General features: G+C 54.6%; 2 protein-coding genes and 1 pseudogene across 2 annotated transcripts; all 3 read left to right on the top strand.

Annotated features, from left to right (window-relative positions):
- Positions 1-8,687: 8,687 nt before the first annotated feature.
- On the top strand, positions 8,688-90,956 carry PDPK1 (3-phosphoinositide dependent protein kinase 1). The gene is made up of 14 exons (XM_047780817.1): positions 8,688-8,825; positions 43,270-43,536; positions 48,212-48,254; positions 48,520-48,657; positions 53,597-53,741; positions 54,819-54,916; positions 66,018-66,093; positions 71,309-71,377; positions 71,560-71,656; positions 73,334-73,507; positions 74,998-75,215; positions 83,827-83,884; positions 84,742-84,894; positions 85,284-90,956. The coding sequence occupies exons 1-14, from the start codon at positions 8,802-8,804 to the stop codon at positions 85,398-85,400; spliced, it is 1,677 nt and encodes a 558-aa protein (XP_047636773.1). The 5' UTR covers positions 8,688-8,801; the 3' UTR covers positions 85,401-90,956.
- LOC125127582 (60S ribosomal protein L34-like) lies at positions 68,553-70,958 on the top strand (annotated as a pseudogene).
- A 345-nt stretch (positions 90,957-91,301) lies between the features above and the next one.
- On the top strand, positions 91,302-116,876 carry KCTD5 (potassium channel tetramerization domain containing 5). The gene is made up of 6 exons (XM_047780818.1): positions 91,302-91,576; positions 103,662-103,770; positions 105,300-105,391; positions 106,946-107,041; positions 109,462-109,587; positions 115,194-116,876. Exons 1-6 carry the CDS (start codon positions 91,325-91,327, stop codon positions 115,221-115,223), a joined length of 705 nt encoding a protein of 234 aa, XP_047636774.1. The 5' UTR covers positions 91,302-91,324; the 3' UTR covers positions 115,224-116,876.
- The last annotated feature ends 1,353 nt before the right edge of the window (positions 116,877-118,229 follow it).

Genomic DNA, 118,229 nt, shown 5'->3' with positions numbered 1-118,229 from the left:
CTGAGCCTGGCTTGCAGGCACTCAGCCGTGCCAGGCTCCTTCTCATGGTCATGTGTGTTCGTCCACTCCCTCCTTCTGCCCGGAAGCGTTCCTGTTTGTCACTCTCATTTTGTAGCTGGGGAACAGGGGTACTGAGTCCTGGAGCTGGTGAGCATCAAGACCAGGGTTTGGCCCGGCGTGCCCAGCTCCTCTGTTCACCGGGCCCACACCGCTGAGGTGGTTTGCAAGGGTGACGCCAGGGAAGCTGGGCTGGGCTAGAAGTGAAGGGGCTTGCCCCACACAGGCCCAGTGGTGCAGGCTTAGTGTGTTGGTAGCACAGGGATGGCCACTGGGCGCTGGAGAGGAACCGCTGGGTGGGGAGATGGGCTGGGAGTTTGGATTTTTTTCAGGTGTGGGGGCAGCTGCCAGAGGGGTGTTTTTGTTTGTTTTAAATTGTAAGACACATATAAGATTCGCCATCTTAACCATTTTTATGTGCAGAATTTAGTGGCATTAAGTACATTGACAGTGTCCAACCATCATGTCCAGAACTTTTCACCGCAAAGGGAAACTGGGCCCACTCCCATCCCCTCACCCAGCCCTGGGACCCCTTCCTCCTTTAAGTTCAGAGGGTTTTTTTTGTTTTTATCAGGGTTGAACCATGGCACGTGGAAGTTCCCAGGCTAGGGGTCAAATCAGAGCTGCAGCCTCTGGCTTACACCACCGCCACAGCTCATGGCAACCCTGGATCCTTAATCCACTGAGCGAGGTCAGGGATTGAACCTATGACCTCATGGATACTAGTCAGATTCGTTTCCACTGAGCCACGGGGGATCTCCATCAGCTCAAAGTTTCCAGGATGCACTGCCCTTTTAAGCACTCTTTCTGTTGCCGCGGATGGGGGGCTGGGGTAACCAGGAGACCCTGAGGGGCTGGCTGTGGGGTGGCAGTGGGGCCAGTGGCAAGTGTGGGGGGGGACAGCTTTGCCTGCTGTGGGTGTGGACTAGGGGCGGGGAGGTAAGCCGGGTGTGTGCCTGAGTCACCTGTGGGTGCGGGCGACTCTCACTATTTGCAGAAGCTGGAGTAGGATCCCAGGGAGGTGACCTGGCGCGTCCCCAGCGCCTTCGCGGCTTGTTGGTGCGTGTTCGTGTGTGGCAGGACTCGCGGGCTCAGCGGTGGTGACAGGCTGTGCAGGGCCAAGCTTGACCCACGCGATCCCCCTCGTCGCGTCTCTCGGGGATGGGGACGGGGGCCACCTGGCGGCCGGGCCTGGGCGCTGCGAGGTTTCTACTGGATGCTTCCGCCCGGCGCGACGTGCCCGCGGTTCTAGTCCCGGCGCTGAGGGCTCCCTCCGGAAGACTCATCGGAATGACCAAGCGCGCAGGGCGCGCCATCAATGCTCTCCGGGCCGGGCGCTGAGTCCTGCAGAGGTTCCGGATGGTCCGGCCGGAAAAGCGGGCTTGGGCGTTGGGGACAGACTGACCAACCACACCGAACCGAGCTGCGTCCGAGGAGCGGAGCGTCCACATCGAATCTGCCCAACCTGCTTTTTCGTGGCCCAGGCCCCGCAGGTCCGGGGAGGGGGTGAGGCGCCCGCCGGCTCGCTTGCGCTGGGCGGGGCTCCTCCCTGGGCGGGGTCTCTGGCTCTGACTAATTAGGGCCGCCCTGTGGAGGGCTTCGGCCGGCAGAGCCCCCAGCGGGCCAACGTGCGGGCCACGACTGCGCGCCCATCGCGCTCCCTTAGACCCCACTGCACCCCGGCCCCCCTCTCCGCGCTCTTCTGCGCCCTACTCCCCGCCGTTAACAGCTTGGTGTGGTTCTTCACAGCACCAAGCAGGACCTGTTTCCTACTTGTCTTAGTTTCACAAACGGGGAATGCACTTTTAAAACTCCTCTGCCATTCATCATTATTTCGAATTGAACAGCAAGAAGTGGGGAGCTTCCCAGGTGGGATTATGTGGATCTGTGTCATTATTTTGACAAAGTGCCCAGTGTTCTTGAAGATGGATGTTCCTTAGCTTAATGACCATAGCCCGCCATGGACCAAGTGGGTTCCTCCCCCTTCCCTGCTGCCCTGGGGAGGAGGATCCACCTTGGAGGGATGCACAGAGAATTCTGCAGACTCTGATGCCCAAGAGCAGCTAGGGGCCTGAAGGGGGTCCTGGCTGGGCACTCCTTTTGGCCCTGTGGGTTCCTCCTCCATGCTGTGGCCACTGGAGGGCCACAGAAGTGGTTTCTGTATTAGTTTCTTAGTGCTCCTGGCACAAATTACCACAAATATTGTGGTTAAAAACACGCACACACAGACACACACACAGGAGTTTCTATCGTGACTCAGTAGTAATGAACATGACTAGCAACCATGAGGATGTGGGTTCCATCCCTGGCCTTGCTCAGTGGGTTAAGGGTTCCATGTTACTGTGACCTGTGGTGTAGGTGGCAGAGGAAGCTCAGATTTGGTATGGCTATGGCTTAGGCCAGCACTTGCAGCTCCAATTTGAACCCTACCCTGGAAACTTCCATACACTGCAGGTGTGGACCTAAAAAGACAAACACCCATGCACACCGAATGGTTATTTTGCAATTCTGGAGATCAGAGTCAAAAACAGTTCTCTGAGGAGTTCTGCCTGTGGTACAGCAGGTTAAGAACTGTACTAGTGTCCTTGAGGATGCAGGTTCCATCCTTGGCCTCGCTCAGTGGGTTAAGGATCCGGCATTGCTGTGAGCTGTGGTGTAGGCTGCAGACATGGCTTGGATCCGGTGTTACCGTGAGCTGTGGCGTAGGCTGGCAGCTGCAGCTCTGATTAGATCACTAGCCCAGAACGTTCATATGCTACATGTGCAGCCAAAAATATATATATAATACAAAAAATAACAAGACAAGTCTCTTAGTTCAGGTCAAGGTCATAGCACAGCTTTGTTTGTTTCTCTAGGTTTTGGGGGAGGCAGTTTTCTTACCCTTCCAGCTTATATGTTGCTGGCATTCCTGGGCTCGTGACCCCCTTTCATTGGCAAAGCCAGCAGTGGCAGTCCAATCTCATTCCACCGCTCTGAGCATGACTCTTTCTAGTTCTTCCATCTCATAAGAACCCTTGTGATGATGCTGTGCCTACCCAGATGGCCTCCTGATTTTATTTTTTTGCTTTTTAGGGCCGCACCCGAAGCATATGGAAATTCTCAAGCTAGGGGTTGAATCAGAGCTGCAGCTGCTGGCCTATGCCACAGGTCATGGCAACACCGGATCCTTGACCCTCTGAGCGAGGCCAGGGATCGAACCTGCAACTTCATGGTCCCTAGTCGGATTTGTTTCTGCTGCACCATGACGGGAACTCCTAGCATGGTTCTGTGAAAGGATATTTTCCAAGATGGCTTGGAAATCATTGGCTTAATTTGGCATCTTTCATGCATGCACCGGTAGCCATGTGCAAACATCTTGGGAACCTCAGGCATGCTAACCAGGGACTTACTGGGGAGAGGCGTCACCATTGACTCTTTTTTTTTTTTTTTGGCTGTACCCACAGCATGTGGAAGTTCTGGGGATCCAGCCCACGCTGTAGCAGCTGTGGCAACGCTGCATCCCCAACATGCTGCGCCACCAGAGAACTCCGCCACCCATCTTTGGAGCCCATATCTTGTGTATCTCTAACTGAATTTGTCTTAACGGGTCTCCCTGCCTCCCTTTTTTTTGGCAGGGCTCTTTCTCCCCTGCTCTCAAAACCTCCAGGGGTATGGGCCCGGCCTGGGTCTCTTGCCTTGTTTCTCTGCTTCCTGAATTGGCATCCTGGGGAGCTCTCTTATGGCCTAGCGAGTTGAGGCTCCAGCATTCTCACCGCTGTGGCTCTGGTGGCTGTTGTGCGGCGTAGGTTCAATCCCTGGCCCAGGAATTCCCACATAGTGCCTGTGTGGCAAAAAAGAAAATAAACAAGAAAACAAAAAGAGAGAACCTGAAGTAAACGTCGAAACTCCTGGAGTTCCCATTGTGGCACAGCGGAAACAAATCCGACTAGGAACTATGAGGTTTCGGGTTCGATCCCTGGCCTTGCTCAGTGGGTTAAGAATCTGACGTTGCCATGAGCTGTGGTGTAGGCCAGCAGCTGTAGCTCCGATTAGACCCCTAGCTGGGAACCAACACATGCTGTGGGTGCAGCCTTAAGAAGCCAAAAAAAAAAAAAATTGCAACTCTCATTTAAAAAAAAAGAATCGGCATCCTGGCTGTGCCCTTGACCAGCTGTGGCAGCCGGCCATGGAGCTGGCCCCCAGTGATCCCAGCTCCTGGAACTCCAACCCTCCTACAGGTCCTACCTCATGGTGCCAGGCTGCTCTATGGCACCCACGCAATGTCAGCAGTGATGCGACGCTGCAGTGCTTCCAAGATGAGGTTAGACACATGCCTGTGGTTTTTGTCACGCGTGATCTCTCTCTGGAATCATCGACTCTAAGGAAGCCAGCTGCCAGGGTGAAGGGACAGGCAGGAGGCCCCACGGCGAGGAACCCAGGCTTCTGCCAGTGGAACAGCTTGGTGAATGGACCATCTTTTTCTTTTTTTGTTTTTTGTCCTTTTAAGGCCACACCTGCAGTATATGGAGGTTCCCAGGCTAGGGGTCGAATCAGAGCTGTAGCCGCCGGCCTACACCAGAGCCATAGCAACTCGGGATCTGAGCTGGGTCTTCTCCTACACCCGCAGCTCACGGCAACACCGGCTCCTTTACCCACAGAGTGAGGCCAGGGATCAAACCCGAGTCCTCAAGGCTCCTCGTCGGATTCATTAACCACTGAGCCACGACGGGAGCTCCTGGATGGACCATCTTGCAGGTGGATCCTCCAGCCCCAGTCAAGTCTTCAGATGCCTCAGCCCCGGTGGGCATGTCAACTGCAACCTCAGGAGGGACCCTGAGCCAGAACCACCCAGCCAAACTGCTTCTGCAGGAGCTGTGAGATCATCAACGTGCTTTTTTGTTTGTTTTTTTGTATGTGTGGACACACCTGCAGTATGCGAAAGTTCAGGGACCAGGGATGGAACCCATGCTACAGAGGCGACAACGCTCTGTCGTTAACCCTCTGTTTTACCCGGAAACTCCAAAGTGGGTTGCTTTCTGCCTTTTCAGTTTTGGGATGCTGTTTGTCACACAGTGCTGGAGAACTAACACAAGAGCTGTGGGACATGAGGCAGCTTCTGTAGCCTCTGAACCTGCTTTCTGCCTTGTGCCATGAGGGTTGTGGAAGTGAGTGACACCTTGGAAGTGGCACAAGCCAAGTGCAAGCACGAGTGCTCGACACACATGGGCCCTGTGCCTGCGGAGCCTCCCAGCCCCCTCCCAGGATGGTTGCAGGCCCCCCCCCGCCCCTCCCTGGGTGGGCAAAAGGTGACCTCACAATGTCAGGCCAAGGCATTGCACTCTTGGCCTGAGGTCACCCTTAAGCCAGCTAGGACAGAGGCTCTGGGCGGGGAAGGGACAGATGAGAGTCAAGGCCGACCCTCTCCTTCCTCCGGCTGGGGTGCCAGTGAACTGTGCTGGGCCAGGTGAGTCCAGCTCCCTTCCTGCCCACTCTCTGGAACGGGCAGCCAGACCCAACCGCACGGGGCGAGGTGGAGGGGCTGCCTCTTCTTGGGTGAGTTGCGTGGCCTGGCCTCCCTCGAACTGGCTGCCCTTGGACCCCATGAAGACTGAGAGTCGTCCTTCAGTTTGTTTTGTTTTGTTTTTTGTTTTAAGCCACACGCATGCCACGTGGAGGTTCCTGGGGCCAGGAACTGCACTCAAGGTCCAGCGGTGACAGGTACTTAACCTTCAGGCCACCAGGGAACTCTTAGCCTTCCTTGGTCCTTTTTTTTTTTTTTTTTTGTATTTTCTAGGGCTGTACCCACGGCATATGGAGGTTCCCAAGCTAGGGGTCTAATCGGAGCTGTAGCTGCTGACCTACACCACAGCTCACGGCAACACCGGATCCTTAACCCACTGTGAAAGGCCAGGGATTGAACCCGAAACCTCATGGTTTCTAGTCGGATTCATTAACCACTGAGCCACGACAGGAACTCCTCTTTTTTGTCTTTTGAGGGCCGCACCCGAGGCATATGTAGGTTCCCAGGCTGGGGGTCCAGTTGGAGCTGTAGCTGCCAGCCTACACCACAGCCACAGCAACACTGGATCCTCAACCCACTGAGCAAGACTAGATATGGAACCCGTGTCCTCATGGATGCTAGTCAGGTTCATTAACTGCTGAGCCACGACGGGAACTCCTTATCCTTCACTGTTCTTTGAGCCGCCCTGCCCTGTCCTGCCCCTGCTGCCTGTTTCGGTGCTTTCCTCAGGGCCCCAGCCTCCCTCTCGACCCTCCCCATTCCCCCGGGGCTGCTGGGAGCTCTGCCCCACCTGCTGCTCCAGTGGGCTCTGCCCTCACTTGGGATCTTTAGCTCAAATTTTGTTCCCCTCTCTCTTTCTCTTTGAGTAACTCGAGATCTCCATGGTCATATTCTGATGTCGAAGACTCTCATAAATTAAAAAAAAAAAGGACTTTCCGCTGTGGCACAGTGGGCTAATGATCCGGCTTGTCTTTGCGGCATTGCCAGTTCCATCCCTGGCCCATCTCAGCAGGTTAAGGATCCGGCATTTCCTCATATGTGGCGTAGTTTGCAGATGTGGCTTGGCCAGAGGAACGCCTGTATGCCACAGGTGCGCCCAAAAAAAGAAAAAAAAAATTAAAGACTCTATTTCACATTTTGCAACTTGCTTTTTTAAAATAAATAAATAGATAAATAAATAAATTTCCTTTTTTTTAGAGCTGCACCTGTGGCATATGGAGGTTCCCAGGATCGTGGTGAAATTGGAGTGGCAGTTGCTGGCCTACACCACAGCACAGCAACATAGGATCCGAGACGCATCTGCAACGTACACCACAGCTCACAGCAATGCCAGATCCTTAACCCACTGAGCGAGGCCAGAGATTGAACCTGAGATCCTCATGGATCCTAATTGGGTTCGTTACCACTGAGCCATAACGAGAACACTCAACTTGCCTTTTTGCCTTCATTTTTATATTTATTTGTTTATCTTTTTAGGGCTGCACCCACAGCATATGAAGGTTCCCAGGCTAGGAGTCGAATTGGAGTTGTAGCTGCCAGCCTACACCGCAGCCACAGTGACCCAGGATCTGAGCCTTGTCTTCCACCTACACCACAGCTCGCGGCAACGATGGATCCTTAACCCACTGAGCAGGGCCAGGGATCGAACCCACATTCTCATGTATACGAGTTGGATTCATTTCCGCTGTGCCACAATGGGAATTTCCACATTGCTATTATTTATTTATTTATTTATTTATTTATTTATTTATTTATTTTGGTGTTTTTGCTATTTCTTTGGGCCGCTCCTACAGCATATGGAGGTTCCCAGGCTAGGGGTACAATCGGAGCTGTAGCCACCGGCCTACGCCAGAGCCACAGCAACGCGGGATCCGAGCCGCGTCTGCGACCTACACCATAGCTCACGGCAACGCTGGATCGTTAACCCACTGAGCAAGGGCAGGGACCGAACCCGCAACCTCATGGTTCCTAGTCGGACTCGTTAACCACTGCGCCATGACGGGATCTCCGCACATTGCTATTTTTTAAAATGAACATGTATTACTTTTGGAAATAGAAAAAATTTTAAATTTACCATATAAATTTGCAAATTTAAAACTGTGCACGTTTTCAGGTAACAAAGATGACTCTGATTTTGTTTAAAACATCATCTTAGAACAACGATGGTAATATGCCTGATGCAAAAATGGTTAAGGTGGTAAATTTTGTGTGTCTTTTACCAAAGGTTAAAAAACCCAGCCATATCATCATCAACAATAGCAGCTACAAGCAGTTTCTGTCGTGGCTCAGCGGAAACGTGTCCGACGGGCATCCGTGAGCACGCAGGTTCCATCCCTGGCTTTGCTCAGTGGGTGAAGGATCCGCCATCAGCTGCGGTGTAGGTCACAGATAAGGCTCCGATCTGGCGTTGCTGTGGCTGCGACGTAGGCTGTGACCCCTAGCCTGGGAACTTCCATATGCCGCGGGTGCAGCCGTAAAAAGACAAAAACAAAACCACCCCCCCCCCCCAAAAAAAACCCAATAACAGCTACAAGAAGAATTTATAGGCAGAGAAGAAAGTTCCGAAGGTGACCTGGGGCTATCAGCCGTGATGGGATGGGATTGTTTTCCGCCTTATAGACATGGCTTTAGATCCTAGATTTCCTTGGAGAACATTTCTTACTTTTGTAATTAGTGAAGATGCCTCTGTCTGCCTTGACTCAGAACCCAGCTCCGAGTCTGCCCCGGGCGGGTAGGAGCCCAGCGCCAACTCCGCCTCGGGCGCGACCTTGGCTGCCCCCGCCGCAGCCAGGCGAACCTCAGTTTCTCGGTCTGCGCCGCGGGATGACAGCTTGCCCCGTCCCGAGCCCGGCCCCGCCCCGCAGGCCCGGGATTGGCTCGTGCGGTGTCCTTTCCCCCCCCCCCCCCGCCTCGAGGCGGGGCAGGGCCGCTCCTGCCCGTCCGGCCCCAACCCGGAAATGCGGCTCGGGGGCGCAGGCGGGGGCTGGCCCAGGCCGCGGCAGAGCGACGGCAGCTGCAGCCAATGGGCGCGGGCAGTGGAGGCGGCGAGGAGGAAGTCCCGCCCGGCGTCGCGCGGGGGTGGGGCGGCGCTGGGGGCGGCGCTGGGGGCGGCGGGCGGCGGGCGGCGGGGCGAGCGCAGGATGAGGGCGGCCATTGCTGGGGCTCCGCCGCGGGGAGGAGGACGCTGAGGAGGCGCCGAGCCGCGCAGCGCTGCGGGGGAGGCGCCCGCGCCGACGCGGGGCCCATGGCCAGGACCACTAGCCAGCTGGTGAGTCCGCAGCGGCCGCCGGGGCGCGCCGGCCCGACATCCCGCCGAGCGCGGCGGCCGCCGGGGCCCCGTGAGGCGGGGCGGCCCGCGGTCTCGGGGGCCGGGCGGCGCCTCACCTGCGGCCGGGCGGCCGGGCCGGGGTCCGTGGGCGCCCTGGGGCGCCGCTTGGCCGCCGCGGGAAGCCGGGGCCCGTGTGAGGCAGGTTCCGGGCCGCCGGGGGCGCTGACAGGCGCTCGGAGGGCGGGGGTGGCTGGGGAGGTGTCACCGGCCCGTCGCGGTGGAAGTGCTTGGAAAGTTTGTTTTCGGCGCGGCCTGGAGCCGAGCCTCCGGGGTTATCTCTTGTTCTTTCTGCGGAGGAACTGCCCTGGGCCTTCACCTGGGACAGCGTCCCTGTGCCTCTGCTTGCAGCAAAAGCAGGATGTGCGAGTTCTCGCTCGGAGCACCTGATGCTCGGGCCCCTCCAAATTCTCAGCGGCGACGGCGCCTGACACACTCCGATACGCTCCGCTCCCGGCCCGGCGAGCGGCGTTTGGGTGCTTTTCCTGCCTTGAGGCTCGGCTCCGGCACCGGCGTCGGTGTCTTGGGAAGCCCCCGGGAGGCCGAGCTGGAACCCAGCACCGCCGGCAAGTGAGCGTGACCGGGCGGAGAGATTTCAGGGGGAGGAAAAAGAAAAAGCCCTCGCTGGGTTAAACGTTTTGCCTAAAGTATCGCTAGTGTTGCTGTTTTCTCTCTGTTGCTAAAAGTATCCCTGGTGTTTTCATGTTTGCCCTCTGCTGACTTCTGGAGCCTTGGGAAGATGGTGTAAGGATGTGTATGTACCTTGAGTGCGAACGTGAGGGGGGTGATGGACGAATGTCTAGATGACGTGCAAAACTTGGTTCAAAAGGCAAGTCCCTTAAGTGATGGAAGACTCCAGAAATTTGTATCAACTCTTATTTCCTTGTTTTCTGTGCTAGAGTTTCTTTATCGTTTTAAGGGGTCAGGAGCCCCTTGGAGCGTCTGACGGAAGACCTGGGTCCACATCTGAGCCAGACGCACAGCATTTTGTGCGTCCTTGAGAAGGCTAAGGAATCTTCTGCGGCTGGTCCGTGGACTTGAGGTGGAGGACTCTGCTCTGTAGAGCTAGGTGGTAATCCGAAGTCTGAGAGGAGGACCGGTTCAGTTGAGGAAATAGTGGAGGGCGAAGGGATGTCTTTGACTGTTGCGACATGTGCGGCTGTACCCTGGGGTGCCTGGGCTAACACGCAAAAACACGAATCAGGCTTCTTGGCTGATCTCAGTGGAGGCTGAGGCTGACAGTCATCATGGAAGTTTGTAGAATGAACTTTCACACGTTGATGCTGTTGCAATGCAAGGTGTGTACCCTGACGGTGTCCATGAGAAGAAAAAAGCATATTTTTTCATAGTTTGAGTAGTTCCACGTGATCGACAGTTGAGGTTTGGAGTTTTCTTTGCAGAAGGCAGCTTTTTAGTACAAAAACACTGGAATCCAGTAAGAAAAAATGAATTGAAGAATGGATGATGGGAATTCCCCTTGTGGCTCAGCAGAAACGAATCTGACTAGTATCCATGAGGACCCAGGTGCCATCCCTGGTCTCGCTCAGGGGGTTAAGGATCCGGTGTCGCCATGAGCTGTGGTGTAGGTCGAAGATGTGGCTTGGATCTGGCGTTGTTGTGGCTGTGGCGTAGTCCAGTGACTACAGCTCTGATTTGATCCCTGGCCTGGGAACTTCCGTATGCCACAGGTGCAGCCCTAAGAAGAAAAAGGAAAAAAAAAAAAAAGAATAAAGGATGGAAGTGAGAGGAACTAAGCTTTTATGTCTTCATCAGCTAGATTTCCCCACATGTATGTGGGAATGTGGTGTATTTCCCATCACTAATGGCGGAGATGCCCCAGTGTTGAATTTCTTGCTTGAGGGCTGTTAAGTGAGTTTGCACCTGGATTTTTTTTTTTTAATGGCCACACCCAGGGCATATGGAAGTTCCTGGGCCGGGGATGGAATCTGAGCAGCAGCTGACCTATGTCACAGCTGCGGCAGCACCGGATTCTTACCCACTGTGCCACAGTGGGAACTCCTGCACCTGGATTTTTAAGGTGGCACTTAATGAGACACCCTCATCCCAATTATTTTCCCACTTTTTTAAGTGTGTGCAGCCAACACTGGAGTCGTATGAGTTGGGAAGTCTGGAAATGGCCTATCCCAGTTTGAAACTAAAGTGGCCAGAGGCTGTAAGAACCATTTATCGAGCACTTACTTTGAGGCAGGGCTTTTGTAGGATAGCTCACACGCCGTGTGGCTTGACTTCTGTGGACATTGCTGTGGGGTAGGTGCTGTTCCCATTTTACAGGTGTGTAAACTGAAGTGCAGAGAGATTAAGTACCTGCCTGATTCAGTAGAATGCAGTTTGAACCTATGTCTGAGCCATGGCAGAAACCTGGGTGCCACCCTGCCCTTCATGCAAAGAGCACCCTGAGAGAGAGTCCTAAGGAGGTCCTCAGTGCCACTGCCCGGGACGTCTTCCCGGGGGTTGTGTGTGTCCTGTGACTGATGCGCTGGAGGTGGGAGGCTCATCCTCTCATGGAAGGACAGTGCACTTATTTCTTTGGGCAGATGGCTGAACTCTTTGACCCCTGGAGCCGGTTTCGGCCTCACGCTGTCAGAAAGCAGCTGTTTGGAAAGAGACTCTCTGGTCGCTCCATATTTGAAGGCTGATATCTGAATGGATGAGGCTTAGAATCCTCTCTTCGTGAAAAAAGAACTGTGCAAGGATTTTGTTAAAATTGTTGATTAGGCAGAGTGACTCCCTGCACACTCCAGGGTTGTGCAAGGGCGGCTGCATCTGCGTGGGAGGTGGTGGGAAGGTAGAGGACGTGGAAAGAAGTGGGATCTGGTTTCACATGCCCTTCTGGGTGGTTGCTCCTCCTGTGGCCTTGTGCAGTCTGCTGTAGGGGCGTCCCTGTGCCGCCCCTAGAGCAGTTACTGCGCTGCGTCCAGAGCTGTCAAGCCGAGGTCCCCATACTAATAAAAAGTGGAAGTGTAGGTTTGTCCTACTTGTCTGCCATGTGTTTTCTGAGAAGGATCACAGCAGCAGCTTGTAGAACAGGGCCCCAAAAGAGGCCTTGGGCAACTCTTCAAAGCAGGATCTGGCCTCTGGGCTGCCCTTCGCATGGTTTTGGGCAGGAGGAAGAGGTGGCTCCTGGGTGAGTCTGCCTTTTCAGTTGATGCTCTTGTCTGCTGAGCTGCCTCCTACAGGGCCTGGTGCATGGAGGCCAAGTGTGTAATGAACTGGGAAGCTGCAGAAATGAGGGGGCCCACAGGTTTGTCCCTTCTGCGCTGATCGTGTGAGGGGAGCCTTCTCTGGCGCTACATTTTGCCCCTTCCTGAGGCGTGTCTTCTGTGGAATTGGACTTGGATGGAATCCCGCGTGATTCTTCACTTGTGTGGCGAGAGCCCGAGCCACTGCTGAGGAACACTTGATGCAGAGACGACGCTCTCAGCAGGTGTGAGGCTGGCTCCAGTGTGCGGGCTCTGATGACAGCTGGCCATAGGCGTGCAGAGCACAGTTGTTTTGAAGGCAGGTTCAAAGGGCAGATCACCAGGGAGGAAGTGCTGGTGTGGAAACTGTTTTGGACGTGTGTCATTAAGGCCTTTTTAGTAGTGCATTCTTCTGTAACTGGATTGCATTCTTGGTCTGTGATGGCAGACCATTTAAAAAAAATTTTTTGTTGTTGTTGTCTTTTTGCCTTTTCTAGGGCCGCACCTGCGGCATATGGAGGTTCCCAGGCTAGGGGTTGAATTGGAGCTGTAGCTGCCAGCCTACACCACAGCCACGGCAACTCCAGATCTGAGCTGTGTCCTACACCACAGCTCATGGTGACGCCGGATCCTTGACTCGTGGAGCGAGGCCAGGGATCGAACCCGAAACCTCATGGTTCGTAGTTGGATTTGTTTTTGCTGCACCATGTTGGGAAGTCTCCCGTTTAAAAAGAATTTGAAGATTGAGAACCAGCGTGTGTCCAGTCTCTAGCTAGGTGAATCAGTAGGCAGAGTGCATTTTCTCCAGAGTTGCAGGGAATGTGATTTGATAGCAGATGCTATCCTAGAAGATAAAGGCCTGTTGGGTTCATGATGGGTCTTTGGGGTGTGTTTTCTGTGCTTGACCTTGGTTGCATTTATATAGTTCCACAAAGTCTGCTTCAATCGTCTTGATCTAGAAATTTTTCCTGTTTTAAACAGAAATTTCTATTCCAAGACATTCCAGGTCATTTTGAATTTGTTGATAGAGATCGTTCGTTTTAAAGGATTTCCATTTTTTGTGGCCTTCAGATCCCTTATCAGAGCAACTGATTCAGGGTTCTGTTCAAGCAGGTGGATCACATGTCGGCTCACAGAAGTCAGAACTAATAGCGCCGCAAACTCCGTGTGTGAAAAGAGGGGCCGATCCGACATCAGCAGCTCATGACTGGGTGCGTGGCCCGCCGGAGAGCAAACTAGTGTGATTTCAATCCAGAGTGTGTCCAGGGCCTGAGGAAGGTGGGCCCGTAGTTCCTGGTGGTCCAGTGTCTTCTCTCCTGCAGATAGGATTGTGTGCCCCTGTACCAGCCCCTTGCACCTGCAGGTTTTTAAAATACTTAACGGTGTGGTTTGAAGGTACATCCGAGGTCCGTGTCTTCTGGCTGCGTGTGGAGCCGGTGGCGGGTCTGCCTGCGTTGGAGAGGGCTGATGCGTGTGTGTGTGTCTCTCAACAGGGTTGCAGTCTGCATTCATCCAACTAAAAGCTTGGCTTTTAACAGTGAATTCGTTGTTAAAAATCTCATTCTTTGACCTGTTTTTCTTTTTTGGAGTTAATTTTTCTGCAGCAGGAATTGTATCTCAGAGCGACAGCTCAGTGTTGGATGCTGTCGGAGAAAGGTGATAAGATTTGCAGGGATGCTGAAGGCCTCAGGGAAGTTCTCCTTCAGTGCTCTACGCTGCAGTGGGAATCTGTGGGAAAGATCGGCTTGGAGGTGATTTTCCATCCCACCGCCACCGTTTCTGGGCGATTGGGAGGACGGGGCCTGCGGCGGCGGCGGCCCTGGGAACCTTCCCCCCGGAGCCTGCTCCTGAATGGAGCCTGAAGTGCAGGGCTGGTGCTTGCTGGTGGCATGGCGATGGGCGGGCCTGTGAGGGAAGGAGCAGGCGTGACCCTGCAGCCTCGTCGTACACCCTCACCTGCTGAGGCTGAAGACCGCGACACACTTTCCTTCTGCTTCTCCCTCTCCTGCTGAGGAAACGAGGACTTGCTGGTGGGGTTCCCAGGTTCCGCACTCCTGGTGACGTCCCCGCCTCTGCTGGCCTGTCGCTTAGCTCCTCCTCCGTGAGGGTCCCTCAGATGTCCCTGACATGCGGCCTCCCTTCTCTGCCTGAGGAGCCTAGGCTAGTGTCTAGGACGTTCTTGGCCACCAGGTTCTTCTCTTTAGACCCTTCCTCTTTGCCTGGGTGGACACCCACCCCTACTCTTCCACCCCCCACCCCTGTGGCTGTGAAACCGGTTCTGGTCCATCGGCTTCTTTGTGCCCTCCCACCCCACCTTGGTCCACGTCAGTTTGTGTTAGATGTTCCATGTTCTGTTTCTCAGACAGGTTCTGTACTTGGTCATGTACTTCTCTCTCTAAACTTGGAGTCTTTTGTTTTGTTTTGTTTTGAAACAGTCACACCTGTGGCACATGGACATTCTCAGGCCAGGGTTTGAATCCGAGCTCCAGTTGCAGCTTGTCCCATAGCCACAGTAACACCAGATCCTTAACCCCCTGAGCGGGGACCTGAATCCTCACATAATCTTGGGTCCTTAACCCACTGAGCCATAATGGTAACATGCCTTTTTTTTTTTTTTTTTTTAATGGTTGCACCCTTGGCATATGGAAGTTCTTGGGCCAGGGATTGAATCTGAGCTGCAGCTGCAGCAATGCCAGATCCTTTAACCTATTGCACTGGGCCAGGGATGGAACCCAAGCCCCTGCAGTCAGATTCTTAACCCATTGTGCCACAGAGGGAACTCCTGCTCTAATATCTGAGAGTGTTCTGTCCTAAGGAGTATGTGTTCTGTGGGTGGGTGCAGCCACGTACAGTGGCCACAGCTCTGTCTCTGGGTGTGTGAGGCTCCACCCTCCTGGTATGGTCGTGCACCTGGTGGTCCTGGGGATCCTGTACTCAGTGTCTGAGGAGTCCACCTTATTTTGGGTTTTCCTGCCATGCACCTGTGCGCAGATAAGCAATGAATGAGTGTGAATGAGAGCCACCAACCTAGGAGGAGGGCAGGACTGGATGGGAACTTGAGACCCTAATGTGTGCCAACATTGGCCATTGAGCAGTGCTTCTCCTTTGGGAAAAGATGGGAGCAGCCCAGTCAATCTTTGGGAAAATTGCCTGAACAGTGGCTTAGCTCTGGCATGTTCTTAGGAAGGTCTGATCCATAGCAGTTAGGTCCTGGGGAGGTAGGTAAGTTAGCAAGGTAGAAGCTTGGTAACTGCTCACTTCCAGGGTCAGTCTTTCTTAACAGGCTTCCTTCCTTGAGGGTGAGCCATTCCGTATTTTTCTCTCAGAGTGGTTTGTGCCTTAGCCTGAACTGGAGGCTGAGAGAATAAACTGTTCCCTCAGTGCACAGTCTCAGAAGCTCAACATGTACTGCCCTCTTTTTCTATTGTTAATTCATTTTTAATTCCTGCAGTTTGGCATTTTTCTTTCATGGGTTTCTTTCATTGGTCAAAATTATAGTCTACTGGCTGTATGTACGTAGCTGGTTATTATGAGATATACAGTTTTTTCAATGTGCATATAAATATAGATTTTACTTGTGAATGCATTTATTCTCATTCCTGAAAAAACAAAACTCATATAATCTAAATGCCTTTTTTTTTTTTTTTTAAATAATCTTAGAAAACTCTTGCCCCGAAGCTGCAGGCACTGCGCTTTGTGAATCTGGGGAAGAAGGGGCTAAAGATGGGCTGATGATGGATCAGAAGAGACAGCAACAGATCAGGCTCCATGCTCAGGGCCTGAAGGAGTCCTTGGGTGAAGAAGACTGCCTCTGTAGCTTGGCGAGGGGGCAGCTTGTGTGGGCTCCCACCCCTCTGTGAGCCCCACTAACCCCGGCCCTGCTTCAGGGGCTAAAGGGAAATGTCAGCAGCCTGGCTATTACAGATGTCGCCAGAAGGGGAGGGCAGTGCCCTGCCAGGAGGGAGTGGCTGGTCTTTGTGGGGCTGCTTCAGTGAGGAAGGCAGAAGAACCTGGCCCCAGGGGGCACGGAGCCTGGGCTTTCTTGCATGGGCTTTCCCCGGCAGGGCCAGCCTGGAGGGCAGGGGAGCAGGGAGTGGCAGGTGTAGAGGAAGTTCCAGGAGGGAGCGCCGCCATGCATGCCGGGAGGACCAGGTGAGCCTCGAAGGTTCTCAGAGAGGCTGGCTCTGCTTCCTCACACGCTTGTCTTTTGGCCAGTGCGAGCTGAGGGAGCTGGTGTGGCATTAGCAAAGTTATACTAAAGTTATTCAGTGTTAAGGGTTTTTTTTGTTTTTTTTTTGTCTTTTGTTGTTGTTGTTGTTGCTATTTCTTGGGCTGCTTCCTCGGCATATGGAGGTTCCCAGGCTAGGGGTTGAATCGGAGCTGTAGCCACCGGCCTACGCCAGAGCCACAGCAATGCGGGATCCGAGCCGTGTCTGCAACCTACACCACAGCTCACGGCAATGCCGGATCGTCAACCCACTGAGCAAGGGCAGGGACCAAACCCGCAACCTCATGGTTCCTAGTCGGATTCGTTACCCACTGAGCCACGACAGGAACTCCCAAGGTTTTTTTTTTTTTTTTTTCTTTTCAAGTGTATTATTTTCCTTTAGTAGCTTTTTTTTCTTTTTTTTTTTTTAAGGGCCATACCTGCGGCATATGGAGGTTCCCAGGGTAGGGGTCAAATCGGAGCTGCAGCTGCTGTCTACACCACAACCACAGTAACACCGGATCTGAGCCAAGTCTGCGACCTACATCACAGCTCATGGCAACACTGGATCCTTAACCCACTGAGCAAGGCCAGGGATCAAACCCGAATCCTCATGGATACTAGTTGAGTTCGTTACTGCTGAGCCACAATGGGAACTCCTTTTTTCCCTACTTGTTATGGCGACACATGCGGCATACAGAAGTTCCTAGGCTAGAGGTTAAACTGGAGCTGCAGCTGCTGGCCTGTGCCACAGAAACACCAGATCTGAGCCATGTCTTCGGCCTGTGCCGGATCTATAACCCACTGAATGAACCCACTGAATGAGGCCGGGGAGCGAACCCGCCTCCCATTGATCCACAACGGGAACTCCCGAGTCAAGTTTTTGTTTTTTTGTTTTTTTGGGTTTTTTTTTTTTTTTTTTGCTTTTTTAGAGCTGCACCTGTGGCACATGGAGGTTCCCAGGCTAGGGGTCCAATTGGAGCCACAGCTGCTGGCCTACAACAGAGCCACAGCAACGCTAGATCCCAGCCGTGTCTGCGACCTCCACCACAGCTCACGGCAATGCTGGATCCTTAACCCACTGAGTGAGGCCAGGGATCGAACCTGCAACCTCATGGTTCCTAGTCAGATTTGTTTCCGCTGTGCCATGACAGGAACTCCCCGAGTCAAGTTTTTAATGACATAGGATGTTTTCGGATCCTTTAAGTTTGCTTGAAGCTATCAAAAGAGCCTCCAAACAAACCTTTATTTATTTATTTATTTTTGGCCATGCACACAGCACGTGGAAGTTCTGGGGCTAGGGATCAAACCTCTGCCACAGCAGTGACAACTCTGGATCCTTAAGCCACCAGGGAACTTCTTTCTTTCTTTTAATTTTATTTTATAGGCTTTTTAGGGCTGCACCTGTGTCATATGGAAGTACCCAGGCTAGGGGTCCATGTGGAGCTGCGGCTGCCAGCCTACGTGCCACAGCCACAGCCATGCCAGATCCGAGCTGTCTGTGACCTATACCACAGCTCACGGCAACGCCAGATCCTTACCCACCGAGTGGAGCCAGGGTTGAACCCGAATCCTCATGGATACTGGTTGGGTTCATTTCCGATGAGCCACAATGGGAACTCCCTTTATTTATTTTTTGCTTTTTTTTAGGGGGGCACCCGAAGCACATGGAAGTTCCCAGACTGTGGGTAGAATTGGAGCTATAGGGAGTTCCCGTCGTGCCGCAGTGGTTAACGAATCTGACTAGGAAACATGAGGTTGCAAGGTTCGATCCCTGGCCTCCCTCAGTGGGTTAAGGATCCGATGTTGCCCTGAGCTGTGGTGTAGGTCGCAGACGCGGCTTGGATCCCACACTTTTGTGGCTCTGGCGTAAGCTGGCGGCTACAGCTCCGATTCAACCCCTAGCCTGGGAACCTCCACATGCCGCGGGAGCGGCCCTAGAAAAGGCAAAAAGACCAAAAAAAGAAAAAAGAATTGGATCTATATATACCACAGTGGGATCCACGTCGAGTTTGCGACCTACACCACACACAGCTCACAGCAGTGCTTTGTCCTTAACCCACTGAGCAAGGCCAGGGATTGAACCCAAATCCTCATGGATACTAGTCAGATTTGTTTTCACTGTGCCACAACAGGAACTTCCACATTTATTTATTTATTAATTTATTTATTTGTCTTTTTGCCATTTTTTGGGCCACTCCCGCGACATATGGAGGTTCCCAGGCTAGGGATGGAATCGGAGCTATAGCCGCCGGCCTACACCACAGCCACAGCAATGACGGATCTGAGCTGCTTCTGTGACCTACACCACCGCTCACAGCAATGCCGGATCCTTAACCCACTGAGCAAGGCCAGGGATCGAACCCGCAACTTCATGGTTTCTAGTCGGATTTGTTAACCACTGCGCCACAACGGGAACTCCCCCCTTATTTATTTTTTTAATTCATTGTTTTTTATTTTTTCACTGTACCTTCGGCATGCAGAAGTTCCTGGGCCAGGGATTAAACCTATAGCATAGCAGTGACCATGCTGGACCCTTAACCACTAGGCCCCCAGGGAACTCCAAACAAGCCCATTTTTTAAATAAACTCAATTTTGGGAGAACCTCAGTTACATAGAGAAGTTGCAAGGACAACACAGAGTTCCCATGATACCCATCGTTCCACTTCCCCGATGTTGAATCCACACAGCCCTGCCACAGCTCGCAAAGCTAAGGCAGTAACATTGCTACCATGCTGTTTGCTAGGCTGCAGACTTTCTGAGAGCTCATCATTTGCCCCCCACCCTGTGTCCTCTTTCTGTCCCAGATCCCATTCAGGGTAATACCTTGCACTTAGTTGTCATGTCTCCTTGATCTCCTCTGCTCTGTGACAGTTTCTCAGTCCTTCCTTTCTTCCTTTTCTTCCCCTCCCACCTCTTTTAAAAATCAAAGTATAGGGCGTTCCCATTGTGGCTCAGCAGGTTACAAACCCAACTAGTATCCAGGAGGATGTGGGTTTGATCCCTGACCCCACTCAGTGGGTTAAGGATCCAGCATTGCCGTGAGCTGCAGTGTAGGTCACAGATATGGCTTTGATCTGGTGTTCCCATGGCTGTGGGGTAGGCCAGCAGCTCCAGCTCTGATTTAACCCCTAGCCTGGGAACCACCATATGCCTCAAGTGTGACCCTTGAAAAAAAATTATGACATTAAAGTATACATTGTTGTGCCAATTTATGCTGTACAGCAACGTGACCCAGTCGTACATACACATGCATTTTTTTTCTCTTATCATCCTGCGTCATATTCTACCCCAGGAGATTGGATACTGTTCCCTGTGTTATACAGTAGGACCCCATTGTTCATCCTTTCCAAATAGAATAGTTTACATCTACTAACCCCAAAGTCTCAGTCCATCCTGCTCCCTCCCTCTCGCCCATAGCTTCCATAAGTCTGTTTTTGATGTCTCTGCGTCTGTTTCTATTCTGTAGATGGGTTCGTTTGTGCCACACTTTAGATTCCACATAGAAGTGATGTCACTTGGTATTTGTCTTTCTCTTTCTGGCTTAGTTCACTTAGTAGGAGACTCTCTAGTTGCATCCATGTTGCTGCAAATGGCATCATTTTGTTCTTTTTTATGGCTGAGTAGCATTCCACTGCATATATGTTCCACATCTTAATCCATTTATCTTTTGGTGGACGTTTAGATTGTTTTCATGTCTTGGCTATTGCAAATAGCGCTGCAGTGAGCATATCAGTCCATTTATCTTTTTTTTTTTTGTCTTTTTGCCTTTTCTAGGGCTGCTCGCGTGGAATATGGAGGTTCCCAGACTAGGGGTCTAATTGGAGCTGTAGCTGCCGGCCTATGCCAGAGCCACAGCAGTGCAGGATCTGAGCCGCGTCTGCAATCTGCACCACAGCTCACGGCAACGCCGGATCCTTAACCCACTGAGCGAGGCCAGGGATCGAACCCACAACCTCATGGTTCCTAGTCGGATTCATTAACCACTGAGCCACGACGGGAACTCCTATACTTCCCAGTGTTATATTTTTAAGTCTGTAAGCCATTTTGAGTATTGTGCATGCTGTGAGGGTGTGTTCTAGTTTCATTGATTTGTATGCAGCTGTCCACTTTTCCCGGCACCACCTGCTGAAGAGACTTCCCATTTTATATTTTTCGCCTCCTTTGTTGAACATTAATTGACCGTAGGTGTGTGGGTTTATTTCTGGGCTCTCTGTTCTGGTCCATTGATCTACATGTCTGTTTTTGAACCAGTACCACACTGTCTTGATTACTATGGCTTTGTAATATTGTGTGAAGTCTGGAGAGTTATGGCTCCTGTTCCCCCACCCCAACCATCAGGATTGCTTTGGGAGTTCTGTGGCTTTTATGGTTCCGTATAAATTTTGGGGTTTTTTGTTCTAGTGAAAATTGTCATTGGTAATTTGATAGGGATTACATTAAATCTGTAGATTGCTTTGGTTAGTACAGCCATTTTAACAATATTCATTCTTCCAATCCAGGAGCATGGGGTATCTTTCCATTTCTTTGAATCCCTTTTAATTTCCTTTATTAATGTCTTACAGTTCTCAGAATATCAGTCTTTCACCTCCTTGGTCAGGTATTTAATTTTTTCTGGTGTGATTTTAAAAAGTATTGTTTCTTTAAAATATTCCTTTTTCGGAGTTCCCGTCATGGCTCAGTGGTTGATGAATCTGACTAGGAACCATGAGGTTGTGGGTTCAATCCCTGGCTTTGCTCAGTGGGTTAAGGATCCAGCGCTGCCGTGAGCTGTGGTGCAGATTGCAGATGCGGCTCGGATCCCGAGTTGCTCTGGCCGTGGTGTAGGCCGGTGGCTACAGTTCCCCTAGCCTGGGAACCTCCATATGCCGCAAGAGTGGCCCAATAAATGGCAAAAAGACAAAAAATAAAATAATATATTCCTTTTCTATTACACATAAATATTTCTGTATATGTTAATATGCAGAAATGCAACTGATTTCTGAATGTATCCTGCTACTTTGCTGAGTTTGTCAGTTTGAGTAGTTTTTGTGCAGAGCCTTTAGGGTTTTCTGTGTATAGTATCATGTCGTCTGTATAGAGTGACAGTCTCAGTCCTTTGATTTTTATGGACCTGATGCTTTTAAAGAGTACTGTTGAGATAGTTCATAGACTGTCTTTCAGTTTGGGTTTGTCTGATGTCTTTTGTTGATGAAACAGGTTTGGGGCTCAGGAAGAGTCCTGTGGAGGTGGGTGCTCCGAGGGCATCCTGTCCTGAGACTTAGGACTGGCGAGATGAAACAAGAGTAGTTCCAGTTGATTGGCGTTAGGCCTGTGGCGCTGCTCTGCTCTCTGAAACTTGCTTTGATTTGTCATGGAATGACCACAGCATTTTCATTTTGGGAGGGCCCTTCATGCTTTCCCATTTGGGTCCTTCTGTTTTCCAGACGAAGATCACTTAGGACTTGGAGGGCTTCTGACTTGTGTACCAGGTCAGGGGTCCAGGTGCCTGCTTGCTCTGGCCATTTTCTCCAGGTATGGTTGCTCCCAGGACCCTGTACAGGGACAGAGATGTCCCCAGGTGCAGAGTGGACCTGCACTCCCTAATGGAAATGGTTTCTCATCCCAGGAAGACCCGTGTCTCTCTGGAGTATTTGGAGGCTGCTATTTATGATCTAATTAGCAGTTGCTGTGACCTGCTCAGGTCCTGTGTGCTGGGTCTCTTTTGCTTTCTTTGCAGGGAGGAGGATAGATCTGTGTCACTTGGCTTTTGTGAAAGTAGCTGGTCTGCTTCGGTACGTTCTCTTCCTTTTTTTCTTTCAGGTGAAGCTATAGTGTTGTTTACTGTCTAAAGATCTTGAGTCTCAGACTAACCTGTCTGCTGCCACTTTGAGGCTTTACTATGTATATAATGTGTATGTAATCATAATATTTATAATATATGATATTTAATATACATTACACACACACACACACACACACACACACACACACACATATTTTTGGCTGCACCTGCATCATACACAGAAGTTCCTGGACCAGAGCCACAGCAGTGACATTACTGGAACCCCAACCCGCTGAAGCACAAGGACACAACACTTTGAGGCTTTTAGGTGGAACCTAGAGCAGCGCTTGGAGTTGCTTCTAGCCAATCCAGAAGCTTGTTTGGGTGCTCAGAGAAGGTGAAACAGAGACGAGCCTGCCTGCCTGTCCTCCTTTCCTCCCTCCTCCTCCGTTTCCAGTAACTGAACTCAGAATTGGGAATCAGTGGAGGTGTGGACGAATCTCAAGCTAAACAGAATCGATCTTTCTCCGCGCACTGAGGATCTCGCGACGCTCTACTGTGGGAGTTAGCTGTTACCATTGGGACAAAGTCTCTCTCTGTCTCAGTTGGTTATTATTGTTCCCACTAAGAAACTCTTTATTCAAAATCTGCAGATAAAGAGTCCAGGAAAGAAAAGCATCTGTTTATGGAGCCTTTTCAGGTGTCAGGCATTCTCAGTGAGAAGTAAGCTGCCTTGGCTCTTCTTCCATTGCGAACCATGTCAGTTTACACTGCTGCAAGGGTGTTCTTGCCAGGTGGTGTTTATACATGTGGCCAGTGGCATTCTGGGGGCTGGCTTTTTGTGTTTTTCCTATCTCAAGGAGAGAGAAGCTCCTGAGGATTAAAAAACAAAAGTCTGACCACATTAATCTCGCTTTTTTGTTTTTAAACAGGATAATCTGTTAGGGTTATTAGTTATAGTTAACCATGTCGCTGTGGTTATATGTTGATGTGTGATGGAGGATAAACAAAATCCAGAGCATTTTAGGGAACTGTGGGAAGTTCCACAGGTTCTTTCCTGCTCTCAAGGACTGTGCACCTTGTTGGGGCAGATGCTTTTGGTCTGGAAGTACACAAGCCATGAGCCAGCAAGGATAGATTGCAGTGTAGTCCCCTCTGAGGCTACAGGACACGGGAGCAGTGGGCATGGCTAGTGGAGTCAGTGTTGGTGACAGGAAGGTGTTGGGCCTGCTGCAGCAATTAGAGGGGTGGGAAGTGCCGAGGATCCCCAGCCCAGTCTCGGGGAAGAGAGGACTGGGAGTGGGAGGCCCGGGACTCTGGAGAAATCTTCTCATTTCATTGGCAGTGCCCGTGTGCTCTAGATTTTATTTGAGCTTTTGACTTTTTAGTCTGGGAGGCTGAGGGAGGTTTTCTTTGAGGAGTGGGGTTGGAAGCTGGAGAGTGGGCAAGCGGAGGCCTTCGGGTAGAAGAGGGGACAGCTCAGGACCTGCTGCCCTCACTGCGCTTAACTTCCAGGATAGCTCATGTAGGATCAAGTTAGCTGTCACTCAGATTCCCAGTCTAGATTGTGGGGGAAAACATTTGCTGAATAAATTTAATTCCCCAGGGAAGAGTCATATTTAAGTGGCCTAAAATTAATGTGATTTGAGCTTAGAAACTCAGTTTTTCTTAGTTGTCAACTTTAATATGTTAAATGATTATTTTTAGCAAAGCAGAGGAGCTCGTCGATGCTATTGTTTTCTAGTAATAGATTTTACTGAGTAAATCTTTTAATGCATATTCTTTTTTTGTTGTTGTTTTGTTGTTGTTGTTGTTGCTATTTCTTGGGCCGCTCCCGCGGCATATGGAGGTTCCCAGGCTAGGGGTCGAATCGGAGCTGTAGCCACCGGCCTACGCCAGAGCCACAGCAACGCGGGATCCGAGCCGCGTCTGCAACCTACACCACAGCTCACGGCAACGCCGGATCGTCAACCCACTGAGCAAGGGCAGGGACCGAACCCGCAACCTCATGGTTCCGAGTCGGATTCGTTAACCGCTTCGCCACGACGGGAACTCCCTGCTGTTTTTCTCATACAGCCCTAGAATGATGGGCTTTAAAAACAGAAATGGGATTTTCATGCTGGACTCCTACTAGTAGTTAATGATTTCTTCCCCAAACATAGGATCTTTATTTAAAAGATATTAATTTATTCATCTATTCATTAGCAAATGCTTTTTATTCATTGTGAATCTTTTCTTTCTTTTTCTTTTTGTCTTTTTTGTCATTTTAGGCCACCCCGAAGCATATGGAGGTTCTGGGGCTAGGGGTCTAATCGGAGCTGTAGCCTACACTACAGCCACACCAACGCCAGATCCTCAACCCACTGAGTGAGGCCAGGGATCGACAAGCCACAAGCAGAAGGAAGTAAGGAGTGCTTCAGTGTCCCGCAGAGAAATCCTGTATTTTTCAGTGTCTCGTAGCATGTGATATGTACAAAGTTCGTATTGAAGGTACAGGTTTAGCAAGACTCCCCAAATGTGCCGAGTCTGGTCTTCTCTTAGGCCTGAGGACTAGACCTCAGGCAGCTGTGACCCGGTATCCCTCTTCCTGTCTCTGCTCTGAGCAGCTGGAGAAGAGAGTGGGAGGACCCATGAAGTGGCCGCCCTTGGGGATCACCCACTAAACGCTTCTCCCTGCCCCTCTTGCCCTTTCTCCACCTTGCTGCGTGGAACAAGCAGAAGGTTTCACTTGGGTCTTCGTGCGCCTAAATGTTGTCAGGACTGGTTGCGTTTTGCTCGGCGTGGGTGACCGTCTCTGTGTCGTGTGGGCCAGCTCCCCAGATGCCTGCGGTTGAAGACTAGTATGGGCAGGGCCTGTGGCATGGTCTGCGTTAGGAGCACTTGTGGACAGGCGCTCAGGCCCCACAGGTCCCCCGCCACCTCAGGCAGTAGCCGTGTCTGGTCTGTCCTGTGAACCCAGGACAGGTGTCCTTCCCAAAGTGCCTCTGAGCTTCTGTCTGTTGAGGGCGCCCAGCAGCCCTCAAGGGGCGGGTCCGTGTTGTCAGCCTCATTTTACAGAGGAGCGAGCTAGGACTCAGGGTGTCTTAGCCGGGGTTACCCTGGTTTCAGCTCAGTCAGCTCGGGTCCTCGATTTTGCTCCCTCCCTGTAGTTCTTCCTGGTAGAGGTCTGAGCTTTGGGGAAGGTGGCAGTGGTTGCTGTCCCTGCCTCTGCCAGGGTTTCAGTGCTGGCCTGGCTTTGTGGAATTCACTGGGGTGAGAAGACATTCTTTTTTTTTCTCTTTGTGTATTTTCCGGGCTGCACCCTTGGCATAGGGAGGTTCCCCGGCTAGGGGTCAAATCAGAGCTGCAGCTGCCGGCCTGCACCATTGCCACAGCAATGAGGGATCCAAGCTGTGTCTGCGACCTACACCACAGCTCACAGCAACTCTGGGTCCTTAACCCGCCGAGTGAGGCCAGGGATTGAACCTGTGTCCTCGTGGATGCTAGTCCGATTCGTTTCCACTGAGCCACAGTGGGAACTCTGAGAAGAGCTTCTTATCAGAATGCTCTTTACCAGTGAGCACAGCTGACCTGAGGGCAGTGTCCCTTTGGCGATGAGCTGGTTGCATTTGGTGGCAGTCTACCAACCCTCTTTATGCAAGGGCCTGCAGGGAGGCGTTGCCTCTGTGTGGTGTGTTGGCTGTACCAGCTGAGGGCCTCTCAGTGCTTCGGAGCACACGCTGCGAAGGCAGCTCTTCAAAGCAACTTAGCTTTTTGAGTTTGGGATCCTTTCTTTGCTGGCCGGAGCCTTAAGCTGTGTGACAGCAACTTGACCGTAGAAGGCTCTGATTTTGATCTTGATTCCTCTCCGTGTGTTAGGGCCTCAGCCCTCCTATAGCTTTCGGTCTGCCTCACAGTCAGAATTGGGCCTCCTAAGTCAGTACACATTTAATTCAGTGTTACAGGTAAACAACATTTGCAAAGGAGATGGGCTTAATTGATGATCTGATGACCCTGGGTTGGGAAAATTCTGTATGTGTGTCTTCTGGGTTATTTTACCCTAAAACTGCCTGTACTGTGCACCCTCTGAGTGAGCTTGAGGGCTTTGTGTAGATTAACTCATTAAACCCTCACAGCAAGTCTGGCGCGTCCGATTTCTCCTCACCCCTGACTGTTAGGCAAAGACTCCGAGCTCAGAGAGGTGACGTAACTTGTTCAAGGTCAGATGGTTAGCGAGGACTGGAGCTGGGATCCCAGCCTGGCAGAGTGCACGTTGTGACATTTTGGAGGGAACTTCTCTGCTTGTACTTCTACTTGAGGCCGCGACTATTCATATACAGAAGGTTCGGGTGGTTTAGTAACTAAAGATGAAGATTTTTGAACTTTTTTTTTCTTTTTTCTTTTTTTTTTTAATTTTTATTTTTTTGTCTCTTTACTATTTCTTGGGCCGCTCCCGCGGCATGTGGAGGTTCCCAGGCTAGGGGTCCAATCGGAGCTGTAGTCTCCGGCCTACACCAGAGTCACAGCAACGCAGAATCCAAGCTGCGTCTGCAACCTACACCACAGCTCATGGCAACACCGGATCGTTAACCCACTGAGCAAGGGCAGGGACTGAACCCACAACCTCATGGTTCCTAGTCGGATTTGTTAACCACTGCACCACGACGGGAACTCCTCTTTTTTTAATTTTTATGGCCACACCGCACCATATGGAAGTTCCCGGGCTAGGATTGGATTTGAGCCACAGCTATGACCCATGCCACATCTGCGGCAACGCTGGGTCCTTTAACTCACTGTGCCAGGCTGGGGATTGAACCTGTGCCTCTGTCTGCAGTGACCCAGGCTGCAACTGCAGGAACTCCTGGAGCTGTTTATTTTTGTGACATCGTGTTGTGAGATTCTTCCTCAGCAGGTTTGTAGGAATGTTAAACTCTTAAGAGCCAAGACATGTTTAAAGCACGTAGTTGCAATTGCTCACAAATAGGATATGTAGCTGCCTAGGTTTGAATCCTTGGCCCTGACACAGAGCACAGGCTCTCCTTTCAGAATCAAAAATTGTTTCTCATTACACGAACTCTGAATCTTGCTTCAAACTGCAAGATCATTGTTCTTATGAAATCCTTGCTTAATTTGCGTTTTACCCTCTTCTTAGATAAAGATAAAGAGTCAGATAAAGATCCAGAGGGATCTGAGGACCACCGATCAAGTCTTTTCCCCTAAAGTCAGCTCATCCGTGTCCTGGCACCGACTTAGGTGCTGTTTGCAGTTTTCTTTTGTTCCTTCTAGGGCTCCGGTGGGGTTGGGTTCTTGGTAGGTGTTAAATGATTATGTGTTAGCAGAATGAAGGGAGAAATCACTTTTCATTGTAAAGTGTTTTATTTAATTTTTAAAAATTTTTGGCCAACCCACTGCGTAAGTTCGCTGGCCAGGGACCAGATCCAAACTGCAGTTATGGCCCAAGCCAAAGCTGCGGCAACGCCACATCCTTAACCTACCATGCCAGGGCTGGGATTGAACCTGTGTCCCAGCCCGCAAGACGCTGCTGATCCCGTTGTACCACAGCGGGAATTCCCTTTGTAAAGTGTCTTAAACTACATTTTAGGAGTTCCCGTCATGGCTCAGTGGAAACAAATCTGACTAGCATCCATGAGGATGCAGGTTTGATCCCTGGCCTCTCTCAGTGAGTTAAGGATCTGGTGTTGCAGTGAGCTGTGGTGTAGGCCAGCGGCTACAGATCCAATTCAGTCCCTAGCCTGGGAACCTCCGTACGGCATGGGTAGGGCCCTAAAAAGACAAATAAAGAAATAAACTACATTTGAAAACAGAGGAGGAGGAATCACGAATTTCCCATCCTAACAATCCCTCTGAACCATTTTGGAGAAGAAAGCTTCTCTTCAGTTGCACACCATCACCTGCGTAGATGCAGGAGCCCTGGGAAGCCGCCGCTCAGGCCAGTGGCTGCGGCCTCTCCCCACAAGCGTGCTGTGCCTCCTGAAGCCTGCGGGGTGGCCTCCCCCCCCTCCTCATCTTCCCAGCTCGGTGAAGTCTTGCCACCAGGTAATTAAGAACTGTGAAGTGGAGTTCCTGTTGTGGCGCAGTGGTTAACGAATCTGACTAGGAACCATGAGGTTGCAGGTTCGGTCCCTGCCCTTGCTCAATGGGTTAAGGATCTGGCGTTGCTGTGAGTTGTGGTGTAGGTTGCAGATGCAGCTCAGATTCTGCGTTGCTGTGGCTCTGGCTCCGATTAAACCCCTAGCCTGGGAACCTCCATATGCTGCTGGAGTGGCCCAAGAAATAGCAATAAGACAAAAAAAAAACAAACAAAAAACTGTGAAGTTTGCTTTAAACGTGACATATATGACTCTGCTTTTAAAACATAAGCTTCCGTTGTAAATCAGCTATTAACAGAAAAAATAAAAATCTTTTTTTTTTTTGTCTTTTTGCCTTTTCTAGGGCTACTTCCCACAGCATATGGAGGTTCCCAGGCTAGGGGTCTAATTGGAGCTGTAGCCACTGGCCTACGCCAGAGCCACAGCAACTCGGGATCCGAGCCGCATCTGCGACCTACACCACAGCTCACGGCAACGCCGGATCCTTAACCCATTGATTGAGGCCAAGGATTGAACCTGCAACCTCATGATTCCTAGTCGGATTCGTTAACCACTGCGCCACAATGGGAACTCCCAAAAATCTTTTTTTTTTTTTGTCTTTTGTCTTTTTTGTTGTTGTTGTTGTTGTTGTTGTTGTTGCTATTTCTTGGGCCGCTCCCGCGGCATGTGGAGGTTCCCAGGCTAGGGGTTGAATCGGAGCTGTAGCCACCGGCCTACGCCAGAGCCACGGCAACGCGGGATCCGAGCCACGTCTGCAACCTACACCACAGCTCACGGCAACGCCGGATCGTTAACCCACTGAGCAAGGGCAGGGACCGAACCCGCAACCTCATGGTTCCTAGTCGGATTTGTTAACCACTGCGCCACGACGGTAACTCCCCAAAAATCTTTAAAAATTAAAAAAAAAACAAGCTTCCATTTACCTGGCAGTTAAGTCCCCAAAGGATTAGTGAAGCTGTCACCTGCAACTTTGGAAGGGGTGCAGTGTCTGTGTGGGAGACTTGATGGGATCCCATCAAGTGGGTCATTTGTGTCGTCCCCCCCCCGTTCATTTGCATTTTAATTTATTTGTCAATCAGGTATGTGTTAAATTTAGCAGTTCTGAATGTTGGACACTGGCTATTTTGATGCTGATATTTTCCTGAACTCCCTTAGTGGTTGAAGAATGTACCACACAGTTAAATCGAACCTTGGTGTGTTTTTGGTGGATTTGAAAATACGATTCATTCTCAAACTAATTTTCCCTTGAGAGTTTCTCCTTCTGAGAGGAGACTGCTGAGCTCCCGTAGCCAGAAGTCAAAGAAGTCGAAAATCTTAAGGTCTTGTGTACATACTGGCGTGAAACCTGTTGAAGTCTATCGAAAATGCTCAGTTTATAGACAGTAGTTTTGGAAGTTCGTATGGAAGTCAGTTGTGGAAAACTTGGTCAGAGATGCTCTTGCAGAAAGTGTTGTGGTCCTTAGTGAAGCCCCCCGTGCCTGCTCTGAAGAGGTGGGGTGCCACACAGGTGGCACTCCTGCTCTCGCATTCACCATGACACGGTGACAGGTCGAAGGAGATTGCTGTTGGGGGGCTTTGAGGGCGTGTGCGGCCCTGGTCCAGAGACATCACAGGCGCTGGATGTTGATGGCGCCGCCGCTCCCAGCCGCGGTCCTTGAGAACAGCCGTCCTTCCCGGTTCTCAGCAGAGCCCTGCCCCGGGCACATCTCCCGCTTGCTGTCGTTACAGAGCTTGTTCAGACAGCCGCACAGCAGGTAGGAGAGAGGAGCACCGAAGGGGCCCGGCCTGGCCAGTGTGGGCTGCGGCCACGGGGGTGAAGCTCCCGGCGAGGCAGGCTGCAGCTCCCGGCTTTCCTTAAGTGTGGGGTACTTGGATTTGAGGGGGCCCCAGATGTGTGTAGGAAAGGGCAGCAGTTGTGATCGTGGTGACACGGGGCCTGCAGGACTGGGCAGAGAGCCATGTTCTTGAGAACGTGTGACCAGCTCCACTTTATTAGGACAAGGATGGGGGACATGTATTCCTAGGGTATTGTTGCTTTAAATTTTTTCAGAGACTTAAATTTCAGAAGCTGTTCAGTAACCACAAGTATTTACTTACCAGCATTTTGGGACACTCCGTGGGTGGCAAGCTGATTGGGCTCTGCTGGGAGGGAGTGACTCACTCGAAGGCCTTGGGTTGCCTGGGCACTCAGGGTGCTTGCCTCGGCAGGGCCAGGGTGTGGAAGGAGCTCCTCAGGAGCCTGTCTGCCCCCTGCCCCAGGGCCACCAGGCACTGAGTGTCCTCCAGATCACTTCCACCCTCTCCAAGTGCCGTTCAGGCAGCTTAGTGACCACGTCAAATTGTTGAAAAAAAAAATTAGTCCTTTAGATTAAGTGCTATAATACAAATAAACTTTTGATATTTATACACTGGAAGAGGGCTTTTTCTCTTAGGCTGTTCATTTTACAATTGATGCTTTAAAAATGCTTTAAAGGGGGAGTTCCCGTCGTGGCACAGAGGAAACGAATCTGTCTAGGAACCATGAGGTTGCAGGTTCCATCCCTGGCCTTGCTCAGTGGGTTAAGAATCTGGCGTTGGTGTGAGCTATGGTGTAGGTCACAGACGCGGCTCGGATCCTGCATTGCTGTGTCATCCTGCCCATAACGCTGGAGCGGAGAGGATGCCGAGGGACCCTTGCAGAGCAGCAGTGGTCTGGTGGCCAGCATCTTCCAGCCCATGTCTGATGTGGGACAGTACAGCTGCAGTTAGGCTGCCATCAGGCTCTGGTTCAGGAGGCACCTTGACTCTTTTGGAAGCCCGATTTCTCAGGCTCCCACCCTTGGGGTTTGAGGTGCCCGGAGGGTGCTGGAAGTGACCCTAGGTGGAGTATTCTGGGACCCTGAGGTCCTGCCTGGCATCCAGAGGTTCTGTTGAGAAGTAGCCCCTCCTGAGGGCCAAGCTGGACTATTGTGAGTCTAGAGCTGCTCCTGCCTCCGGGCCTGGCACTGCCCAGTCCTCTCCTGGGAAGGCTTTCCCAAGTTTTTATGGCTTTCCCCACCTCCTCGGATGTCACCTTCTCAGCAGGGCCTCTCTGAGTTGTTTTAAGTGGGCACCGCCCCATCCACATGCTCCTGTCTTCCTTTGCTCTCTCATTTTTCTCACAGTAATTTGTCACCACTTGCCACACTGAATTTTACCTGGTTTTTGTCTTTGGGGTCTCTCGGCCCCCACTAAGATGTGGGCTTCTCCAGGGCATGGGCTCAGTTTTGTTCTTTGCTGTATCTCCAGTGCTAAGAAAGTGTGTGACACATTGTAGGTGCTCAGTGAGTACTTACTGATGGAGTGGGTGAAGCAGTATGGTCCTGAGGGCCCTGCCTTTGCCTTGAATCCCTGAAGCTGCTGTGACGTGCTCGTGGCTCTGCCATGTCTCCTAAAGCATGTGGTGGAAAAGCAGCTCTGTGTGTGTGTCTGTGTGTTACCTCATCTGTTAGTGCTGGTTCAGAAATCCAGAGTTCTTTGTACAGTGTACTTGGATGTTGATTTCAGAATGACTGATTTTGCTTTCAGACTCATAGAGACTGCCGAAGCTGAATTTTGAATCTGAAACGTTAGGGGAAAGTGAAACTTTAAAATGCGGGGTGCCTGATTCGCTATGATTACCTTTCACTTTCTGTGACTCTTTCCCTCCCTCCCTCCCTCCTTCGAAGGGCATCTGAGCCGCCAGCACCCTCCTTGGACTTGCTGCCGCCTCCTGACCACCCGGCCCCTCCTGGGACCACTGGCTCCGGCCCACTGCAGTCTGGGGTCTGCTCTGTACCGCAGCACTCATCCGTCTCTGCCCGCGCTACCCCACAGCCTTTTTCCTTTCCTTCCTTTCCTTTCCTTTCCTTTCCTTTCCTTTCCTTTCCTTTCCTTTCCTTTCCTTTCCTTTCCTTTCCTTTCCTTTCCTTTTCCTTTCCTTTTCCTTTCCTTTTCCTTTCCTTTCCTTTCCTTTCTGCAGCATGTGAAAGTTCCCAGGCTCGGGGTCGAATTGGCCTACACCGCAGCCACAGCAACACCAGATCCAAACTGCGTCTGTGACCTACACCACAGCTCACAGCAACACCGATCCTTAACCCACTGAGTGGGGCCAGGGTCCGTTCTCATGGATACTAGTTGGATTCATTACCACTGAGCCACGATGGGAACGCCTCCCTCATAGCTTTAATCAGGCAGTTCTGTAAGTGATGTTGGACCTGTCACTCCATTAGGATGTAGGGACCATGTCTGCCTTACACCCAAGTCCCCGCACCTGCACTAGCACAGTGGCCATGTTTGCTGAGTAACTGGGTTATTAATAATGTAGTTAATTGACCTCCTTTAAGAAACACATATGCGGAGTTCCCGTCGTGGCGCAGTGGTTAATAAATCCAACTAGGAACCATGAGGTTGTGGGTTTGATCCCTGGCCTTGCTCAGTGGGTTGAGGATCCGGCGTTGCTGTGAGCTGTGGTGTAGGTAGCAGATGTGGCTCGGATCCTGCGTGGCTGTGGCTGTGGCGTAGGCCGGTGGCTGCAGCTCCGATTTGACCCCTAGCCTGGTAACTTCATGTGCCACGGGAGCAGCCCTGGAAAAGACAAAAAAAAAAAAAAGAAAGAAACACTGATACCAAAATGAGTCCACGTACTTCTATGAAATAACAGAAAAGCGTGGCTTTGGAGACTGGGATGTGACTTTACAGAGGTCACTCCACCTCTGAGTTGTCTGTGTGGGGCGAATGAAAAGACTCAGAACTCCCCCTGACCCCCCAGGACTCTGTGCCCTGAGTTGCAGGATGTGCTGTAAGCTGTGGCAAACAGCAGAAACGTGCCTGCAGTCCGGGCGGTTGAGGTTCCTGGGGAGCCGTGGAGCCGTAAGGTGCAGGGATGGCGGTGGGACGCCGGGTGAGGCCAGCAGCCGTGTGTGTGTGTGTGTGTGTGTGTGTCACACGCAGCCTCCCTGCCCCGTCTCAGCCTGGCCCCAGGGTCAGCTTCCCACCCTCCACGTCTCAGAGCTCGCCCACTTTCCCTCCTCTGGCTGTGCCAAGTCGTCTACTTCCGTGCCCGCCGGACTGAAGCAGGCACGGTTTAGCTCAGGCTCCAGAACTTCTGCTCTGGTCCGGAGCATGCTGACATGTCTCAGCCAGCTACAGCAAGAAGGACGACTCCCTAGTTTATGTCGATTTATCCTGAAGCGGCCTGTCCTTTAAAGGAGAGGCTTATTAGCACCGGCCTGCAGCCCTCTCTTTGGGGCTGTGGGCACTTGCCAGGCATCTTGTAAAGGTTAGAGTGCCTTCAGGGACGTTTAGTGTTTACAGGTGGGAAATCCTGGGCTCAGACCTTTACCCTATGACTGGCTCTGCGAAGTATACAGGTGGCCTGAGCATCTTCCGTGGCGCCACCGTGGGCGATGGCAGGGGGGATATGAACCGTGCTCCGTCTCCTCCCTTGGCAGCGCCGGGCTCGGGGTCATGGGTCTGGGGTCAGGTCTGTGGAGACAGCCTGCTGGTTTTCAGCGGGCCTGGTGGTGGAGTTCCAGGTGTCCATTGCCGAGCTCGGAAGTGGGCAGAGGTGTGCAGAGGGCCGTCCCCTGGTTGGTGCCTGTGTGTAGGGTCAGCCCAGTCGCGGTCAAGAACAAAGCCCTGTTTTCTGAGAGGCAGTGCCCTCCTTTGAGGACCTGTTCGGAGGTCTTTTTTCTTCGAACCATTGAAACTGCCTTAATGAAAAGGAAAGAAAGCGCTCAGAAACGTGCTTGTAGAAATCACTTTTATTGGATTTACCTGTCATCGTCTTTGGGGCCACTCTTCATGGACCGGACACTTGTTCAGTTAACTGCATTCAGGAAGTTTGAGCTGAGGACAGCTCTCCCCGGGAAGTGGTCCTAAAGCCAGCGTAAGCATCCTCACGTGTCGGGCCTTCCCAGGGTGTCTGTGTCAGGGTTACCCGTCTCTGGAGTCGCCACTTTGATGGCTCTTGGCACACGGACATCTTCAGCGCTGCCCTGCTTCCTGTGGATGCGGACGGCTGCTGCCTGCAGTGCCTGCCTCCTCGGCCATCACAGCTGGTCCCCACTGCCCTTGGAAATCACTTACGGCGCGTCCCCTCCCAGAGCTGAGCTTCTGTCCTCTGTGAAGAGGAGTGGGCTGTCCCTCGCCTCCCAGAAACCTCCGTGTGACAGATAGGTCGATGCCTTTGCTGGAACTGTCAGTGGGTCCAGAAACAAGTCTGTGTGCAGTTACGTTTTTCCAGATCCATGGATCGTCTTGCTATAGTTCGTTATTTAAAAATGTCATGTTTGAGATTTTACTCATTAGTTCACTTGTAAGTTTTGAATTAAAAGCAGCATTTGCCACTGGAGTTCCATCTGTGGTGCAGTGGGATTGCAGGCTTGATCCCTGGCCCGGCGCAGTGGGTTAAACGATCTCGTGTTGCTGCATCTGCAGTGGAGTCCACTATCCTTGGCCTGGGACGCCCACATACCTTGGGGTGGCCAGCGGGCGGGGCGGGGGGCGGGGGACGACAACATTTGCCACTGTCCTGAGCACCTTTTCCATCGCTTCCTTGAACCTTGCTTGTCAGGCGGCTGGGCACAGAGGTGAGCTCAGATGAGGCCTGTAAACTGGCCCACACCCGATGTGATTTACACACGTGCTGGGACAGGTACGGCAGGAGTGGGGCGTCACAGAGACGGAGCCCGTTGGGCCGTGATGGGCTTGTGACCAGGCCGGTTTGCTCCAGTGCCTGGGACCACGCCGTGTGAAGTGCTGGCTCTTCCCGCCTCCTGTCTCTCGTGTGTGTTCCTTTAGGTCGCAGTCCTACCACTTCACAGGCCCGAGGGATAATCCTGGAGGCACAGGCGGTGACCACCCTTTGGTGTGTCCGGGAACCCTGTGTGCTCCCTCTGTCATAGCGCAGCGGGCCTGCCTGGTATCGACAGTCCAGGCCTATCTGGGTTCTTTTTTGGCTGTGCCCTCAGGACAAGAAGTTCCCTGGCCAGAGATTGAACCCATGCCATAGCAGCCAACAGAACCACAGCAGTGACAATGCCGGATCCTTAACTTGCTGAGCCTCCAAGGAACTCCCCTTAGCTCGGTTCTTTTTTTTTGGTGGGTGTTTGTTTGTTTGTTTTTTATTTTTTAGGGCCACACCCATGGCATATGGAGGTTCCTCAGCCACAGCCATGGCATATGGAGGTTCCTCAGCCACAGCCACAGCAACTTGGGACTTACGCCATAGCTCACAGCAACGCCAGATCCCTGACCCACTGAGCGAGGCCAGGGATGGAACCCGCATCCTCGTGGGTACCAGTCGGGTTCGTTAACCGCTGAGTCACAACGGGAACTCCCTTATCTCGGTTCTTGATGGACCTTAGCCTGTGACTGTGTCCTTATCACTTACCACTGTCCTCAAGGGGATGGAAATTCCTGCTCATCCCTGAGGGAAGTTACTGAATTTGAGTTTAATTCTGTTAAGATTGTATGCTTTGTTTATAGGGACACATCATTAGGGTACTGACTGACTGAACCCCAGAGCTTAGTCCAGCCCTTGGTGCCTCTCGTGAGATGGAGTGTCTATGAAATGCCTCGGGCGCACTTGACTTACTGCCCAGCTGTAGAGCTTCGAGCAAACAAGCAGTTTTCTGTTTAAAAAGGGTGCTCCGGAGGCTCCCATTCCAGCTAGAGAGCCTGTACTGCCGGTCACATTTAAAAACATATTCTCTTAGATATTTTTTACAAAGCCAGTTAGTCATATTCTCCTAGTATTTCCTTTATACTGTACTTTTGATTAATTCCTTCCTATTTGTGTGCCTTGCCTGAAGTGATAATGATCTTGGCAGACCCATAAGTACAAGAAGCCTGCCTCCCCCCAGCTGTGTAGCCCTGCACTTGGTGGTGGCTCCTTGGTTGGGAGCTGGCATGCAGTGTGGCTTCTGGAGTAACCCTTCCCTGGGCTGGCCTGCTGTGTGGAGCTGAGGTGTATGCAGAATTTTGGGGGACTGCCCCAGATCCTGTCTGTTCTTTAATTCCTACTTTATTTTGGCCACACCCTCGGCATGTGCAAGTTTCTGGGCCAGGAATCAAAGCCCAGCTGCAGTTGTGACCTGTGCCCCAGCTGCAGCAACACTGAATCCTTAACCCGCTGCGCTGCAGGAGAACTTTCTCCTGTCTCTTCTTGCCATCTGCTGCCTCACTTCTCCACCTTCCTGCTCATCGTGTTTGGGTCACAGGATGTTCTGTCTAGATCTGTTTTTCACTTGTTTGGTGCATCTCAAGATGAGCATCTCTGACTCTGTCAGCTTTTCTCTTGTGGCTGAGCTGTCACTGCCTGTAGACCACTGGTTACTGTGTGCTCGTCTGTACCAACAGTCTTGCCTTTTCTCAGTGCACTTTCTATACGACGCTGGCTTCTTTGTGGTTCTCTGCTTCCCTTCCATATTTTAATGGAGAGAGAAACTCTACGTCTGTCTTATGAACAAATGTATACACAGTATAAGATATAAATTTATAAAACGAAGAGTTCAGGAGTGTCTGTCATGGCTCAGTGGTTAACGAGCCTGACTAGCATCCATGAGGCTGGGGGTTCGATCCCTGGCCTTGCTCAGTGGCTTAAGGATGGGGTTGCCGTGAGCTGTGGTGTAGGTCGAAGAAGTGGCTCGGATCCCACGTTGCTGTGGCTGTGGTGTAGGCCGGTAGCTCTAATTTGACCCCTAGTCTGGGAACCTCCGTATGCTGTGGTTGCAGCCCTAAAAGGACAAAAGACAAAAATTAAATAAATAAAAAAATTAAAAGTTCACTTGTCTTTAATCTGCTTTTGTGTTACCATATTAATATACTTTTTTTTTTTTTATCACTTGTGTGTGTTGTTGCAGACTTGTGATTTTTTCTCAGTTTCAGCTTATTCTAATTACTGTACTTAAGTTTCACAGGCCAGCTTCACTGCCTTTTACTTCTGGCACAGACACTCGTGATGGCCTCTGTCAAAAGCGTAGCAAGGAGAGTTCCCCTTGTGGCTCAGCATTAATGAAGCCGACTAGGATCCATGAGGGTTCCATCTCTGTCTTGGCTCAGTGGGTTAAGGATCCGGTGTTGTGAGGTGTGGTGTAGGCCACCAGTGTGGCTCAGATCCTGTATTGCTGTGGCTATGGTGTAGGCCAGCAGCTATGGGTCTGATTCGACCCCTAGCCTGGGAACCTCCATATGCTTTGGTGGGTTCAGCCCTAAAAAGACACACACACAGAAGGTATAGCAAGGGAGTTCCCCTTGTGGCACAGTGGAAACAAATCCGACTGGGAACCATGAGGTTGCGAGTTTGATCCCTGGCCTCACCCAGTGGGTTAGGGAGCTGGCGTTGCTGTGAGCCATGATGTAGGTTGCAGACACGGCTAGATCTGATGCGGCTGTGGCTGTGGTGTAGGCCGGCAGCTGTAGCTCCATTTCAGCCCCTAACCTGGGAACCTCCTTATGCCAAGGGTGTGGCCCTAAAAAGCAAAAACAGAAAGTGTAGCCAGGAAATTCAGGCCCACGTCTTTTTCCCGTTCCAAGATGTGGAATCAGGTGCTCTCCTCGGCTCTTTTAATGGCGAGTAGTATTAGAAGCAGATCTGGAAGTTCCCATTGTGGCTCAGTGGATAAGAACCTGACTAGTATCCATGAGGATGACGATTCAATCCCTGACCTTGGCTCAGTGGTGACGGATCTGGCATTGCTGCAAGCTGCGGTGTAGGTTGCAGATGTGACTCAGATCCTATGTTGCTGTGGCTGTGACATAGGCCTGCAGCTGCAGCTCCGATTTGATAAAATGGGAACTTCATATGCCAGCCACACTTGTGGGTGCAACCCTAAAAAGAAAAGAAGAAAAAGAAAAAAAGAGACATCTGGGTGCTTCAAGTTCCTTTCATGTTAGTCTACAACGTCTGGTGATGAATAGGCTCGTGACGTCACTGTGGAAATACTCGAGGCTCAGATTAGAAAAGAGGTCTTTTTTTTTGGTTATGGGCACAACTTTTATGTGTTTCTGGTTTAACTTGGATAGTATCTGAAGAGCCTTTCTTTTCTTTCTTTCTTTCTTTCTTTTTTTTTTTTTGCTTTTTAGGGCCATACCTGAGGCATATGGAGGTTCCCAGGCTAGGGGTCCAGTTGGAGCTACAGCTGCTGGCCTACACCACAGCCACAGCAATGCCAGATCCAAGCTGCATCTGCAGTCTAGACCACAGCTCACGGCAATGCCAGATCCTTAACCCACTGAGTGAGGCCAGGGGTTGAACCTGCATCCTCATGAATCCAGTCAGGTTTGTTAACTGCTGAGCCACCATGGCAACGCCTAAAGACCCTTTCTTAATGCCCATCTGAAATATTTTTTGGCATGTCCGAGGCATGTGGAAGTTTCTGGGCCGGGGATCAAACCCGAGCCACAGCAGTGGACAAAACTAGAAACCTAACCCCCTGAGCCGTGAGGCAACTCCTAAATTTTTAACTGTATTTCTGCCTGCCTCTCTTTGGTACTTTCATGCATCTCACTGACAACTATTTTGTCATCACTTTGTTGAAAAATTACCAAATCGCTCTCCGAGAACATTTTAACAGCAACACAGGTTTATGGTGCCAGCCGCAGTTGTGTGGGTATACTTGTTTGATCATAGTTTGGCCAGCATTTGGTGTCTCTGCATATTGTAAACATAATTAATATTTTTATTCATCCCCAGCCTTCCCACATCTTTCAAATGTGCAGCTGTATCTGATGCTTTAACTTGGCTTTGAATACTACAAATGTTTACATCTCTTAGTTACCTGAGTTTTTTGTTTTTTTTTTTTAGGGCTGCGTATGGAAGTTTCTAGGCTAGGGGTCAAACCAGAGCTGTAGCTGCCAGCCTACACCACAGCAACGTTGGATCTGAACCTTGTCTGTGACCTACACCACAGCTCATGGCAACACAGGATCCTTAACCCACTGAGCAAGGCCAGGGCTCGAATCCTCATCTTCATGGATACTGGTCAGATTGTTACGGCTGAGCCATGGTGGGAACTCCCTACTTCACTTTTTTTGGTACCTATCCTTTGTCCTTTTTTTTTTTTTTTTTGTCTTTTTGCCATTTCTTGGGTCACTCCCACAGCATATGGAGGTTCCCAGGCTAGGGGTCTAATCGGAGCTGTAGCCTCCAGCCTACGCCAGAGCCACAGCAACTCAGGGTCCGAGCCATGTGTGCAACCTACACCACACCTCACGGCAACGCCGGATCATTAACCCACTGAGCAAGGGCAGGGACGGAACCCGCAACCTCATGGTTCCTAGTCGGATTCGTTAACCACTGCGCCACTACGGGAACTCCTCCATTTTTTGTTGTTGTTGTTAAAAAGAGTCTTAATTTATTTTTTTGAATGAGATTTTATATATAAATTAATGGAGTCATGTGGTACAGCTATTTTTATACCATCTCACTGAGATGTCATTCATATACCACGCAAATCATCTAAGTAAAGCGTGCGATTCAGGAGTTTGCGTGGTTTTTAGTGTATTCACAAGGTTATGCATCCCCACCATCCAATTCAGGGTGTCCTCATCATTCCAAAAAGAAACCCCAACCCATTAGCCGTCGCCTCCCTCACTCTCTCCCTCCAGCCTCTGACAACCACTCATCCCTCTTTCTCTATGGATTTGCCCATTCTGGACATTTCATATAGGTGGAATCATACACTATGTGGCTTTTGTTTCCATGTTTGTCTGTTTTGTAAAATGTGTCAGTACTTCCTTTTTATGGCTGAGTATTCAGTTTCACAGCGAGACCGCGCTTTGTTTATTTATCCACTGATGGTCATTTGCGTTGTTGCCACCTTTTGGCTGCTGTGAACAGTGCCGTTGGGAACGTTCTTCTACAAGATTTGTGGGGACACGTGTTTTCAGTTCTCTTGGGGATGTGTCTAGGAGTGAAATTTTGCTGTGTTGCATGGAAGCTGTTTCCTTTTGAGGAACTATCATGTTTTCCAAAGGGGTTGCACTGCTTGGCATTCCTCCTGCCAGCAGTGCAGAGGGTTCCAGTTCCTCTACGGCTCCATCAGTATGTATCTGTATTTCTAATTTTAGCCATCCTAGCGTGTGTGAAATAGAACCTTCCTGTAGCTTTGATGTGCATTTCCATGGTAACCATTGATGTTGAACATTTTTTTATGTGCTTACTGGCCATTTGCATGTCTTTTTTGGAGAAATGTTTATTCAGATCTGTTGCCCATTTCTTAATTGTTGTTGTTTTTTCTAGATTGAGCTGTAAGAATGTTTGATGTAGTCTTGATCCAGTGCCTTATCCGATACATGATTGGCAGATATTCTCTCCCCTTCTTTGGGTTGTCCTTTCACTTTCTTGGTATTGTCTTTGAAGCATGAAAGTTTAAATTTGATGAAGTCCCTTTGGTCTGTTGTTGTTGTTCCCGTGCTTTTGGTTTCATGTCAAGAAGCCATTGGCCGGAGTTCCCGTCGTGGCGCAGTGGTTAACGAATCCGACTAGGAACCATGAGGTTTTGGGTTCGATCCCTGGTCTTGCTCAGTGGGTTAAGGATCCGGCGTTGCTGTGAGCTGTGGTGTAGGTTGCAGACGCGGCTCGGATCCTGCGTTGCTGTGGCCCTGGTGTAGGCCAGCGGCTTCAGCTCAGATTCAACCCCTAGCCTGGGAACCTCCATATGCCGTGGGAGCGGCCTAAGAAATGGCAAAAAAAAAGACAAAAAAAAAAGAAAGAAAGAAACCATTGGCCAAGATCATAAAAATTTACTCCTATGTTTTCTTCCAAGGTTTTTTTTTTTTTTATCCCATTTGTTTGCTTTGTCTTTTTAGGGCCACACACGGCATATGGAGGTTCCCAGGCTAGGGGTCCAATTGGAGCTGCAGCTGCCGGCCTACATCCCAGCTCACAGCAACGCTGGATCCTTAACCCACTGAGTGAGGCCAGGGATCAAACCCACGTCCTCATGGATTCTAGTCGGGTTTGTTAACTGCTGCGCCATGATGGGAACTCATCTTCTAATGGTTTTATAGTTTTAGTCCTTACTTGTAGAGCTCTTTGCTCCATTGGAGTTAAATTTTGATGCCGGAAAGGCATCCACCTTCATTCTTCTGCATGTAGAGACATTCAGTTGTCCCAGCACCAATTAAAAAAAAATTTTTTTAAGGGCCCCAAGTTCAGCCTATGGTAGTTCCCAGGCTAGGGGTTGAATCGGAGCTGGAGCTGCCAGCCAACACCACAGCCACAGCAACACCAGATCTAAGCCACGTCTGCGACCTACCCCACAGCTCACGGCAACGCTGAATCCTTAACCCACCGAGCGAGGCCAGGGATCTAACCTGCATCCTCATGGATACTAGTCAGGTTCTTAACGCACTGAGCCTCAATGGGAACTCTAGCATTTGTTGAAAAGACCACTCTTTGACATTGAAGGGCCTTGGCACCCTTGTCAAAAGTAAATTGGCCATGGAAATGGGAACTCTAGCATTTGTTGAAAAGACCACTCTTTGACATTGAAGGGCCTTGGCACCCTTGTCAAAAGTAAATTGGCCATGGACATACGTGTTTATTTGTGGACTCTGCTCCATTCATCCATGTGTCTGTCCTGATACCAGTACCACGCTGGGTTTTTTCTCGGCTGTGCCTGCGGCATGTGGAAGTATTGGGCCAGAGATGGAGCCAGAGCCACAGCAGTGGCAATGCCAGATCCACCAGGGAACTCTGGTGCTTTTTTTTTTTTTTTTGGTCTTTTGTCCTTTTTAGGGCCGCAGCTGAGGCATATGGAGGTTCCCAGGCTAGGGGTCCAATCAGAGCTGTTGCTGCCGGCCGACACCACAGCAACACCAGATCTAAGCCACGTCTGCGACCTACCCCACAGCTCACGGCAACGCCGGATCCTTAATCCACTGAGCGAGGCCAGGGATTGAACCCGCAACCTCATGGTTCCTAGTCGGGTTTGTTTCCGCTGCGCCACAATGGGAACTCCAACACTGTCTTGATCACTGTAGCTTTGTGATAAATTTGGAAATCAAGTAGTGAGAGTTCTTCAGTTTGGTTCTTTTTTGAGATTTTTTTGGCTCTTCTGGGTTCCTTGAGTTTCCATGTGAATTTTAGGATCAGCTTGTCCATTTCTGCAAGGAAGCCAGCTGCTTTTAATAGGGGTTGCATTGAAAATTGTTTTAAATTTGTTAGATTTTTGAATTTGTTTAAATAACTAAAAAACATGTAATTAAAAAAGTTGATTTTGGGAGTTCTTGTCGTGGCTCAGTTGTTAATGAACCTGACTAGCATCCATGAGGTTGCCAGTTTGATCCCTGGCCTGGGTCAAGGATCTGGCGTTGCTGTGGCCGTGGCGTAGGCCAACAGCTACAGCTCTGATTCGACCGCTAACCTGGGAACCTCCATATGTCGTGGGTGTGACCCTAAAAAGACAAAAGACCAAAAAAACAAAAAACCTGATTTGGAGATAACCTTAGTGTGTAGTGAGCAGTTTGGCTCTAAACGAGTTGTTTTTCACATTGTTAAGCAGTTATCCACTACTGTCCTTTTTGAGCAACTTTTTTTCTTTATCAACTATTAACTTTTGTGTGTAGCCGACAGATTTTGGATGCTCGTTCCCATGTGGTTAGACTTCTGTGTTCCAGGACTGCTAGGTTAAGCTTCCGTCTAGTTGTGGATCGGTCTTAAGCCACTCGGCTCAAACCCTGAGTACCTTCTGTGTGTCCTGCCTGTATCTGGTGTGGGGGAGGGAGCGGGGTGAGGGGTTCTGCAGTGGGAGACCCTGAGGTCACCGTGTTTGGACCAGCTTTCTCTGTGGACAGGGCTTGGTCCCAGAGGATGTCTAGGCCAGGCCGTGAGACGGGAAGGCCAGCTGGCCGTGGCCGGGCTGGGAGTCGTGTTGGAGGTGGAGGACAGGGACGAGGGCAGATGGGTGCAGCGGGGCAGGGTCCATGGGTGCCCAGGACCCGGCAGGTGGGAGCTGAGCAGGGCAGGGACTTGGAGAGGATGGCAGCCATCCCGATCGCGCGGCGGAGTGGCGACGGCCTGCCCAGTATCGGCGGTGTGTCCTCGGTGCCAGTGCTTTGTTCACGAAGTTTAGCGCGAGTGAGCCACGTGCCGTCTCCCTCTCCTTCTCTGTGTCCCCAGTATGACGCCGCTCCGGTTCAGTCCAGCGTGGTGTTGTGTTCCTGCCCGTCCCCATCAATGGTGAGGACCCAGACGGAGTCCAGCGCGGCCCCTGGCGTTCCCAGCGGTGGTAGCAGGCAGGGCCCCACCATGGACAGCACCGCGGCTGAAGCCCGGCCCAACACCCGCTCGCTGCAGCATGCCGCACAGCCGCCGCCGCAGCCTCGGAAGAAACGGCCGGAAGACTTTAAATTTGGGAAGATCCTTGGCGAAGGCTCTTTTTCAACAGTGAGTACCTGCTGCTGCTGTTGGTTGAATGAGGGGGTTTTCCTTGGGAACACGGGCCTTTCTCCAGATGCAGAGCTGGGAGACTCGGTTCGGTGGTGGTCTTCCCCAGACGAGGGGCTCAGGCACCTCAGGGTTCCTCTCCCGTTGTGAAGGTGGCTTGGGGCTGGCTGTTACCAGGCAGATCACGTGCTTAAAATATCTACGCTGTGGTTTTGTAGGTGAAAGCTTTAAAAGGCATTATTTCTTTCTTTTTTTTTCTTTCTTCTTTTTTTTGGTCTCTTTGCCTTTTCTAGGGCCACTTCCCAAGGCATATGGAGGTTCCCAGGCTCGGGGTCCAATCAGAGCTGTAGCCACCAGCCCACACCACAGCCACAGCAACCCGGGATCTGAGCCTCACCTGCGAGCTACACCACAGCTCACGGCAACGCCGGATCCTTAACCCCCTGAGCGAGGCCACGGATCAGACCCACAACCTCATGGTTCCTAGTCGGATTCGTTAACCACTGAGCCATGATGGGAACTCCTAAAAGGCATTTCTTGATCTTTCTTCTTTCTTTTTTTGGCCTCCCCACAGCATGTGGAGTTCCTGGGCCAGGGATCAGATCTAAGCTGCAGTTTTGACCGGTGTTGCAGCTTTGGCAGCCCTGGATCTTTTAACCCAATGTGCCAGGGTCTGGGATCAAACCTGTGTATTGGTGCTGCAGAGCTGCCATTGATCTTATTGCACCACAGTGGGAACTCCTTATTTAGTCAATCTGTCTGTCTGTCTGTCTATCTATCAATCTATCTTTTTACGACCACACCCAAGGCATGTGGAAGGGGGTGATGCTAGGGGTCTAATCAGAGCTACTGCTGCCGGCCTACACCACAGCCAAAGTAACGTCAGATCCGAGCCGTGTCTGTGACCTACACTGCAGCTCACAGCAACACCAGATCCTTAAACCACTAAGCAAGGCCAGGAATCAAACCTGCCAGCCTCATGGATGTTAGTCGGGTTCGTTACTGCTGTGCCACAACAGGAACTCCCTATTTTTAATTTTTTAAAAAAGCAGTTAAATTTTGTTGTAACCAGGCATCAGCAAGTTACATTCCATGTCCTCATGACCCCTTAGCAGGCCCTGGGAAGGTTTGTTGTTACTGAGATTGTAGGTTAGTATTGGTGTCAGTATCTCTTCATAGTTTGGGGGGAACATTTAACAATCTTTATTATTTCTCAGTTTTTATTTTTATTTATTTATTTTCAGCAAGCAAGCAAAGTTTTTATTAAAGGAAAGCAGATAGCTCCCAGGGTTACTGGGAGGGGGGAGAAGAGCCCCCTGTCTCTATTGTCCTGTAGGGATTTTTTTCCTTAAAGTTGGGGGTGGGTACCAACGTGAGGTCCAGCGAGATGTGGTCTCCCGTTGGCCTTATTCAGTTACCGGTATCAGACCTTATCCAGTAGGGTCCTGGAGGGGGAAGTGTCCTCTAAGTCTCATAGTTTCTTTGTCCTTTTCGTCCCGTAAACTGAGTCACAGGGGATTAGAGGTTAACGTCCACCTGGGTGTCTCAGTTATTTTTAAAAAAGCATATAAAACAGACATTTTCCAGAGTCGTAGCCCAAGACCTGCCCGCCTCCAGATTTTTGTGTTCTTCGTTTCATGAACAGGGATATCATCAGCACTCTTGAATCACACCCAGGTAGCTCTCTGTTATCTGAGAGAGTTCTGCCTGTCTTGTGGTATTTTTCCTTCTCAAGCAAGGAGATGAATGTTCAAAGCCGCCCTCTGCTGAGTTGGAGGCCCCATGTGGCTGTGGCCAGGCCAGGGGCTTGCTGCAGGCTCAGGAAGGCCTGAACACCCGTCTCCCAGGAGGGCACAGTCATAGTCTGTGCCTTTCTTTCTTTCATTATTTATTTCTTTTTGTCTTTCTTTTTTAGGGCCACACCCATGGCATGTGGAGGTTCCGAGGCTAGGAGTCCAATCAGAGCTATAGCCGCCGGCCTGCACCACAGCCACAGCAATGTGGGATCCAAGTTGCATCTGTGGCCTACACCACAGCTCATGGCAACGCTGGACCCTTAACCCACTGAGAGGCCAGGGATTGAGCCTGCATCCTCAAGGATACTAGTTGAGTTCTCTAACCGCTGAGCCACGATGGGAACTCTAGTAGTCCGTGCCTTTGGAAGGGACAGATCTGCTGCTGTCGTCTCTGAGCTGAGCCCAGGGTGCGCTGCAGCTCCTCACGCCGGCAGGGCTCCAGAGTAATGAGTCTTTCTTGCCTGGACTTTGTCAGGAAACCTCGTGTGAAATTTGTTTCCTTTTCTTTTTTCCATTTAGGAAATATGTCAAAATACAAATAAGAAATGCCATGTTATAGCTCACTCATGTTCCCAGCATCATCTTAATGAATGTTAAGTTTTGCTCCTTTCAGTTTTTTTTTTTTTTCCTTTTTAGGGCTGCACTCTGGCATTTGGAGGGTCCCAGACTAGGGGTCACATTGGAGCTACAGCTGCTGGCCTACACCACAGCCACAGCCACGCCGGATCTTTAACCCACTGAGTGAGGCCAGGGGTCGAACCCACATCCTCATGGATACTTTCAGGTTTGTTATTGCTGAGCCACAGCAGGAACTCTTGTTCTGGATGACATATTCCTGATGTTGAAAAGCCTTGGCTGAAATTTGTGTCATCCTTGCGCCAGGGAAATGCCTGGGAAAGCACCGTGAGCCTGGAGGCTCCTTTCTGGCACTGTTGGGAATCCTGCAGCCTTTGGTCTCAAATTGCATGTGCTCCTCTCAGGTCTTTCTTATCATTCCTGAAATCCTTTTTGGGGGGGTGGGGGTGGGCTGGGGGCTGTGTCTGCAGCATGTGGAAATTCCTGGTCCAGAGATCAAACCCATGCCACAGCAGCGGCCCAAGCTGCTGCAGTGACAATGCCAGATCCTTAACCTGCTGTACCATAAGAGCACGCCTGACTCCTGAAATAGAGACCACTTAAAATTAGGTTTCCAGGGGAGGGATGGAGGCCAAGAGGCAGTTCCTAGGCTGGATCCCAGGACAGGATCTTCACGTGGAAGAGCCTGGTGCCGGAGGTGGGGAAGCCTGGCCTGCTGCCGCCCGGCCCCCTGAGGATGAGGACTCAGGTGAAGTGGACGACACATCCTGCCTTACTGGGGAAGGGCTGTGAAGAGACCTGCAGAAGTCACGCAAGAGAAAGGTGGCAGAAATATCTCTTTCAGATAGGATTCCATTAAATACTGGTACTCTCACAGTTTTTTCTTCCTTTTTCCCACTTATGTGATGAGTGCGTGCTCCTGGGGAGAAGCCTGGCCTTGCATGAATATATAACCCAGAGAAGGCAAGGCCTTTCCCAGCCTGCTCCCCTTCCCTCCTCAGCGCCTGCGGGCGGTTAACACAGGTCCCGTCTTCCACAAAGGGCTCTGAGGTCTTTCCACTCGAGTACACACAGTCTGAACTCATTCTTAGTAACTGCAGGGTGTTTCACACAGGGCTTTTCTCATGAGCCTGGGGAAGAATTCTGGAACGGATTATATCGCACAACTAGGGGCCGGGTGAACCTGGACCGGGCCTCCCGAGCCCTTCCCGGGAGTCCACAGGTTTTCACCCGCTCTCTGGTCCTCAGCCGTCCCCCGTGGTGTCTCAGGGGAGGCCTTTGCCCCACCTGCCAGTGGTGGGGGCCACCCCAGCTCCCTGCCAAACTGAGCTCTCAGGCCTTTGGAAGCTGGCATCGGGTTGTGCCCATAGCTGCTCTGGAGACAGGTCTTTGCTGTGTTGTGTGGTGCTCTGTTGGTGCGCTGCCCCCAAGGGGAACTGAAGAGTCGGTGCTCTGGAGAGGGCACAGCACAGAGAGTGGCTGCATCCTCTGGGGGCCCCGTGTGAGGTCGTCTCCTGTGCCCTTCCTCCATGGCGGGGGTAGTATTGACAGCATCCAAGAGTGGCATCAAGTGAAATGTATGCTAACAGTTATTGTAAATTCATGGTGGCCTTTCGCAATTCACACTGGGGACATGTCCTTAAAGTTACTTTTTAAAGAAATTCCCCAGTACACACCATGTGGAGGTATTATTTGCTGCTGCTTCCTGCGGTTTGGTGAGGGTTACACTAGTCTTAAGATGTTCCTGAATATATACTTCACTGCATCAGGGGAACTATTGGCAGCTGATTAGGAATCTTCTGGAAAGAGTTGAGAGATGCATGTGTTTAACTGTTAGAACTTATTAACTTGGTCATTGATGTTCACCTGCATTTGTCAGCACAGGACCAAAAGTACTTAAATGTGGAGTTCCCTTCGTGGCTCAGTGGTTAACAAATCCAACTAGGAACCATGAGGTTGTGGGTTCGATCCCTGGCCTTGCTCAGTGGGTTAAGGTTCCGGCGTTGCCGTGAGCTGTGGTGTAGGCTGCAGATGCGGCTCGGAACCCGCGTTGCTGTGGCTCTGGCATAGGCCAGTGGCTGCAGCTCTGATTAGACCCCCAGCCTGGGAACCTCCATGTGCTGTGGGAGCAGGCCTAGAAAAGGCAAAAAGACAAAACAAAACAAACAAAAATACTTAAATGTAGTTTCAAGGCGGGGGCGGGATAGCCTCTGAGGTTGGTTGCAGGCTGGCTTGTCAGACGCGATGCCCTGGTTACACTGGGTGTTTTTTTTCTTCTCTTTCCCCTTTTCTTCCCAAACCAGGTTGTTCTGGCCCGAGAACTGGCAACCTCAAGGGAGTATGCTAGTAAGTACTACCTCAGGGGAGCTAGGATGCTGCCGTGTCTAGGAGGCAGGAAGCGTGCACCTGCGGGTATGCAGCCACCTGGCTGCCCCGTCCCTGAAGGTTCTGTGCTGATTTCAGGGGACAGGACCCTGTGGGCCTTGGAGGTCCCAAAGCTGGTGGGTGTGTTTTGTGAAAAACTTTAATTTGCCTCTGTTACTTTTCTGAATTGTGTCTTCAGTATTTTTATTAACCATTTCCATTTGTAGTAACCTGCTTCTCTTTTAAGTTAAAATTCTAGAGAAACGTCACATTATCAAAGAGAACAAAGTCCCGTATGTCACCCGAGAAAGAGACGTGATGTCACGCCTGGATCACCCCTTCTTTGTTAAACTTTACTTCACATTTCAGGACGACGAAAAGCTTTGTATCCTTTGAGCAGTCAGAGCCTTCTGATATCACGCCAGGGACCCTTTAGTGTTTGGGAACTGTGCCTCCACTTCTCTTTTCTCAAGTAGCCCCTTCCCTGGGAGGGAGAAGGGGAGCATACTCTGAATACGAAAGAATTCACACACTTTGTTGGGGAACCTCTGGGACTATTGACATCCATCCCTGGAGTGGCGCTTTCTTCAGGAGGCCTCGTCGTCATTTTTGAGGTCTTCTGGTTGGAAAGCATTGTATTTGAGAGATTTCTATTCTAACACTGCCGTTGCTGATTAGTTACAGGCATCCCCTCATTCCTTTAACCAGCGTCCCCGTGGTGTCTGTCAGGTGTTAAATGCAGACCAGGGAAGGAGAGAGCAAGAATGAACTGGGCCTCTGGGGCTCCTGGGAGGCGGCACCTCTTTGGCCCAGGGGTGTGGGGTTTGACTGGAAGGGACATTCTACTGGCTCGGCTGCCAGGTGAGAAGTCCAGGGAGTGGCCCACAGCAGGCAGGCCTCTGCCTGTGCTCCGGCCTCCCTCCACCCTCCTCGTGGCTGTCTGGCTCTGCAGGGCTGAGCAGACTGCTTCTCCAGCAGGCACATCACACCCTGAGGAGCCTCTGCTTTACTCGGAGACATCTCGGGCTCCCTGGCTTCTCCTTTGATCCCTGGAGCACCGTCGTCTTTCTCTTTTCAGTTCAGGGTTCCAGGAGACCCAGGGGTGCTGTGGCAGTCGGTGCGGGCCGTAGCTGTATGTACCCCTTGTCTCTGGGCCGTTCTGCGTGCAGCCAGCCCGGCTGCGTCTCCCCAGCCCCTGTGCTGCAGTTGCTCTCCCAGCTCGAGACCCTCAGCCTGCGTTGGCCTGGAGAGTCCGCCTGCAGGCCCAGCAAGTGCTCCTGCTTGACGATGGGGCTCGAGCTGCTGAATGGGGCCCAGAGCATCTGGCCCTCGGCCTCTGCATCTCTTCTTTTCCTCCTGCCCTTAGTTCTGCAGGGCCCCTTCCTCTCATTCCACCCTGCAAAGCGTGGCTTCTCTAGTCCCCTGCGGGTGGGGCCTGATCGTCACCCCTTCCCTTCGCTCCATACACAGTCCTCCTGGGTTAAAACGACACTCCGTTCTTCTCGCCTTTTAACACCGGCTCTTCTGCCCGCTGAAGGCAGTTCTTCTGTTTCCTGGCAGTGCTTTTTGAGTGCTGGGTGATGGGAAGGTGCTGGTGACGAAGGGAAGGTTCTGCCTTACCAGCCCCGCGTTTCCCTGGAGGAGCTGGATTTAGGAGCTGGTTGGGGCCTGTATAACAGGCCCTGAGGGAGCCAGAGTGGTAGGGCCAGGTAGGGGCTGGGAGGTGGGCGTGTCGGAGCCGCTGTTTAACTCGGGGGTCGTCAGCCAGAGACCTGGCCCCAGCGGGGTGGGTGAGCTTACACGGGGGTGGGCGAGGGGGCTGGGCAGGGGCCAGCTTCTTGGGCCCTGGTGTCCCAGCAAAAATTTAAGATTTTCTTCTAAGTGTGGCGGGAAGCACAAGAGGGTCTCGAGCAGGACAGCCGTTTGTTGCCCTCGGGCTGCCGTGGGGAAGGCTCTCGTGGGTGAGCTGGGAGCACAGAGGCCAAGCGGCTCAGAGCCTGAGTGCACAGCGGTCCTGTAATTGACGCCTTACTTGTCCTTACTGCCCTCCAAAGGGCGGGCTGCTGGGTGGGGCCTGCAGAGGAGAGAGCAGTCAAGTCGGCAAGGGATCAGGGATCAGGGGCTGGGGGGGGGGCGGGGGGGTGCTGCACAGGGAGGGGTTCCCCGGGGCGGAGGGGCGGAGACCCAGGGGCCACGGACCCGAGGGTTTCCAGTGCTGGCAGCCTGGCCAGAGAACACTGAGCGGTCCCGGCCCATGGATTGGCTCCCATGCAAGGAGCCGTCAACACGGCAGTTTGCGGGTGCGCAGAGGAGGCGCCGCAGAGGGTGTTTCCCAGCGTTTGCCCTGAGAGGGAGGCGGTAAAGTGGTCTAGTAGCCAGGGGCCTGTGGGGCGGGGAGCTGTGTTCCTCGTGTGCTTGGGGTGTTCCGGAACATGCGCCTCTCCACTGAGCCCTGTCTGCTGTCACTGCTCACCGAGCAGCCATCGGGACCTCCTCAGGACATCTGTATCTCACCTCCGAGGCCACCTCCATGTCTCATCCTCCTGCTCCCTGGGACCTATGTGGCTGCTGCTCTCTGAGCCTGTGGGCTGTCTCTGCCTGGTTTCCTGGAGTGCGGGGCCTGGTCTTCCTGCAGGGCCTGAGGGTCTTGTGCGTGGGGAGGCTCCGGCAGGTGGCATAGTTGCCTTCCTCTTCTCCCAGCGTCCTGTGCGGTAGCATCAGGCACTCAGAGGCTGGACGAGTGAGCCTGCTGTCTAGTTGCTGATGGGTTTGGCCCGAATAACGCAGGTGGAGAGCATTCTAGGTCTTTCCCCAATGGTATCTGTTGCTTTTGATCTCTTAAGACAAATTGGAAAGCCTGCGAAGGTTGCAGGGCTCACTCAGCTCTGACAGAAGTGAGACCCAGGGCTTCTGCCCCCCTGGAAAGCCGTAGTGCCGTGCATTGTGCAGAAAGATAAAGGAAACCGTGCTGAGAGCAAAGCCCCGGGGTGCACACCACCCTCCCTTTAGCCGTACTCACCCACCTCGGAGCCCGGGAGCGACTGGGGGATAACCCACAGCAGGACGGGGGAGGCAGAGCCTGGCGACCCCCTGCACACCCTGACAACAGGCACGCAGGTCTGGGAGGGGCCTTCTGGGCACTGGCAGCCTCTTTTCTCTCGGCAGCTTCAGCTTGACCGGCCTCAGTCCCTGCTTGCAGGAGAGGCGCTGAGCTCAGAGAAGCTCTGGCGCAAGCCCCTGCCCCTGCTCAGGTGCGGTGCCAGGCTGACCGGAGCCAGCCGGCCGGGTCACCTCGCCCTCCGCAGCAATGAAGCTGAGGGTTTCGGCGGCTCCTGCTCAGCCACTCTGTGTTCCTCCTCCACCTCCCACCCGCTCACCCTCGTGTGTCCTCTCTCGCAGGGTGGGGACAGGAGCAGTGTACTAGACTGCAGGAGGCCGGGCGCCAGTCCTGTCCCTCCTTGGCTTTGTGACCTTGAGTCAGTTGCCTAATCTCTCTGGGCTGGGTTCCTCTTCAGCGCTCAGAGTGCGGGTGTTGGACGCATCAGGCTCTCAGGCTCCGCCGCAGGCCAGGGGAATTCACCTGCCCCGCCGGAGAGCAGCTCCTCTCGCTGCCCTGGAGGGATGGGTTCCAGACTGTGAAATGGACCAGGCGGGTCTGCAGGAGTGTTTCTAGGGGAGGAGGAATGCATGTGGTCAGAGAGAACACCGCCTTGACGCCAAGATCCTTAGCATCTGTCGTTTTTAAAACCTCTGGGTCATTTAGCTCCACAGCCCAGCAGGGAACTAGAAGTGTCACTCACACAGGAAGCAGGAACTCGGGGGGGGGTGGTCAGATAAGGGGCAAAACCTGTGGAGCCGGAAGAGGCCCTGTGGCCACGGCTGTGGCCGAGCCTCACGGGGGTTGCGGGTTTCTGAGAGACTGCCCTCCTAAGTGGTGAGGCTCCGCGCCTGGTCCAGGTCCAGGTTCAGGTCCAGGCGGGGCTCCAGCCTGGGGTTGGGTGGGCCAGAGTCTGCGGGCCACTGGCGAGGAGGCCACGGACAGCAGCCTTCCCTGAGGAGGGGTCAGAGCAGGGCGGAGAGGGAAGGGGCCCTGGCAGGGACCCCCTGCCAGCCCTACAAGCAAGGTTGGTGTTTTGCTTCAGGTTCCTGTGAAATTTGTTGATCTGGTTGGGGGGGCTTGGGTGGCCACGGGTGGGGCCGGATCGGAGGCAGGTTTCCTGGTCTTCACGGCGCTGCAGCTGCAGGCTCCTTTCTTGGCCGGAGATGGGGTGTCTTGGCAAACAGAAGCCGGGTGGGACACTGAGCACGGGTCGGCCCTCCCCCCCGGGAGCCGCTGCCTTAGGGTGGGTGAGGACTTGGGCCCCCTGTCCTTGGGAAGCAGCGGTAGACTTCCGTTAAGAGGCGCAGATGTTCAGAACGTCCAGGAGGAAACAGTTGTGTGGGATCCATTTGTTGTTCGAGCGGATAGTCCTCTTTGGAAAAGGGAGAATAGAGTAAAACCGGCCACACTGCAGTGGAGTCTGGGGGAAAGCTGGCTGGCTTCCACAATCTCTCCCCAGTGGGGTCCCATAAATAGATTGAATCCAGAAGTTAATCAGATGGTATTTCTCTTACTAAACTTGTCGCTTTGTGCTCGGAAAGGAGCGTTCATTTGAGAACACCCCCCCCCCTTTTGGTCTTTTTAGGGCTACACAGATGGCATATGGAAGTTCTCAGGCTAGGGGTTGAATCAGAGCTGCAGCCACCAGCTTATGCCACAGCCACAGAAATGTAGCATCTGAGCTGCCTCTGCAACCTGCCCTGCAGATCACGGCAGCACTGGATCCTTAACACGCTGAGCGAGGCTGGGAATCAAACCTGCATCCTCATGGATACTAGTTGAGTTCTTATCCCGCTGAGCCACAGCGGGAACTCTGAGAAACCTGTATGTGAATTGATTGTCGGCGCAGCAGGTGGAGTCTGTCGGTGCAGCTTTGGGGGCTGTTAATGACAAAAGTATTTGGGCCGCAGGCCGTAACCATCATTTAGTGGCTTCCCTTCCACGGAGCCCACAGGTGTCTTCTGGGGATGGCAGGGTCCAGAGGGGCAGTTGGCCTGGGAGGCGTGTGCTTTTGTATTCTTGGTGAGAAGGCTACGGTCAGGCCCTGTCCTGGAGCCGGGCCAGGAGTCCCAGCAGACCCCGTAGCCTCGGGCTGCCCACGGCAGGGCAGTTAACTGGGGCTCCATGTACATTCCCTTTTCATTAATTAAAAAGATTGCTCCTGGGCTGTTAGGGTTCGTTGAAAAGAATGACTTTTGCTCTTTCCCTTAACTACAGTATTTAGATTTTGGCCTTAGTTATGCCAAAAATGGAGAACTGCTTAAATACATTCGCAAAATCGGTTCGTTTGATGAGACCTGCACCCGATTTTACACGGCGGAGATGGTGTCTGCCCTGGAGTACTTGCATGGCAAGGGCATCATCCACAGGTACCAGCCGGGCTGCAGGCTCTGTCCCCAGGCCAGGCGCCAGCTCCGGTCGCTCTCGTGGAGGGCGGGATGTCTTGTTGTGGAAACTAAGCAGACGGAGACCCCATCACCCTGACGGAGGCGCGTGGACCTGTAAACGGCAGAGGACGTTGGTCAGATGTTGTTGCCAATCTCATGATTCTCTTCTCCGTCTTGACTGTGTACTTGTAGGTTCTACATGTACTTATTTCAGGTCTCATTTTCCATGATTTTTCTTTTTTTCTTTTTTAGGGCCGCACCTGCGGCTCATGGAAGCTTCCAGGCTAGAGGTCGAATCAGAGCTACAGCTGCCAGCCTACACCACAGCCCCAGCAATGCGGGATCCGAGCCACGTCTGCGACCTATACCACAGCTCACGGCAACGCCAAATCCTTAACCCGCTGAGCAAGGCCAAGGATTGAACCCACGTCCTTATGGATACTAGTCAGATTCATTTCCCGCTGCGCCACAACGGGAACTCAAGCATGATGGTTCGATGTACATTTATTTGAAATGATTTTTTTTTTGTCTTTTTTCTTGTCTCTTCAGGGTCACACTTTAAGCCTATGAAGGTTCCCGGTCTAGGGGTCGAATCAGAGCTGTAGCTGCCAGCCCACACCACAGCCACAGTAACTCAGGATCTGAGCTGAGTCCGCGACCTGCACCCTAGCTCACGGCAATGCTGGATCCATAACCCACTGAGCTGGGCCAGGGATCGAACCTACGTCCTCATGGGTACTAGTTGGGTTCGTTAACCACTGAGCCACGACGGACACTCCTCTTGTGAAATGATTACCACAAAAGGTTTAAAGTCTCTTTATAGGTTAAAAATGATAGATTATACTTCAATTAAAAGCTCATTAAAAGGATAGATGCAGTTATGATGTGATGTAATTTCAATGTCCTCGTCATATGCGATTGATTTTTGTTCAGTGTTAACTTTAGGCTTAAGATCATAGGTATTAATCCGGTCGTCTTGTTTTCGGCCACATTTAGAGTCTGTGATAATGTTACTGTTTTAAATGTATCGTCTCAAATGTAACCCATCTCCTTTCCCAGGGACCTGAAACCAGAAAACATCTTGCTAAATGAAGACATGCACATCCAGATCACAGATTTTGGAACAGCCAAAGTCTTGTCCCCAGAGAGTAAGCAAGGTGCGTGAGCACTTCATTTCAGCAGCTTGCGGCTGTCGGTGCTCAAGCTCAGAAACAGCCTCCCAGGAACTGTTGGGTTGCATCGTGCTGCTCACTAGTGACAGCTGTTTCTCCTACCTTTGTTCTTGTAAAAGGGATGCTGGCGTTTTCACAGGGGAGGCCCCGCCTTTCAGCAGCTCTTGTTGAGGGCCCGGGCAGCCGGGCAGCAGGGTGGCGGGTGTGTTCCTGGTCTGCTTGCTGCAGGGGAGGGGGCTTCCTAGGCTTCCTGGGTTTGGGCCTCTTGGCCAGGCTGGGGCTAGGTTGCCAGGCGCTGTCTGCATGTTGTCGTGGGCCCTCGGCTGCCTGCCGGGGCTCAGCCTCCCTTATCATCTTCCTGGAAGATGTGGGGGGGCCACAGTTGTTCCTGGGGTCCCATGCAGGGGTGTCCTGCAGGGGGGTCGGCTCCCAGCTCTCCCTTCCTGTTGGCCTCAGGGTTTTACCAGGCGGGGCGGGGCTGTACACCATTGGCCCTGTGTCCCAGTGCCCGGTGTCGGCCTGTCTCCTGTGCGCAGCGGCCAGTGATGTACAGAGACTCACTGTGGTGGCCCAGGCATGCCGATCTTAGTGAGTTTCTGTTGGGTTTCAGAATGACGGGGCTGGTTTTTACCTGCTGGTCACGGGCATGTTTATAATGGCAGACCCCCATCCTCTGTTCCTCTGGGGTGTTTCCTAGATGGCTTAGGAACTGCGCCAGCTCCATTTCCTGAGGAGGAGTTGCTGACTTGCGTCAGAAGAGAGCCCTGGGTGTCTTAGCCTCGGGCATCTCGTTGCCCTTCAGGTGTCTGTTGGATGGAAATCCTCAAGTCTGGGAGTAGAAAGAATGGCAGTTTAACCCCTGAAAATTCTTAAGTGGTGAGGTTTGGGGGAATCTGAAGGCCACTGTGTGAGTGAACAAGTGACCTTGAAAACGAACCTCGGGTGCAGGGACACAGGTGATTGTTGGCGCTCCCCTGACCCGGGAGGCTGCTGGCTACCTGGTGTGGAAAAGGGGCATGGTGAGCACAGGGCAGCGTCAGGGAGAGCCTCCAGCGCGGGCGGCCTGGCCTTCTCCGCCCTGGGCTTGAACTGGGGCCTGTTTAACGACAGCGTGTTGGGCAGCTGCTGGGCAGCACCTGGGCTTTGCTTGTAGCCACGGTGGGCAGAGATTGTCCTGTGCTGCTGGAAGGTGCCCGCTGGCTTCCCTTCTGCAGGGTGCCTGATCTTTCTTTTCCAGGCCTTTCCAGCCCTGTGTTTTCAGGCGGAGGGTTCTTGTCCAGGTTCTGTCAGTTAGTGTTTTAATCTCTGCACACAAACTCATTGAGTCATGGTATCTTAGATTTGGGACCTTCTCTGAAAATCTTTTTTTTCTTTTTCTTTTTGGGTCCACACCTGTGGCATATGGAGGTTCCCAGGCTCGGGGTCAAATCAGAGCTGTAGCTGCCACCCTACACCATGGTCATGGCAGCGCCAGATCCTTAACCCACTGAGCGAGGCCAGGGATCGAACCTGCGTCCTCTCTGGATCCTAGTCATCCTCTTGGATACTAGTCAGGTTCTTACCTGCTGAGCCATAAGAACTCCCTTCTTTTGAGAATCTTGAAACACCTGCCCTTGAGGGGCTGAAGCAGAACTTGTGATCAAGGAAAGCGCTCTTATTTCTTCATGAGCCTGGTCCCGCGTGCCTGCTTTTGTGACCCTTCCCACCCGTGCGGGGCTCTTGCCTGGAGGCGCAACTCCCAAGCTGTGGGAGGGTCCCTTGGCACGTGGGGGATGCACAGACCTTGACCTGCTTGCTGGATTCGCTCCTGTTGGGTTGCAACAGTGTATTGGCCAGTAGGCCATGGCCGTGGTCTAGCCGTGCATTGGTGTGTGCGCTGTGGCGTATCTGAGGTGGCCCGAGACGGAGGTGAACCTCTGTGTCCCTGAAAGTTCCCGTCAGGCTGCTGGGCATCTCGTGTGACCTCCTGCGGAGACACCCCAGCGTCTGCCAGGCCCGTCAGTCGTGGGAGTCGCCTACCTCACTCAGCATCTGCTTGGTCCTTTTTTCTTCACATGGATTTCCTGCAGATCTGATATTTGCCCCAGGCTAGTCCTGTTGCCCTGTAGCCATTGAAAAAAAGAGAGAGAGAGAAGAATTTAAATGAGCTTTTAAAAATCTTTCCGGAAGCTTTAACATAGTAAACCAGGGAGAATGACTTCTCTATGCCGATGAGTTGGCTTTTTTTTCCGTAGAGGATAAGGGGGAAACATGTATAATTATGTGAGTGAATAATTTTGGTGACTTGTTCTCATTTCGTTTGAAGTGGTTTAGAATCTTAGAGTTTATTCCTGCTTTTTAAACTTTTGTGCAGAGATGGTTTCCTCAGAATACCTCAGAGCTTCCAGAAGGAAAGGCCCAGGTTCCTTGGCTGTGCTTCGAGCATGTTTTGCCTCCTAGTGAGAAGCAGGTTGTCTTCTCGGACCCCTGTCCCGGTGGGTGGCTCCTGGAAGGGGGTAAGCCCTGCATTCCCCTCACTGCCCCTTGTTGGGCGGAGGGCCAGGTGGGTGCTAGCAGGGCAGCCATGGAGGGACCTTCCAGCATAGAGGACTCATGACCACTCATCTTGCACAGGGCTTCCACACAGACAGCTGCTGAGGGCAGCTTCACCATACAAACTAAGCCCCTTATCTGGGGCTGTGTCCCTGGCCTCTGTCCTCTTTGCGAGAAGCTTGGGGAACTCAGGGTGCCCCAGAGGTTCAGCCTTGTGGTTCGTGTCTGGAAACCTGTCTTGAGCTGGGCAGGCCTTTCTGTGTGACATGTAGGAGGGAGGGTCGGCAGGTGGGAGGGGCTGCTGGAGAGGCAGCCGAGCAGGGCGGCTGCAGAGGCGGAAGCACCGTGCCTCCAGCCGCACCCATGCAATGCCCCACTGGAGATGGCCATTGTCCAGACCCTCAGACTGGCGTTGACCCCCCCACCCTGGTGTGCTATGAACTGGAGACCCTCTCTCAGCCTCTGCTGTGCCACCATCTACACGTGCAGGATCCCCTGCCCCCCAGTGTTACACTCCAAGCACAGCTCTCAACCACCAGGAAACAGTCTCTTCCATGTTGGTGGTTATTTAGTCATAGCTGTGATGCGTGGAGTGTTGTTGCTTTTAAAATGCAGAATAGGAGCTCCCTTCATGGCTCAGTGGTTAATGAACCCGACTAGGATCCATGGGGATGCGGGTGTGATCCCTGGCCCTGCTCAGTGGTTTAAGGATCCAGCGTTGCTGTGGCTGTGGTATAGGCCAACAGCTGTAGCTCTGACCGGACCCCTAGCCTGGGGACTTTCATTGCTGTCGGTGCGACCCTAAAAAGCAAAACAACAAAACCAAAAGCAAAACGCAGAGGACCTGGTATTGTAAAAATGCAAACCACACTTGTGACCTGATTCCCACCATCATTGATTTGTTTCCCCTGTAAATATTTCAGTATTTATCAAGAAATTATAAAGCTACTTTATGGAGTTCCCGTCATGGCACAGTGGAAATGAATCTGACTAGCAACCATGAGGTTGTGGGTTTGATCCCTGGCCTTGCTCAGTGGGTTAAGGATCCGGCGTTGCCATGAGCTGTGGTGTAGGCTGCAGATGCGGCTCGGATCTGGCATTTCTGTGGCTGTGGTGTAGGCCAGCAGCGGAGTAGGCCAGCAGTTGTAGCTCGGATTAGACCCCTGGCCTGGGAACCTCCATAGGCCGAGAGTGCAGCCCTAAAAAGACAAAAGACAGAAAGAAATTGTAAAGCTGCTTTAAAAAAAAAAAAAAACAAAACACGACCATATGATCATGCCATTCTTTTTTGCTTTTTAAGGCTGTACCCTCGGCATATGGAGGTTCCCAGGCTGGGGGTCAAATCGGAGCTGTAGCTGCCGGCCTACACCACAGCCACGACAACTTGGGATCTGAGCCACGTCTGCGACCCACACCACGGCCACAGCAATGCCGGATCCTTAACTCACTGAGCAGGGCCATTGATCACATCCTTCTCCTCATGGATCCTAGTCAGGTTCGTTTCCACTGAGCCACAATGGGAACTCCACCATGCCATTCTTGTACATTAAAAAATTAACACTAATTGCTTAATCTCAAAGTATTCAGTCAGTCAGTAACCGTGAGGAGGCAGGTTCAATTCCTGGCCTCGGTCAGTGGATTAAGGATCCAGCGTTGCCATGAGCTGTGGTGTAGGTTGCAGGTGCGGCTCGGATCTGGTGGTGCTGTGGCTGTTTTGTAGGCTGGCAGCTGTAGCTCCAATTCGACCCCTAGCCTGGGAACTTCCATATGCCAAGGATGCAGCCCTTAAAAAGAGAGGAAAAAAAATTTCAGTCACTGTTAAATTTCCAATCATAATTTCACGTCATAGTTTTTTGGTGGTTGTTTCCTTGAATAAGGGTTCAAAGAAAGTTCTCAGATTGAGCTTAGCTAATTTGTCTTTTAAATTTCTTCTAATCTATAGTTTCTTCTGCATCTTTATTTTTTCCCTTGCAGTCCGTTGAAGAAACCAGGTCATTTGTCTTAGAGTCTCCCAGCATTTTCCGATTGCATCTCTGAGGAGTCCTGTAACATGGCCCTCTCCCCTCTGAATGTCTTGAGAACCGAGAGTTGGATGTGCCTGTTTGGTCATGTTTAGCGACAGTCCTCGGGCCCCACGGGCTGGTGTGTGTGGTGTGCTCTTCCTTAGGAGGGTCCAGCCTCCAGCCTTCTCTCCCTCTGCGGTGGCAGCAGCCCTGTGCAGCCGTCAGTTCACTAGGGAAGGCAGAGCGAGCACAGTCCCGTTCTTTCAGCCTCGAGCGGGAATTCTTCTTGTGGAGGAAAAACAGGGTCAAGGCTTGCTTCTTTCCACTTTGTTTGCAGCTTTGGAAAAGCATGAATTGGTTCACAATCATTTGCCAATGATGACCAATTTATCAAAAATATTATTACCCCACCTCACACCGTACCCACAAGTTAACTTGGGTAGATCAAAGGTCTGAATGTAGGAGCTGAAACCATGACACTCTTGGAAGAAAGCTTAGGAGTGCATCTTCATAACCTCGGCTTAGGCAGTGGTTTCTTCGGTACATCCCGAAAGCACCATCAGCCAAACAAGTTTTAAAACTCTTGTGCCAGGATACCATGAGGAACGTGAAAAAACAGCTCATGGGGTTGAATAGGAAAAGATTTTCAAATCATATGTTTCATGGACTCATATCCAAGAATATCTAGAAAACTCGTAACGAAACAAATTTTTTTTAAACAGGCAAAAGATCTGAATAGATTTTTTTTTTTTTTTTTTTGGCCACACCTGCAGCATATGGAAGTTCCCAGGCTAGGGGTTGAATCAGAGCTGCAGCTGCCGGCCTACACCACAGCCACAGCCACAGCAACACCATATCCAAGCCTTGTCTGAGACCTACAACCACAGCTCACAGCAACGCCGGATCCTTAACCCACTGAGCAAGGACAAGGATTGAACCCTACTAGTCGGGTTCATTTCTACTGAGCCACACTGGGAACTCCCTGAATAGACATTTCTTCAAAGAAGATAAACAAATGGCTCATAAACATGTGCTCAACATTATTACAGAAATGCAGATCAAAGCCACAGTGAGATACCACTCCAAACCCTCTGGACTGGCAATGATCAAAAAGACAGATGGCAGAGTTGCTGTGGTGGCTCAGCAGAAAGGAATCCAACGAGCATCCATGAGAACGCAGGTTCGATCCCTGGCCTCGCTCAGTGGGTTAAGGACCTGGCGTTGCTGTGAGCTGTGGTGTAGGTTGCAGACGCGACTCAGATCCTGCGTTGCTGTGGCTGTGGTGTAGGCCATCGACCATGGCTCTGATTCAACCCCTAGCCTGAGAACCTCCATATGCCGCACATGTGGCCCTAAAAAGACGCACACATGCACACAAAAACAGTGACAAGTATTATCAAGAGTGTGGAAAAATTGAAGCCCTCATATTCTCCAGGTAGGAATGTCTAATGATACAGTCACTTTGGAAAGTCTGGCAGTTCCTCCAGAGTTTGAGCTTAGTTACCTTATTCACCTTAGTTACCTCAATTCAGCTTCTAGATATATATCTAAGAGAATTGAGAACAAATGCTTACTTAAAAAGTTGCACACCAGTGTTCATAGCAGCTTTATTTGTAATAGCCTAGAAGTGGAAGCAACTCAAGCCTCCTTGAGCTGATGAATGGACCAACAGAACGTGGTCTGTCTGTACGGTGGAGATCATTTAGCCTTAATAAGGACTGAGGTTCCCGTACAGGCTGCAGCGTTTATGAACCTTGGAAAAATCCTGCTGGGCGAAAGCCAGCTGGGATTTGGATGGCGACTATGCTGATTGTCCCAGTCCGTTGGGGGAGTTTTGCCGTCTTAACATTGCGAAGTCTTCCGATCCTTCAGTGCGGATTGCCTTTCTGTTTGTGAGATCTTTTGCCATTTCTTTCAAAATTCTTTTGTAGTTCTCAGCGTATAAGCTTTGCACACACACACATACAAAAAAAAACTTTGCACTTCTTTTGTGAAATTAATTCCTAAGTGTTTCATTTTTGAGGTTATTGTAAATGTAATTGTTTAATTTTCAGATTATTCATTGTGACTATATGGAAATGCTGTTTGCGTGTTTCTTTTTGGTCCACTGATCTTAGGTCTTGCAGCCTTTATGGTCGCTCCTGTGGCACATGGAAGTTCCGGGGCCAGGGATTGAATGCGACCCACGGCTGTGGCACCACAGGGCCCTTTAACCCACTGTGCCACAGTGGGAACTCCAGTTGTAATAGTTTTTTAGTGGAGTCCTTGGGACTTTTTACATGTAGAATCATGCCATCAATGATTAGAGATAATTTTACTTTTTCACGTTGGATGCCTTTTATTTCATTTCTTTGCCTGATGACCATGGCCAGAACCTCCTGTACAGTGTTGAATGGAAGTGACGGGAGCGGGCGTCCCTGTCTCATTCCTGACCTTGGGGGCAAGCTTTCAGCCTTTGGTCCTGAGGGTGATCGTAGCTCTGGCATTTTCGTAGGTGTCTTCATCAGGTTGAGGAAGTTCCCCTTTGTCACTAGTTTGCTTTGTAATTTATCATGAAAGAGTGTTGAATTTTTGTTAGATGCTCTTTCTGCGTCTATTGAGATGGTCATTTTTTTTTTTGTCCTTTATTCTAACAATGTGTGTAAGATACTGACTGGTTTTATGCACCAAACTACCTCTCATTCCTGAGGTAAATCCCACTTGGTCATGGTGCAGACTCCTTTTTTCTTTTTTCTGCACACTCCTTTTTTTTTTTTTTTTTGTCTTTCTGCCTTTTCTTGAGCTGCTCCCGTGGCATATGGAGGTTCCCAGGCTAGGGGTCGAATTGGAGCTGTAGCCACCGGCCTACGCCAGAGCCACAGCAACGCGGGATCCGAGCCGCGTCTTCGACCTACACCACAGCTCACGGCAACGCCGGATCCTTAACCCGTTGATTGAGGCCAGGGATTGAACCTGCAACCTCATGGTTCCTAGTCGGATTCGTTAACCACTGTGCCACGACGGGAACTCCTCTTCCTTCCTTCTTTCCTTCCCTCACTCCTTCCCTTCCTTCCTTCCCGTTCCTCTGTCATTTCTTTCTTTCTTTTGGCCACACTGGTGGCGTGTGGAGTTCTAGGGTCAGGGAGGGGACCTGAACCACAGCAGTGACTGTGCTGGATCGTCAACCCCCTGAGCCAGCAGGGATTTCCTCTGCACCCCGATGTTACATTTGTGAAGATGAAGAGGAGAAAATTACTTGTTTTCACTAACCTTTCAGTAAAATTGAGCGTTTCCCTCAGTTGTGAAAGTAGCAGCAAACATCTGTGTCATCAGATATCACAGATGTTTTGGAAGTTCCTGGGTGGTGCAGCAGCTTTAGGATCTGGTGCTGCCGCAGCTCTGGTGAAATTTGCAGCTACAGCATGGGTTTGATCCCTGGCCCTGGAACTTTCACATGTCATGGATGTGGCAAAAAAGAAAAAAAAAAAAATCGCAGAAACAATGCACAATTTTTCTGAGGAACAGAAACACCAAACAGGTAGGGTACCCAGTGCAGACCTGGCTCCTAAGGGATCCGTGTTGTCCTGCGGTTGGTACTAGGTCTGTCCTGAGGGTCAAGGGCCGGAAACGGAATGGCTGGGTCAGAGAGTGGGTCTCTAGTTCTCTGTGGCTTTCGGTGCCAGTGGGAAATTTGCTCCCCCAAAGCCACACCCTCTCCCCTTGCCACCAGCAGCAGGGTGAGCTTTTGCTCCTCAGACCCTTGCCATGCTGTGTGTGTTCCTTCTTTTTAATCTTTGCTGATTTGATGAGCTGTCATGTGTTCATTGGCATTCCTTTGATTCGTTGCTTGAGTTGGATAGTTTCATTTGGTTTTGGCTCTTGGTTTGTTTTTTTTTCCTCCCATGAATCCCCTCAGTGTTCTTGGTCCTCTCAGGGTCCTGGCAGGATGCCAGCGTGGCCACAAGCCCTTACAAGAGAAGGCTCACCCAGGCGTCCCCTTAGAGGCAGCAGGGCCCAAGGAAGCTGGATTCTTGGAGTGGGATTATGAGCCCCTCAGCCTGGGACGGCAGGTGGGAGGACCAGCATCTGAGGGGGGTGAGTGCAGTGTGCGGGTGGCCAGGAGGAGCACACTCCACTTCTCTCCTGCCTCCCCCCGGGGTTTCCTGCTGGCTCCAGGGTACAGAGAAGGACAGGGACCACATCTGGGAACACGAGGGCAGAGGCAGCATTCTGGCTTTGGCTGTGTGGAGGCATCTGCGTTTGGAGGCCCCATACTTCCTGCGCAGCGGTAGGAAGTCTGCCCACCCCTACCCTGCCTCCCTACCCCACCCCACCCCTGCCTACCCCACCTACCTACCCACCCCACCCCTGCCCACCCCTACCTACCCACCACACCCCACCCCTGCCTACCCCTACCTACCCACCCCACTCCTCCCTACCCATCTCAGGGCTGGCACGTGGGAGGCTGTTGGCCTCCAGAGCCTGTCTCCCGCAGACCGTCGCTGAACTGGATGTGGCTATGAGCCTATATTTCCTTTGCACTTTCATTCTGGTGTTGCGTTATTTATAGCTGTATACTCTGAAGGATTTTGTAGACAAAGCACAGGTCTGTTGCTGCTTGCTGCAGGTAGCCATGTCTTGTCAAGTGAGTTTTGAGTCGACCCAAGCCCAGGTGCCCTAGACAGAGCCCTCAGTCAGTGCAGGCGAGAGCGTGCGTCCCCACACTGGCCTGCCGCGTATCAGGGCGCTCAGCTTAGAGAGGGGAGACAGGAGGTAAGGAGCTGGGAGCCATCCTCCTTCCCCCCCCTCCCCTCTAGAACATCCCCGAACTACAGGAGCTGCCCTGTGGGGCTTAGGGCTGGGGGGGGGGGTGGCGGGCACTGTCCCAGTGAGGGTGCTCAGCCAGGTCCCTGGGGGCATCTGGGCTTGGCAGAATCTTGGCTGTGGGGTTGTCTCGTGCCTTCAGGGTACTTGATGGTATCTCTGGCTTCTACCCACCTGGGGACAGCAGCCCCTGCCTACCCCTCGTTGTGACAGCTGGACACGTTGCCAAGGGGACTAGTTGTCCACAGCTGAGATGGTGGGGCCACCAAGCAGGACCCTTCCAGCAGGTGTCACTTGGTGGTCATGGTGGTGTTTTTTGTCTTTTTAGGGCCGCACCTGTGGCATATGGAGGTTCCCAGACTAGGGGTCGCATCAGAGCTATAGCTGCCAGCCTACACCACAGCTCACAGCAACGCTGGATTTTTAACCCACTGAGCAAGGCCAGGGATCGAACCCACATCCTCATGGATACTAGTTGGGTTCATTACCACCGAGCTACAGTGGGAACTCTGTGTTACTGCTTTGATCGCTGCCAGATTTGGGAGGTGATCCAGAAGGGCTGGAGACCCTTGGCAGTGGTGGGTGTGTTTGTGTGATGTTTTACCCAGTACACCTTCCAGGTTGCTTCAGGGAAGTTTGTCCACAGAGACACGTAGTTTCCGGGCCAGTTATTAGAGGTGTGGAGAAAGGGGACAGCTTGGTCTGTAGAAGGTGGGCCGGGTAAAAGGGCCGTGTGTGTCCGGAGCAGAACGGTGTTGGACTATGCGTTGGGCCGTCCACTCGCGCTGGGTTGCTGTTCCAGGACCTGTTGGTGGGAGGGGCTCTGAGCAGGACCAGAGCCTTGCTGGCGGCCACTCGGAGTGGGTTACAGAGTCTGGGGACGCGGCGCAGGCGTGGAAGGTCGTGAGAGGCAGTTTGCTGCCAGGGCCATGGGCATCACCAGGGAATCGGTGGAGGTGGCGCGATGCTCCACGTGTTGCTTCGAGAAGCGATTTGGCCTCAGATGGCGGGTGGCTCTCCCGTGGAGTCCATGAGCCTGTATCCTCTGGTCAGGGAGAGGGTCGAAAGCCCCTGCTGCGGCCACGATGCCAGAGGAGGCCCACGGGGGATGCCTCTGGGCTGACCAGTGGGTAGGCTGCCTGTGCCCATGGGGCTGCTGTCCAGGCTGCCCAGCCGCCGAGGAGCCACTAAAGGGCCGTAGGCAGCAATGCCGCCTTTCTGTGGTGACGGGTGGGTCCACCAGCCAGACCCTGCAAATCTGCAGTTGAACTTGGCGCATCCGTTGCCCATCCTTTGTTGTGAGGGAGGGTATCCCTGCCTGCAAGGCAGCCTGCAGGAGATCCAGTCCTTTCCAGATTCTGTGCGTGTCTGGGGCTGTTTTAGGCCCCGCAGCCTAAACAGCAGTGAAGAAACAGACGAGACCCCTCAAAACACACCTAGCGGACAGTGCTGGGCGGGCGCGGCTCAGGCATGAGGGGAGCGGCGCCGGAGAATGTGCGGCCCCGAGGGCCCAGGAGGGGGGTCCTGGTGGTCAGGGCGGGCGGCACTGAGCCAGGGACCTTTGAGCCGGGCCTGAGGCGGGGGGAGGGTGCAGGCCTCGGGGAAGGGTGTGCGAGGGGAGGGCCCTGGACCATCCCGCTTTGGGAGCGTGTGGGCTGGTGTCCTGGGAGCTGAGCGCTGACTGTGCTGCGACCTGGCTGGAAGCATGGTGTCTCAGCATGACCTTCTCCCCTTCCTCTTCCCATCAGCCAGGGCCAACTCGTTTGTAGGAACAGCCCAGTATGTTTCTCCAGAGCTGCTCACAGAGAAGTCGGCCTGTAAAAGGTAACCTGTTTTCATCTCGTTCATTACTTCTCTTTTCTCTAAAGTAGCCAGTGCTTTTTTTTTGAGTGGAGTTAATAGTCCTGAGAAATGCCTTTCGTGGCCTTTCTGTAGCCAAGCCTGCTTAGGAAGAAGTCAGCCTTTCGCCTTTTAACCAGTATCTTTCCTTTGATAACCTGTGTGTTATTTTATTGTTACGACTTACACTCCTTGGGGTGGTCGTTGCTTTATGCTTTGAGATTTGACCTTGTTCCTTTCAGAACAACTAACTATTGCAGAGGAGTGTAGCCGGCAGGTGTGTGTTTACACAGGGCTTCCTGCTGTGTCCCAGAGCCCTGCCTTCCTTGGCGTGGAGTCTGGCTCAGGTCGCCTGGCTGTGGCGGCAACTGCAGGTCAGCTGGGGTAGTGTGCTCTGCACAGTGCAGGACGGACCCAGAAGGCAGTGTGTGTGGGAGGGGGTAGGCCTGGGCCAGGGGCCCAGCCAGCACTGCAGGGGGCAGGCCTGGTGAGGGCCTTGGTGGAGGCCTCGGTTGTGAAAATTAGAAGTGCAGGGGGCTGTGGTGTTCTGTTCACAAGAGCAGAGGTTTGGAGAACGGACAGGGGTCGGTGGCAGGACAGCTGGGTGGTGGAGGTAAAGAGGGTAGGGTGCTGCTGACCAGGAGCTGGGAGAAGGCTGGGGAGCAGGTGGAAGACAGAGGTGGGGGTGACGAGTTCTATGGTTGAAGCTTTTCTTGGGATTCTGCCTGCCCTGGGCCAGATGTTCTGCTCAGCCCACTGGCACCATCCCCGGTGTTGACAGAGGGCCACACAGTCTGTGCCCAGACTGCCCGAGGCAGCAGAGGCACGGCAGCTCTGTGTCTCTGAGCCTGACAGCTTTTAGACACTTCCTGGGGGGTGTGGCCACGGGGCACAGGCATGATGACGGATGGGCGGACGCTCAGAAAAACTCAACTTGGGCATCTTAGCAGTCCCTGGGTTCTTGTTTTTAAAGCTGATCGAGTCAACAGACTTTGAGCTCTTACTGTGGGCCAGTGGCCGCTGTAAGGTCAGGGCTTCCCCGCTGGGACAGCGCTCCCACTAAAGGAGCATCTGACCTTGTCTAGACACGGTATTGCCGTCACAACGTGGTGGGGCCATGGAGGGAGCAGGTGGCAGCCATCCTGCAGGGTAGAAATGGCCCCATGGCGTGTCCTCAGGGCCCAGGTGGAGAAACCCTCCTCCAGGCCATGGGTGCTCTTGGCCAGATTCTCCAAGTATATGTCCCTGCTGCCTAGGAACGAGCTTTTCCTCGCCTTGGGGTTTTCTTTTAGGACGAGGAAGCCCTTTAGCTCCAAGCTGCAGTGAGAAAAGGGAGACACAGCGTGGCTGCCAGCACGCATGTCCCTGCCTGCCAAACTGGGATAGACGGGAACCAGAGCTGGCTGTGTATCTTTGTATGCTTTTAATTTCAAAGTCATGAGATACTTATTAAAAATAGTTAAGAATTTTTTTCTGATTCTGCAGATGATAAGCTATTCATTGTAAAGAATTCCTGGGTAATACGGAGAATAAAGGAACAGAGAACACTCAGTCTCCAGCCCACTTACAGTGACAGATGATGATTTGATATGTCTTTCTTTCCAGCTATTTTATGTGTGTTGACATGTAATTTTTATACAGCTGAGCTGCATTGAAAATCATCCTGTTCCTCGTGATTATATAGTGAACAGTTCCCTGGGTCACCAACACTGTTGGCGGAAATCGCCTGTATGGTTTTCTAGCATATGAGTTTATTGTCGCTCCTTGAACCTTTCTCTTGTTGAACATGGAAGTGGTTGGCATTTATTTGGGGCAGTCTGTGCGCCTCCTGTCCTGGGCTGTGGGGGGCAGAGTCCCGTCAGTGTCCTCCCCCCGACTGCCGCCTGTTCAGTGGGCGAGTCCACTGGCAGTGCCAGGGCTGCCCCAGATCCCTCTATTTGAATTTCAAGAAGTAGAATGACCTGGTTTAACTGAGCATTTAAAAAATCATTGGTACAGGAGTTCCTGTCCTGGCGCGGTGGAAATGAATCCGACTAGGAACTGTCAGGTTGCTGGTTCCATCCCTGGCCTCGCTCAGTGGGTTAAGGATCCAGCATTGCTGAGAGCTGTGGTGTAGTTTGCAGATGCAGCTCAGATCTGCTGTTGCTGTGGCTCTGGTGTAGGCCGGTGGCCATAGCTCCATTGAGACCCCTAGCCTGGGAATCTCCACATGCTGCAGGTGCGGCCCTAAAAAAAAAAAAAAAAAAAAGACGGGAGTTCCTGTCGTGGCGCAGTGGTTAACGAATCCGACTAGGAACCATGAGGTTGCAGGTTCAATCCCTGCCCTTGCTCAGTGGGTTAAGGATCTGGCGTTGCCGTGAGCTGTGGTGTAGGTTGCAGACGAGGCTCGGATCCTGTGTTGCTGTGGCTTTGGTGTAGGCCAGTGGCTACAGCTCCGATTCGACCCCTAGCCTGGGAACCTCCATATGCCGCAAGAGCGGCCAGAGAAATGGCAAAAAGACAAAAAAAAAAAAAAAGACGAAAGACAAAAAAAAGCACTGTCTTGTTTAAGTGCCAGCCGACAGGAGGCAAAGCCAGACTCACCGGGGATGTTCGTTTAGGAGAAAGCAACTCTACAGATGCACACAGCTGCTTGAATTTCATCCTGTCGCAGAAAGCCTTCTCCGTTCAGCAGTAAATCTAGTCAGTCTACCAAGATAATGTCACTGTGTTTAATTTTGTAAGGAATACAACAGCACTCTCATATTTTGGTGTTAGTTTTTCAATAAAGTTTTGCTTATGGGCTACTTAAAAAAAATTAAAAAATAAAGAAAATAAAAACAAAAACAAAAAATCATTGGTACAGCTTCTGGGGAAGTATCCAGAGGCATTCACCATGTCCCAGTGGTTGATGTTCTGTCGTAGGCGATCCTACAACACAGCCTCTCACAAAACCAGGCTGTCCCGAACCCCTGGGGATAGAATCGTTTACCTTTACACCAAGAAGGCCGGGAAAGCACCAGGATGTGCATGTGGTGTGTGCCCAGGCCGGCTTCGAGGAGTCCATGCTGCGGGGCCCAAGGTTCTTCCGAGATTGTCTAAATCAAAGAAACACGTCAGCCGGGCCTGGGGTGGTTCCGTGTGTGCTGAATGTGTCTATGACAGGATCAAGCAAGCGTGCTTCCCTTATTGAGGAGCAGAAAATCGTTGTGAAAGTGTTGGAAGCACCAGCACAGAGTCAGAAAGCTAAATAAAAAAATGAAGCTTTTTTTGAGTAATAAAAAATATCAAAAGCCAAAAAAAAAAACCAAACAGAAAAACATTGGTACATACTGCTTTCCAGAAATGTTATGTTGGCTTCCCCCTTTAGTTTTCATTGTATTAAAAAATGTTTTGGGGCGTTCCCGTCATGGCTCAGCAGAAGCGAATCTGACCAGCATCTGTGAGGATGCAGCTTCGATCCCTGGCCTCTCTCAGTCGGTTAAGAATCTGGCGTTGCTGTGGCCGTGGTGTGGGCCGGCAGCAGCAGCCCCAGTTTGACCCTTAGCCTGGGAACCTCCATATGCCGCAGGTGTGGCCCTAAAAAGTGTGGGGGGGTGGTTTAAGTAATGAGAAACCCGCTGAAAGTAAGCCCTGTAGCTGGTTCTGCTGGCAGCCCCACTCCTCGGAGTTGACCCCCGTGAGAGCAGCAGAGGCAGCCCCACCCCCGGCCCTGCCCTCGGGCTGCTTCCACTTGGGAGGCCCCTGCTTTGCCTTCCCTGGTTTCCCGAGGAGCTCCCCATTTTCACTCCACTAATGGGAAGCGTAAGTAGTCGTTACTGACTGGACTGTACGTTCCGTTTTCACATGCCATTTTCCCCATGTGCGTGTGTGTGTGTGTGTTGTGACTCGCTGTTTCTGATTTGTGACATTTTAACGCACATCACATGCTCTGTTTTTCTGGGCCTGAGATCTGGGTACGAGGACAAAGCCTGCCCTGAGGCCCAGGGCTGTAGTTGGCCTGTTGTCTCTGCCCATGTCCTAGCGGTTCTCTTGCATAATGCCAGGCTGTAGCCTCTTCCAGAAACTTAGCGTATCCAGCAGCCTGTGAGCCCTGTGTACCTCTTGGGCTTGGGGAGGCAGCTGGCCGTGCGGGGCAAGGTGCAGCTTCATGCTTTCGTGGGGCTGAGCTGGAGGAGAATGCAGACCGTGCCGAGGAAATAAAGCATGCAGAGCAGGCAGATGGCAGCCGTGAATTCTGAGGTGCTGAGCGGAGAGGGTGAATGACAGCAGGGTGCCGGGAGGGCTGTGAGGGGAGCAGCCCCTTCAGTGTCCCTGCCGGCTGTTCTAGAAAGGCCTCGGGGACATTCAGAACCACGGTCTGTTGCTCTTAAAATGTGAAATGAAAGTGTTTGTGGTGGAGGGGCAGCCCTTGGCACAGCGCATCCAAGAGGGGAGAGAGAAAGCCTGCTCCGTGCACACCCTGGGCACTGGGATTTGGCTCCTGGGTGTACATGAACCTGCCTCTGGGTCCCAAGGGTGAATGGTGAGTTAGGAGAGTCTGAGACTGCTCTTAGCTGTGCCCGTCTGCCAGGGTCGTGGTGCGGGGCTTGCTCAGTGCCCCCGCCCCGGCACTGGGAGAAGGTGCGTTTCTGCCAGTGTTCACTGCAGTCCCGAGTGATGACTGCTCCCTGTTAAGGACCAGACTGGGCCTCTGAGAACATTGGTTGCCCCCGAGGAAGGTGGCAAAGCTGTGAGGGAGGCGCACGGCCTGGCCCAGCAGTGCCTCCTGTGTGTGCGGGATCGTCTGGTCCCATGTCTGCCCGGAACCCCCCTCGCAGAGGGCCCAGAGCAGGTTTCTTTTTTTTGACTTTCCTAGGACTGCACCTGTGGCATATGGAGGTTCCCAGGCTAGGGGTCAAATCAGAGCTGCAGCTGCCAGCCTATGTCACAGCCACAGCAACGCTGGATCCAAGCAGCGTCTGTGACCAGGCAGAGCTCACAGCAACGCTGGATCGTTAACCCACTGAGCGAGGCCAGGGATCGAACCTGCAACCTCATGGTTCCTAGTCGGATTCGTTAACCACTGAGCCATGATGGGAACTCCCAGAGCAAGTTTCTCCCCTCCCCCTGACCTGGTTTTAAAGGAGAGAAGCAGCTCAGAGGCTGAAGTTGTGTGAATGGACAAGGGGCTGCTGAATTTCACACATGTCGTTTTTCTTTGTTTTCCCTTCCCTTAAAGTTCAGACCTTTGGGCTCTTGGATGCATAATATACCAGCTTGTGGCAGGACTGCCCCCGTTCCGAGCCGGGTAAGAGGCCCTTCGGGGCAGCGGACGGGGGCGGGGGGGGCAGTCCCAGGGCTGGGCCAGGGTGGGCTGACCTGACTGCAGGCCTTCAGTGAACGCAGGCCCTGCTGGCACAGGGGCGACTGCTGTGCGGGGCAGAGACTTGTGTGACCCTGCCCAGAGTCACGGTTTCTCTTATTTTACAGAAATGAATATCTTATATTTCAGAAGATCATTAAGTTGGAATATGACTTTCCTGAAAAATTCTTTCCTAAAGCAAGAGATCTTGTGGAAAAACTTCTGGTAAATATTTTGAATTTTCTTCTAGTAAAGAAGATCCAGTGACCACACTGTGGGTCCCTCTGAACTTGTAGTCAGAGGGGCTTTCCGCGGAGGCACCTCTGTTGAATAAAAGGACATGGTTTTTTGGTTGTTTGTTTAGGGCCACGCCGGCAACATATGGAGGTTCCCAGGCTAGGGGTCCAATGGGAGCTGTAGCTGCCGGCCTCCGTCACAGCCACCGCCACGCCAGATCCCTGACCCACTGAGTGAGGCCAGGGGTCGAACCTGTGTCCTCACGGATACTAGTCAGGTTCTGAACCCCCTGAGTCACAGCAGGAACTCCAAGGGATGGTTTAAGGTTGGTCGTGAATGTCAGTAGATCTCATAAGGCCTTTTCCATTTCCAAGTGCCTGGTCATTGACCTTAGGATGATAGGAAGGGGCTGTCTCGCTTCACACGTGCCTGTCAGTGCACGGAGCCCTTTACGTTACCGGTCGCTGGAGCACCTGGGTGTGTCACAGGTGCAAGTGGCTGTAAATCCTGCTTGGCGACATCGTAGACAGCAGTTTCAGTCAGTTACACAAAGCTTGTAAAGATCCACTCCGGTTATGTAGCAAAGGTAAACAGATTTACCCAGGAAGGGAGTGTCTGTTTATGTTCTAGAAACTGCAGCATCCCGTCCTCTGTTTGGCTCCAGAACTCCCCTTCCCTTGAGTTCGGGGGTCGGGTTCAGTCAGCCTCTCCCAGCCCTCCTTCCTGTGTCTCTCCCCTCGGGGCGGTGCTGAATTCTCGGTGGGCCTCGGGGCGCAGACGGATGCCAGAGGAGCTGGCGCTGGGGGCCTCTGAGACCATGTGCAAGTGGGAGACACAGGCATTTTACTCCCCCCGCCAGCTTCCTGCCTGCGGAGACTCTTCGCTCCCTTTGTTAAAGCCAGTGAGTCAGTCTTTCTGTCTTTCTGTCTTTCTCTCTTAGGGGTCGAATCAGACCTGTAGCCGCCGGCCTACACCACAGCCACAGCAGTGTGGGATCTGAGCTGTCTGTGACTTGCACCACAGCTCACGGCAACGCCGGATCCTTACCCACCGAGTGAGGCCAGGGGTCGAACCTGCGTCGTTGTGGATACTAGCAGGTTCATTACTGCTGAGCCATGGTGGGAACTCCTTAACTGTGTTTTAAAAGATACTTGCTGTGGAGTTCCTGTTATGGCCCAGCAGGTTGAGTACTCAGCATAGTGCCCTTGAGGATGCAGGTTTGATCCCTGGCCTCACTCAGTGGGTTGAGGATCTGGCGCTGCTGCCGCAGACGACAGCATAGGTCCCAGATGTGGCTCTGATCTGGCGTGGCTGTGGCTGTGGCGCAGGCTGGCGCTGCCGCTCTGATTAGAGCCCCCGCCGCTGCCGGAAACGTCCATATGCCTCGGGTGTGGCCGGGGGGTGGGGGGCATAGTTGCTGCTGTTCTTCAGCCTGTGAGGTAGTGGTTCATTTCCCCCTGGGGTGGGCGTGGGGGCAGAGACCCTGGAGAAGTGGGAGGAGCCCCGGAGGGTGACCCTGTCGTCGCGCTGTGGGGTGCGCGCACTGCCTGCAGTGCCCTTCCTGGTTCCAGGAGATCCCGACGGGAGGAGACAGCTGCTCAGGGGGGGTTTTGGTCAGAATTACTTGTTAACCCTGATGCTGACTTGTCTGGACTTTTCTGTAAGGTCCTAGATGCCACCAAGCGATTAGGCTGTGAAGAAATGGGAGGGTACAGCCCTCTGAAGGCTCACGCGTTCTTCGAGTCGGTCACGTGGGAGAACCTGCATCATCAGACCCCCCCGAAGCTCACGGCCTACCTCCCGGCCATGTCAGAGGACGACGAGGACTGCTACGGCAACGTACGGCGCCGTGGGCACGGGCGCCTGGGACCCCAGCTCACGGGCTGAGGGGCGAGAGGGGGCGCTGGTGTGGGTTGTGGCCCAAGTGGGCCCAAGAGGTGTGCGTCTCCCCGAGTGCAGGCTGCCGGCCCGGGGGTCCGTCCCTTCTCCGTTTCGTCTGGTCACACAAGAGCCAGCCCGAGGGTGGGGTCGGGGAGCGGCGCCACCCACCTGTCCTTCTGCTGGCCATCTGTCTTCCGGCTGGAGCTGATGTCTTAGAACCGTATCTAAAGGCATTCTGAGTGCTTCTTGCATTTCCCAGAGAATTCCGGGGTGCTGCTGTTGCTGCTTTGAGCTTTCGGGGGTCGTGGTGTGGGGGGTGGACGCTGGTCACTGTCAGCCCAGCGGGACGGGGGCGCAGCCCAGGGGCTGAGGGCCGTGCAGGCACAGGGTCTTGGGTTTCCTTTGTTCTCTCTGCTTTGCCTGTGGAAGATGTGAACGGCACAGAGGTGGTGGCAGTGAGCTGCATTGTGACTGTCGCAGCCTCATGCTCCCCATGGCCTTCCACCAGGACCCCGCATTTACACGTGATTTCACGTGTTTCTCTTAGCAGCCATGGTCCCTTTTTCTTACTTGATTTCTGTCATTGTGACTTGGTCTGACTACTTATCACACGTAGAGTTCTACTTTAGGTGACTGAGGAATTTGAGTTTTATCTAAGAGTCATTGAAAGCTGAGTTAGAATTACTACTGGTATTGTCTCTTGGAGGCTGAGTCCCCTGTGTCTCCCACCTACTGTCATAAGCAATACCTGCCCCCGTTTTGCCCTAAAAGGTCCTTTAAGCCCAGCCTTGAAGCGAGCCAGACGTGGAGAGCCGTCTGTGCTCACCCCTGACCTGCATCCTCAGCGCAGTGCCCTCTGCCCGCGCCACGTGCAGAGGACTCCCTCCCCGGCTCTCGTTGCCCACCGGGCCCTTGGGCCCTGAAGTCATTCCTAGTCGTGGCCGGTGGCTGGCAGGAGGCAGGGTCTCCAGGGCCTTGGGCGGGGGTCCTGGGAAGCGGCACGCCGATCTCCTGGCCGAGCTCAGAGGGAGCCGCCTGCGCCTGCTTTGTCTTGTTGCTCACGGAGCTTGGCCTCACGGGGCCCATGTGCACTCTTGAGTGTCTTCTGCAGGCCCTCTCTCTGCTGTTCATCACGTTTGCCGAGTTGAGGGCTCGGGCTTCGCCGTGTTACCACCTTAGTCCTGATCCTTCAGGGCAGTGTGGGGCCGGCCCAGGGACCCAGGGCAGGCGGGATCAAGCCTTGAGTGTGCTGGCGGCCGTGTGGAAGGGGTCTGGGCCGCCCGCTCTTACCAGGACAGACCGCTGGGCTGCGTGTCGGCCGCTCCTCTCCCACGCGGTCTCAGGCCCTTGGGGCTGCAACTTGCTGGGCGTAGATTGGTTGGAGCGGCCTCGGTCCTCGGGCTGCAGGGAGAGTCACGGCGCCGTTCTCTTTCCTCTTCTCCGTGCAGTACGACAACCTCCTGAGCCAGTTCGGCTGCATGCAGGTGTCTTCGTCGCCCTCTTCCCAGTCCCTGTCTGCCATGGACGCGGGCCTGCCCCAGAGGGCGGGCAGCAACATCGAGCAGTATATCCATGACCTGGACACTAATTCTTTTGAACTGGATTTACAGTTTTCTGAGGATGAGAAGAGGTTGTTGCTGGAGAAGCAGGCCAGCGGAAACCCTTGGTAAGAACTCACGTAAGGGGTGCTCCGTTTCGCGATGCAGTGTGGCACACAGGGGACGAAGGCAGACGTGGTCCCTGCAGAGCCAGGCATCCAGCCTCTGTCACCACCCACAGCTGCCTTTCCACAGCCGAGGACCCTCAGAGGGGATGTTTGGAGGGCTGGGGGGGCAAGTGGGTATGGGACCCTTGGGGCTCCGCAGGCCAGGCAGCCAGCATCCATGTTGGTCATGGATTTGTTGTGGTGGGACGTTGAGGGTGTGCTGGAGTTTTCGCTGGGAAATGAGTCGTTCTCCTGTGGCCTTTCTCACTGGTCTGGATGTTTCTTTACGGCGGGCAGGTGGCGTGGGTGTGCGCAGCTCAGCACAGTTAAGGAGGCAGCGCTCTGCGCCCCAGCGCCACAGCCTCCCTCCCTGACCTCGCAGCCTGTGGGCGCGTGGATGCTCTGAAGTGGCCTCGTGTGAATTGGCCTTAGTGTTTTATCCAGGCAAACATCCTTTATGGTCCTGGGCCGTTTGTATTAACTTTTTGAGGTACTTTTTGTGTGTCCTTTGACTCTTTTTCACGTATGTTTTGCATCGTGTGTGTGTGTGTGTGTGTGTGTGTGTGTGTGTGTGTGTGTGTGTGTGTTTAGGGCCGCACCTGCGGCATATGGAGGTTTCCAGGCTAGGAGTCAAATTGGAGCTGTCGCTGCTGGCCGACGCCAGAGCCACAGCAACGTGGGATCCAAGCCATGTCTGCAACCTACACCACAGCTCACGGCAACTCCAGATCCTTAACCCACTGAGCGAGGCCAGGGATCGAACCCACGTCCTCATGGATATTAGTCAGATTTGTTAACCACTGAACCACAACGGGAACTCCTGGAAGTTGCAAATTCTCAAAGAGTCAGACCTGCTTGTGTGTTTATTTTCTGCTTTCCATCTCGGTCCTGTTGAGAGCTTCTCCACCTGGATGGACTTTTTCTTCATGCGTTTTTATGGTTTCACCTTTCACTTGGGGAAGGATGGTTAGGGACGTGAGGCGGTCGAGGGTGACGGAAGAGCCAGGGGCAGGTGCGGTGCGGCGGAAGGCACTGGTGGGTGGAACTCTCATCTTGTACTTTTAGAATTGATGATGTCTAGCAAAGCTGGTGTACCAGCTGGCCAGCTGAAACAGGCTCCCTTTTCAGGGGTCTGTATTGCCTAAAACGGTACTACTGGGGTGCTGGTATGTTCTGAGCGGGAGGGAGGGGGTCCTGGCGGGCAGCACACTCTGAGCAGGTCCGGGTGCCAAGTGGTGCCGGGGCCTCTTGTAGGGTGACATTATTGCCCTAACAGCTAAGGGACTGTTTTCTTTTGAATCTTCTAAAGAAGTAGGTTTATGGTATGTGCATTTTTAGATATTGATATGTTTTCAGTATTTCTGCTGGGCTCTTACTGGCTATTTTCAGTTAAACCCTTGTGCCCACATGGAAACACAGTAAGGAAGTAAGTATACTTTGTTGACTTATTATGTAGTACTATTTTAAAAGTTCTTGAAAACTTTTCTCATTTCTACCTGAAACTTATTTTAGATTTTAATGAGATATATATGTTTTTTAGGGCTGCACGTGTGGCATATGGAAGTTCCTGGGCGAGGGGTCCAATGGGAGCTGCAGCTGCCGGCCTGCGCCACAGCCACAGCAACGCCGGGTCTGAGCTGCATCTGTGACTACACCATAGCTCACAGCCATGCCGGATCCTTAACCCACGGAGCAAGGCCAGGGATCGAACCTGCGTCCTCATGGATGCTAGTGAGATTGGTGTCTCCTGAGCCAGGACAGGAACTCCTTAATGATAGGTTCTGTTTTAAAGCATTTATAAGACATTTTTCATATGTAAGTGTGGATCACTGACTTGAAAAGGCAGAAGACGTGCTTTCCCACCCACAGTAACGCCCCCGGAGTCCAAAGGTCCCGGGAAGAAAGAGGACACTGAGTCCTCTGCTCCGGGAAAGGGAGGAATCTGCTCCAAAGGAACTGGGCAGAACTGTAAACATGAGACAGAAATGGGACAGAAGATACCCTTCCCTGGCTCTATAGCTGTGAATACCTTGCTGTGTTGTGTGTACGAACAGAACTTTTTTTGCTTTCAGTTTGCAGCATCATTTAGAGACCTACTGATGAGAGTTTTAAAGATAAGGGGACAGAGCATTTTTTTGAAACATGCATGCGATGAGCTCTTTCAGAGCCAGACCCCTGAAAGCCCCTGAAGCCCCTGACAGAGGGGAGTCAGGGGTGGCGGTGGGCAGAGTCCCGGAGAGCTGGGCGGCTGAGCAGCCTTGGGCCGCTGACCCTGCTGGGAGCTGCTAGAGGAAAGCCACTGAGAGGAGCCAAGCGCTCGCCGGGTCCACAGCGCAGCAGCTCGCTGGCTGGACGCGGAGAGAGAGTTGGGGTCTCTGCCTCTGCATCGCTCTTGTGCCTGACCACCGGCTGCACCTGCAGGTGGGACTAGATGCCTGCTTGGCTTGTATTTGTTTTTTCCTCATCCCAACCCGAAGATTTTTTTTTTTTAAATCTCAGTGCTTGGCAGAAAGTACAAATGGTACTAAAACGGTTTTTGTTGAGCACCCCTTTTGAATTTCACGGTTTGTTCTGGAACAAATGTGTTGACATGTGCGCTGTTGGTGCAGGGGCAGTGGTGGGTGAAACCGCTAGTGGTGCATCACAAATCCAGGCCATGGCACCGGCGGTGCTAACAGAGCCAGGTTCTTTGCAGCCGCACCATCACGGGGGTAAAGAGAAGAAAAGAAGCCAGCCGCATTTAGGCGCAATCCTGAGACTGTATTGATTTTCCCAGCGGGGAGCAAAGTGGGAGGAGTGCAGCCAGGGCTCCTGCCGCAGCCCGAGGGCTACTCTACCACCTCCGGAAAAGCCCGCGTGAGGGCGTGAGCTGGGAGCTGAGCAGCTGCTCCCTTCTTGGAAGACCATCTTCCCTGGAAGTGCAAAGCTGGTTACTCAGACATGGCTGTTTGGCCACCGATTTTCCGGAAAATGAGCAGAATGAGCCTGTCACTTCAAGGAAACCAACTGCTGGCTTTTGTTGCCGATGATAAGTCAAAGCCTGGCGTTCCCACCGTGGTGAAGGGGTTCACCCCTTCACCAACTGCAGGAGTTCCTTTGTGGCTAAGTGGGTTAAAAACCTGACTAGTATCCATGAGGATGCAGTTTCGGTCCCTGGCCCCTCTCAGTGGGTTAAGGATCTGGCCTTGCCCTGGGCTGTGGTGTAGGCTGGCAGCTGTAGCTCCAATTTGACTCCTCGCCGGGGAACGTCCATATGCTGTGGGTGCAGCCATAAAAAAATAAAATCAGAGCCTTTAAGTGAAAACTAGAATTTGGGGAAACTTTCCATCACTGAGCTTGACATCCTCCCCACCCTTAAAAAGGCATTTTGAGGAGTTGGCTGGCAGTGTTGCTGAGTTGACTTCGTGTTACAGAGTTGAGTTTGTCTATGTTTGGAAGATCTCTACAACCCAGCCAACAGCTGTAAAATCATGTCAGGGTGGAAGCTCTATCACAGGGCAAGGTAGTTTGGTGGATTCTAATACCACAGAGCAGGAAAAATTCATTCTTGGGATTCAGATTCCACACGGCAGCTAAATCTTTAAGAAAGTACACTTGCAGAGCTTCGGTGTAGTATCCCAGAAGCATGACCACAGATACCTGAAGAGGCTATTAAAACACACCTTCCTTGGAGCTCCCCAGTGACTCAGCAGATTAAGGATCTGGCGTTGTTGTCACTACTGTAGTGTGGGTTCCGTCTCTGGCCCAAGAATTTCTGCATGCTGCAGGCACAGCCAAAAAAACAGAAATAAAACCAAACAACAAATCCACCTCCTCCCTTTTCAGGTGCTTATCTGGGTGAGGCTGATTTCTTCATGTTTGTCAGCCTGCTCAGCGAATCACAGTAGAATGAAGGCAGAGAGGCAGAGGCAGTCATGAGAATCCAGCTGTCTTCTTCTTTTTTTTTTTTTTTTGTCTTTTTGCCATTTTTCTTGGGCCGCTCCCACAGCATATGAAAGTTCCCAGGCTAGGGGTCCAATCGGAGCTGTAGCTGCTGGCCTCTGCCAGAGCCACAGCAATTCGGGATCCAAGCCGCGTCTGCGACCTGCACCACAGCTCACGGCAATGCCGGATCCTTAACCCACTGAGCAAGGCCAGGGATCAAACCAGCAACCTCATGGTTCCTAGTCGGATTCGTCGACCACTGAGCCACGACGGGAACTCCCCCAGCTCTCTTCATGAAGCAAGATAACAGAGTGTACAGCAGTGTTATGCTTCTCATTAATTATCTGTTTCGAAGAGTTTTGTTTTTTTTGGGGGGGGGGGCTGCACTTGCAGCATTTGGAAATTCCCAGGCTAGGAGTTGAATCGGAGCTGCACTTGCCGGCCTACACCACAGCCACAGCAACGAGGGATCTGAGCCGAGTCTGAGACCTACGTCACCGCTCATGCAACGCCGGATCCTTAACCCACTGAGTGGGGCCAGGGATCAAACCCACAACCTCACAGTTCCTAGTTGGATTCATTTCCACTGCACCACAATGGGAACTCCAAGAAATTATTATTTTTTAATTTAAAAATTATCTATATTAATATGGAATTGATTTATTATTAATATTTTATTTGTTTGTTTATTTTGCTTTTTAGGGCCCTACCTGCGACATATAGAAGTTCCCAGGCTAGGGGTCGAATCGGAGCTGCAGCTGCTGCCCTACACCACAGCCACGGTAACACGAGATCAAGCCTCATCTATGACCTACGGCTTGAGACCTACCACAGCTTGTGGCAATGCCGGATCCTTAACCCACTGAGTGAGGCTGGGGATTGAACCGGAATCCTCATGGATACCAGTCAGGTTTTTAACCCGCTGAGCCACAACTCCGTATCACTGATCTTTAACAAATTAAATACTCAAAAATGTTTCCTGATTTCTCATGCATGTCAATGGATGGAACCCACATAAAGGATAGCTTTTTAAGGTCTTATAAAGTTTAAGAGTTAGATCTTGAGACCTGAGGGTTTGAGAGGTGACGCTTTCGAGCCCACTGGCTGTGGCCCCCTTGCTCTGCCCTCTCCTGCATAGAAGCAAGTGTGGACAGGTGATCAGGACAGCCATGTCAGGTCCTGGAGGACTCGCTTGGCTCTTCTGGGGGTGGCCTTGCCCTGCCGTGAGTGTCCAGGCTTGCTGGTGGCCTCAGGCTTATATCCTTAAGGTTGGTCTTCTTGGGGTCTGGGAGGGATGGGAGAGAACTGGCTTTGGAATCGGGAAAAGGGGGGTCTTAACACTGTCACCCCCAGTGGAAAGGCTGTGGGCAAGTTGGGAGGCCCTCGGCCCTGCAAGGACGTCTCTACAGAGACGGTGGGAGCCAGAGGCTGTGTGAGAAGGCAAGGCCGAGCGCAAGCCCTGGCCACATGCTGGCTTCACGCTGACTCTTAGACTCAGGTCCTGTGTCGGTTTGGCCACCTGCAGAGAGGAAAGAGTGCCTGGTGCTGGGTGGGGCCCCGGGGCTTCTTTAGGAGGGTGGGAGCTGACTTTTTAAGTAGGCCGGTAGGGGAGTTCCTCTCGTGGCTCAGTGGAAACGAATCTGACTAGCATCCATGAGGATGCAGGTTCTATCCCTGGCCTTGCTCAGTGGGTTAAGGATCTGGCATTGCCATGAGCTGTGGTGTAGGTCGAAGACTCAGCTTGAGTCTCACATTGCTGTGGCTGTGGTGTAGGCTGGCAACTACAGCTCCGACTGGACCCCTAGCCTGGGAACCTCCATATGCCACGGGTGTGGCCCTAAAAAGACAAAAACAATTAAAAAACAAAGTAGGTGAGTAGGGAGTTCCCGTCGTGGCTCAGCAGAAATGACTGACTAGCATCCATAAGAACGCAGGTTTGATCCCTGGTCTCACTCGGTAGGTTAAGGATCTGGCGTTGCCATAAACGGTGGTGTAGGCCAGTGACTACAGCTCCAATTCAGCCCCTAGCCTGGGAACCACCATATGCTGTGGGTGCAGCCCTACAAAAAAAAAAAAGACAAAGATAAATAAAATAAAACCAAGTAATGTAGATGATTCATCAGTAGCCTATCTTAGGCTAGTTGGTTAATTACTTGAGTGAACGGATGGTGGCGCTGGGCTAGTCATGGAGCTTCTGACCACTCTGTTGCCCGCTGTGCGTCCTACCTCCTGGGGTCACGGCATCCTCCTCGGGCGCTGCCTGGGCTCGTGTGCGGAGGGGCCGGTGCCTGTCAGCCAGCGCCTTGCTCTGCAGGGGCCGGACGGGGCTGCTTCCCTGTGCTGCGCGTCCTCTCCCCCGCCCATGTGAACAGTGCCGCGTGAACATTTGTGCTCCCCTCGTCGGTTTTCTTTTCTTTAGAATAAATTCCCTGGCGTGTGGGGACCTCAGTGTTGAGTGAGGCTGCAGGTGCCGGTGCCCAGGCCCAGTGAGCACGCTACGCCCCAGTACAGTTCCTTTTGTTGGTTTCTTTGCTTTTGCTTTTTAGGGCCCGGGCATATGGAGATTCCCGGGCTAGGGGTTGAATTGAAACTACAGCTGCCGGCCTGCACCACAGCCAGGGCAATGTGGGATTTGAGCCGACTCTACGACCTACACCTCAGCTCTCGGCAATGCCGGATCCTTAACCCACTGAGCAAGGCCAGGGATCAAACTGGCAACCTCATGGTTCCTAGTCGGATTCGTTTCCGCTGCGCCTCGTCGGGAACTCTGCAGTTCGATTCCTTTTGGAACGTTCCAGAAGGTGTCCGTTGTTCCGCTTTCTGTCCTGGTTATGTTGCTTTACATATGCTCTGTGCACTACAGATGTTGACTCTTTGTAGCTCATGTTCGCTGAAAATCTTCTCCAGCCTATTTTCTGATAAATTTGCTAATTGTTTTCGAATTCCTGTTGTGGCTCGATGGGTTAAGAACCCAAATAGCATCCACAAAGATGCGGGTTCGATCCCTGGACTCACTCAGTGGGCTAAAGATCCACCGTTGCCTTCAGCTGCAGTGTAGGTTGCAGATGCAGCTCAGATTTAGGTGTTGCTGTGACTGGTGTAGGCCGGCAGCCACCCCTCTGATTTGACCTCTAGCCTGGGAACTTCCATATGCCACAAGAGTGGCCCTTAAAAGGAAAAAAAATTGGTTCTTTTTGTTGTTAAATGTTCCTTTTGTTCCTATGTAGTTGTGTCTGTTACTCTGTTTTTGGTGACTTGTTTTGTTTTCAGCTTGGAAAATAATTCCTCCCAATTATTAGGCTTGCCAAGTATCCCTTTCTCAAATTTTTCGTCTGGTTCTTGTTTTTTGTTGTTGTTGTTTGTCTTTTTAGGGCTGCACCTGAAACATAGGGAAGTTCTGAGGCTAGGGATGGAATCGGAACTGTAGCTGCCGGCCGATACTACAGCCACAGCAACTCAGAATGTGAGCTGAGTCTGCCACCTACACCATCACTCACAGCAACTGTCAGATCCTTAACCCACTGAGCAGGGCCAGGGATCAAACCCTCAAGGATAGTAGTCGGGTTGGTTACCACTGAGCCGCAATGGGAACTCCTTTCTTGGTCTTGTTTGATTTCCTTTTTTTTTTTCTTTCTTTCTTTTTTGACCACGCCTACAGCATATGGGAAGTTCCTGGGCCAGGGATCAAATCTGAGCTGGGTGGGTTGTTAGGCTGGGCAGACCTGGGGGCAGTTACGCTTGGAGAACGTGGCTCCACCAGCTGGGTTGGTCTTCTGGCAGGTGCGCCGGGTCCCAGGAGGAGCCAGGGAAGCGGCGGGACATGCTCGGATACATTCCGAGGTGACAGTTGTTCTAGATCAGGAATTTCAGTAACATTTATTCAGACAGAACATAAAGCAGTACCTGTTACCTTTACTCAAAAGAGAGAACCAATTGGAGTCTCCTTGTGCCTCAGTCAGGTAAGGATCCAGTGTTGTTACTGCTGCACTTCAGGTCACTGGCCTGGGAATTTCTACTTGCTTCGAGCACAGGCCCAAAAAGGGGAAAAAGAGAGAAGAGAGAACCTACAGACACTAAAATCATCTCTCTTAAACTCCTAGAAATCAAAGTAGACTATACTTATTAATGATGTGTATTAAGTCAGATCCTGTATTTGAAGCTTTTTCCTTCAAGTGCCTGCCATATTTTAGATACACGTGTCTTTATTACTATAGTAGAGACACCAGAAAAGATGTTTTTAAACCAGGTTTCTAACTTGGCTCTTTTAGGGATTTGTGATTCTGAGCACTGAGGGCAGGGTCCCATCGTTGGGGTGGGTGACTTGAGAGTGACAGTCTGTGTGCTGAGCTGGACTCGCAGCGGCCTCCACCCGCAGCTTTGCTAAAGGCGGCCGCGTGTCCCCACCACCTCCCCCTGCCTGTCCCCACTGCGCGAGCGCTGGGATGGGTCGTGTTTCTAGGATCTGAACACAGGTGGCAGACCTTAAAGCAGTAGGGCTTGTGCCGGAGTTCCCCCGGGAAGTGGGTTGGGATTTCTGAAGGGAGAGCTCTGATGAGAGCGGAGCCCACGGAGCTGTCAGGAAAGTTGCTTTGCGGGAAGAGTGTGGAGCATTGAGTGTCTTGTTCTTGTTTGTTTTTTTTTTTCGTAGGCACCAGTTTGTAGAAAATAATTTAATACTGAAAATGGGTCCAGTAGACAAGCGAAAGGTAAGCCCGCTACACGCCGCTCCCTGCTGCGCGCCTGCGTCTGGCTGCCACACATCACACACAGCACCTTCATTGTGGGTCCTGTACGCGGCGGCGTCTGGGTGTGATGGCTGAGGATGCCGGCAGCCCCCAGGGACCATGGGGAGCACCCTGGAGGCCTCAGCAAACAAGTGCAGCCTCTTCCTTCTGACCGGGAGCCCGGGCTCTGATCTCTGCTCGAGGCTGGGCTCGTGAGGTCAGGGTTTCTTCCCAGTTGGGGAGGTTCTGTTTGAATCCCCACAGGTTTATTACTTCATTAGCATTGCTTTTGAAAATCTTACTTACTATGTTATATGGATGAGTTAAATGGATTGATGTGTAGAAAATGTCAGACTCCACAAGTGCTGTCTGCTGATGCCAAGGAGTCGGGGCTCCCGGCCTCCCTTGCCGGCCCTGAGCAGCCTCGCAGCCCGGCGCCCCCTTAGCCCTGGGGCCCGCTGTGAAGGCGGGCTGTGGCGTGACCGCGGCTCACGCAGCCCTGTGCCTCGGGGTAGAGGGGGGTGCTCGGGCATGGTGGGGACCCGTGCTGGGGCACCGCCAGGGCCGCTGCTGCCCCTTGGTGGCATGTGGGATCGGGCTCACCCAGGGCAGGCCGGCCAGGCGGTGAGCGCTTCCTGCTTCTCTCTGACCCTGGGGGCTAGGTTCCGGTCAGGGAGGTGTGTGCCCCTCTGTCCCATGGCAGCGGGCCATGGCCCTCGGGGGTCTGCCGCCTGGAGCTCCTCTGACGGTCCTGCTTCCCAGACAGCAGGAAGTGCGCTCAGCGTCCATGTCTGAGTCTCAGCAGGCCGCATCTTTCTCTCTGTTTCCGTTTGCATCAGGGTTTGTTTGCGCGGCGACGACAGTTACTGCTCACGGAAGGGCCACACTTATATTACGTGGATCCTGTCAACAAAGTCTTGAAAGGTGAAATTCCGTGGTCACAAGAACTCCGACCAGAGGCCAAGAATTTTAAAACCTTCTTTGTCCACACGGTGAGTTTGCTCCTCCGGGTTCCAGGGCACCTGGAGGCCTTTGTGCCTCCATTCAGGGCAACCAGATACTGTAGCCCGAGGGTGTGGGTGGCATTAGGCAGTGGTCACCCCCTTTCCCCTGTTCCAGGGGCCCCAGTGTTTGTGGCTCAGTCCTGAATTGGGCCAGGAGATATGTGCTTGCTTTTTAAAGTTTGGGAGCTGAGGTCATCCCCTGCATGTTTCATCTCTGCACCTAAGTGGAAGGAGAAAGTCCACGTGCTCACATGCTTCCAGAAGGTTCTTGGGTGGCTGCCATGGGGCGGCCATTGCTTTTTACAGTTTCTCACGGACGGGTGGGGGCTGGTCTCATAGGACGCCGTGGAGAAGAGTGAATGTTTCTGTCTCTGCAGCCGAATAGGACATATTACCTGATGGACCCGAGTGGGAATGCTCACAAATGGTGCAAAAAGATCCAGGAGGTGTGGAGGCACAGATACCAGAGCCACCCAGACGCCGCTGTGCAGTGACACCTGCGGCCACTGCCCTTGCTGCAGGACATATGCCCAGCATGGCTCGCCGCCATCCGGACGCTTCCAGACCACCCGCCAGCCATCTCAAGGGGGACACAGACGGCAGAACCTTGCAGCTTTTTTACTTAAAAGAAAAGAAGAAAAAAATACCCAACTACACAAGGAACAAAACCAGTCACGAAAAGGAATTCAGGGTCGCTTTGCTTGCTCTCTGTGCTCCGTGGAGCTCCCTGCCCTCTCCTCACCTGGGACCGCAGCGCTGTGCACGGCCACCTGACTCCCGCCTGGACTGTGGCCAGAGTCGTGTCACCAGCTCTCCACTGCGTGCCCATCGCCTGCCAGTCCTTTTGAGGCTGAGGGCACCGGGCCTGTCCCCAGGCTCCCCCTGCCTGGGTCGCCGTGGCGCATCGCTTCGCAGGGAGCTGTGCCGGCCGCTGCGGGGCGGGGGGGCCTGGGCTTCGTGTGCTCCTTTCTTTGCATCCGGCCCTGGTTTATGGCCTGTGCCCCGCGGGCCGTGCTTGCCTCCTCACGCAGCCCTGGCTGCAAGATTTCTGCGGTCTCGCTGTCTGTCTGCAGTGCTCCATGTGTCGTGACGGCTGGTCCACTGCAGGCGGGAGGAATAGCACAGGTTGTCCAGCTGGACCGTGGAGCCACTGCCCAAGGTGGGGGCGCTAGCCGCCCGTTCCCGTGTCATCCCGCCGAGCAGCCTGGCCTCCGGGCCGGAAACCGAGCACCTCCCTGGAAGGAGCCCCGTCAGCAGTGGGCCCGCCGAGTGCCGGGCGCTCCAGGAGGCGGGCACTGCCCTCCCCCTGCCCCCATGTGCGGCCAGGGTGGCGGGCAGACCGGCCCGTGGCGGAGTGAGAGCTGAGGGCCCCCCGCCCCAAGCATTGGTGTGAAAGGCAGTGTGTGCAGGTTAGGTTGGGCAAGGGTGCCTGCTGTCAGCACACTGGTCAGGGCTCTGTCACACCGTGGCCACACGGAGGAGGGCAGGCTCCCAGTGTCACACACACCCTTGTCCTACGAAGGGTGACCATTCGCAGAGTCTAACTTAAGAGTGTTCCTCCATGCCCACAGTGAAAACCTGAAAACCTTGTCATGTTGCCAGGTCATCTGGTCCCCCTCAAGTGGACTTTGCCTGGGCGAAGGTGTTACTCGCCTTGCACGGGGCAGGAATGCCCCTTGAACCTGGCCTGCCCGCCTCCGGCTGCAGGCTCCCTTCCTCTTGCTTTCTAGAGGCAGCGCGCTGCTCTGTACTGAGGCTGGTCCAGGACCTCCCAGTCCTTTGATTTTCTTTGCTGTTGGTCCCTGGACAGAGAGAATTCCTGTCAGCCTGGTGGGGCCTGGCCGTTTCTCTCCCTGCCCAGGATGCCTGGGCGGGCAGTCCTGGAGGGTGAGGATCTGGCCCTGCTGCCCGCACGCTGCTGCTCGCAGACACGTCTCTGTCCTCCTGTAGTCTCGCCTTTGGTCCTTCACGAAAGCACCAACGAAAGGGTCTCCCGAGTACTTCCCTGTCCCATCCCCCCTCCACCACACAGTGTGACCAGTGGTCCAGAGGAGAGGAAGGATGCTTCAATCAGGGGGAGTGCAGAGGTGGAGAGTCCCGCTGGGCCTGGGCAGGGAGAGGGGTGTGGGCGGGAGCCAGGCTTGCCCGTGGTTTCTGCTCAGGCCTCCGAGAGAGAGAGAGAGAGAGAGAGAGAGAGAGAGGGAGGGGTGTGTGTGTGGAGGATGCCAAGGTGTTGGGGATGTGCCTGCCCGTGGGGTGACCAGGGAACAGGGCACTGCCTTGGGCACGTGCTCCTGGACTGAGCCCCCTTCCTCCTCCTCGCTGGCCTGGGTTCACTTGCTTTTCAAAAAGTGAGTCTTTCTTGACCCCTTCTTTCAGGACCTCGATTTCAGGGGACTCCCGGTTCCCTCTGCCCTTGTCCAAGCAGCCGCACCCGCGTGTGTAGCTGGCAGTGGGGGCAGCCTGCTCCTGCACAGCGTCTTTCCGGTGTGTGGTTGCAGGGAAACAAGCAGAGCTGAAGCGTGGCTTTAAAAAGAGCGCTCAGCTGGGCTGCTTGGGGAAAGGCAAATCTTTGTTGCCTGCTTCCCTCTGGATGGCGCCACTACCTCCTGGCCTTAACCGACAAGCTCCATCCTAACCTCCAGAAGCAGAGAAGGAGGGTTCAGGGTTGAGCTTGCACCTGGCAGAGCTGAAGTGACTGCCCTTGCCTGAGCCGGTGACAGCTGAGCCCTTCTCTGTAGGTCACCTTTCTCTGGGCACTCAGATTCCTCCGTCTTTTTTCTTCTTTAAGCCCCTGTGTCCTCCTTTCTTCCCCTGTGCTTTTTTCGCCTTTGGTTCTATCCAGCATACCCATTGAGCCATTGCCCTGGCAGGCAGGTGCTTTACGTTCCAAGTTGTGGATTTGGGGGTCGGTCTGCGCTCACACAGACCCACCTGGAAACATATGAGTGCGGGTCTGTCCAGGGTGAGAAGGAAACGCCCTGCTGTGGCATAGATCCAGGAGCCATTTGTCTCAGAGAGAGGGCAGGGATGAGGGCAAGTGCCAGAGCCAGCACCTGTCAAGCAGAGACGGTCCCACAGTGCATGGCCTCTCTTGGCCCAGAGGTGGGGAGGGGGGCAGCCGGAAGGCCGCGGTCTCCCCTGCTCCCCCTCCGCTAGACGGCCGCCGTGCCTTGCCCTCTGGGAACGCAGTGGAGCTGCACTTGGATGGGGTGGCTTCCTTCCCTCTTTCTGTGACCTGACCAGGGCAGTGGGCAGCCCCGTGGGACCACGAAGCCCCACCCATGAGTGGCACCGCTGCCTGCCTGCCGTTCTGAACTTGACTCGGGAGGCTGGTCACATGCTTGCTCTGGGAAAGATGGCTCTGGGGGTCATGCCAAAGCGGACGGGCACTGCGCCTACTCAAGCCCTCTTGGGGGGTCCTCTCTTCTATGTGTGGTGCAGGCCTGCAGGAATTGCAAGGAACAGCCTGTGGCACAGACTCCTTAGGACAGGGTGCCTGTGCAGGGGGCTCTGGGTGACTTTGTACTTTCTGAAAACATGTCTCCTAAAAAAATCAGCTGTAGGCTCAGCACCCAGGAGAGACCACTGTGAGCATACCGAGTGTAGCCTGCCGCCCGCCTCCCCGCAACACACGTGTTTGCTTCTGCACTTGAAGTGGGAACATGCAACATACACCGTTTGGCATCCAGCTTTTTTTCACTTGGTATTTATCTTCCTGTCATGTCATGAACCAAATGATTCAAAAACCTTGTTTCTAATGATTGTAGAGTTTAATGGTTAATATTTTTTATAATTTATCTGACCATTTCACTGCTAGAACGCATTTAGATTATTTCTGGTTTTTCACTATTTAAATAATGCTGTGATGAATATCCTTATAAATCTTTCGATTGTTGACTCTGATCTCCCCCCCCCCCGCCTCAGATTCCTAGAAGTGGTATTTTTGGGTTAAAGAGTTTGTTCATTTTACAGTCAGTATAGTCTCCTCCTCTGTCAAGATCTGTTGCCTAGATGCTCAGAGTTCCCATACAGAACTTCCTTAGTTGTGTCCTGTAGATACTGAACAAATCAATTTCTGGCAAGCCGTGTGTTCCCAAAAATGTTTGAATAAGACTGCTTTTTTTTTTTTTTTTTTAATGCTAAAGTAATGTCATTACCGCTGGCCATTAGTGACATGTTTTTCCAAAAGCCAATTCCTTATTTTCATTGAAAGAACCTGGTTTTGCTTGCATGTTAACTTCCCATCCCTGCTTCTACAGCTTTCAAGTGCTTGGCGATATTTACAGAATCTTGTACTTTGTGTCCACAATGGTACTGAATTTGCATCTGCACAGTCAGCAGAGATAAAAAGTGTTGAACTGACCTTGCCACATACTTAGTGGATGATTTGTAATTAAACTTATAGACTCAGTACATCGGGCCATTTGGAATCTAAGAGCAAAGGCTCTACTTGAAGAAGAAACCATGTAGACAATTGGATTTTACAGAAGAGTGTTTGCCCCCTCGTTCTTCCCATCGTAGGACTCGGAGCGTCCAAGGCCCAGCGGCTCAACAGAGCACCCTGGCCAGGCCTCTTCATGGTAGAACATGATGGACCCAGCTGAGAAGGACTTAAGGGTTTTCCTCCCCTGTCCCCCCGCCCCCGGCCCTAGTGTTGCAGGTCGTCTAGTTGTCTTTAAAGTCCAGACCCCCCAAATTGGGTTTTCTTCCTTTCTCCTCTTTAGTTTGGGGTCTGTCAATTCTGAGGGGAGACATGCATGAGATTTTTCGAGGTGCCACGCTTAGTGCCACTTGACTATGCCAGAGACGCCGGCTGGATTGTGTGGAATTAGGTCTCCTACCTTCTTCTGACACCCCAAATTCCCTTCTCCCGGGGACGTCCACAGACGGCAGGGCAGAGGCAGAGGCAGCAGCCACTGGGAGAGCATGGAGAGCATGTGCAGGTACTATTCTTGGAGATAGTGCTATATATATGCGGTTTGCCATACTGTTTCTTTTCATATCCAAACTTAACATGAACTGATGGTGACTCAGGTGGGTGTGGCCCTTGCCCCTTAGGCAGACTCCATGGCAAGTGCCTTAAATCAGGGCAGGTGTCACTCCCAGAGCCTCTGAGGGTGCAGGCTGCTGGCCCAAGAGTGCAGGGTTGTAAATTAGGCTGCCTGTGGAGAACTGGTCTGGGGAGGAAGCTCTTCCGGCAAAGGGCAGTTTTACCTGTAGTTCAGACAGCCATGGTGGGCAACTAAACAGGCCTCAGGTGTACCAGAATTTACCCAGAACTCATTTCTTCAGTATGAAGAACGACCAAACTTTATGTACAGATAACTTTTTACAAAAGGCGCACCTTTTTTTAGCTGTGGGGTCCACCCTCGTCTAACCCTTCTGGCTGACTGACTATAAGTAGGGGCCGTTTTGCTGGTGAAAAGCCTCTGCCATGATCCTATGTTTGATTGGACACTGACAAAATCAAAGTTTCGCAATATTTAGAGCTGCTGTAGCTATTCCTTAACAACACAAAATAGGATGAATCAATAGTATGCTAGCTGTCTTTCAGGTTGGTGGCAGTCAGAACATGTGTAATATTCTCTACCTGGTCTGTAGCTGTAACTGTGATGTACAGGCAAAGCAAACATTAAAAAAAAAAAAAACTTATGGAAACAAATAATACAATGATATTAGGATATACACTTTTGTATTTTTATTCTTATATAAGGTTATTTGCTGGCTATTGTTGGCCTCTAGTTCAGTCTGTGTTATTTAAAATCTAATATATGAATTATTTGGATTGAATTCATGTTCGGGCCACGTTGTTGTATGTATTGATGTACAGCCTTGAATGTGAATAATTATTGTAAACTATATTTTACAACTTCTTTTCTGGCTTTATTATATAAATTTTCTATTTGGTCGATGATTTAATCATATCATAATTTAATGAATCTGTTTATTCTTTTTTTTCAAATATTTGTGCTTTAGGTGTAGTTACCGGATGATGAATTTTCCACGTATGCTCGGTAGTCTTGTAATAAAAAAGCATGTAGAGTGTAGACGCTCACTGACGTAGCTCTTTGGCCCGGGCGCGGGTCGGGCGTCGCAGGGCGACCTGAATTCGGGGCCAGGAACGGGGTGTTCGGGCACAGCGCGCGCCCGGCGAAGACCGGCCAGCCCCTCTCAAGAGGGACGCCGGGCTCCACCGCCGCCTGCCCACAAGGGCGACGTCGGACCACGCCGCGCCGGGCTTGGCCGGAAGGGGGCACGGCCGGCCGCTTTTCCGGACCGGAACTTCCGCCTCCCGCGTGACGCCGGGGTGGGCGCCTTACGAGGGCGGACCCGTGGGCGGGACAGAGCCGGGAGGACTGTATTAAAAGCCGGACGCTTCCGGCAGAGAGGAGCTGTGGCGGGGCTTGCTGGGATTATGGCGGAGAATCACTGCGAGCTGCTGCCGCCGGCCCCGGGCGGCCTCGGGGCGGGGCTGGGGGGCGGCCTGTGCCGCCGCTGCAGCGCGGGGCTCGGCACCTTGGCCCAGCGCCCCGGCAACGTGTCCAAATGGGTCCGGCTCAACGTCGGTGGCACCTACTTCCTCACCACTCGGCAGACGCTGTGCCGGGATCCGAAATCCTTCCTGTACCGTTTGTGCCAGGCCGACCCCGACCTGGACTCGGACAAGGTGAGGGCCGCGCGGGCCAGCCAGGAGGGTTCGGGCCGCCCCCGTCGGCGGCCCCCCACACACCCCCTGCCCCACTCTGAGAGAACCACCCCGGCTCCGGGTCTCGCTGACCCCTGCTCACCAGCCCGACCGGAGCCCCCCGACTCCCTGTCCTGGGCCGAGGATGAACAGGATGGCGCCCACCGCCCTCCGAGAGCCCCAGCCACTCCCCCTCGGGGTGTCTGTCTCGCCCTCCTCTGCTCTTCCGCGGAGGAGGTTTCCCAGACCCCGGACTCTGCTGGGGATCTACTTTCTTTTCTCTCCTAGATTCTTTTGCCCCCGCCGGGAGCACCTTCTCTTCTCCGTCCCGGTGTACTGACTGGCTCTGGAATCCCGAATCCCCATGTTCCCCTCATTTTCTCACATTCCAGACGTTTTACTTAACGTTAGCGTGGGGGTTTGATACTAGTGGCCTGCCTTTCTCAGTGACTTGCATTTAGAGAGTTGGCGCTCCATCGTTTTCAGCCACAACACGCACCCACTCAACAGTCTCAAAAAGTGCCGTCCATAGAGTGATTTTCGAAGGGAATGTGGCTCATATTGAGGCGTGGCTCAGGGGTGTCAAGGAAGGGCCACGGCCAGATAGGAAATCTTTTTCAATCTACTTTCTCATTAACCTAGTTTTCCTGCTGCTCTCTCAAAAGGATAGGAGTTTCTAGGTTGGTTTGCTGCTTGTGTTTCATCAGACTGTTGTGCAGATGATCATAGAAGCTGTTTCGATTATTACTTAAAGAATTGTCTCGGCAGCTGTACGGCATCGAAACTCAAAAAAAGGCTGTGCTGGAAGAAGAGTTATTCCTATTCCCTGTACGTATCCTAGGCGGTTCACAGGCCTTATCCTAACTTTCCTGCCTTTGGCTTGAGCCTACGTAATTGCCCTTGGCCTTGTGCCTTGCCAGCCCAGCATTTGCCAGGCATAGGCTTCCCAGAAAGAGTGTGATCCCTTGTCCAGATCCAGAAGCCTGACCGAGATCATCCTCAGAGTGGCCTGACCTTAGGATCGGGAAATGAGACCTCTAGTGACCACAGAACCACCAGTCCTGGGTAGAACTAGGGTTGAGATGCCAGCGCTCCTGCCGCCCACCCTCACCTCCCCCAAGCCTCAGCTGTGTCCACTGATCGTTTGACCAAGCTCTCCGCTCTCGGAGAACTGGCCTCCCAGAAAATGACAGGCATCTCCAGGATAGAAACAGGCTTTTGTTAGCTGTGATTTTCCTTTTATAGCGTGGCTGTATGTTTTACTGTTCTGTTTTTCTTTTTAAACAGTGGGTCTTAGTGGTCATTCCCTTGCATTTCTACTTGAGCGTTTTCCATTTGTGCATATGGAGTCCAATTTTACGTTGCTCTTGTTCACGGGGTTGTTTTGAGGCACTGGCTGTCAATGCACTAGACGGATTCAGAGTTTGCACAGTTCAGGCAATTCATCTCTTTATTTTACTGTCTCGAGACTATTTAAAAACAATTATGTACTGTATAGGAGTCCTTTGGGGCAAGTAATTAATTAATCTTAGAATATATCGATATTATAGTTGCTTCCTTTCATCATCATCCACTTAACTACATTTGATTTCCACATTATGAAATCACACTTCACAACGTGAAGGTAGTGCAGCAGATACAGCGTCTGTCTCAGAATAGTTGCTGGAAGATAAGTTTTTAGCTTTAGCCACAGATGCGCATTTTCCGGAAGGCGTAAGGCTAATTCCCATTAGTCATGGTCGTCGAGTATTTGACTTCCCATGAGCGAATGTGTAAGGGACCCCTTCTTCTCAGGTTTTACCCCCTTCGGGTCTGATGCGAGAATGTCCCAGAGATTCACTTGTCGATAATTAAACCCTGAGTGAGGAATCTGTGGACGAGGGTGGAGGAGGGGAAGGGGTGTTTGGACGGGTGGGACACTAGTAATTAAGCGACTGGAAGAGAAACAGGATGTTGATTCATGGAGGAAAATGTCCAGGCCCTGACCTCGTAGTTAAGGTTAATGAACGCATACCTGGCAGGTATGCTGCGGCTGAAGGGCCTTGTGGAAGATTTCCTGCTGGGCCTTTGACTCAGGGTTGAGCACCTGGGCTTGCAGCCGAGTGCTTGGGTGAGGGGTTGGGTTGGATCTGAGGGGGAGGAGTTCCAAGAAATGGAAGCCCTGGAGTCTCTCGGCAACCTGCCGGGTTGGGAGTTCCCTGGGAGTGTGGCTGCAGCTTGCTCTTGCCGGGCAGAATGTCTGCTGGGGAGCTCAGCCGTGCAGCCGTGTAGGAGAGGTGGTCCCAGGATATTTTTCTGAAGGAGCGCTTCCTTGAAGAGCCCGCAGACGGGTTGCTGGGGGCGGGGGTACAGAGCTGGGCTGCACCTGGGACCCACTGGCCGCCAAGCCCCAAGCCTCTCGACCCTTGCCCTCTCGTCCCAAGTCCTGACTCTGGGCCCGTTGCTGCCCTGACCCCCTCGTTAGGGCTAGTCCGAGTGTGAAGAGTGTGAATTCTCACTTCCTCCTGGTGCTTCCCCCGGCAGGGCTGCGTCTGCATTATTCATTTTGGCATCTGTTCTTCAGCCGTCCTGGGTAGCTCCTCTTTCCCAGCCCCCCCCCCCGGGGGGGGGCAGGCCAGGTGTGGCTGCTTCCCGGAAGTGCTCGGTAAACACCTGGGCCTTGTCTGTCTCTTTGTATCCGCAGCGCCTGGCCCCGGGCATTGCTGAAGACAGGGCAGCGTGTGTTCAGAGCTGAATCCGTGCCTGCTTCAGTGTGGAGAGGCTTTGGACGTTAAGGGCAAACAGGAAATACTACTGCTTGGGGGCTGGAAACCCCTCAGGTTAAGGGGGGCGGGGGCTGCGGTCTCCGGGGCTCGGCCAGGCCTGGAGAAAGCTGCGTTTCCAGGAGCTTTTACCCTCTTGACAGGCGGTTGTCCTGAATTCAGGGGCCAGATGCTGTGGCCTCAGGCGGGTCTCTGAGCAGTGGGGCCATCAAGGTGCTTCTGTCCCATCCCTGTCCCCTGCAGCCCTCTGCCCTGCTCGCCCCGTGTGCTTGGTGTCGGCTCAGCTCGTGTTTCAGGATTAGTGAGAGTGAAAGGGGCGGGGGACTATCTTTTAAGCCGCTCGGCAGGAGAAGTAGGGGATTACTTAGAGTGAAACGGCAGCTTATGTTCCGTGCAGCTAAGTCAGGCCGGTCGGCTGCGTCCTGGCTGAGGCTGGGGTGGGGTCCCAGCACGTGGGCGCCTTTCCTCCTGCACTTGGGTTCTCGGCCGTCACCACCTGTTCGGACCCGCGCGGGTAGTGCCGGCTCAGTGGGTGCTGCCGTCCCCTCTTCACAAGGCCCTGGTAGGAAGGCCCCTCGGACCCCAGCAGGAGTGTCCTGCGACTTGGCTTTCACGAGAAGGCTGCTCCAGGATCAGGTGGCCCCGCCGTCAGCCCTCCGCGGTGGCCAGGAGGAAGCGGTCGTCGGCTGAGAAGCACTTCCTCTTCTGCCAACCTCACGGGCAGCCTCTTGTCCAGCAGGACAGTGACTGGTCTCGGTTTCGAGCAATGGTCAGAACACTGTGGTCCATCTGTCTGGTTTTGCAAACCAAGTTCTGTGGGCACAGAGAGATGCCCGCTCCCTGCGGGTCGTCTGTGGCTGCTTTGCCCTGGAGTGGGTGAGCCCAGCCTCTGTCCGGGGAGGCCCGGGGTCTGCCTGGCCAGGCTACTTGCAGGCCTTAACTGGGCAGCTCTCCCCAGACTGCAGAGTGCCCAGCACATTCCAGTCCGGAGTTGGTGGGGGTTGGGGATACAGAGCCTTTTTCCTGGTGGCAGAGGTAGACTTTGGACTCTGGTCTGACGTTGACTCTGCCGCACCTCAACCTGCTGTGCGACTTGGGGTAAGTTAATGCACCTCTCTGAGCCACAGTCACAGAGGAGCTGTGCAAATTAGGGAGGACGAGGCAGGTAACCCTCCCCTGTGCAGTGCCTGGTGCTGGGTCGTTGCAGGCCGTAGAATTGGCCCTTAATAGTCTTCATTTTATGTTTGTACTTGGTGTTTAGGAAGAATGTACCACAGACGCTTTTTTCCTCCCTCTCAGAATTCGTTTTTGTTCCCCTTTGTCACTTCCACGTACTCACTCAGTCACCGCAAACCTCATGGTGCTGGCGGGGAGCTCCGGCCGCTGGGCCGGCCTTGGGGGCGGTGTGTGGGCGCTGGGCCCTCAGGCTCCCCTGCTCCCAGGCTGCTACTTCATGCTGGTCTCCGCACGGTCCTGAGGACGAGTTCCTGACTCTCGGCCCTGGAGCCTGTGCCCGGCTCCCTGTGCAGCCAACCTGGAGAACACAGCTCCCAGGTTCAAGTCCCAGCCCCCTGTGTGTGTCTGGGATGGGCTCCTGGCATCAGGGGGCGCCTGAGTAGGGCTGTGTACCCCGCATCTCTCCCCTTTCTTCTGGGTTCTCGTTTCCTCAGCAGCTGGGCTACCAGGGGCTTGGCCTGGTTTCGCAAGTCCGGCTCTATTGGGCTGATTCTGGAGGCGAGGAGCTGGGGCAGCCCCTCCCTGCCACTCCGAAGGCTGAGGTAGGCTTTTCAAAACAGGTTTGGACCGGAGTTCCCGTCGTGGCTCAGTGGTTGATGAATCCGACTAGGAACCATGAGGTTGCGGGCTGGATCCCTGGCCTCGCTCAGGGGGTTAGGGATCTGGTGTTGCTGTGGCCCGTGGTGTGGGTCACAGGTGTGGCTTGGATCTGGCGTTGCTGTGGCTCTGGGGTAGGCCGGCAGCAACAGCTCTGATTAGACCCCTAGCCTGGGAACCTCCATGTGCCGCGGGTGTGAGGTGGGGAGGTGGGGATGGGGTGAGGAGCAGAGGAGCCATGGGCTGCTTTCGGGCTTGAGCGCAGAAGAGAACAGCCCCTTGGAGCCAGCAGGGTGGGGAGTGTGGCAGGGTGTTGCTGGCAGGGAGGGCACTGCAGGGCTGGCGTCTGGGCACTGGAGGCTCTGGGCCTGAGAGGGCCTCGCCTCCAGGCTGGCAGAGCCGCTGTAGGGAGTGTGCCGCCAGGACCAGGCACTTCCCACTGGATCTTCTCTGCCAGGCACGCGTGGCTTCTCCCTTTTTTCATCTCAAGTTGACTTTCTCATGCCAGCAGCCTTGTGTTACACGTGCTGCCGAGCTAAGTGCTGTGGCGTCACTAGGGGATTGATGCGCGGGCGTGCTGTAATTGGGGGCTGGGGGGGTGGGTACCTGAGGAACCTGGACGGATGGAGGTCCCCTTGCCTCGTGACGTAAAAGGCGGTGTCTGTGACCTAGACAGGTGGCTCTCTGCTGGCAGGTTCACCCACAGCATCCTGCCCCCGACCGCCCCACACCCTGGGGTGACCTGGCGCCTTTGCCATCTGCACTTGATGTCGCATTGCTGCAGGTGGGCCCTGGTCCTGCTCAGCCGAACAGGCCCTGGGAGCCGTCCCCGCTTGTTCCCAGAGCTCAGTGGGACCTGTCTAAGGTGAACTGGAAGCACATTTGTCCTAAGAGGAGAACCGCTAGCCTGGCGTGGGCTCCTTTCCCACGCCCACTTGTGTTTGCTTCTCGGTGAGCCTCGTGTGAGTTGTGGGTGTCAACCTAAGCCCGTTTCTAAGTCACATTCTGGGGCTGGGGAGGCCCCTGGGGGTCAGGGCCTGAGAACCGGGTGCTGGATGAGCCCCGGAACCCTGACGCAGGCCCCCATCTCCACCCAGAGCCCTGCTTCTCCTTCACCCCCTCGTGTGGCGGCGCAGGGCGGCGCGGGGGCCTGTGGGGGAAGCTGGGTCAAAGCAGCCAGCACCCCCCGAACACGGTCCTGTGTGGGGTCGGGGCCTGCTCTGCACCCGGTGCCTGCCAGGTGTCTGGTCTCGGCCTCTGTTCCCCCGTTTGTAGCTGGTGATGTCGAGGCCACTTCCAGGGCAAGGATTTGACGAACTGGAGAAAATAGAAGACAGGCAGGGATGAAGGCTCTGAGTGAAGCAGAGTCACCTAAACGCATAATTTTGGAGCAAAGAGTATTTCTCGGAGTTCCCGTCATGGCAGCGTGGGAACAAATCTGACTAGGAACCATGAGGTTGCAGGTTCGATCCCTGGCCTCACTCAGTGGGCTGAAGATCTAGCATTGCCATGAGCTCTGGTGTAGGTCACAGATGTGGCTCAGATCTGGCGTGGCTATGGCTGTGGTGGAGGCCAGCAGCTGCAGCTCCAACTCAACCCCTCACCTGGGAACCTCCATATGCCATGGGTGCGGCCCTAAAAGGACAAAAAAAACAAACAAAAAAAAGGAGTATTTCTCATGAGGCCGATTGCAGATGTTGTGCACAGGGAATTGCATGCTTTTGCGTTTGGATTTTAGGTGGGGAATTGGCTGGAACATGTCCCTCGCCTGGCGGAGACCGATGCTCCGTTGAGCTCAGGACGCTCGCTCGGCCCTTGTCATTCCAAGTGTCCGCGGCCGTGCGTGTCTCTTGCTGCAGCATAGGGACCGTGTTCCGTTGCCTCGCATGTTGATGGAGGTTGGGAAGGTGGTTGCAAGGAGCCACGTGCAGACGCTCTGTAAGGAACTCATGGAGGAGCTCCCTCATGGCCCAGCAGTTAAGCCTCTGGCGTTGTCACTGCTGTGGCGTGGGCTTGATCCTTGGCCTGAGAACTTCTGCCTGCCGGGGGGCGCGGCCAGAAATTTTTTAAAAAAAGAACTCATAGATTGGGGGTGAGATGTGGCAACAGAGTTAATTTCTGTTTAAGCCTCGCTTGAGAGCCTGGCCTTCTCGCCCCTCATTCCTCCTGGCCGCTTCTAAGGCCGTGTGCTCAGTTCTGTCGAGGGAGCGGCTGGAGCAGGCGGCCTGCACTTGACCCGTGATGCTTTGCTGGGCCAGGCGCCGCGGGCAGGAGAACCCCCGTCCCGGGGCCGTTGGTTGAGTGGTGCTCAGAGCACAGCAGGCTGAGGATGCGGGCTTCAGGGAGGGGCCTGCTCAGGCCTTCCCGTCCAGATTGTCCCCCTGCCTCTGTCCCTTTCAGGACCGCAGATCAGGGGTCTCCTGGGAGAGCCTGTGCGCAGCCTCCATCCCCGCTTTACCTGCTGGCTTCTCCTTAAGAAATGACTGCGGGCAGGGCATCAGCTCTGGGGCCTGGTGGCTGCCCTGCTCACACCCAAAGGCCCCACAGCCCAGGCTCCACGTTCCCCTGGAGGCCAGCAGCTCGGCCTTGGAGGCTCCGCCCCCTTGGAGTGGGATTCAGCCAACCTGGGCACCGCGAGCCTCCCCACCAAACCGCGCATGGCCTGACTTGCATTAAATATTCAAGAGCCAAGTCCAGCATTTCTCTCTTTTATGCCTTTAGGGTAGATGTATATTTTAAAAGCCAGCACTTGACAAGTGGGTCAAACGCTAATTCAATGTGGAGTGGGGAAAGTCAATGGATGAAAATGATTTGTCGAGAAAGCGGTCTTAATTCTGGCTCTTTTACCAAAACAAAACAAAACAAAACACCCCCTGCCACTCTTTAAATGTGGCACAGGCTCATTACGTAAACGGAGGTGAGGACAGGGAGGGTGGACGGAGAGAGATGCTCGTGCCTCGCTGCCTGTGGTAAGTGACCGTGCTCAGTGCATGTCCCCAGGCTACCCTCCGTGCCCGCGACGGAGTGACGGCGGCCAAACCGCAGGGCCCCTCCCGCCGCTGGTGGCGCTCTCACAGACCAACCTCCCGGTGCCTTGGCCTGCGTCAGCCCGGGCCCTCTGAATCTGGGCCTTTTTGGTGTTTTCTCTTTTTTAGTGTTTGGTATTTTTCTTTCTTTCTGCTTTAGACTGGAGGTCCCCAGGCTGTGTTACGAACGCAGGCACGTGGGGTGCTGAGGGCCCTGGCACCTGCGACGGTCGCAGCCCAGGCAGTTCTGCCCTGGGGCCGTGTCCGCAGAGGCCTGTCCACACCAGCCCCGGCCAGTGCTCCCGACGCTGCTCGTGCTCAGCTGCTGGGAGGTGGGCTTTTTCCAGAGCTCTCGCCCGCGTGCGCCTAAGTGAGAGTCAGTCTGTGCTGCTCTGGGCTGTCGCCCCAGATAAAGCCCAGGGGCATTGGTGGCCCCTGGCACCTGCAGACGTTGAAGTCTCCCTTCCGAGGGCACCGCTCCCCCACTCTGCCTGCCTGGCCTAACCCTGAGTCTTGGCATTATTTCTTTTCTCTTTTCTTTCTTCTTCTTCTTCTTTTTTTTTAGGGCCTCACCCGTGGCATATGGAGGCTCCCAGGCTAGGGATCAAATTGGAGCTACAGCTGCTGGTCTACACCACAGCTCACAGTGACGCCGGATCTTTAACCCACTGAGCGAAGCCAGGGATTGAACCTTCAACCTCATGGTTCCTAGTCGGATTCGTTTCCACTGTGCCATGACGGGAACTCCTTGGCCTTATTTGTTAATGAAGCTCATCCAGTCAAAACGAATCCCTGTGGGAGTTCTCCGATGGCCCAGCGGGTTGAGGCTCCTGTGTTCTCACTGCTGGGGCTCTGGTTGCTGCTGTGTGGCATCGATCCCTAGCCTAGGAACTTCCACATACTGCCTGTGTGGGTAAAAAGGAAAAAAACCCCAAACAAGAGAGAACCTAAAATAAATACTGCAACTCTCATTAAAAAAAAAAAAGAATCCCTGAGAAGAAACTGGGTCAGCGGTTTCTGTGTAGCTTGTGGGGAGTGGACGGCAAGCTTGTCACTGGTAGGGATGGCACGATATGCACCCCCCAGGCCCTGTGCCCTTCAGCAACTCAGGGGCTCCCCAAGGGCCTGCAGTTCCGGGTCCAGGTGGGTGGGCCTCCCCTCCTGGGCGGGTGTGCCCAGGCCAGCCTGGCAGCCACTGGACCGAGCGACCTGCCCTCAGCGGCTGAGGCCACACGGGAGAAGCACCGTGTGACAAGGGGCCTATCTGGAGCCACCGTGGCTTCTCCGGTCCTCATGGGGGCCGGCTCGGGCCATGGGACCTGGAACATCCCTGATGGGCAGGTGCCAGGCCCACAGCCTCTCTCTCTGCGGCGGGCTCGGCCCCCACTCTCTGTATCGGAGCATCCAGGCTGCCTGCCTCAGGGTATCTGGGGAAACCTTTTTGTGTTAAAGGCGGAGCAGGGGTTCAAGTGTGAAAATCACAGGGGTTTGTAAAACCCGTCTCAGCTGCTGAGGAGTCATTCAAGGCACTGCTCTCCCTTCCTGTGCAGGGAGGCGGGCAGCTGGGGGGAGGCGTGGGCCTTCGAGGGTCAGGCCGGCTCTGCGCCTCACTCCTGGGCTTTGGCTCTGCGTTTCCCCGACTCCCCAGCTGTCGCCTTGAGGAGGTGTTGGACTGGACCTAGACTGTTAGAGCCAGAAGGACCTGCAGTGTCTTGGCAGATGGGGAAGCTGAGGCCTGGGGTGGGGGGACATGCCTTTTAGCAGTCGAGGCTGGACCCCTGTGCTCCCGCCAAGCTGTGGCTCTGTGACCCCCTCTCCGCGGTGCCAGCTCACTCCTGCCTGTTCTCAAGTCCTGCTCCTGGCATCTCCATGGGGCTGCTAGTTGGGCCAGGGCCCACATGCCACCAGGAGCATCTGGTGGTGGATGCCATGCCTGCTTCCAGACCCTGAGACGCCGTGGGATCCTCCTTGCTCTCATGCCTGGGCTCTGGCCCAGTTAGCAGCAGATACCTTGGGCTCTTTGGCCTTGTTCTCAAAGTCTCTGTGAGGCAGCTTCGGTGCACGGGGTACAGGCAGGAGCCAGGGGCTCCAGCAGAAGCATGTCAGGCAGGCTGGTGGGTGCATGCCGACCCCCACTGCCACCTCTGCACCTGCCAGTCTGGGCGCTCCTGGGGAGTCCTCAGGCCCCTGGCTTGGAGGGCCTCAGCGCCAGCAGGCCCTCGCTTCAGGTGCCCTGAGAAGGGGCACCGGGCTGGCGCGCCCCACCTCTGCCCGTGTGCGCCGAGCTGAGAGGCCCACCCAGGGCCAGAGTCCTCCAGCCCGCCGCCGACGCCCATGGCGGCCTTAGTGAAAGAGCCGCAGCCTGCGCACCTCCCTGCCCCTGCCCTCTCCTGGTCAGCCTGGTGTCTGGGGTCCAGCACCAGCTCTCTGGGGCCCTGTCTACTGTCCCTGTGCCTCTGGGCGGCAGCCCCCACGTGCCATAGCCAGTGCTGTGGGCTCACTTGCCCTCCCCTACGCTCTGCAGGCCTGGGCCGCCTTGGTGCCTCTCGTGCGCCTGGCACACCTCCTTCTCCTCTCCTGCTCGGCCCCAGCGCTGAGCAAGATGCCTGGCTCATTGGTGGCCTGGCCTTGGGCTCAGCCCCGTCGACTAGGGAGGCTGCCTGAGGTGTCCGAGGGTGGAGATGAGCCTTGTCCCCATCTGATCTTTCCTCCGTGACCTTCTGCCATCTGTCTGTCGTGGTAGCCGTGAGCCGATGAATAATGCCTGAGCTGAGCGACATGCGGATGTCACACTTGGGCTCTTTCCACACACGCAGCGGCCCAGCCCCTGGATTCCGTGTGGCCCCAGCTCCATCCCTTTCTTCCCAGACCTCGGGCCCCCCTCGGCAGGAAATGTTGGCAGCAGTGGGGCTGCTGAAGCCCCATTCTTCTGGCAGCTGGTCCCTGGGGTCTTCTGGCCTTGCTTGGAGAACAGTCGGAGTCTGGGGAGCCAGGCCAGGAGTCAGGGGCCCCCCGGGACTGTGGTCAGTGGTTCCTTCGATGGGGAGGGTGCAAGGGTGAGGCTGTGTGTGCATGGGACACGGTCTGGGGGACAGGAAGTCCCTGGGGGGCTGGACGCTCGCCTGCTGAGGTCGGAGGCTGGGCTGAGCACCAGGGCCTCCCTGCTGGGGAGCGAGGCACCAGCTCCCAGTGCCCCCACGTCCAGACTTGATCCAAGAAGAGCAGGTGTTTACAGCCTTGTGGTCTCAGGAGGAAACCCTTAAAACCATTTGTTTTCACTACACAGAATTCCAGAATTTGATGCTTATGAATGAGAAATGGGGCCCTCCCATGGCGTCTTGCTTCCTGGGGTGTGGACTCTGGCGGCCATGGGCACTGTGTCCAGGAGGTGCAGGAGTTTGCACCACAGCCCCTCCCTGCCAAGATGCCTGACACTGTGGTCCTGGGCCTCTGTCAGCTGCTGCTCCTGGTTCTCCGAGGCCCTCGCTTGCCCAGGACCTCACCCGTGCTCGAGAGGCGCCCTCTGGACAAGAAGGCCATGTTGATTCATTGGTTTACGGAGTCACCTCCTGTCTTGGAGCAGAGGCCCCAGCACCCGCCGCCCTCCGGGCCATCAGTCCGGGCACAGGCATCTCCCTGCGGAGCGCAGGTGTGCTGTCGTGGAGGCAGCTGCCCACAGAGGCAGCCCTGGGCCAGATGGCACTCTCACCCAGGTGACACATGCCGCCGTGCACGGTGTCCTGGGAGAGGCGGGCCCGGAGCCTTCCGTGGCCGCCAGGGCTCTGTCCCCGTGCTGGGCCAGGTGGTCCTGTCCTTCACCGCAGACCCTGGCACGCCCGTGCCCTCTGCGGGCTTCCTTGGGGCTCCACTCGGGCTGTTGCATCATGTGGGGACCGTGTCCACCTCCCCCGGCCACTGCCCTGATGGCCAGTGAGCTGACTCGGAAGACCCAGCCTTGCAAGAGTTTCCTGTGCAGAGAGCTCAGATTCCGGGAACCGCCGCCACGGGCGGAGGCTGGGGATCAGCGATCACGGCTGAGCTCTGGGGTCCCCTTGCAGGGGAAGACGTGCCTCTGACCTGCACAGGGGCCTGGGCAGTGGTCTCTGAGTGAGCAGGGGAGGCGGGGTCACGATGTCCTTCGAACGCCAGTCCGTCAGCATCAGCCCTGCCTTCAGAGCATCCCAGGGGGACAGTTTCCAAACGAGAAAAGGGTGAATGTTTGTAGCTGCGAGAAAGGAGGCTGAACACACAGAGATAACTAGGGAGGTCGTCTTGACCCCACAGAGTTCAAACTCGGCGTCGCCTGCCGTGGAGACGGATCAGGATCATGGCTGCAGGTCTGGAGGTCGCCTCGCCAGCCGCCTAGGGAGGCTGACCCGGTCCAAACCCCCTGTGGCTGCGGCCCCGCGCTCTCCCGGCCTCACTCTGCTGCGTTGTTCTTTGTAGGACGAAACGGGTGCCTATTTAATCGACAGAGACCCCACCTATTTCGGGCCCGTGCTAAACTACCTGAGACACGGAAAGCTGGTCATTAACAAAGACCTTGCCGAGGAAGGTGAGTGGGGAGTGGGGAGGGATGCCCCCGGGCTCCCTGGGAGCCCACGTCGCCCCTCTCCCATGTGCCGTGAGGCAGCAGACGCGGATCTCGAGGCGACAGGGCTGCACCGCGCTGCCACTTCCCGTCCTCCTCCGGGAAGGGAGCCAGGGCCAGCGGGGCAAGCCACTCCTCCGGGTGTGTCCTCGGCTCACACGGCCCGGGGTGTCCCCGGGGTCTCAGTCACGCCGGGTCTGCTCTCCTTCCAGCCCTGTGCCACCCCGTCCCAGTTCTGCCTGTGTCCCCAGATGCTGCGCCATGTTGCCCTCTGGTCACGTTGGGCGGGGATGCCAGCTCGTGTCAGGTGGCTCAGTCAGAGCCCAGGGCTCCTTGGCTCCCCATGGCTCCAGTCCTGGGACCCCCGCCTGCATTGAGCCGTGCACCCCCAACCCCGACGCCCCCCCGCTGGCCCATCTTATGCTGCTTCCCTCTGGGCCTCCGATCGCATGCAGCTGTGCGGTTCTGGGCTGGACTCTTCCCACCATGATTGCTTAGAAGGGCTCCCTCACCGCGGACCAGGCCCCTGCCCCTGCTCACCTGCCTCTCGTGGGCCTCAGGCCAGCAACTAGAAGGGCCAGGCGTGCGCCATTCTGTGCCTGCCCTCGGGTGTGGCGCCTGAGGTGTCCAGAAAGAGAAAGCTGTGCCCTCCAGGCCCAGGCCCTTATCCTGAGGCTTCCGGTGCTTCTCGGCAGCCCCGCAGTCCCCACCCGCAGCTTCAGAAGGACGGGCTGATAGGACATTGTCAGGTGTCATCCTGAGAAGGAACATTCTAGGCATACCTCCCTTTGGGGCCTTGAAGAAAGGCAGCTGCCTGGGCGGCTGCTGCCACCTTCTCCCCCGCCCTCCTCCCCTGGGTCCCTGGGGGCTTCATCAGGCTGCGCGAGCTGGTCAGATGGTCAGAGTCCAGGGCTCTGAGCTCCTGGTGCTGCTGGTGCAGTGACCCCACTGTGCAGACTGTGGCCTGGTCAGGGTGACTGGCCCAGGCAGCAAGAGGCATGCACTGAACCTTCTAGAATACCCATGAGGATCCCCCAAAGCAGAGGCCCTCCCGCTGGCTGTTCAGAGTGTCCTGGAGGGGGCGAGCCCCTGAGCAGGGGCCTTGCAGAAGGCAGTCTTAGGGAGGACAGGCCTCCTGAGTCGGCAGGAGTCTCTGCTGGGAGCAGCCTTCCACCGGCACCTCCTGACCCAGCGAGGCAGGGTCCCGCCAGCCCAGGACGGGCAGCCGCGGGCACATCGGCGTCCCCAGCATGGGCTCAGAGCACACGCAGGCCAGGCGGCACGTGAGCTCTGCACCCAGCGGGTCACCCATGCCCTTTGCCCTGTGAGCCCGCTGGCCCCAGTCCTGGGGTCCCGAGCACTCAGTGTCCGCAGAGTCTGTGGGCTTTTAGGATGGGGCTGCGCCAAGCACAGGCCACAGGGCTGCTGTGGCCAGAGGCGCCACGTGTACTCTTTGACCCAATGGAGAGCGCGCGTGTTTTTCTTTCTTCCAGGGGTGTTGGAGGAAGCGGAATTTTACAATATCACCTCACTAATTAAACTTGTAAAGGACAAAATTAGAGAACGAGACAGCAAAACATCACAGGTGAGACCCAGGACTGATGCACGGGAAGCTTACAGGGCTTGGCGTGAAGGCACTGCTCACTCCCTCTGCCTTGCGACCCTCTGCCGCTGGAGCTGCCCTGGCACCTGAGGCCCGCCCTCTGGATGCCTCCTGTGGTGCTGGCAGGCACGCAGGGCGCCTTCTTCAGGGAACCCCGCTCCGGTGCAGGGGGATGAGCAGCTACCGAGGAGGAAGGCCCAGGGAGGGCGAGGAGGGGCAGAGGGAGAGCCGGAAGCCTCCGCAGGGCTCGGGTATGTGGCCGTCTCAGGGAGGCATTGCGGGCAGGGCACAGGGAGCGCAGGGGCCTGTGGCAGCGGGGTGCCTACCCATTCAGGGGCAGCGTGGCTGGAGGGAGAGCTTGGGGGAGCTGGTGTGGAGGTGGGGGTCCCGCGGGCCTGCGTAGGCACCAGGAGCACTGGCTTTTACCAGCGCAGAAGGGCTCAGCGAGTGCTCCTCGTGCCGGGCCACGTCCCCGATGGTGCAGAGTCCGGAGCAGGACCCGTTTGCCCTTGGCCATGGTCAGCAGGGCCAGAACCAGTGCAGCCAGTCTGCCGCCTGCTGGGCTGCTGCTCCAAGTGGGCCATGCCCAGCACCTTCCGTGAAGGGAGCCCCTGGAGGGTCTAGGTGTTAGTCCTTGTTGCTGCGCCAGCTCTGCGCTTGCTAGCAGAGCGCCACGCCCTTGCCCAGCGAGTTCCCTGGGCCAGGAGACTGCGGCAGCAAGGTGCAGGTGCCTGCAGAGCTGCCCTTAGCCTCACAAGGGGTGTCTCTGTCCACTGAAAACCCTTTCCTGCTGCCCACTCCCATGGGCGCTCCCACTGGGCGCCTGGCAGGCCACATGCTGCTGAAGAGGCTTGCTGACAGCCTGGCCGCTCGGGGTGGAGGTCAGGGCTGGGCCAGGCACACTGCAGTGAGGGCATGGGAGCTGAACCGCCCACCAATGGCCCCTGGCCCTTTTCCTCCTGCGGGAAAGTGGAGGGGACCGGAGGCGGGGCCCCAAGCTCCCCGGTCACCTTTGTCCACCCTCAGCCTTGACTCCCTCTGCCTGTGTCCGCTCTGCACTGGCAGCTGGGGCCCTGTCGCTGGCCTGTCGTGGGTCGCGGCGGCTGCGGCTGCTGCGTCCGGTGGACCTCTTGACGGGCGGCTCCCCAAGGTGTTGCGGCTTGGAACGCAGCTCAGCGAGGGGCGGGTGGCAGAGGACGCAGCTGAGCCGCCGCGGCGCAAGGCCAAGAGCCCTTCTCCGGGAGCGCGGCTGTGGCTACGCTCTCTTGCTTCAGATGCTGCCCGTGGTCCCCCCGAGGCACAGGGTGGCCGTCCTCTGTGCGCACGGCCACAGGTGCTCTTGGGACTGCAGGAACACGACTCATTTTATTTTGGAATCGAGACATAGAAATATTTTTGGAGGCGGGTGGGGAAGCAGGAAACGGCAGCTGCTCCAGCGGGTTTGTTTGGCTTTGGTGGGGGCGCTGGGGATCCCGTGGGCCTCGCGGCCCCGCCCGCCGCCCCGCCGGCCTCCTCACCCCGCCAGCCTCCCTGCAGGTGCCGGTGAAGCACGTGTACCGCGTGCTGCAGTGTCAGGAGGAGGAGCTCACGCAGATGGTCTCCACCATGTCCGACGGCTGGAAGTTCGAGCAGGTGAGGGGCCCCCGGGACAGGAACGAGGCACCGGCAGCTCCGGGAAGCGTGGGTGCCATCCCCACGGTCTCCTGGCACCTCTAACGGCCCGTGGGAGCCCAGACTGGGTTGGTCGCAGGCCCGGGGGGGCGGCGCAGGGGAATCGTTCTTCGGGTCCCCTCTCCCCGGTCTTCTCTCTGCTGTTCCTATTCTTGTCTCGCCCATTCCTTTGTCGGGGAGACTGTTCTCTCTGCTTCTCTCTGGCGTCTGTGGGGAAGGCAGGTGGACATCCTGGGCTCCCCCTGGCTGGCCCCGCCTCCCCGGCCCCTTCCAGCCCCTTCCATGCTGGCCAGGCAGCTGGCGGCTCATGCTGCCATTGGCTCAGACGCCGTCGCGGTGGGACTGCTCTGTGGCCCCCCAGCCCCTGCCCCCCACCCCTGACTAGAAAGATGCCCCTGGCCCTGCCCAGCTGTGCCCCAATGTTCCTCAGCCCCGCTCTTGCCGGGGCCGAGGGGGCTGTCGGTGAGTCCCCACCCTCCCTCTGCCACAGCGCCCGCGGCCTGGCTCCTCTCCTGCAGCATTGCAACCATCACCTGTGGGCCTCAGCACCGCGGGGGTGTCCTCCGAGTGGGCGGCATCCCCCCAACCCCGCTCCCATGTCTTAGGCAGAGACCCTGAGGGTGAGGCTCATGGCCCAAGTCGCCGCCCTCCCAGTCGCGAGGCCCCCGGTTCCGGCTTCCGTCTGGGGAGGATACTGTCCACGGTGGGAAATCGTGGGGCCACCTGACAGCCCTCCTGATTAAGGCTGCCCCTTTTTGGGGTTTTTTGAAATAACGCATCATGCTGTAGAATCTTCGGAGTCCCCTTCAAATGTCACAAAAGGTGCCGTTGCCATTGGTGTCCCCCCCCACCCAGAGATGCAGCCGCAGAGCTGCTCTGACACCCTGGCCTCACACAGGGCGTCCAGGCAGGGCCGTGGTTGCAGGTGCAGCTCCCTCGCTCTGACCCCGTCACAGCCCACCGGGCACTCGTGGGAACAGGCCTCTCAGCACCCCTCGGTTTGTCCTGTGTGCTGCCTTGGGAGGCCCGGGGAGGCAGGGACATGGTCCTGCGCCCTCACTTGGCGCCCTTGTGGCTCTCCTGCTAGAAGGATAGGGGCCCCTCCTTCCCTTGATCAGCTTGGCCCCGCCCCAGGGCCTCCATGTGCAGATTCACCAGTAGGCAAGCTAGAGATTGTGGCCCTTCTGGGCGCTGGTTTGGCAGTCATGCCACAGTAGCCTGGGTGGTTTTCTTTTGATGGAATTTTCTTCTTTTTTTTTTTTTTTTTTGTCCTTTTGTCTTTTAGGGCCACGATAGCAGCATATAGAGATTCCTAGGCTAGGGGTCTCATCAGAGCTGTAGCCGCTGGCCTACACCACAGCCACGGCAACGCTGGATCCTTAACCCACTGAGTGAGGCCAGGGATCAAACCCACATCCTCATGGATACTAGTCAGGGTCATTAACCACTGAGCCATGACAGGAACTCTGATAGAGTTTACATTTTTGTTTGTTTGTTTGTTTATTTTTTTGTCTTTTCCAGGGCCACACCCATGGCATATGGAGGTTCCTGGGTTAGGGGTCTAATCAGAGCTGTTGCTGCCGGCCTATGCCACAGCCACAGCAACGCCAGATCCTTAACCCACTGAGGGAGGCCAGGGATTGAACCCGCAGCCTCATGGTTCCTAGTCAGATTCATTAACTACTGAGCTATGACAGGAGCTCCAGAGTTTGCATTTTAAAACCCAAGACCCCTTGGCGGCTCTGGGATGGGCTGGAGCAGGCAGGTTGGCCCTCCGGCCATCTGCTCCTGGGCTGCCTGGTGCCGACCCAGAGGCAGGGCCTTGGGCGTGTCTGGCAGTCACAGCAGAGCCACACAGACCCAGGCTGAGCCCTCTGCTGCCTCCCCTCCCTCACCGGTGTCTGCTGTTCTCAGTCAGCCCCAGGAAGGAGCTCACCCTCACCCGTGCACGGGTGTGTGCTCACATGTGCGTGCTCTGGGCCTGTGCTGGGGGCAGCCTCGGCTCTCTGCCTGCTCTCTCTGCCTGGCTTTGGGCAGTGTGCCCGTGACCTGTCCCTCTGCACCTGCTCCAGTGTGGCGCTCCCTCCCAGGGCCCTCTGGCATCCCTTGTGGGCCCAGTCAGGAGCCCTGAGAAGCGCTGGCTGTCCCTAACCCCAGGACACCCCATGGTGTGGGCGCACGGGTGCCTGGGCACGGCCGTCCTGGGGCTTCATTTTCCACGCGTTAACTACACAGCTCTTGGCCAAATCCTGTGCCTTCCTCTCCCGAGCACTGGCCGAATGGCCGTGGGTCCGCACGCGCTGTCTCCCTCCTGGCGGGGGCCGGTCTGGAGCCAGGGCCGCAGCCCTGTGCCCACAGCCCGCTGCCTTCTCTCCTCCCAGCTGGTGAACATCGGCTCCTCCTACAACTACGGGAGCGAGGACCAGTCCGAGTTCCTCTGCGTGGTCTCCAAGGAGCTGCACAACTCTCCGTACGGCACGGCCAGCGAGCCCAGCGAGAAGGCCAAGGTGGGTGAGGCCACGGCTGCGGCCGCAGCGTCCTCTGCAGGCCTGGGCTCCCTCCCGGACGCATCCTTTGCGACTGTTCTCGCTCTCCCAGCCCGGGGGCGCTTCCTGGCGGCTTCCCCACCACGTGCTGCATGTCCTTGTCACGTAATTCTCGCCTGACGTATCCGAAGCCAGGGCCTGGCACAGAGGGTGGTGGGGCGAGGGTCGCCCACGCTTCTCTAACCTGCAGGGCTGCCCTGGAAGCATTCACATCTCGCAGCCCTGGGTGGGGGGTACGCTTTTCAGTGGTGCCGCTGCTGGCCGCTCTCGTGGAGCCTGGGGACACGGAGTCCGCAGGGCGGGGCCTCCAAGTGCTCCTTCCCCTGACATGTCTGGCCCGGGCTTGAGGGTCGGCCTGGTTTGAAAACCAAGCAAATCCCACAGATTGTGTGATTTTCAGACTCCATGGGGCACCGCCTCAGCCTGGCATTGGCCAGGTCCCAGTCCACCTCCCTGCCGGGCATCTGGCCCTTCTGTCTCCTGAAGAGCCCACGTCCAGGCGGGGTGATGGGCACGCAGCAGGGAGCAGCTGCTGGCCTTGCCCGAGGCGACAGGCGTTAGGGGCATCTCCTCTGGGCTCCTTCCTAAGGTCAGGGACTTGTCTGTGCCCCAGGCTCCAGCTCCGCCTGGACGGCCTGGACAGGGGCTTGGGCCTGCTGTGGAGGGAGTTGAGAGCGAGGGTGGGGAGGGCCGGAGCCAGGAAGGTTTTAGCTGATAAGCAGGGGCCCCAGGGCCATCCTCGCCCTCTCAGCCGGGCGTCGCCCCAGCCACTCCCTGCCTGGAACGGCCCCTGTGAGCTGGTGAGGGTCGTCCTTGGAGGTATGGCCTTGGAGCGGACGAGGGTCACGGCCGCCTGCCAATCCTCCTCAGGGCCCGTCCTCCATCGGGGCTTTTGGCAGCTCTCACCGCCGCACAGCCAGGCAACCGTCCAGCCCGGGGCCTCCGGAGTCCTGACGCCCCTTCCCGGCCCCCAGCCTCGGCCTGCGTGGGTGCCTGCAGCTGCGGGGCAGGGGTCCAGCTGTTTCGCCCCCGCCGGGAGCAGGATGTCCTGGGGGTGTGGGGGGCCCTGCGGGGCACCGGGAGCAGAGGGGTCCCGGTGCGCGGTGCCTGGGGACGTGCTTCTTGCTGAGTCGGGGCGGGAGGTGGCACTGCCCCCCCCCCCCCCCCCCCCGCCTGAGAGCCCCCAGCCTCATGAGGAGCCACAGCTCTGTCTGCAGGGCTCTTTTTGTAAGTTGTCTATTTTTAGAAGCTTTTATTTCTGGACTCGGAAGATTCTCGCAGCCGAGCTCACCAGGGCAGCCGCCCGAACTCTTCTCCCTCAGGTGGCTTTTCAGCTACAGAGGCTGCGTCTGTGTTGAGGGAACTCCAGGCATGACCCCGGACCCTTTTGCCCCTAGAAGTGCGGCCCTGTTTCTCTCCAAAAATACCTGGCTCTGAAGTGGCAGCCACAGTGGCTTCTGAACGGGTGGTGGCAGGAGCTCCCCAGGAGGCGGGCAGGGCTGGGGCCCCGTAAGCCGTGGAAGACTGGCGGCCTGTTGGAGGCCATGATTTGGGGACACTCTTGAGTGCACAGGCTGCTTGGAGCAGTGCTGTGTGTTCTGTGTCAGTGCTGCAGTGCAGCGAGTGTCACCCCTGGGGACCTGCTCCTGGGGTGCCTGCGGCACAGGCCAGCCACCCTGTCTCGAGGTGGATGTAGGGAGGGGACCCGTCCCTGCGAGCTGCTGCCACAGCCCCAAGTTCAGGACTTCCACCAGCTGCTGGGAGGACTCAACTCGCCAGGCTGCGCTGGTCCCCATGCAGCCTGTTGCGGGATTGGGGGCAGCTCAGGCCTGCCCGGGAGAGGGTCGGGCGGAGGCCGGGAAGCGTGCGTCTGGAGCTCATGGCGCGAAGGTGCCCCCCACGCAGTCAGGACGCGTGTCGCGTGCGAGGAGCATTGCCCGCCAGGGACGCTGCAGCCCCCGTCCACGGCCTGTTGGCTCAGTCCTGGAGGCCTGACTGACCGATGATGCGCGTCCCTTGAGCCCTGTGTGCCTGATCAATCGATCACAGTCTCCAGCCTCCCGCCCAGCTGACCCCACCCTGGGAGCCAGGGGAAAAGGCCAAACCTCTTTGGGGGCAAGGTTCGATTCTTCAGTACACGGAGGAAACGACAACTCTGGAACTTGGGCAGTGCCGGGGCCCAGCAGCGGTGGGGCTCGGGAGACGCCGGCACCCGTGCCCCCCGCGGCATCATCTGGACAAGGCTGGCCTGAGCGCCATGCCCACCACACCCGTCCTGACGGAGCCTCTCTTCTCCTCCCTGCCGCGTGCCACGTGCCGCGTGCTGAGCCAGCGTGACAACGAGGACGCGAGTCCCGATGGGAATGACTCAGATTAAGTATAAACGTCATGGTGAGCCTGCCGCCCTCGAAACTGACCTCGTATCTTAGCCTCCTTGACCCCAGCCCTTCCTCTGGCGCCTGTAGTTGGCAGAGAGCTTTCTGTGCTAGATGCCCAGCACGTAGATCTGAAGTGGAGCCCGTCTGTCTCCTGGAGGGTGCCCATGGGGGGATTGGGACCTGGGCTGGCGTGCCTGAGCACGGTGTGTGTCAGGCTTGGGCAGGGCCTCTGCCGTAGAGGCCGGCTGCAAGGACCCAGGCCTGCACCTCCTGGGGACAGGTAGCCCCCAGCCCAGCCGCCTCCCCATCCTGCTGCCAGTCCACCCACAGGCTCAGGGCGTGAGCCCTGGGCCTGACGCCAAAGCCCGTGGCACCCTGTTCCCCACGCCAGAGGTGAGCCGTGCTGGTGGAGAGGCGTCTGTGCGCCTCCTGTTTTCCATGGCCCTGGAGACCTGTGAACCCCTCCTAGTCCTTGTCATTGTCCGAGACCTGTGAGCCCAGGCAGGAATGTTACCAGGGGGCGTCGGGGACGTGGTGGCTCAGAGGGCCAGGCGCGGGGTCACCCGGGGCTTCCCTGTCGAGGCCTGCAGGCGGGGACCCTCAGCCCCCACCCGGAGAAGCTCAGGAACAGCCTGCAGCCAGCCCTAAGGTCTAGTCCAGGGACACCAAGAAGGGCTTCCACGTTTTTAGTGGTGGTTTGGGGTGATTACGTAAGGCCATAATGTTCTCAGTTTTCTCTCTTGACCCAGAAATCCTCAAGTATTTATTATCCGGCCCTTGAAGAAGCAGCTCGGGGGAGGGGTCTGGTCTGATCCTCTCCTCACACCTGCTCACAGCCTCGCTGAGAAAGTAAAAAGCACTGTGAGATTTATGCTCATCCTGCTGACCCATCACACGCGCGATGTTGTCACTTGAGCCTGAAAAATCACCGAGGTCTTTTGCTTGTGTCTTCTCAAAAGTCTCTGAAATCAGGCGTGTGGCTGGCGTCTGTGGCCCATCTTGCTTTGGAGTGATTGCACTTTAGGGGCTCAGCTCGACTGTGGCCCTGCCCGCTGTGATAGGAACCGGGGGCCACGGTGTGGGGGCACCGAAGCACCGGCCTCCAGGAGGGAGCAGGGGCTTCTTTCAGCCCCCCCACCCCACCCCTTTACAGACTTGGCATCTGCCAGCAGGAGCTGCTTTGGTGGCCCTAACATGGGGGTCTGGGCAGGGAGGAACACGCAAGGGCTGATGACAGGGCAGCCCTGGGGGCCTGGGGGCCACAGGGCAAAGTGGCACGTGGCACCAGCCACCAGGCCTGCCACGGGAGTGCCGCCTACTGTGCCCCTGCGCCCTCTCAGGCCTTGGAAGCAGTGGCCCAGGCGAGAGCTCCTACTGGGGCAGGCAGGGCCATGACTGTCACAGGTCCTGGGGGAAGGGGGTCTCCTGCTCCTTGGGAGACAGTTGTTGGGGTGGAGCGGCCGCTCCCGTGTTGTCACCTCGCTCCCAGGTTACGCACTGGGCCTCGCTGTTCCCACCTCTCGTTCTGTGAACACAGGGCTCCCGCCACAACGCTGGGCTCCCGCAGAGTGAGCAGCTCCGGGCCTCGGGGGCACCCAGACTCCAGCCCCGTCCTCAGCCCCACCCCTCTGACAGGGCCTCCCGGGCTTTCCTAGGGAGCTGGCGAGCCCTGCCAAATGTGCCGCCTGAGCAGCCCCAGAGCTGGCAGGAGTGGGACAGGCCTGGGGACCACAGAGGTTGGGGGACATTGGGGGACAGGCTGGAGCGACTCTGGAAAACGTGGGCTTCTCCTGAGTCATGCAAAACGAGTCCTCGGGGACCGCGAGTGACCGGCCGCGGGCTCCAGGCGGCTGTCCTGGTTGGCGCGCAGGAGGTCACTTGCCGTGAGCCTGAGGACTCTACCCGCCCGCAGGGCCTCGCTGGGAGGCGCTGAACCTCCCTCTGCCTGAGTGTCCGTGTGGCCTGGCCTGGCGTGGGCAGGGCTGGCCCCTTCTGGGCATGTCCCCACATTGCGCTCAGGTCCAGGGCTCAGCGACACACAGTGTCCCTCAGGGCCGTGTCTTTCGGGCGGAAATTACTTGGAAAAGGCCCCCAGGAGGCCAGGCCTGCCGCCAGGGGGATCCTGGGGAGGACTGTCGCCCGGCTCGGCATGGGTTTGGTCAGGCCTAGTTACCTGGTGCTCCGCAGCCGTGTGGGATGTTCAGGGCAGGGCTCTGGGCCCTGAGGCGCTCCCAGCCCGCCTGGGACGAAGAGAGGAGACACAGATGCCAGTAGTGAGGAAGGCGGGGGGCAGCGGGGCTCCTCTGGCTGAGATGCTGTCGAGGGCAGACAGGGAGGGTCTGGTGTGGCGGCCTGGCAGGGTCCCCCAGCGGGGCCAGGTGTCCCGAGAGTCCCTTCTGGCCATAGCAAGGAGGGGGCTGGCACCCTCGAGGTGGCGACCCGGTTATAGATGATGTGACTGCAGCCAGGCAGTATGTGGGGGGACAGGGCAGTCCCGAGGGCCCAGGCTTCTGGGTTCTGTGACTTTGTAGCATGGAGGGGACGTGGTGTGCAGGGGAAGAAAGGAGAGGGGCGGGTGGGGGTGGGGGCCCTGGTTGTACCCAAGCATCTAGGTCCCAGGATCAAGCTGGGCTGGAGAGAAAAATTAAGAGTCGGTGCCTATCAGGTGGGCAGTTAAACCCCAGGTGGGGAGTTCTCATTGTGGCTCAGCGGTTAGTGAACTCAACTCGTATCCATAAGGATGCCAGTTCGATCCCTGGCCTCGCTCAGTGGGTTAAGGATCTGGTGTTGCCCTGAGCTGTGGTGTAGGTTGCAGATGTGGCTCGGATCTGGCGTGGCTGTGGCTGTGGCGTAGGCCGGTGGCTGCAGCTCCAATTAGACCCCTAGCCTGGGACCCTCCATATGCCGCGGGTATGGCCCTAAAAAAACAACCAAACAGGCCCAGGTGAGCGCTGGCACTTAGGGAGCCCATGTTTCTACTTCCCGTGTCTGCCAGTGCCAGGCTGCGGAGGGCGGGGAGCCGGGAGGCACATGGGGCTGGGGGTGGGCCAGCTGTTCCCGGACCCTGGCTCTCGGCGGGCACCACCCCCCTGCCCAGGGATGGGGCCTCAGGGCCTCGGGAGTTCCTGGCTGCAGGCTCCCTTTCCATTCACGGCCTGAGTCCTCACCGTCTGCATTTGGCATTTTCAGATCTTGCAAGAACGGGGTTCGAGGATGTGAGAGACACAGTGCTGACAGCTGAAGACAGAGCGTTTTACCTTTTCCCGAGATGCCGTGATCCGCCGTGTTGAGGAAGCTTGGCCGTGAGAAGAAACCTGCTTTTGACAATTTCTCTAGAGATCTGGGTGTGAATCCTTTTTTTGCCTCTGAGGTGGGTGGTGTGAGACGGGACCAGCTGTCCGAGGCCGGGCGTCTCTGCTCAGAGGTGGCCTGCTGCCTGGCTGGCGTCCCCCCCACGGGCCTCTGCGTGGTTTTCCCAGGTGCCGCTCGGGCCTGAGGCAGGCGCTCCTGACTGACCCTTTTATTCACCGGAGACCATTTAAAGGACAGCGTTCTTGGTGCTACATAAACAGTCTGTAATGGAGCCTGGGCCTCGCTGGTGGGAAGCGGCTGCAGCGCCGTGGCCCTGGGCCCTGTGGGCCTGCTGGCCACCGCCCCGCACACCAGGCCCCGGTGCTGGGGCCAGGGGTCCGCTCTGCCGCCCAGGCGGGACCAGGTGGTGGTTTCCCCCCGCCTCTGCGTGTTCTCCTTCCCGGGCCTCCTCAGAGCTGGGCTCCCCGGCCCAACGCGGCCTGGGCCCGTCCCGTGTCCCCATCCATGACTCCCAGGCCGGAGGCCTTTGCGTCCTTTCTTCCCCGCGTGGATACCGCCCAGTGCTTTCACTTCGTAGAGATGCCTGGAAGTGCTGCTGCCTTTGGGGCTCCTCTGTTAGGTCATTCGAAGGGAGGTGCACGTTGTGCCTTGTCCGACCCAGCCGTGGGCTCGGGGGCAGCCAGCGCCTGGCACTGCCCTGGTCTCACCTGGGACGGAGGGCGGGGCGGGAGGCCTGGCCCTCCGGCTCCTGGAGCTGAAACTCCGGGTCGTGTTGGAAACGGATGTTTACAGCGCATCAGCAACGTCTCCCTCTGGCCGGCTCTCGTTCTCTTGTATAACTATGCAGTTCTCTCTGACGTTTCGGGGCGTCCGGGACCCAGCCTGCACGGCCCTGCCCCTGACACGACGCCGGAGCGCCTGGGATTCCTTTGAAAACCGCTGTCCACTTTGCGAGCAGACCCTCCTCGCTGGGTGTGGGGACTGTCGGGGGGGGGGGGGCCTGGCCGGGCGGGCAGCTGGCTCCCCACATCCTGAATCCGACTTCCAGGGGAGCCCTGTTGCGCCCGCCGCAGGGCCACCGGCAGGTCTGGCTCCTGGCGCTTCCGGAGACTGCGCGCCTGTGCCCTCTTCTCCTTTGCCAATGTCACCTGACGTTCCCAGCTCTCCAGCACCTGGACTTACCCTCGTTCTTGTGAAGTCTGTCATACGTTGTTCAGCGTTTGGCTTCCCACCCCTTTGTAGCCACCTTTCTGTGGACACACAGCCCGGGACCCGTCCTCCCCAGCGGCCACTTCTTGGCCTCGGGGTGTACCTGTGGGGCGCTGCTGGCCACTGAGTGTCGTTTGATTTGTGACCTTGACCTAATAGATAGGCTTGTGTTTTTGTTTTTTGGTCTTTTTTTTTTTAATTTAAAAATGTTAAGACTTAATTCACTAAAATTTATTCTAAGGGGATATTTATACTTTTGTACTTTTTTAGGTATCCGTATTTTATCAGCTTACAGTTTAATGCCTAAGTTTCCCCTGAAAATAGCGAATAAAATTGTGTATTTATGAATGAGCCAGTCAACTGTTAGTGTCTTGAAACGCTTGCAAGAGCCGCTGCCGCTGCCGCAGAAGCGCTGCCTTGGCTTTTGCAGCAGCCCCGGGCCGCCTGCCTGCGTGTGGCTGTCCAGCTGGGGCCGGTTAGAGCAGGACACGCTGTCTGCCCCCCGCGGCCAAGCCAGCCCCGGCCACCCTACCTGCCTCTTGCTGGTATTGTCCTCCGCTCTCAGGGGCCGAGGAGATCACCCCCAAGAGACTTTTTGGAAGGACTGATGCCTCGCGGAGTTAAGCGTGTGCCCCTGCCTTGTCTCTTGCCCCGGCTGGAGCACCAGCCTCAGACAAGTTTCTCCGGCGAACTCGGGCACCCCCGCCCCGTGCCGCCGCTCTGGCTCCCCCTGGTGGCTGCTCCTCTAAAGCTGCCGGGACTCCCCGGCTGGCTTTATTGTGTTCCCAGAGGGAAGCACCCTGCTCCCTGCGGTTGGCTAGGATGTCTTTGACCCCAAGATGCCACAGTCTCCTGCCACCCAAACTCGCAGCTTTTTTGTTTGGAGTGTCCCTTCTGTTTCCAGGCTGCAGGGTGAGAATTACCTGCCCCGGGGGCAGGGGAGCGGGGGACTCTAGGGTGCTCACTGTACAGTTTGGGCACATGGGGCAGGACTTCAGGTGCTCCCAGGCGTTTGCTCTCTTCAAAGCCTGTAGGCATCCGCCAGGCCCCTCTGCAGGCAGGTACTTGAGAGAGGCCCCCAAGCCTCTCCGGTGTCCCAGCCGAGGCCCTGAGCTTGTCTCCTGTCTGGCCCTGCGGTCGGGCCCTTATGCTGGTCCTCCAGGCAGGGAGGGAGCCCTGCACCTTGGACCTCACGCTCCAGGAACACGGGGTGGGGTGGGGAGGGTGGGGCAAGGGGCAGAGCACTCAGTGTCACCGACCCTGAGGTTCCAGGAAGCCAGTGGGCGGGACGCAAGAGGGAGGTGGGTGCTTGGAGGGTGCAGCCTCCCTGCCTGGGTCCCCAGCTTCTGGGCCCCCGGCAGAGCACATGCCCGGGACCTTCTGGGGTGGGCACTGCCCCGCCCTCCCTGCGTTTAGGTGTATCCACCCAGCACGTGTGCCTGGCATCCCCCACCCCAGGGCTGGTGGCAGTGGCTAGCTGGTGCCCAGCCGCCTGGCATCACAGGCCAGCCAAGGCAGGCAGGGGCTGACCTTGGAGTGCAGCCGTGTGTCTGTCGCTCCCCGCCCTCGGCCTGTGCGCTCAGGGCCATGTGCACCGAGCCCCTTGGAGCCTGCATGGCCGGTGCCCACGAGCACAGGCAGCACTGCTCTGGCACCTCTGACTGGAGCCGGCTTCCCACAGACACTTCACATCTGGACACACTC

The sequence above is a fragment of the Phacochoerus africanus genome, chromosome 5 (assembly GCF_016906955.1).
Source record: "Phacochoerus africanus isolate WHEZ1 chromosome 5, ROS_Pafr_v1, whole genome shotgun sequence".
NCBI lineage: Eukaryota > Metazoa > Chordata > Mammalia > Artiodactyla > Suidae > Phacochoerus > Phacochoerus africanus.
Note: the sequence above shows the minus strand (reverse complement) of the source record. Positions and strands in the feature narration are given on the sequence as shown.

What these genes read in the sequence shown, in the direction of transcription:
- PDPK1 (XM_047780817.1), top strand. Translation starts at nt 8,802, where the DNA reads ATGGCCAGGACCACTAGCCAGCTG. An exon ending in AACCTCAAGGGAGTATGCTA is followed by an intron (nt 48,255 to 48,519) that starts GTAAGTACTACC and finishes TTCTCTTTTAAG; the next exon opens with TTAAAATTCTAGAGAAACGT. An exon ending in GGCAAGGGCATCATCCACAG is followed by an intron (nt 53,742 to 54,818) that starts GTACCAGCCGGG and finishes CTCCTTTCCCAG; the next exon opens with GGACCTGAAACCAGAAAACA.
- KCTD5 (XM_047780818.1), top strand. Translation starts at nt 91,325, where the DNA reads ATGGCGGAGAATCACTGCGAGCTGCTGCCGCCGGCCCCGGGCGGCCTC. An exon ending in CAAAGACCTTGCCGAGGAAG is followed by an intron (nt 103,771 to 105,299) that starts GTGAGTGGGGAG and finishes TCTTTCTTCCAG; the next exon opens with GGGTGTTGGAGGAAGCGGAA. An exon ending in ACGGCTGGAAGTTCGAGCAG is followed by an intron (nt 107,042 to 109,461) that starts GTGAGGGGCCCC and finishes CTCTCCTCCCAG; the next exon opens with CTGGTGAACATCGGCTCCTC.